A 144179-nucleotide genomic window follows, 5' to 3' on the forward strand; every position below is an offset into this window, starting at 1 on the left:
CTGTATCTCTGTTGGTTAGCTGGGAGCCTGGTGCATAATAGATGTCCAATAAACATATGGCCAGTGACTGAATGGAGGGCCAAGAAGAGGTGGCTCTACAGCAGTGCACCCTGAAGGTTTAAAAATGACATTTGTTCCGCACAACAGGACAGACTGAAGAGGCAACTGGCCCAGAATCCTTCTGCTTGCTCTGGGGACTTAAGAGATACGTATCTTGGCCTGCCTCTTTCTGGCAGTCCGAGTGGGAAACACGGTTCTAGGGAACCAGCCAGATGAGACCACCAGAATCAATTTTAGCAAATGCAGCATGATGTTCAAGATGAGGGGTGTGATGGACAAGGCCATTCATCATGGGCAAATGGCACATTTACCCACCCACATCACTGTTGGAGCCCTTAGATTGCTGGATTCCAATAGGGTTAGTCTGGGGCAGTGAACACAGAAGTGCACTGCCCAGATCCCCTTTTCAAAGAAGGACTTGCTGCCCAGTGGTGAGGAGTGTGGTCAACAGGTGGCCCCCAGCTGCCAGCTCCTTCAGGATGTGTCTCAGCTGCAGAGTCCCTTTCTGATAGTGATGCCATTCTTGGGACAGCCTGTATCTGAGGACCAGGCAAGGTGGAGGTAGAAAAGCACAGTCAACTCCAGGCAGCACACCTCTGAGAGGCCACATTCACCCCAGAGCTCTCCAGCAGGCTGACCAAGGCTCACCAAGCCTACTCCACAAGTGCCGTCTCCATCTGGCCCAAGCCTGCTTCCTCTCCCTTTTTTCTCCAGGGGTTGACCCCAAGAAACATTTTGTATCTCAACAGTTGCATCTCAGCAGTTTGCATTTTAGAGTCTATTTCCAGAGAACCTACCTTGTGATAGCTTCACAAAATGTAAATCTGGGAAATAATTGACTGAAAGAGTTGGTGGAGAGAAAAACAAGGCTTCACTGGTAGCCTGATCACTTAAAAGGTCAGTGGCTGAGGATAGGGAGTAACCGGATCTGCCTGGGGCAGGGAAAGTTGGCCGTGCAGAGAGATGGCAAAGATGGTAGCAGTAAAGGTGGAGCCTGTGCGTGGAGAGTTTTAAAACCCATCATGAAGCATTTTGTGTTGGATGGCATCAAGAGAAAATTGCAACAAATTTAGTTATTAATTAAATTGGCTTTTATTCATGATTCATGAATAGAACCATTCTACAAACAGAATGAGAGCTCCTACCAGGCAGTAGCAAAACAGTGGGCTCTGTGAGGTGGGAACACAGAAACAGAGCAATAAAAAAAAAGTGGAATGGCTAACATTAGGTTACTTCGGTTACTTTTCTTGGTAAGGGTTAAAGCAGAGAGAGGACTTGCCTATTATTCTCAGGTAGACTGGAATCTCCTGTTTTCAGGAAAAAGTATGCTGTTTTGGGATCTATCTGTTTCCTTACAGTTTCAGTTTGGTTATATGGCACTTAGCATGAGTGACTCCGTTCTGGTTTGGTCTTGTCTACTGGGACCTAGTGCAGGAGTCTAGTCCAAAACGATGGCTTCCCATAAGTTTTGCTTCACAGTGGTGATGGTGAAAATGTTAGGATTAAAGCAACTCTGGAGCAAGAGGATTTCTGTGGCCATTTGCCAGACAGTTAAGAAGCAGCGGAGAATGGAAGCTGTGCCTGCATTTGGCTTGCCCTTTTATCCTTCATTTTATGGCTCTGTGGTATATGAATGTTTTTTCATGTAGGCTGCCTCCAATGCTTTTTGGAGGAGGCGAGGTATAAATAATACATGAGCTGATGGTGGAGGACACTGTCTTTGGGGCAAAGGGTGAGCTACGGAAAGCTTTGGGACCCAACCAACCACAGCTACGTCTGTAGAAGCCTCTTCCATTGTAAAGGAGGCCCCTTCAGCTTTTTTGATCTAAAACCTCAACACACCACCTATTATTGCTGTCTACTTCTAACTCCCACTGGCTGCTGCTCCCTCGCCCTAAGACAGAGCTGGGATGGCGAGAACAATTGAAGAGTGGTGACAAGGATTCTTTGCTTGATCAAACTCCAGTCAGGCTCCTGAAACTTCTCCCAGACTCATCTGTGCACTTCCTTGTAAAATCCAGATTCATTTTATTTATTTTTTTTCTTTATTTTGTAAAAATTTATGGGGTACCAGTATAATTTTGTTACATTCATAGGTTGTGTAGTAAAGTCAGGGTTTTTAGGGTCTCCAGCACCCAAATAACATACATTGTCCTCGTTAAGTAATTTCTTGTTATAATAATTTCTCACCATCCACTCCTCTCCCACTCCCTCACTCTTTTGAGTCTCCATCGTCTATTATTCCACACTCTATGCCTACTCAGAAGTGAGAGCATGTGGTAGTTGTCTTTCTGTGGACTGACTATTTCACTTAAGACAATGGTCTCCAGTTCCATCCATGTTGTTGTGGAAGACACGGTTTCATTCTTTTATGACTGCACAGTATTCTATTTTGTATATATGCCACATTTTCTTTGATCATCCATTGGTGGACACTTAGGTTGATTCCATATCTTTGCTATTGTGAATAGTGCTATGATAAACATACAGTTGCAGGTATCTTTTTGATGTAATGCTTTCTTTTTCTCTGGGTTGATACCCAGGAGTGGAATTGGTGGATTAAATGGTAATTCTATAAAGTCCAGTTTTAGCAAGAAACCTGCTAAGTCTATTTAGCAAGAATCCTGCCCCATCCTCCGTATCTGACCATCCTTCTTACCTGATCAGATTTCTCATCCTTCCCATGCCCTAGGCCTGCCTTCATCAAGAATCCTGTCAGGCTGGTTTAGCCTGAATCTCCTTTATCCCTGATGTTTCTTGTTAATTTCCCATCTACCCTGATGATGCCTTGATTTTTCCTCTGAGTTAATTTTCTATCCATTGATTCCTCACTCTGTCCTTGGCTGTAAATTTCCATTTGCCCATGCTGTATTCAGAAATGAGTCCAGTTCTATACTGGGATCTCCTTTCTCCTATTGCAATAGTTCGTGAGTAAAATATATTTTTACTGTGGGGCATGGTGGTGCGCACTGATAGTACCAGCTACTTGGGAAGCTGAAGCGGGAAGGATTACTTGAACTTAGGAGTTCAAGACAAGCCTTGGGAACAGAGTGACAGCCTATTTTTAAGCAATTTTAAAATGTATATATTTTACTGCTTTGATTGCTGTCCAGCTTTGGTTTTCTTTGACAGCCAGTCTGTCCAGCCCTCCCCTGGGAGAGGTGAGGAGCACACATAGGCACTGGCCACTCCATCAAAGGCTTACACTTCAGGGCTCCCTACCTCTCAGATTTTTGTAGCTGCCTAAGAGATCAAAATCAGCCGGTCCCCTGGATAGCCCAGGGGAGCATTTATCAATGGCACACCGTCATTCCGGGTGATGGGTCTTTTCTTCCTATTTTCTCATCAGGCCTTGTAAAAAGGGTCCAGTCAGCTGCATTCTCATTTCAAAGATCAGAAAAAGAAACTGCATTCTAGACACTCTCCCTTTAATTCTCTTAGAAATTTGTAATACAAGCCTACAGGTGGAATAAATAGTAACGGCAACTTGATACCCAGTGTCTGGGGCAAACATCCTGGCCCCAACTTGTGATTCAGACCCTGACCCATTTGAGAACAACAGGACATATCTCCTGAAAGGATGCAATGAGGCAGTGTGTACAGGCATAAGGAGTGTCAGGCACTGTAATTATTGCACACTTATTCCTAACCAGCTCTGAAGGTGCGTGTGTGTAAACATCTATGTGTGTGAATGTGTGTTGTGGGTCCTTCTGAGGCCTTAATCAGTTCATGCCATGGGGAGAGAAAAAAGAGATTTGCCTTCCAACTACCCTGCTCCAGGGACTGTCTGCAGCCCAGCTGAGAGGTTTAGATATTGGGGTCCATCTGTCCTTCAGTCTGGGTCCTAGTGGCTGGGTCCCAGGAGAAATGATGGTTTTGGGGCAGTGCCGGAGTTGAGCTCCCTTTTCCTCAGGAGGCTGGTACCTCTCCCTGGGAAAGCGGCCTGACTTGAGGGATTTTCTTAGTGATACTTTGTTTGCCCAGACAGAACCACCCTTACAATTGGTCAGCACATTTTCTGACTCTCAGCCATGCTTTCAGGAAGTTGTTATCTAAAAATGTAAGATAGTCTGTGCTTTATAAAGCTCATCATTCAATTTCCAGACAACTGCAGTCCAGAAGTCCTCGGATTGAATCAGTCTTCTTGCTTTGACTTCCACTCATCGCTGGCCTTTTTCAGTCCTGGGGGAGCCAGGAGGAAGAGTTCTACATGACAGCTTTTTAAGGATTTGAAGGTAGCAATTAGACTTTCCTCCAGGACTCCAGGCTCAACTCCAACAGCTTTCTTGGCATCTCTGCTGGGATGTCTAACAGACGTCTCAAACTCACTGTGCCTAAACTGGGATCCTAGTCTTCCTCCCCAGACCTCTCAGCCCTTGGGCTAAGCCTCTTCTTTTTCATTCTCACCCTACCTCATATCCACCAGGAGAGCAGTCTGGCTCCTTCTTCAAAGGATCTCACCTCTTCTCATCCCTCCATTTTCCCACCCTGCTCTGAGCCACGAACACATCTTGCCTGCATTATTGCAATTACCTTCTGTATCATTCAGGGTTCTCCAGAGAAACAGAACCAGTGGGATATATATAGAAATATAAGTGGGGATTTATTATAGGAATTGGCTCACACAATTATGGAGGCCGAGAAGCCCCACCATCTGCCGTCTGCAAGCTGGAGAACCAGGAAAGCTGGTGGTGTAATTCAGTCCAAGGCTGGAGGCTTAAGACATGGAGGAGGGGGGCCCCTAGTGTAAGTCCTGGAGTCTGAAGGTCTGCAAACCAGGACCTCCAAGGTCCTAGGGCAGGAGAGGATGGATGTCCCAGACAAAGAAGAATGAGAAAAAAATTGTCCCTTCCTCCATGTTTTTCTTCTAGCTGGGCCCTCAGTGGCTTGGACATTGGCTCCACATTGGTGAAGATGATCTTCTTTACCTACTCCACCAGTTCCAGTGTTTCTCTTCCAGAAACACCCTCACAGCCACACCCAGAAATAATGAGCCTCCCTTAGTTCAGTCAAATTAACACATAAAATTAACAATCACACCCCCTAACAGGTCTATTCTTCACAGAGTTGCTGGCTTTGAAGATGTGGGGTGGACCCCTCACTTCCCTGTGATAGCTCCCCTCTCCCAGATGAAGTCAAAGCCCTTTCAGTGCCTGCAATGTCCTCCTGACTCTTCTCCCCCTGCCTCCCTTGGCTGCTGCCCTGCTGGTCCTAGACCTGCTGGTCTTTCCTAACATGCCAGGTGCTGGTCAGGGCATTATTTCTGGTTAAGGCCCTTACTCTCCCTGTGCCTGGGTCCTGTCCCCAGATGTCTAACACAGTCCTGCTCCCTCTGTCACCCCCTTCCCCAGTGCCTCAGTGAGGCATGCCCCACTGCCCTGGGTCCTCCCCTGCCCGTTCCTAGCACTTACCATCTCCCTTAACCTGCCATCCTGTCCCCAGAGCACCTCTCACCATCTAATGTACCAAGTACCTTATTCATTTGTGGTGTGCGCTGTCTTGCTTATCTCTTACAAAGTAAGTTCCCTGGGAGCAGGGATCTTGGTTTGATTTACTGGTGTAGCCTAAGGGCCTAGGGCCCTGGCCAGCACACAGCGGGTACAATGTATGTTGAGTGAATGTGTGAATACTGGCCCCTCCCTTTCCCATTCCTTCCACCCTTCTGTGGATGGTGAGGTTTCTAGAGTCTTCTCCCCAGATGCACTCTTGTGGGCCAAGGGCTCTCTACACAGGTGGCCCAGAACAGAAGCCGAGCCCAGGCCCAGACATGTGGAGACAAGGGCGCCTCTCACGGTGCGGTGTGGTGTATCTGAGAAGAGGGAACTCTGCCAAATCTGTGAGGATGTTTGGAGCACCCACTCCAAAAGAGGAAGGGGGCTCCTGCCCCTCTAACCAGGACGTTACATTTTCTTTGGCTCATCCAAATAATTTTTCATTGACTGCTAGCCATTTCCTGTTCCTCCCAGCTTAGTCTTATCTGTGTCCTCATCCAAACCACTGACACAAATGTCCAACCAGAAAGCCCCAGGGATGCTGTGGCAGAAGCCCCTCATGCTGCCCATCTCCATCCATCAGTCAGGGGAGGCTGTGGGAGGGGAGCTAAGGTTCTGTGTGGCCAAAGCTCTGGCCCCCTCCAACCTCACGGCGAGCCCTGATGTGGGCCTCATCACCCTCCCTTCATAGGTAAGGAAAATCAGCTTTCAGGGGAAACAGAAGAGTTTACAGTCTTCATTTATAGGTGTGAAAAAAAATTTGTTTGAAAGAAAAAATTGTTTTCTACCTGAGCATCAAAAATAGTCCAAAGGTGGGAGAAAGAAAATCTTACTACAAACATTTTTGGCTGAAAAAAAAAAAAAAAAGGAAACACCAAGAAGAAGCCTGGCTACCACAGTAAATCTCTATCTCTAAAAAAACCTAAAAAAATTAGCTGGGCATGGTGGTGTGCACCTGTGATCCTAGCTTATGTGGGAGGCTGAGATGGAAGGATCACTTGAACCCAGGAGGTCAAAGCTGCAGTGAGCTGATATCAGCCACTGTGCTGGTTTCAAGACCCTGTCTCAAAAGAACAAACCAAAACAAACCAAACCCAAGAAGGTTTGGATGAAAGCAGCTCTTTCTACAGGCTGCTGGCTGGGCCAAGCTTTTGAGGCCCTTCAGTCTCCACTCTCTAAAGCTCTTCCCAACGTGCTCCCTGAGACCTGGCCCCTGGAATCCCTGAGGCTACTCCCACTTTGCTCCTGAGGCCCCTCCCCCTCAACTTCCTGAAGCCCCTCCTCTTTGGTTCCCTGACTCCCAATCCACTCAAGGTGTCCTCCCATCTCTAAGGGTGGTCAGAGAGGTGTAGTGCCCCCGCCTCACTCTCCAGGGAGCCCTGCTGCATGTTCCCTGTCCCAAGTGAAATGTTCTAGAATTCTGCCCAGCATCAATATCACATGGACTGGACTGTAATTTGCCATGTCTGCCTTTTCTTCTCCTTTTATCTAAATTAGGAAAAGGTTCTTCTGTTTCCAGACTGGAGTATGGCCCCGCTTCTTCTCTATGCTTTAGCTGTTTGTATAGTGCTTTGTGTTGCAAATTACTTTCGTATGCCCTGTTTAATGGATTCATCATGCAGCCTTATGAGGTAAACACTACCATCTCCATCTTATAGATGACAGCACTAAGGTTCAGAGAAATCAAATAACTCCACCAAGGTCAGGCAAGTCCTAAGTGGCTAGACTAAGATCTGGACCCAGGTCTGCTCTTGCTGAGGGCAATGTTCTTTCCCCAGTGCCAACTGTCATGTGTGTTTTGGAGGACAGCCCTTCTCAGGGAACCTTCTTAGAGGTCTCCCCCTGTGCATTGGCTTTAGCTCTCTCACAGCCTCTTCCACAAGCTCTGGTTAAACAACAATTCTCCTTGATAAAGAAAGTAAAGAGGGGGAGAAGAGGAGGAGGGAGGAGTTGGGTTTCTGTCATTTGCTGAGCACTTACTATGTGCCTAGAACAGAAAAAGGTATTTTCCTTTTCTTTTCCTTTTTCCTTTAAAGATTGAACACAATCTGGCAAAGTATAGTTATCCTATTACCCAACTAAGAACCAGGGCAGTGAGCTGGTCTGAGGCCATAGCTTCTTAGTGCCGTATTTGATATTCGATGTCTGTCTCATTCCAAAGTCTAAATACTGCAAAAGAGGAGATAAGCAACATATGTCTTCTTTCCAATCTTTATAACTCAAGTTCTTAGGGATTCCTTCAAATATTTAAAAGCTTTCATGAAAGTTATTTAAAAGAACGAAGAAGTAATATTTAGAGTTCCTACTTGCTAAAATGAAATTCACTGAGATGAAAAGACATCTGCGGTTACAACTTGACTGCACTAATTTTCAAGTCAGATAAAGAACCTTTCAATTAACCTCTCTTAAATAGTCACAATTATCAGCAACAAAGCAGAATTATTGATAATTGTTATAACAGATGCCATATTTAATTTCAGATCTCAGAAGAAGGGTATTTTTGGGGTGTGTGAAAAATACCTTTCTACCCACTAACTGTGCTGAGGTGCCAGGGTTTCAGCAATTATGAGCACATGTTTAGGCTGCCTCGTGGGGTGGTGGGCAGCTGGTGGCAGGAGAAATTGCACTGTCTTCTTGGCTGAGATCCCAAAAGTATACTCTTTTTTTTTTTTGGAGACAGAGTCTCACTCTGTCACCCAGGCCAGAGTGCAGTGGTGTAATCTCGGCTCACTGCAACCTCTGACTCCCAGGTTCAAGCGATTCTCCTGCTTCAGCCTCCCGAGTAGCTGCGACTACAGGCGCCCACCACCACGCCTGTCTAATTTTTGTATTTTTAGTAGAGACGGGGTTTCACCATATTGGCCAGCCTGGTCTCGAGCTCCTGACCTCAGGTGATCCGTCCGCCTCAGCCTTCAAAAGTGCTGGTATTACAGGCGTGAGCCACTGCACCTCCCCTAAAAAGCATATGATTTTGAACATGTTCGCTGCTTCTGCCACATATCTCCAGGCAATTAATAGATTGACCTAGAAGATCCATAGGTTCCTTTCTCCCTGTGTGTCTGAGACTAACTATCCCTTATTCAAAATCCTTGCGGCCAGTTGTGCTGTGGAATTTAGATATATCAATTACATTGTAGATAAAAAAACAACCCCAGAGGGCTCTGGGGAAGCACACTGTGGTGAGTCTTAGTATTTCTGTAACAAACATGTAAACTTTTACAATAAGTGGGATAAAGAAAAGCTTTAATTCCACTTCCATTTAGGCTGGATTTTGTTCCCAGTGTAGTTCTGGAAGGTCAGGTTTTGTGGAAAAATGAGTGTCACAAACTTATCAGGAAGACTCAGTTCTCAGAACTTTTTGTATTTCAGAGCTTGCAGATAAGAGACTTTAACCCTGCAAGAACATTTCTTTGGAAGCCCTACTGGTGGTATCATCCAGAATTTATCGAATGCCCTGTTCGTAATGAGAAATGCAATGCATTTAAAATGCTGTTTCTGTAGCGAAATAAAATCCACTTCACGGAGATCTATTTTGACATGGCTGTTTCTAGGATCACAGAGTGGCTAACAGGGAGGACCATAAGAATTATTTGAAATCGTGACCGTGTAATCTTCAAGACATGGGACAATGGAGCCCAGTCAGGCTCCTGGCTGAGTACTTACAATGTTAGGGGGTAAACTGAGTCCAAGTCAAGCGAGTTTTCAACAATAACAGCTGAAAGAAAAACGTTTTCTGGTTAGTTATCCAGGAAGTTGGGCAGAGAAAAACATATTTCTTAATAATGCTGGAAAATAGATTTTTTTCAATACTAACATTGGATGAATTTAGTTTTGTGGTATGTTTCTTCCTTAAAGTTCCTTGGTCATTAGCTTTCATTGAATGTCCAACAGCAAATCAAACCAAAGCAACCCTTACTTACAGTGTGCCTCTTCTGCCAACCCCACCGCCACCCCTAAATGGCATCACCAATCTGTGCACCAAGGCTCCCTGGGCACTGCAGAGAACTCACAGGGACGCCACACTATAGTTTAAATTTTTGAGGGAAACAGTGATACTTGACATCTGTTGGACATCAACTAACTTTAGATTATGCTACATTCCTTTCAATTATGGCATATTTTGTAAAGCTGGGCATGTGGCAGTTGTTGAGATAAAAATCAAGCACCACCCCAAAATCAGTATGGAACAGGAAATGAGGGTGGCCACGTCCAGTTGATTCCAAGATTTGGGAAGTTGTGCAATGCCCAATGGGTACACACGATTCATTAGTAAGTCATTGTGGAGAAGGAAATCAAAATATTTTCCTCCAAAATGTTGAGAATTGTTAAGTTAAAGACACTGAAAATGCAGGGGAACACTCGGCCTCAGCCTCTGTTTGCTTGATGGTAGCACAAAAATCCTGCCTTATTGGAGATGGCATTTGCTTATTGGCCCAGAGAAGGCAGCAGCAGACACCAGAGGAATCTGGGAACAGATTCTACTCTCTTTTCACACACTTTCCTGCTTTTTAATAGACTGGAACTGCTCTTTTCTTTGTCTTGTCACTACGTGGTATTTATGGCTCTTTGTTAAAATACTGTTTAAGCAAGGTCCCTAAGCCACTGCCTTGAGAGAGAAATAGTTTTGAACTGAGTCCTCTCCTGTATGATAGGTACAGCAAGCATTCATACATTTTTGCATGTTTTTTGTTAATCTGACTTTTGTTTTCAGGAGAGTGTCTCTACTAAGGACCTAAAAAGGGAAAGAAAATAAATTATGCTTTCTCCCCTGCAGTGGCTATTTAAGGAAATAAAAGCATTATTTTTTCCTTCAATTTCTGTGTATTAAATTGTGACATAAATATGTGACACAAGGATGAGATATTCATTAAATTATTTGGATGTAACGATTCAATACATGAAACCTTTAGGGATTTCTTTTGGCCTGTGGGCACCGTGAAAAATCCACTGAGACATTGAGGGTGCCCTGAACGGAGAAAGTTTGGGAACCTCTGGTATAATTCCCTGAGTGCTCAGATGAAGAAGCTTGGAGTCACCTTTGATTCCTGTTTTTCATCCTCCCAAACCCACGAATCAATCCGTAAGTCCTCTTGCACCACCTCCCACAAAATGTCCTGAATCCATTCTTCCTTCTACCACCGCTGCCATCACCATCGTCAAATCCAGCGTTTTCTATGGCAGTCTTTCTGCTTTGGCTCTTGCTTTCCAATAATCCATTCTTCAGAGGTGGCTTTTAAAAACATAAAATAGACCACATTGCTCCACTGCTTCTATGTTGCTCCAAGCCATCCTTCGGTGGCTTCCACTTCCCTTTGAAAGCCCTCCTGGGCCGACCCAGGTTGGCCCCACATCCTCTCCTGCCCTTCTGGAACTCCTCCTTCCCTTGCTGCAACCTGTTCTCACCTCAGGATGCTTCCACTTGCCCTTCCCACTGGCTGAAAAGTTCTACATCCATTTGAAGATCTTCCAACTCCTGGCTCATTCTCAAGTTTCTGCTCCAGTGTCATCTCCCCAGCAAGGCTTTCTAACACTGCCACCCCCGACCCTCACCTCCAATCACTACATGTATTATCATGTTGTTTTATTTTCCTCATAATATTTGTTACTCCTGAACATACCGTGTTCTTTGGTTTGTAGATTTGAGAGTAGGAACTTTGCTTTCTTGTTCACCATTGTATTCCCACCAGCTAGAATAGTGCCTGGCATTTGATAGGAGCTCGACAAATAATTGACAAAATTAGTAACTGAGTGATTATCAAATATGGTTGTGTGTTTGGATTGTTCACTGATAGCTCCTAACTGAGAAGATCCAGAAGTGAATTGGGAGAAAGGGAGCCAGTGAGTTCATTTTGACTGACATTTTAATATAATCATACATCACTTAATGACGGAGATATGCTCTGAGAAACTGCATCATTAGGCAATTTTGCCATTGTGTTGAAACCACCTTTGCAAAAATTATAACAGTGAGAAAATCATGGGCGTGAAGGAGGTCTGATCTGGCCAAACCTCGTCTTGCCTTTGGCCTTCAAGATGCTCATAAAAATTCCTGGGCTTAGGCCAGCTAACTTTAGGAGACATTTAGTTTATAGTTGAAATGATAATAGCCCTTCCCCAAACTCAACCACCTTTGTAAAGCGAATGAGAGACTACCAGGCCAGGAGGAGAGAGGAGGCTGAATTCTGCTAAGGTGTAGACATAAACGATTGCCAGCCATTATTCTGGAGGTCACAAGATATGCAACTTCAATCACTCCTGCAGACAACACCACTATTGTAGAACCTAAGATTGGCCTTTTGAGATGTCTTTTTTAGGTTTTTTGCATGTCTGACACCTATGGCTCCACCTGGACCTGCCAACTACTCCTGTGGCCCACTCAAAAGAAGTAGCTCAGCAAGCAGGAGAACCATTTCTTAGACCACTGTGATTGCACCCCTAACCAATCAGCAGCAATAACCCCTTGCCTAGCCACCCCCAACCCTTTTCCCCAAACTATCTTTGAAAATCCCTAACTTCCAAATGCTCAGGGAGATTGATTTGAGTTATAACTCCATCTCCTGCAAGGCGTGGCCAGCCTCACGTCAATTAGACTCTTCCTTACTGCAGTGCCATGGTCTCTGTGAATTGATTTTGCTTGTGCAGCAGGCAGGAAGAACCTGTCAGGTGGTTACAGTGTGAACATCACAGCGTGTGCTCACACAAACCTACATGGTGCAGTCTATTGCTATATGATGTAGCCTACTGCTTCTGTGCTACAAGCTGGACAGCATGTTACTGTACTGAATGCTGTAGGCAATTGTAACGCAATGGTAAGAATTTGTGCATCTAAAAATATCTAAACATAGAAAAGGAAGAGTGAAAATATGGTATTATATGGGACTACTGTTGTATACATGGTCTGTCAAGTGAAATGTTATGTGGCAGGACTGTGTGTGTGTATGTGTGTGTGTGTGTGTATATATTTATATATAATATACATTTATATGCAAAGATATTTTACAGACTAGGTCTAATCAAGGACAGGGGTTTCCTATATGCTTGGGAAGAGACAACAAATAGTTACTTTATATGAACCCCATTTTTCTTAGCAATACTGATGTTTTACTGTAAGTAATCATATTGAGTTAGATAGTTAATGAAGCAATTTCATCATATCATTTGTTACTCTTCACAACAGGCAAGCATCCCCTACCCCTAACTTTTCTTTCCTTTTCTTTAACTAATTAAGAAACTGAGGTAATACTTATAAAGGAAATTTACTATAGCTATAGCATCCAACCGAATGCTAGAATCTCATTGTCCAGCCCAATCAAGCCAATGTATTTTCCTTAACAATAAATCCAGGAAGAGTGCACAGTAAAGCGGCAGCAGGAACAGGTGTCAAATTATTTGACATCTCTGGCAAACAGCAGTGGGGATTAAACAGAGCTTTCTTTAATAAGATTAATTCTCAAATACTAAGAGTGGTTTGGCATATCCCCAAAGATACAAGGCATTTGTATCTATATAAGATTAAAGAAGCTTTCACACAAAGCAATTTTGTTTTTCAACATCAAAGAGATGCTTCAGTGGCATTGCAAGAGGGAGGCACGCTGCAACTAATGCAAAGAGTGCAAAACCTTATAGAAGAGACAGTTTCCTCAGTCAGGAATTGCATCTAGAGCTTTCACTACCCAGGATATACAGGGCATTGTTCTTAGAGTCATAGGATTAGGGAAAAGGGGAGGCCAGGGGTTAGGAATCAGCTTGAAAAACACCCCATACAGGTGGGGTGACCCCAGACACAAGTGGCTCCCCAGTGATGACCTTGGCTTTCCAAGGATGGGAGCTCAGTGCCTCCTGAGACCGACTGTTGGACAGATCTAATAAATAATAAATAATGACCATGACACTGTAATAATAAGGATAACAAAAATCGCAACCACCATTTCCATGTGCCAGGCACTATACTTAGCATGAATCAAATGGCACACACTTCTGCTGCTAAATCTTCTTCCCTTGGGTTTACAGCCAGCCTTCTGAGGTCTGCTGCCTGAAGCTACATAGTCCAGACTTCACAGTGAGCTGCAAATATTTGAAGGTAGCTTTTATGTTCTTTATCTGTTTTTTCTTCTGTGCTAAACTTCTACTTATTTTTTGAACCAGATACAGGTGTTTACATGGATTGATGTTACATTTCATCTTGCAGGTTTTGCCTCACCCCTCTAGGCTGCCCAAATATTGGTGAGTCCTGATACTATCATTTAGTGTATTCACCAGACCTCATCCAATGTGCTTCTGAAAATGATAAGCTTCCAAGTCTCCCTCCTCCTTTTTCTCTTTCTTCTTTCCCTCTTTCCTTCCACAAACATTTATTGAGAACTTTTTATTGTCCCAGACACTGTGTCAGTCACTGGGGCCACAAGGTTGCATAAGGCACACCTATAGATAGTCTTCAAGAAAGCTTCTTGCTTAAGCAGAAAGACAGGAAAATAAAATACAACATAGTATGATTATGTAATGAATGAGAAAAGAGGAGAGTTTTAACAGGAGTTGGAAGAGAAATCATCTGTAAGGGGAGATGATGGGGAGCTAGCAGATGCCAGCACTACCTCTGGCCCCTGGGGTATGGGGCCCATGAGAGAACTGGGCAGTCCCCACTTAATTAAAAGCTAGCCAGAGGATGTTCCAGGGGAGCTTATTTATGGAAGGAGCCTATGCTGTTAATGCCCCGTGTGACAGCCTTTTCTCCTCCCTCCTACCTGCCTGGCCAGCAGGGCTCTTCTTCCCGCTGCTGACCTCCCTAAAGAATCAAGGGCAGCTGCCTTGGCTAGAGGGTCTGTGTTTTCACATGGCAGACTACAGAAGCAGCAAACATTCTAGATTTCAACGGGGGATCAGGGAGGAATAGAATCAGAGGAAGGGCATCTTTTATGACCTGAAATTGCCCCACTTAGTCATTGGGAAGGCTGGTAAGACCAGGAGCAAAGGGACTTTCAGGTTTTGACTGCTCGTGGATTTCTTCCAAGCATAATTACCCAGGTCACGTAGAGGCCATCCTCAATGTGAAGACTGGACTCTTCAGACATCCAGGCAAAAGAGCTCATCTGCACATACCACAAGGTGTCAGGAGTTTGCAAGTTTCCAGGAGTTAGGAATTTTGCAGGACAGAGAATGGTTGACCTTGGTAGACATGTTATCCTATGTTGGACCTATGTCCTTGTTCAAAGAGGGGTACCCTTGTGGCAGTGAGCCCTTCCTAATGAAAAAAATATCCACAGCCACAAGGCTACAGAGTTCTGGGAATTGGTGGGTTGTGGACCAGCTTCCTAATAGTACCTGGGAACTGTACCTGAATCTCTCCTCGGTGCCTCCAAAAATCTCTGAGACCTTGTAGAAAAGCTGGTTGTGCAGACTGGTTTGATTAGGGCTGCAAGCTCCAGCTTTTGTCAGGGGTTCCGAAAATTAGGCCTGGGTGAGGAATATTGACAGTGTTTATTTTGTTAATTGTGTCCATGAACATGATCAGGTGTAGCCCCCAGGGCACTCAGCCCATGGTCACGGCTAAGTGCAGAATATAGTCACGCTCACACACATATAGTCATGCTCCAAAAGCACTACTTGAAGCGGTGAACTAACATAAAGCTGAAGTTTATCATGACCACCAGTCAAAACTGGACTGGGGATCATCTATGGATATGGAGCTGAGAGGCAGGCTTGGGACTTGGGGTGTGCTGCCTAAGCAACCCCTTTCTCCTAGAAAGCATCAGTCCGAGAGGGCAAAGATGCCTGGTTCCACATTTGGAGTTTGGAGGGATTAAATATGAAACACAGAATAAGCTCTGTTATTAAACTCACACTTGCTATTTTTAGTGGGATAGGAAGAAGACAGGCAAATGTTTCTATACAAAGATTTTTTGAGTTACACAACACAGAAGTGAAGAGGCCGGTAAACCACTAAGGTCTAGGAGACCAGTCGATGCTGGGCTGGGGAACTCACGGATACAGATTCTTGGCTGAGGTCTGGAAGGGCTGAGGAATTTGCTGCCGGGGTCTGTCTTAGCAGGATACATCAGCCCCATCTCCAACAGGAGAAATGGGAGGACAGGGCTTCACCCTGTCTCCTGGTGCAAGAGAAGCCTTGAGCTTTGGTAGACAGTTGTATGTGTCCCTTCCAACCAGAGACCTCAGTATATTAACGGGCCCTCTTTTTTCTCTGCAGGATCCAGTACATATTTCTGACGGCTCCTCCAGAGTGGGATTTTATTTGGAGTCCCACCCTTTCTTTTGAATTTCCATATCACTTTATAGCAAGTTTATTCACTCATTAAAACCCAACCCAAAGTCACCTCATCTGGGAAGACACACAGGCTCTTCCAGAAAGAGTCTCTTTTCCCGACTGCTCTCTCGCTGCCTTTCTCCTATTGCACTTCTCCTTGGTTTGTGTGTCTGCCTCACCCATGAGACTGTAGCCTGGCACCATGTCAGGCACATAGCAGGATTTCAACAGAAGGATGTGGATTGAATGGATGATCCAACGGAAGGAGGGGCACACAGGAGGCTGACCACAAATGAAATTTCTGGTTTGGACTTTTCAGCCCCCATCACTTCACTTTCCCTCCTGCTATGGGGGAAACTCAAGAGATGAGTTATGGGTGGGCTAAGACAGCAAGCTGGGAGTTGGTGAAGAAGATGGAGTGGGCGACCCTTGGCTGTCACTGGGCTTCTGCCAGCCGATGCTTGGAAACCCTAGATGGATCAAGGTGAGAAGCCTCATTTCTGTAAAGGACTCCAAGGATTCCATGGCGCTCTGCAAATGTAATACGTTCTCGTTGCTGTTATCGTCTATCATAGCTGTTTATAACCTTGTTCATTAACTTGCATGATTCTTGGCTGAAGTTTGCTGCTTTCCCCCATGAGGGGAACAACTGATGACCTAATTCCGTGAATTCCATGGTGCCAGGCCTGGGCTGGCCTGGATCCACATTAAAACATGCCAGGGGGCAAACATGAAGTCAAAATGTTCTGGCAACCCCCTTAGACCAATCAGTGCAGTTTTTAGCACTACAGGCACCCAGTGCACTCATTACAACATAATTTCCTAGGGTCTTTTTTATAAATAGAATTTCAAATATATTCAGGTTTGAACTTTCAAGGAGGGTGACTTTGAGCCGTCACTTGGCACAGAACACTTGTAAAAACACTGACCTTGGTCACTGCTCACCATTTCCCTGGAAGGCCAGTTAGGACTGCTGTTTACCCCCCACATTAGAGAGGCAGGGGAAGGAAACGGGAAGCTGAGTGACTTGCCTTTGGGCCACAGGAGCTGCTTCGTGGGCATGGCTGGAGTTTTTGATCTGGGGAATTTGTTCTTGGTTGGGGGACTGGTCTATATGCAGGCTGTCAAGGAAGAAGTCATACTATCCACACTCACACTTTCCCCCAGAGCTAGGGGCTCTCTGGAGAGAAAGTGACCCCTTATCCTTTATTTGTAGAAATATCATGACCCAACAACGGCCTTCACAGTGGGAAGAAGCTGGGTCGAAGCAGAAGTCAGAAAGGCTAAGGGAATGGAGAGGCCGAGAAAGGGCGAGAGAAACAAAGAAGTCTATGTACTTGGCGCTTCTTTGTTGCCCAGACCCTCCACTCTGCTCCCTGCTTTCTCCCTCGGAGAAGGAGGGGGAAGAGGAGGGGGAGAAAGAGGAGGAGGAGCGCATTGCTAACGTGCGCAGCCCTTACCCAAGCCAGGCGCCCGCGCGCATCCACCTCAATCTCAGGCCCCGGCGTTTGTGGCAGTTCTCGGTTACCATGGGAACCGCACTCCGCAGCCTCCCCGGGCCCCATCTAATCTGCGTGTGTGCGTGGCGGAGAATTCTAAGCCTCTGCACCTGCCCTCGCCTTCCCTTTCCCAGCCTGTCTCCTGGCGGGGAACTGTTTGGACCAAGCGTCAGCGGCGGCCAGAAAGTTTTCCTGCTGTCTGCGTGAAGGTCGCCTGTGTCAGGGGGAAGTTGCAGCCATGGGGATTGTGTTTCCCTGAATGGAGACAGTACCCATCAGACCTCCAGGCTGGGACTTTCTAGAATCCTGGGGTCCAGCGCTAAGCTTGTGGTGGGTGCGTAGATGAAGAGATGGGACAGGTGGCTCTCTGGAGCTGGTCCCCAGGACAAGGCCCTCAGCAGCCTGGATGACAGCCCCTCTGCCCTCGAGTCCTTTCCAGGGGGAAACAAACTGCCCTGAAGGGGATAGAGAGACCCACAAGGGGTTGATCTGGGGCCAAGGGTTGGAGAAAGCTAAGTTCCCATGCCCTGGCCACTGTGAGTGGACTTGCAGGAGTGGCAGAATGGTCAGGTGGGGTGGGAGGCTGGGTTGCAAACCACGTCTATGTAGGCATTCCTGGTCAGTTGTCACAGAGGTTTCAGAAGGACCTCAATCTTTGAAGTGCCTGCAATTTGCCCTTCCTTTTCTTTTTCTTCTCATTATACTTTAAGTTCTGGGATATATGTGCAGAACGTGCAGGTTTGTTAGATAGGTACACACGTGCCATGGTGGTTTGCTGTACCCATCAGCTCGTCATCTACATTAGGTATTTCTCCTAATGTAATCTCTCCCCTTGACCCCCCCACCCCACGATAGGCCCCACCCCCACCCCCTCTTGCCCCCCCGGGGAGTGGGGGGGCAAGGATAGGCCCCACTCCCCTTGCCCCCCCGACCGCCCGATAGTGGGTGATGTTCCCCTCCCTGTGCCCATATGATCTCATTGTTCAACTCCCACTTATGAGTGAGAACATATGGTGTTTGGTTCTCTGTTCCTGTGTTAGTTTGCTGAGAATGATGGTTTCCAGCTTCATCCATGTCCCTGCAAATGACATGAACTCATTCATTTTTATGGCCACATAGTATTCCGTGGTGTATATGTGCCACATTTTCTTTATCCAGTCTATCACTGATGGGCATTTGGGTTGGTTCCAAGTCTTTGCTATTGTGAATAGTGCTGCAATAAACATACGTGTGCATGCATCTTTATAGCAGCATGATTTATAATTCTTTGAGTATATGCCCAGTAATGGGATTGCTGGGTCAAATGGTATTTCTGGTTCTAGATCCTTGAGGAATTGCCACGCTGTCTTCCACAATGGTTGAACTAATTTACACTCCCACTGACAGTGTAGAAGTGTTCCTATTGCTCCACATCCTCTCCAACATCCATTGATTCCTGACTTTTTAATGATTGCCATTCTAACTGGCATGAGATGGTATCTCATTGTGGTTTTGATTTGCATTTCTCTAAAGAGCAGTGATGATGAGCTTTTTTTCATATGTTTGTTGGCAGCATAAATGTCTTCTTTTGTAAAGTATCTGTTCATATCCTTCACCCACTTTTTGATGGGGTTGTGTATTTATTTCTTGTAAATTTGTTTAAGTTTCTTGTAGATTCTGGATATTAGCCCTTTGTCAGATTGGTAGATTGCAAAAATTTTCTGCCATTCTGTAGGTTGCCTGTTCAATCTGATGATAGTTTCTTTTGCTGTGCAGAAGCTCTTTAGTTTAATTAGATCCCGTTTGTCAATTTTCACTTTTGTTGCCATTGCTTTTTGTGTTGTAGTCATGAAGTCTTTGCCTATGCCTATGTCCTGAATGGTATTGCCTAGGTTTTCTTCTAGGGTTTTTATGGTTTTAGGTCTTACTTTAAATCTTTAATCCATTTTGAGTCAATTTTGTATAAGGTGTAAGGAAGGGGTCCAGTTTCAGTTTTCTGCATATGGCTAGCCAGTTTTCCCAAAACCATTTATTGAATAGGGAATCCTTTCCCCATTGCTTGTTTTTGTCAGGTTTGTCAGAGATCAGATGGTTGTAGATATGTGGTGTTATTACTTTTTTTTTTGAGATGGAGTCTCGCTCTGTCACCCAGGCTGGAGTGCAGTGGCACAATCTTGGCTCACTGCAAGCTCCGCCTCCCAGGTTCACGCCATTCTCCTGCCTCAGCCTCCCAAGTAGCTGGGACTACAGGCACCCGCCACCATGCCTGGCTAATTTTTTGTATTTTTAGTAGAGACAGGGTTTCACCATTTTAGCTAGGATGGTTTCAATCTCCTGACCTCCTGATCTGCCCGCCTTGGCCTCCCAAAGTGCTGGGATTACAGGCGTGAGCCACTGCGCCCGGTGATATGTGGTGTTATTTCTGAGGCCTCTGTTCTGTTACATTAGTCTATATCTCTGTTTTGCTACCAGTGCCATACTTTTTCGTTAGTGTAGCCTTGTAGTATAGTTTGAAGTCAGGTAGCATGATGCCTCCAGCTTTGTTCTTTTTGCTTAGGATTGTCTTGGCTATACGGGCTCTTTTTTGGTTTCATATGAAATTTAAAGTAGCTTTTTTCTAATTCTGTGAAGAAAATCAATGGTAGCTTGATGGGAATAGCATTGAATCTATAATGGCCATTTTCATGATATTGATTCTTCCTATCCATGAGCATGGAATGTTTTTCCATTTGTTTGTGTCCTCTCTTATTTCCTTGAGCAGTGGTTTGTAGTTCTCCATGAAGAGGTCCTTCACATCCCTTGTAAGTTGTATTCTAGGTATTTTATTCTCTCTGTAGCAATTGTGAGTGAGAGTTCTCTCATGGTTTGGCTCTCTGTTTGTCTATTATTGGTGTATAGGGATGTTTGTGATTTTTGCAAGTTGATTTTGTATCCTAAGACTTTGCTGAAGTTGCCTATGAGATTAAGGAGTTTTTGGTCTGAGGCAATGGGATTTTCTAGATCTACAATCGTGTCGTCTGCAAACAGAGACAATTTGACTTCCTCTCTTCCTATTTGAATACCCTTTATTTCGTTCTCTTGCCTGATTTCCCTGGCCAGAACTTCCAATACTATATTGAATAGAAGAGGTGAGAGAGGGCATACTTGTCTTGTGCTGGTTTTGAAAGGGAATGCTTCCAGCTTTTGCCCATTCAGTATGATATTGGCTGTGGATTTGTCATAAATAGCTCTTATTATTTTTAGATACATTCCATCAATACCTAGTTTATTGTTTTTAGCATGAAGGGTGTTGAATTTTATCGAAGGCCTTTTCTGCATCTATTGAGATAATCATTTGTTTTTTTCCATTGGTTCTGTTTATGTGATGGATTACATTTATTGACTTGTGTAGGTTGAACCAGCCTTGCATCCCAGGGATGAAGCTGACTTGATTGTGGTGGATAAGCTTTTTAATGTGCTGCTGGATTTGGTTTGCCAGTATTTTATTGAGGATTTTCACATTGATGTTCATCAGGGATATTGGGCTGAAATTGTCTTTTTTTGTTGTATCTCTGGCAGGTTTTGGTATCAGGATGATGCTGGCCTCATAAAATGAGTTAGGGAGGAGACTCTTTTTTTCTATTGTTTGGAATAGTTTCAGAAGGAATGGTACCAGCTCCTCTTTGTACCTTTGGCAGAATTTGGCTGTGAATCCATGTGGTCCTGGGCTTTTTTTGTTGGTAGGCTATTAATTATTGCCTCAATTTCAGAACTTGTTGTTGGTCTATTCAGGCATTTGACTTCTTTCTGATTTAGTCTTGGGAGGGTGTATGTGTCCAGGAATTTATCCATTTCGTCTAGATTTTCTAGTTTATTTGTGTAGAGATGTTTATAGTATTCTCTGATGGTAGTTTGTATTTCTGTGGGATCAGTGGTGATCTCCCGTTTATTGTGTCTGTTCAATTCTTCTCTCTTTTCTTCTTTATTAGTCTGGCTAGTGGTCTATCTATTTTGTTAATCTTTTCAAAAAATCAGCTCCTGGATTCATTGATTTTTTTGAAGGGTTTTTTGTATCTCTATCTCCTTCAGTTGTGCTATGATCTTAGTTATTTCTTGTCTTCTGCTAGCTTTTGTATTCTTTTGCTCTTGCTTCTCTAATTCTTTTAATTTTGATTTTAGGGTGTCGATTTTAGATCTTTCCTGCTTTCTCCTGTGGGAATTTAGTGCTATAAATTTCTCTCAAAACACTGCTTTAGCTATGTCCCAGAGATTTTGGAATGTTGTGTCTTTGTTCTCATTGGTTTCAAAGAACTTATTTATTTTTGCCCTTATTTTGTCATTTATCCAGTAGTTATTCAGGAGCAGGTTGTTCACTTTCCATGTAGTTGTGCGGTTTTGAGTGAGTTTCTTCATCCTCAGTTCTAGTTTGATTGCACTGTGGTCTGAGAGACTGTTATGATTTCCGTTCTTTTGCATTTGCTGTGGAGTGTTTTGCTTCCAATTATGTGGTTGATTTTAGAGTAAATGCTATGTGGTGCCGAAAGGAATGCATATTCTGTTTATTTGGGGTGGAGAGTTCTGTAGATGTCTATTAGGTCTGCTTGGTCCAGACCTGAGTTTAAGTCCTAAATGTCCTTGTTAATTTTCTGTCTGGTTGATCTAATATTGACAGTTGTGTGTTAATGTCTCCCACTATTATTGTGTGGGAGTCTAAGTCTCTTTGTAGGTCTCTACGAACTTGCTTTATGAATCTGGGTGCTCCTGTATTTGGTGCATATATATTTAAGATAGTTAGCTCTTCTTGTTGCATTGATCCCTTTACCATTATGTAATGCCCTTCTTTGTCTTTTTTGATCTTTGTTAGTTTAAAATCTGTTTTATCACAGACTAGGATTGCAACACTTGCTTTTTTTTTTGCTGTCCATTTGCTTGGTAAATCTTCCTCCATCCCTTTATTTTGAGCCTATGTGTGTTCTTTGAATGTGAGATGGGTCTCCTGAATACAGCACACCAATGGGTCTTGACTCTTCATCCGATTTGCCAGTTTGGGCCTTTAAACTGGAGCATTTAGCCCATTTACATTTAAGGTTAATATTGTTATGTGTGAATCTGATCCTGTCATTGTGATGCTAGCTGGTTATTTTGCCCATTTTTTGATGTATTTTCTTCATAGTGTTGATAGGCTTTATATTTTGGTATGTTTGTGCAGTGGCTGGTACCAGTTTTTCTTTTCATATTTAGTGCTTCCTTCAGGAGCTCTTGTAAGGGAGGCTTGGTGGTGACAAAATCCCTCAGCATTTGCTTGTCTGTAAGGGATCTTATTTTTCCTTCACTTATGAAGCTTAGTTTGGCTGGATATGAAATTCTGGGTTGAAAATTCTTTTCTTTAAGAATGTTGAATATTGGCCCCCACTCTCTTCTGGCTTGTAGGGTTTCTGCAGAGAGATCAGCTGTTAGTCTGATGGGCTTCCCTTTGCGGGTAACCTGACCTTTCTCTCTGGCTGTCCTTAACATTTTTTCCTTCATTTCAACTTTGGTAAATCTGATGATTAGGTGTCTTGGGGTTGCTCTTCTCGAGGAGTATCTTTGTGGTTTCCTGAATTTGAATGTTGGCTTGTCTTTCTAGGTTGGGGAAGTTCTCCTAGATAATATCCTAAGGTGTGTTTTCCAACTTGGTTCCAATCTCCCCATTGTTTTCAGGGATACCAATCAAATGTAGGTTTGGACTTTTCACATAATCCCATATTTCTTAGAGGCTTTGTTTGTTCCTTTTCATTCTTTTTTCTCTAAACTTGTCTTCATGCTTTATTTCATTAAGTTGATCTTCAATCTCTGATATAATTTCTTCTGCTTGATTGATTTGCCTGTTGATACTTGTGTATGCTTCACGAAGTTCTTGTGCTGTGTTTTTCAGCTCCATCAGATCATTTATGTTCTTCTTTAAACTGGTTATTCTAGTTAGCAATTCCTCTAACTTTTATCAAGCTTATTAGCTTCCTTGCATTGGGTTAGAACATGCTCCTTTAGCTCAGAGGAGTTTGTTATTACCCACCTTCTGAAGCCTACCTCTGTCAATTTGTCAAACTCATTCTCTGTCCAGTATTGTTCCCTGGCTGGCAAGGAGTTTTGGTTCTTGCATCACAGCTTGGATGAAAAGAAGCATTCTAATTTCTGGAATTTTCAGCATTTTTGCCCTGGTTTTTCCTCATCTTTGTGGATTTATCTATCTTTGATCTTCTCTGTTGGTGACTTTCGGATTGAGTTTTTGTGTGGGTGTCCTTTTTGTTGATGTTGATGCTATTGCTTTCTGTTTGTTAGTTTTGCGTCTAACAGTCAGGCCCCTCCTCTGCAGGTCTGCTAGAGTTTGCTGGAGGTCTAGTCCAGGCCCTGTTTTTCTGGGTATTATCAGTGGAGGCTGCAGAACAGCAACGGTTGCTGCTTGCTCCTATCTCTGGAAGCTTCGTCCCAGAGAGGCACCTGCCAGATGGCAGCTGGAGCTCTCCTGTATGAGGTGTCTGTCAACCTCTGCTGGGAGGTGTCTCCCTGTCAGGAGGCATGGGGGTCAGGGACCCACTTGAGGAGGGAGTCTGTCAAGTGCTGTGCTGCAAGATCCGCTGCTCTCTTCAGAGCCGGCAGGCAGGAACGTTTAAGTTTGCTGCAGCTGTGCCCACAGCCGCCCCTTCCCCCAGGTGCTCTCTCCCAGGAAGATGAGAGTTTTGTCTATAAGCCCCTGACTGGGGCTGCTGCCTTTCTTTCAGAGATGCCGGGGCCAGAGAGGAGGAACCTAGAGAAGAAGTTTGGCTACAGCAGCTTTGTGGTGCTGTGGTGGGCTCCTCCCAGTCTGAACTTCAAGGTGGCTTTGTTTACATTCTGAGGGGAAAACCTGCCTACTCAAGCCTCAGTAATGGCGGATGCCCCTCCCCCCACCGAGCTCCAGCATCCCAGGTTGACTTCAGACTGCTGTGCTGGCAGCGAGAATTTCAAGCCAATGGATCTTAGCTTGCTGAGCTCCATGGGGGTGGGATCCTCTGAGCTAGAACACTTGGCTCCCTGGCTTCAGCCCCCTTTCCAGGGGAGTGAATGGTTCTGTCTTGCTGGCGTTCCAGGTGCCACTGGGTTATGAAAAAAACCTCCTGCAGCTAGCTCAGTGTCTTCCCAAACGGCAGCCCAGTTTTCTGCTTGAAACCCAGGGTCCTGGTGGTGTAGGCACCTGAGGGAATTTTCTGATCTGTGGATTGTGAAGACCGTGGGAAAAGCATAGTAACTGGGTTCCTCACGGCACAGTCCCTCAGGGCTTCCCTTGGCTAGGGGAGGGAGTTCCCTGACCCCTTGTGCTTCCCAGGTAAGGTGATGACACACCCTGCTTCAGCTTGCCCTCCGTGGGCTGCATCCACTGTCTAACCAATGAGATGAACCAGGTACCTCAGTTGGAAATGCAGAAATCACCCACCTTCTGCTTTGGTCTTGGTGGGAGCTGCAGACCAGAGCTGTTCTATTCAGCCTACTTGCTTGGGAATCCCTGCAGTTTCTTTTCCCATTCTAAATAAATATTCACTTTTGCACCTAAATTCATACTTATGATTTTATATTCTTTTTCTTGAAGAGGGTCCATCAAATTGTATAAGCTCCAGGTGTTCACAAAACCTGAAGAATCATGAGTACCCTGCACATACCAGGTATGTGTTAGTGGATTTTTAAACATTGTCTCTTGGTGACCTGTGCCAGGATCTTGGGAGAGGGGTGGGAATGCTTCCAAAAAAGGGAAGTTCAGTGGAAGAGATGCGGGGCACAGAGAACCCAAGGCTGCTCTGCTTGGTGATCCCATAGGAGCTAAGCAAGTGGAAGGTGACCAGATGACTATCTCTGACTTTCCCCCTCCTCCTCCTGATGTGGAGAAAGTTGGAGAAAACAGAAGAGAGGCCAAGTCCATACCAGTATCAGAGGGTATGGGGAGGAATGTAGGAGGAGTAGGAAGACAGAGGTCCTATGAAGTGTCCAAAGAACTCTTTAGACCACACCCCAAGGATCTCTTGAGCACAAAGGAAGAATTTGAGGCTGGGTTATGACAACAAGCTTTGCTGGTGATGGGGATGAGAAACTTGTCAAAGACTACTTTTGAAAGCTACACCCCTCAATTATACTCAGGGACAATGCCAAGGGCTGGCTTGGGGAAGCTGCTATAGCCCCCTATAATCTTTATCAACCTCACCTGAATCTAAAAAGTGTATTTGTTGTGCAAACATAGCTTCAGGACAACTGTCCTAGCCCATCACTTCCAACAGTCCCTTGCACCTAAATCCCTGTCACACAGACATTTCCATGTCCACTCGCTGGTGACTGGAGTCTTGGTTGTTGTCATGATAAGGCCTTCCACAAGATGGTGCTCATAAGTTTTGTTTTTTAATTTTTTTGTTGTTGATAGAGTCATTACTTTGTCAATATTTTATTGAACATCTACTTTGTGGTAGCATTGCTCTAGGAGGTGTTATAGATACAAACTAAGCAAAACAGACTAAATTTCTGTTTTCAAAAAATTTTAAAAAGTTGTGATTTTTATGCTCTCAAGGTGAAACTGAACAGTGATATAAGTGTCTCCATTTATGTTGCTGATATTATGCTACATTTCCGACAGTTGCACATTTTTCTTTCTCTAGACTGATGTGGCCTGGAGGAACTACAGATTCTTTTATTATTTGGCTGGGGAAAGAATTACCTTTTATCTGTCTGTGTAAGCTACCTTCTGAGATCCATCCTTTCACCAGGGAAACACCAAATCTTAATTTGAATAATTCCAAATTGTTGCTAAACACCAGCTGATCATTCTAGGGTCTCAGCTTTGGGTTTGCCTGACATCTGAGTAAATTCACAGCTTCTTTTAAATAAAAATTCTGATAGGTCTTTCAGGTATCCCAGTGACCTGCCTTCAAGTAAGGGTGAGATGGACTTTGATCTGGATGGGAATGTATCAGACTCTTTTGCTTTCATAACAAAAAAAGTTGGTCCTGTTATTTGACCATCTACCCGAGAGAATGCATACAAAGAGTTCATCCTTGCCAAAGACAAATTTGAAATCACAGTTGCAAGAGACAGGCCTGAGGTCCATGTGAACTGCCCATTCCTCCAGGTTCAGTAAGCTCTACGCCTGTTACAAGTTAGATTCCTGAAGGCAACATCTTTCAGGACATTTACTATACTAGCTTGGCTGCTTCCAGAAATGCCTTCACTTAGCTATGATTGAAGAGTATGCCCTTGATTTTTATTGCAGGCTAATATAAAAATGGTCATAAAACAAATGTTTCTGTACTTTCGGCAAAAAGATCTGCTAAAGCCATCCACCTTACAATTCAATGTTTTTAGTGTAAGGATTCACAAGAACCCCAGATTCATATCTAACCACCTGCTCAACTTGACATTTCTACTTGGATGTCCTGTAGGCATATCACATCTAATAGGGCCCAAAGTGAACTCCTGATCTTCCCCCAATGATCTGCACCTCCTTCAGTCTTTGTCATTCAGTGAACAGCAGCTCCACTGCTCAGACCAAGCAACCCACAACCATCTTGAGTCCTCTTTCTCTCTCTCCGCATGTGCAACCTGTTATCAAGCCCTGTTGCCTCAAGCACAGTCCAGAATCGAAAGGTTTCTCCTTACCTTCTCTGGACTGGGACCCGTCACAAGTTTCCTAACTGACCCCTCTGCTTCTGCCCTTTGTTCCCCTACATCCATGCTCAACACAGCAGCCAGAACCATCCTTTAAAATGCGCCTGGTCCTAACACTTCTCCACTCAAAATCTTCCCGTGACTTTCCATCTTCTTGGGAGGAAAATCCCCAAGGTCTCCACTTCCCGTCCTTCCCTGCCCCAACCCTGACTTGATGTCCTCATCATCTGTTCCTGATTCATGTTGCCAGATCCACACTGGTCTCCTGTGCCCCCATCTCTGGGCCTGGACACTTGCTTTTCCTTCTGTCTGGAAGACTCTTCCCTAGATATCCACACAACCGCTGCCTCTTCCCCTCTGCGACTCTCCTCAAATGTCACTTTCTCAGTGGGGGGTTTCCTAACCCCCATGTATTAAAACTGTATATAGGGGGCTGTATGAAAACTGCAGCTCCTCTCTGAGCTCTTTTTTCCCATTCAGCTTCACTTTTTTCTACAGCACTTATCACTTTCTCACCCATGATGTATTCTGTTTATTGTCTGTCTTGTCTGACTGGAATGTGAGCTCCCTGAAGGTAAGGATTTTTATCTGTTCTGTTTTGTTCACTTCTATATTCCAAAACCTACCTAGAACAGTGTCTGGGACATAGTAGGTTCTCAATACATATTTATCGAATGTATAATTAAATTCTCATGGAATTTAGTGTCAGGAGAAAAAAGATATTTCATGTTAAAGCTGCATGTCCTCAGGAAATATAATCAAAGTGATACATTTTGTAATTTACGTTTTGGTTTTACTACTAGGAAGCTCAAAGTCAAATACAGGAGGAATTAGAATTATGGTTTTGTCCATGGTCTCTAGCTTAGTCATCTTCTTCCTCTATATGGTTGGGTGGGTTTTTCTTTGGAGATGGAGTCTCACTGTGTCATCCACGCTGGAGTGCAGTGGCTATTCACAGGTGTGATCATAGTGCACCACAGCCCTGAACTGCTGGCTCAAGTGATCCTCCAGCCTCAGCCTCCCAAGTAGCTGGGACTACAGGTACATGCCACTGCACCCAGCTCTCTATGGTTTTTATTACCCTCCCTTTCCTTTTAACTTTCATTTGAACAGCTTCGTGCATAGGTATATCCTCAGGTAGTATTCACGGACCTTTTAGGCTTCCTATAAATATTTGTCAAGTGAATGCATTGCAAGTCATTTTAATTTCTTTTGGAAATAAGTGGGATATATATATATAAATACATTATTAATGATCTATGGTATAACCAAAAAAAGCAATGGGCTAGAAAGGAGTAGAAGGTTATTAGGGGAGGGGAGGTTGATGGGAAAGAAGTTTTCCTTGTGATTTATGGCTGGGGTGACTGTAAGATTTGTCATCCAGCCTGGGACCCTTATGGCAGTGAAGATATGAATAATTTTGCTCAGACAACAGGCATAAACTGGGACCATTCCCAGTGGGAATGTGATAACTAGGCAAACATCTGTCAAACTAGGACAAATGACAAAGGTATCCAATAGGAGTTTAATAACCTTGTAGCAGTTCCAAAGGTTTCCAATAGGAGTTTAATAAACTTTTAGCAAAGGTTATGATTTACCAATAATAGTACAAATATATTCTCACTTTTTGATCGTAGTCAAGAGTTTATTTAACCTTTCTCATTACCAAACCTTATTCAAGACTCATTTACAACTCAGAACAGAATTTTTGAAACATTCATTAGTTAGGCTCAAGTTTAGAAAAGTAAGACTAAGTAAAATGGTTTTCATTGCCAGGATGAAACAAAAGCCACCGTGAGGTGCCACCAGCACTGAATAGAGATATGTTCCTCTACATTAGAAAAGAGTTTCAAAAGCAGATTAACTTTTGTTGTTGTTTCTTTTCTCAGCATTGACTTTGGCAGAGCATTTTTAAAACCTGGTAAAGAGGAAGCAGTGAAAAGCAGTAGAATCAAAGGGGACAAACAGAAGGATACCAAATAGAGTTACTCCCTGGAGCTCAGAGAAATTCTGCTGATTTCCACAGGCAGCACTCCTACCCTGAATTCCTGGGTGCACTTTGAGCTAGGTCTGGTGTCTGCCTACCCCTGAATCAAGAGGGAAGTGAGCTGACCTCACTTTTCTTCCTGCCTTCTGTTGCTCCTTCATTCCCAAAGCCAGGCTTTCTCTCCTCTTCAGCCACTGGCCTCGAAATGACTCATTCAAAGGCCAATTCCTTAGGTTGCTGGTAGTAATAAGAGACCCCAGAGCCTAACTGAAGTTTCCAGAGATAACATCTATTGCTTTCTAGCATCTGCCTGTTACACTGTGGAGCCAAATGAGGTTAGGCTGATAGCAATTTGTTTTTCACAAAACCAAGCTGATGGCTTCTCTTTACCTCATATTGTTCCAATGACTGCAAACAGACTTGGGGAAAATCCATTTTAACATCTGTCCAGATATTACAGTTTGGCAGAATACTCTAAAATTGCCAGGGGCACCTTTTTTCTTTACAAAGCAGGGTACTACCTTTATCTTCTTTTAGAGCCCAGGCACGGGGATGGGACAGGGGGCTTGCTTTAACCCTTATCAGGGTCTTACTCGTACTAGGTTCTGTGCATCATGTCCTGCTTAGTGTTAAGGCTTCTCAATTCTTAGTCTCATTTGGATTTCCATCTTCTCATTTCAAGAGTGAATGGCTCTGACAATTGAAACTCAGATAACGTTTTTCTATAGAACAACAGGGGCAAACTAGTTTTTGAAAATCCTGCCTTTTCATATATTGATAGTCAGTGTTTCCTCCCCCAGGGCAGTGCTTCCTTTGGTCCTTCTGTAATTGAAGAATGAAAGAACACCCTCCAGGATGAATAGTTCCCTTATGTGTCTTCAAGCTCTTTGCCTCATCCAGCCATAAGAAGTCGTCCCCAGGGTAACAGAGGCTAGGGATTATCTACAGGCCCAGAAATATAAGAAGAACAAACAAATCAGCACATTGCTATCTTGGCTTTACTATACAGAGCCCTTAACCACATTTGAGAGTGTCTTAAGAAAAAAAATAATCCCTGAATAGTTAAAAAGAAAAAAAAAGAGAGAAAGAAATCAAACACCATGTGGATCTCTCTCTTTGGTTGTACAGCAGATCTAATTCTGCTGTACATGGTGGCTCATATAGAAGTTTTTTTTTTTTCCTTCTTGTGTTATATCCTGCCTAGAAAATTTAAATCTCTTAATAAGCTAAAGGGTAAAGAGGTGTGCTTCAAGTTCCTTTACCTTGTTTTTAGCATGGTGGTCAGCTTGCATTTGTGACACTCACAAGCTGTATGTGCCTTTGTAGGGAGGCAAGCACAATATGTTCCTTGTGGATTGGGGGGACTGAGCTTCAGTCAAGCACCCTACTGTGGGGGTCACTGACTGAGTCCCTTGAACAAGGCAGATAAATGCCAACCACAAGAACACTGCTTCTCTGGAAGCAGACTCGTGGGATGTCTGGTCTGAAGCAAGTTCAGCTGTTGTCCCAGCCCAAGAGCCCTCTGCTACCACCCTGGATGGACCAAGCCCCTTCTTAGGCATAGATGACCCCATAGCTGCCAAGGAAAATCCTGAGCTGCCCCAATGCTGGCGGCAGTTGGTAGCAAGCCTTCTTCACAGTTCTTCCTGGATCCCATTGGAGAATCTCCCTGGAAACTGATGGAAGGAACCTCTTATGGTGCACTTGTTTGCTGCAGGGTTTCTTGTTCTCTGCTTGTATAGTGATTTGGGATAGAGCTAAACTTTGTATCATCAGCATTTAAGGATGATCAGATTTAACTGCATCCAGGGATTGAGAGAATTTTTCAAAGCTTTTCTCCCCTGGCCACACTGAGCAAAGAGAACATTGTCTTTTAGGAATCAAGAAACGTTTTGCATCTCAAGGCAAAGCTTTGCTGTAATAAAAAGATGATAGGAGCTGCCAGTTAGCTCAGGCTGCTTTTGGATATAAGGTCTGTGAGGCATAAGCAGAGCACTGCTAAATTGAGGGCAGGTTCATTGCAGGGTGTGAGCATGGATCTGAGGGCAGTGTTCTCAAGGCAGTGGTAAATGGAAGGCTCCGTGGAATCTGGCCGCTCCGTTTGTCTACACTCTCACTTGGTTCAGCCAGGCGGATGATGAGCCACAGTGTAAAATAAAGAGACTTTGAATTATTATTTCAAAATGTGAATAATTTTTATAACCTGTTCTAGGGGATGATGAACTCATCGAGGGAAGAAAGTTGCCTGGCTCCAAGAAAGCAGAACTGTGATTGGATGCCTGAGTTCCAGTGATTATAATTCCTTTTGATGCAGTTGGGATTGGGAGCGAAGGTCAGAGTGGGTATTTTTGTAGATGTATGAGAGTGGATTTTGGATATAAATTATGCAACACTGTTAGTTCAACACAGATACAAACTGAGCAGCTCCTTCTTAGTGTTTGGGGATTTATGACTGATTTGTGGTCTGCTTGTGAATGGGAATAAGTCGCCCTTCAGTTATGAAAGTATTTTTCACATTAGGTCACTCATAATTAATTAGGGGTTCATGTGGTGGGGTCAGGAATGGGAATGCTTCATGTTTTGACCCCCTAAATCTGTGTTCCTGCCAACAAAGCCTCAGTGATAGATATCTTTCATAGTTCACAAAGGAATTATTAGCTCTTGTCTCTGAGTACCGCAGGAAGCACTTTTATGCCTCCATTTAAGTCAGAGCTTGTTGAGGTTATGGTTGGGAAGCTGATTTTTTCCTAAGACAAATCATACAGTATATTTTCTTTCTTTTCTTTTTTTTTTTTTTTTTTTTGACACGGAGTCTCGCTCTGTCACCCAGGCTGGAGTGCAGTGGCGTGATCTCGGCTCACTGCAAGCTCCGCCTCCCGGGTTCACGCCATTCTCCTACCTCAGCCTCTCTGAGTAGCTGGGACTACAGGCGCCCACCACCATGCCCGGCTAATTTTTTTGTATTTTTAGTAGAGACGGGGTTTCACCGTGGTCTCGATCTCCTGACCTCGTGATCCGCCCGCCTTGGCCTCCCAAAGTGCTGGGATTACAAGCGTGAGCCACTGTGCCCAGCCTCATACAGTATATTTTCTTTCAATCCTAGATTTAACACTGAGACTTCTGGAGTAATGGTTTTGTTTTCTAAACATTTGGGATATAATTGATTTAACTTTTCCAATAGGAGTTTAATAAGAATTCTAAACAACTCGGCCTTTACCTGGCTGAGCTAATTAAATGAAGGGAAACTAGAAGCTGCGTACCAGCCAGGAATTATTTACCACTTGGTTTACTAACCTGTGTCCCTTTCAGATGACAGCCTGGTGGCTGAAGCTGTGACTTGAGTTCTTTCTGAAACAGCAGTAGCCCCAGGAGCCAAGGTCATTATTTTTGCATGAGGTATTTATTGCTAAACATAAATAGTGAGAGGGCTGGGTTCTTGGGCAAGTCGACTTTATTTTGAGCCCCAGAGGGTGGCTCTCCACATCTCATTGGAAAGATGACAACTTAAGTCAATGAAAGACTGGTTGAAACCACTACAGAGGACTATCTATGCAGACCTGTTTTCTGTTCTAAGCCTGTTAGGATCAGATGCAATCTCATCTTAGAGAACTTTTATTTCTGGAACTCTGAGTGGCAATGCCCACTGGTTATGTTCATTTGTTCCTGAAACAGTGTGAGAATTTGGTACTTAAGTGTCCCAGAGCGCACACCAAGACACAACTACCCAGCAATACGGTAGGCTTTTGGAGTCTGCTATTATGGTTTGCAGATTCAGGATGCAAAATTCTATCTTCCATGTCATTATCCACATTGTTTGCCGTGCTGCAGGATATTTTTTTTCTCCTCTGCATCAGAGGGGGAAATTTCTCTATTTCTTCTTCGTAGCACACCCCACACTTTGCTCATTTCATTTCTTTTCCCTTTGCTCTCATTCACTAGCTTCATGATTCTTTGAACAGTTTATCTTCTGTCTTTTACACAGTAGAAACAGACAAGGTGGCGGAGGGGTGGAAGGAAGATGCAAAGAGAATAATAGATCCTATTGACTAGGTACTTTTAGGTGTGTGGCCCTGTTCTTAGTACTTTACACGTGTTTTGTCACTCAAATTTGAAGAGCAGCAGCAGCCACCAGCCTTGGATTCAACAAGGAACTTTGAAGCATTTGAGGGCAACACATTGGAGAGTGAATTGGTTCAAGCACGGCCAAGAACTGTGTTGGCACCCTCTGGTGTGTCAGCCTGGGGAACCCAGCCAGATCATGCCACAGTAGCCCCTAGGGCAGGTGAGAATATTATGAGAATTAGGACAGGAATGCAGGTTTACTGAGGGCCTCCTCTGCACCTGGCCCTGAGTGGTTTCTCTTATGTGATCTCATTTAATCTTCACAGCGCATTTAAGTAGGTAATATCTTTTTAGTGTGAACGATGAGAAATTGGAAGCAAAGGTTAAGTAAATTGTCCATGGCTAAGCTGTGACCACGTTCGAATGGAGGGCTCTGAGGCCATCATCTAAGCCATGCTGGCCAGTCCTCATTCTGGATGAATTCCCTGAGAAGTTGAAATGCTCTTTTTGCTGGTCTTATGTGAATTTCTACTCGGCGGTGGAGGGGAGGGGCATGCAGTGTGTTTGTACCAAAACCATTCCGAATTTTCAGCTTCTAATCCTCTTTTGTCATGTCTTCTGTTCCTATCCCACATCAGTTCCCATAGGCAGATACCTGTTCTTATGGTGTGAACTGCTGAGCTGCTTCTCATGGTGTGAGATAATGGTTCCAATGGTGGGAAGAAATGGAATGGTATGTGTACCCTGACCATTTCTTTATATGCTACTTAGATATCTTTCATCTTTTATAATCAACATACAAGAAAAAAGCTGAGGCCTTTCTGGGAAGATGGTGACTGGAATGCATCCCACCTTCCTTCCATTTCCAACTCCAGCTCCTCTACTCCTTCTGATGAGGCAGATCTGACTCTACGTGTGAGTGAGGCCTCAATTGGGGATTGCGGAGCTTCCTAGCCCACTTCTGGCTGGGGCAGTGGCTTGAAACAAACCACTGAATGACCAGAAATGAATATGAGTCCCAGGACTGACTGTCGTATGAATCTGTTGAAATATTCTGAACAGATTTAAAAAAAAATGGTGGCATCAAAATCTGAAGAATGGATGTTAGTAGCTTGGATGAAAATCCTGGAAAGAATAATGGAGCATTCTTTCAGGAACTCTCTCGATGGTAGAGAAGATGCTATTTTGTGGGAAAACAAGTTGTCACAATAGAGTTAATGAGCAGTTTAGGATTCTATGGGAAGATGCTTTAGGAGTGCCTTACCCAATTTATTGGGCCAAATTCTTGTTTTTATTAATGTACAAGAGTAAAACATGATAAAAATATATATCTGTCTAAGCCTGAAAGAGCTCCTTCAATAACTATAAAATAAATCTCCAAGTTATAAGAAAACATTATGTTCTAATTGAATCAAAAGTGTTTTTTCTTTCTTAGTGGTACATAAAATAATGGTTCATTTTACAATAGATGAAATCTTGGATCCAAAGAAATATGCTACATACTTTAGGTGGAATAAAATATATTTGTAAGTATGTAAGTATGCAATGATTTAAGGAATATATAATCCACATCTGAAGAGAATATTTGGAAAAAAAAAGAAAAAGAAACATAAATAAAAAATTAGAATAGCAAGATGGAAGATAATGAAGAAAGAAAAAAATGGTTAGCAGTGAACCTTCCAGTATGCAGTTAAGGAATATTACCCATGGAGACAGATCAGCACTGGATGCTCAGAGGCTTATCGCAATGGAGGCTCACCTCTCACTCACGTGAGAACATTGTGGAGGTTGCGGGGAGGCCCTCCACTCCTATCAGGGCCACAGCTGTGAAGGCTCTGCTGTGTTCAATTCATCCCTCCCAAGCTTGCCCATGGTGTCTAGCCAGGAGAGAGAGAGAGAGAGACAGAGAGACAGAGACATACACACACACACACACACACACACACACACACACACACACACAGAGAGAGAGAGAGAGAGAGAGAATATGAGAATCCAGAAATTGGAGACCGTGCAAAGTTGCAAAGGTCATCTGCTTCTAGACATTTTGATAAATCTGAGAAATACTGTGAACAACTAGTCCCCATTAAGATTAAATTTTAGGCTGGGCGTGGTGGCTCACGCCTGTAATCCCAGCACTTTGGGAGGCCAAGGTGGGCTGATCACCTGAGGTCAGGAGTTCGATACCAGCCTGGCCAACATGGTAAAACCCCGTCTGTGCTAAGAATTCAAAAATTAGCCAGGCGTGGTGACAGGTGCCTATAATCCCAGCTACTCAGGAGGCTGAGGTAGGAGAATCGCTTGAACCTGGGAGGAGGAGATTGCAGTGAGCCAAAATCGTGCCATTGCACTCCAGCCTGGGCGACAAGAGTGAAACTCTGTCTCAAAATAAAAATAAAAATAAAAGTAAAAATTAAATTAAAATTTAGTACCATGGAAAATATCATATTAATGGGATGGCATTTTCACCAACTATTTCAAAGAAGTTGAGAGAGGCATGGAGGCCAAGGGCCATGGATAATAAGAACAAGTTATCCATCTGGAGAATAAAATCACGGCCTCAGCGAGCAACATCCCCAACCTCAGGCTGGGCCTTCATTGTTCCTGCCAAGCAAGCCTTCACAACCTTTGTGGACTCATAACTACTGTGACTCTTCCAATTCTTTCTGTTTCCAAAAGCGAGTTTTTACCGGGGTTATTCTGTCTCTGCTTGGGATATTCCAGATTGGGTCTGTGTGGTGTACATGTGATTTCTTAGGTCACTGCTGCTCTGGGCTATAGCTTCTCCTGATGGAAAAGACTTTACATCACTGGAAAGTTTCTGGATTTTGAGCTGGATGCAGTGACTAGTTGATTTTGGGTTGCATTTCTTTTCTCTTCCTTTCTGAGTTGAGGAGGGCTTGCTTTGTTGCCCAGGCTGGAGTGCAGTGGTGCAGTCATAGCTCACTGCAGCCTTGACTTCTGGGCTCAAGGGATTCTCTCACCTCAGCCTCCCGAGTAGCTGGGACTATAGGCGTGCACCATCACACCCAGCTAAATTAATTTTTTTGGAGAGATGGGGTCTTACTGTGTTGCCCAGGCTGGTCTCAAGCTCCTGACCTCAAGTGTTCCTCCCACCTCACCCTCCCAAAGTGCTGGAATTACAGGCATAAGCCATTGTGCCTGGACTGGGTTGGATTTCTTGAGTGAGGTTGAGTAGTTCTTCATTTACTGCATATTTAATGACTAGAATTTATGGGCCAAATATATTTCCACTTCGTCCTGGGGGCATAGCAAAGCTACACTTCTCCAACTTCTTTGCAGTTTGGTGTGGCCACGGGCCTGAGATCTGGCTGGTGGAATGCAGGTGGAAGGGCTGTAAGCTTCCCTCAGGCTGGCCTGTGCTGTCCCTTTCTCTCCCTGCCAGTCAGATGCTGATACTTGGGGTGAAGCCAGGAGTTGGAAAGGGAAAGCCTTTCAACCTAGGTTTCTGAGTGACTGCACAGAGCAGGGTTTCCTCCCTGAGATTTGACTTTACAGAAATGTGAAAGAATCTGACATTGTCTCAGGCCTCTTTGATTTCAAGATTTATCTGTTACAGCAGTTGGTGTTACCTTAGCTATTGCTGTGGTGAAACATTACTGGAGAGCTGGGCACAGTGGCTCACACCTGTAATTTCCGTGCTTTGAGGGCAGAGGTGGAAGGATCCCTTGAGCCCAGGAGTTTGAGGCTGCTATGATTGTGCCACTGCACTCCAGCCTAGGTGGCAGAGTGAGACTTTGTCTCTAAAAATAGATAAATAAAGAAAATTACTGGAAAATATCAGATTGGAAGTGTGTAATATGAATATTAAATGAGTAGTCTTGAAATACAAGAGACAAAGAAAGTTTTAATAATATTCTGGAAAATAAAGTGCTAAACTATCTTACATAAACATAGAAATTAAGATGGGGAGAAAGAAGGGATAGTAAAGGCATTCCAAAATATCTGCATAGAACACTCAGTCCTATGACATTTATAATAAACATGTGTTAGTCGATAAAAGTCAAACAAAATAATAGGCAAAGAGACAGAAGGCAAAGGCAAAGAAAGAAAGAAATGGCAACACTAGGCAAAGTAGAATTTAAGGTTAAAACATTCAACAAGATAAACAGAAACATTTTGCAATGATTGAAGTTTCTTTTTATGAAGAATATATGCTAAACAGAACCTTATGCATAAATATAGTAGCAACATAGTACAATCTACTAGAAATTCAGGAAAAGCGATTAGAGCAGGAAATTTTTTTACATTCCTTTTAAATTTGACCAGACATAAATAGTAGATAAACAAGAGGAAGGACATAGAGGAATTAAATAATACAATCAACATTAATTGTTTTAATAGATTTGTCTAGAATAGTATATCCTTTAAGAAGCAAATATACTTTCTGTTCAAAAAAACAAAAGAATTCATAATGTATTTGGTTATAAGGAATCCCCCACAAATTGAAGAAAATAGAAATTTTATTTTTTATTTCTATTTCTTATTATACTTTAAGTTCTGGGGTACATGTGCAGAACGTGCAGGTTTGTTACATAGGTATACATGTGCCATGGTGGTTTGCTGCACCCATCAACCCATCATCTACATTAGGTATTTCTCTTAATGTTATCCCTCCCTTTTTACCTCACTCCCTGACAGGCCCCAGTGTGTGATGTTCCCCTCCCTGTGTCCATATGTTCTCATTGTTCAACTCCCACTTATGTGTGAGAAAATGCTTGTTTTTGTCAGGTATGTCAAAGATCAGATGGTTGTAGATGTGTGGTGTTATTTCTGAGGACTCTGTTCTGTTCCATTGATCCAATAATAGACAATATGTCTGTTTTGGTACCAGTACCATGCTGTTTTGATTAGTGTAGCCTTGTAGTATAGTTTCAAGTCAGGTGGCATGATGCCTCCAGCTTTGTTCTTTTTGCTTAGGATTGTCTTGGCTATACGGGTTCTTTTTTGGTTTCATATGAAATTTAAAGTAGCTTTTTCTAATTCTGTGAAGAAAGTCAATGGTAACTTGATGGGAATAGCATTGAATGTATAAATTACTTTGGGCAGTATGGCCATTTTCATGATACTCATTCTTCTTGTCTATGAGCATGGAATGTTTTTCCACTTGTTTGTGTTCTTTCTTATTTTCTTGAGCAGTGGTTTGCAGTTCTCCTTGAAGAGGTCCTTCACATCCCTTATAAGTTGTATTCCTAGGTATTTTATTATCTCTGTAGCAATTGTGAGTGAGAGTTCTCTCATGATTTGGCTCTCTGTTTGTCTATTATTGGTGTATAGGAATGCCTTTGATTTTTGCACATCAATTTTGTATCCTGAGACTTTGCTGCAATTGCTCATGAGCTTAAGGAGCTTCTGGGCTGAGGCAATGGGGTTTTCTAAATATACAATCATGTCATCTGCAAACAGAGACAATTTGACTTCCTCTCTTACCCTTTATTTCTTTCTCTTGCCTGCTTGCCCTGGCCAGAACTTCCAATACTATGTTGAATGGAGTGGTGAGAGAGGGCATCCTTGTCTTGTGCCAGTTTTTAAAGGGAATGCTTCCAGCTTTTGCCCATTCAATATGATATTGGCTGTGGGTTTATCATAAATAGCTCTTATTATTTTGAGATATGTTCCATCAATACCTACTTTATTGAGTGTTTTTAGCATGAAAGGCTGTTGAATTTTATTGAAGGCCTTTTCTGCATCTATTGAGATAATCATGTGGTTTTTGTCATTGGTTCTGTTTATGTGATGGATTATGTTTATTGACTTTTGTATGTTGAACCAGCCTTGCATCCCAGGGATGAAGCCGACTTGATTATGGTAGATAAGCTTTTTAATGTGCTGCTGGGTTCAGTTTGCCAGTATTTTATTGAGGGTTTTTGCATCAATGTTCATCAGGGATATTGGCCTGACATTTCCTTTTTTTGTTGTGTCTCTGCCGGATTTTGGTATCAGGATGATGCTGGCCTCATAAAATGAGTTAGGGAGGAGTTCCTCTTTTTCTATTTTTTGGAATAGTTTCAGAAGGAATGGTACCAGCTCCTCTTTATACCTCTGGTAGAATTTGGCTGTGAATCCATGTGATTCTGGGCTTTTTTTGGTTGGTAGGCTATTAATTATTGCCTCAATTTCAGAACTTGTTATTGGTCTATTCAGGGATTCGACTTCTTCCTGGTTTAGTCTTGGGAGGGTGTATACGTCCAGGAATTTACCCATTTCTTCTAGATTTTCTAGTTTATTTGTGTAGAGGTGTTTATAGTATTCTCTGATGGTAGTTTATATTTCTGTGGGATCAGTGGTGATCTCCTGTTTATCAGTTTTTATTGTGTCTATTTCATTCTTCTCTCTTTTCTTCTTTATTAGTCTGGCTAGCTGTCTATCTATTTAATTTTTATAAAAAACCAGCTCCTGGATTCATTGATTTTTTTGAAGGGTTTTTCGTGTCTCTATCTCATTCAATTCTGCTCTGATCTTAGCTATTTCTTGTCTTCTGCTAGCTTTTGAATTCATTTGCTCTTGTTTCTCTAATTCTTTTAATTGTGATGTTAGGGTATCGATGTTAGATCTTTCCTGCTTTCTCCTGTGGGCATTTAGTGCTGTAAATTTCCTTCTAAACACTGCTTTGTGTCTTTGTTCTCATTGGTTTCAAAGAACTTATTTATTTCTGCCTTAATTTTGTTATTTACCGAGTAGTCATTCAGGGGCAGGTTGTTGAATTTCCATTTAGTTGTGCGGTTTTGAGTGAGTTTCTTAATCCTGTATTCTAATTTGATTGCACTGTGTCTGGGAGACTGTTATGATTTCGGTTCTTTTGCATTTGCTGAGGAGTGTTTTACTTCCAATTATGTGGTTGATTTTAGAATAAGTGCTATATGGTGCTGAGAAGAATGTATATTCTGTTGATTTGGGGTGGAGAGTTCCATAGATGTCTATTAGGTCTGCTTGGTCTAGAGCTGAGTTCAAGTCCTGAATATCCTTGTTAATTTTCTGTCTTGTTGATCTGTCTAACATTGACAGTTGTGTGTTATTGTCTCCCACTATTATTGTGTGGGAGTCTAAGTCTCTTTGTGGGTCTCTAAGAACTTGCTTTATAAATCTGGGTGCTCCTGTATTGGGTGCATATATATTTAGAATAGTTAGCTCTTCTTGTTTCGTTGATCCCTTTACCATTATGTAATGCCCTTATCTGTCCTTTTTGATCTTTGTTGGTTTAAAGTCTGTTTTATTAGAGACTAGGATTGCAACCCCTGATTTTTTTTTTTTTTTTTTTTTGCTTTCCATTTGCTTGATAAATCTTCCTCCATCCCTTTATTTTGAGCCTGTGTGCATCTCTGAACGTGAGATGGGTCTCCTGAATACAGCACACTGATGGGTTTTGACTCTATCCAATTTACCAGTCTGTGTCTTTTAATTAGGGCTTTTAGCCCATTTATATTTAAAGTTAATGTTGTTATGTGTGAATCTGATCCTGTCATTACGATCCTAGCTGGTTATTTTGCCCATTAGTTGATGCAGTTTCTTCAGAATGTCAATAGTCTTTACATTTTGGTATGTTTTTGCAGTGGCTGGTACCAGTTTTTCTTTTCCATATTTACTGCTTCCTTCAGGAGCTCTTGTAAGGGAGGCCTGGTGGTGACAAAATCCCTGAGCATTTGTTTGTCTGTAAAGGATTTTATTTCTCCTTCAGTTATGAAGCTTAGTTTGGTTGCATATGAAATTCTGGGTTGAAAATTATTTTCTTTAAGAACATTGAACATCGGCCCCCACTCTCTTCTGGCTTGTATGGTTTCTGCAGAGAGGTCTGCTGTTAATCTGATGGGCTTGCCTTTTTGGGTAACTCGACCTTTATCTCTGGCTGCCCTTAACATGTTTTTCCTTCATTTCAACTTTGGTGAATCTGATTATGTGTATTGGGGTTGCTCTTCTCCAGGAGTATCTTTGTGGTGTTCTCTGTATTTCCTGAATTTGAATGTTGGCCTGTCTTGCTAGGTTGGAGTTTTCCTGGATAATGTCCTGAAGTGTGTTTTTCCACTTGATCCCATTCTCCCCGTCACTTTCAGGTACACCAATCAAACGTAGATTTGGTCTTTTCACATAGTCCCATATTTCTTGGAGGCTTTGTTCATTCCTTTTCTTTCTTTTTTCTCTAATCTTGTCTTCATGCTTTATTCCATTCAGTTGATCTTCAGTCTCTGATATCTTTTCTTCTTCTTGTTTTATTCAGCTATTGATATTGTGTATGCTTCATGAAGCTTTCATGCTGTGTTTTTCTGCTCCATCAGGTCATTTATATTCTTCTCTAAAGTGGATATTCTAGTTAGCAGTTCCTGTAACCTTTTATCAAGGTTCTTAGCTTCCTTGCATTGGGTTAGAACATGCTCCTTTAGCTCGGAGGAGTTTGTTATTACCCACCTTTGGAAGCCTGCTTCTGTCAATTCGTCAAATTTATTCTCTGTCCAGTTTTGTTCCCTTGCTGGCAAAGAGTTGTGATCCTTTGGAGAAGAGGTATTCTAATTTTTGGAATTTTCAGCCTTTGTGCACTGGTTTTTCCTCATCTTTGTGGATTTATCTACCTTTGATCTTTGCTGTTGCTGACCTAAGGATGGAGTTTTTGCGTGGGTGTACTTTTTGTTGATGTTGGTGCTATTGCTTTCTGTTTGTTAGTTTTCCTTCTAACAGTCAAGCCCCTCTTCTGCAGGTCTGCTGGAGTTTGTTGGAGTTCCACTCCAGACCCTGTTTTTCTGGGTATCACCAGTGGTGGCTGCAGAACAGCAAATATTCCGGCCTGCTCCTTCCTCTGGAAGCTTTGTCCCAGAGGGGCACCTGCCAGATGCCAGCCGGAGCTCTCCTGTATGAGGTGTCTGTCGATCCCTGCTTGGAGGTGTCTCCCTGTCAGGAGGCACGGGAGTCAGGGACCCACTTGAGGAGGCAGTATGTCCCTTAGCAGAGCTCAAGCAGTGTTCTGGGAGATCTGCTACTCTCTTTAGAGCTGGCATGCAGGAACGTTTAACTCTGTTGAAGCTGCGCCCACAGCCATCCCTTCCCCCAGGTGCTTTGTCCCAGGGAGATGGAGGTTTTATGTATAAGCCCCTGACTGGGGCTGCTGCCTTTCTTTCAGAGATGCCGTGCCCAGAGAGGAGGAATCTTCAGAGGGTGTCTGGCTACAGCAGCTTTGCCATACTGCGGTGGGTTTGGCACCCAGTTCGAACTTCCCGGTGGCTTTGTGTACACTATGAGGGGAAAACCGCCCACTCAAGCCTCAGTAATGGCAGACACCCCTCTCCCCATGAAGCTTGAGCATCCCAGGTCAACTTCAGACTGCTATGCTGGCAGTAAGAATTTCAAGCCCGTTGGTCTTAGCTTGTTGGGCTCCATGGGGGTGGGATTTGTTGAGCAAGACCATTTAGCTCCCTGGCTTCAGCCCCCTTTATAGGGCGAGTGAACAGTTCTGTCTTGCTGGCATTCCAGGCGCCACTGTGGTATGAAAAAAACCTCCTGCAGCTAGCTCAGTGTCTGCCCAAATGGCCGCCCAGTTTTGTGCTTAAAATCCAGGGTCCTGGTTGTATAGGCACCCAAGGGAATCTCCCGGTCTGTGGGTGTGAAGACAGTGGGAAAAGCGTAGTATGTGGGCTGGATAGCACCATCCCTAATGCCACAGTCCCTCATGACTTCTATTGGTTAGGAGAGGGAATTCCCTTACCCCTTGCACTTCCCGGGTGAGGTGATGCCTCACCCTGCTTTTGCTTTTCCTCCATGGGCTGCACCCACTGTCTAACCATTCCCAATGAGATGAACTGGGTACCTCAGTTGAAAATGCAGAAATCACCCATCTTCTATTTAGGTCTTGCTGGGAGCTACACATTGGAGCTGTTCATATTTGGCCATCTTGGCCGGGAGTTGAAAATAGAGATTTCAAAGGTCACATTCTCTGGTAACAATCCAATAACAGTAAAATAATAAGAAAAAGATTCTTCTTACTGCTGCTTTCACCTCTCTAGAAATTTAACTATTTGAAAATCAAGACTTGGCTACTCTGTCTATTGAGTAGCCATTCTTTTATTCCTTTACTTTCCTAATAAATTTGCTTTCACGTTACGGACTCATCCTGAATTCTTTCTTGTGCGAGATCTGAGAACCCTCTCTTGGGGTCTGGATCAGGACCCCTTTCCTGTAACATCTTTCTGGTGACCACTGAAGAGACTATAGTGTGGAAACCCCCAACCCAAAGGCTAGCTTTTGGTAAGCGGTGGGGTCTGGCAACATGTTTCTGGTGAACCATGGAAGGGATGATACTGAGGAGACTCCAATCCAAAGGAAATAGACTGCAGAACTGATTGGGGCTGACTTTTTCTAGGTAAGACCTGGCACACGTGAAGTTAGATGCTGGAAAGAATCAGACCTTATCTGCGCTTCCGTCTGCTGTCCTAGGCTCTACACGCAGCACATAATTAAAATCCCAAACTTATTAAGGTTTTCACTAAAAGTAAAAGTCACTAAGAGTCAACACTGTAATATGAAATTGAGACTACTGAAGAAACAGTTTTATATATGAGTCAAGAAAACTTTTCTTTTGAGCTATTTACAGCTTTTAACAATTGAGTAATGTATACTCCTGTGAACAAAATTTGGACCATGTTTGTTTCTCTCTACCTGATTTCTCCAAAATTTGAAAACTATCTGTGAGTATTCTTAACATATGGGAACATAGTTATTTGCATAAGCACAATAAGAATATGTTTTCTTTTGTAACAGGACACAATTGGAAAAACTGGTTATTTTACCAAGACTTTGACTGGAATGCTATGCTATGCTTTAAGGAATAATCAAACTTGACTTTTAAAGCCAATAAAAGCCCCTTGGGGAACTGGCCTCATACTTTACCTATGCAGTCCCTGTACAGGGTTTATGACCTGTGATAAGTAAAGAATGTCACTTTCTTACAGACCCGGGAGCCCCAAGTTATCTTGGGACCCCAAGAGGAGAGGAATTTACTCAACTCATAGGTATTTGAGGATATAAACCCATGGCAGGCTTGGCTTAAAAAAAAGTCTTATCTGAGATTTCTTCTATGGAACAGAGTTCCATCAAAGCCAATTTAAGAAGAACCTATGTGAAAAATAATTATTCTTCCTGCACTTTATACAAATAATCGGGCCAAGCATAATAATGCAAATCAGTCTTACCATGATTTGTCTTTAGTAAAAATGGGAAATGAGAGAGAAATATGTTCCAAGAACTATGGTACACTTGTTACTAAATTTTAGTCCCATAAGTTTTTTTTAAATTTGTTTCTGCAATTTAGGCTAACCCTACTTATTCCTGTGAACCAACCAGTGATCTCTTGACTGCTGCTCAGAAGAAACAAGAGGGATTGGGTAATGTAAAAATCTGGATCAATATTCTAATTTTGGGTACATTGGAGTCAGCTAGCGACCCCATATCAGCGTGGTTCCACAGTTGCCCAGTTCATAGAAAGCCTTCTTATTTAGTTTACTTGGAATAATTTTACTTATTGTGTTTTACTGTTGTTGTGGAATAAGTTGCTGTTGTGCTCTTTGTGTAGGAAGGCAGGACAAGCTTACTGAATATTTTCTTAAATTGAACATGTATTAAACTTCCAGGTATCACCTTTTGTTGGAACTCAAGAGTTATGAATGGCCCTTAGCATACTGATGCTTTCTGACTGAGCTCCTCTCTACCCCAAATACAAGAGACACTCACAGTTAGGCAGGAATATCATTATCCATATTTAGCCTGAAGAAGTTACAGAAGATGGATCTTTATCCCTCTGCAACCCTTAGGATTAAGGGTTCTCTTATGAAAGGAAAGGGGGAAATGTCAGAGATGTTTGAACCAGAGCAACTCCATCTTGAATAGGAGCTGGGTAAAATGAGGCCAACACCTACTGGGCTATATTCCCAGATGGTTAAGGCATTGTAAGTCACAGGATGAGATAGGAGGTCAGTACAATATACAGGTCACAAAGACCTTGCTGATAAAACAGACTGCAGTAAAGAAGATGGCCAAAACCCACCAAAACCAGGATGGTGACAAGCGTGAACTCTGGTCGTCCTCACTGCTACAATCCCACCAGCACTGTGACAGTTTACAAATGCCATGGCAATGTCCAGAAGTTAACCTATGTGGTCTAAAAAAGGGATGCATGAATAATCCACCCCTTGTTTAGCATATCATCAAGAAATAAACATAAAAATGGGGAACCAGCAACCCTTGGGGTTGCTCTGTCTATGGAGTAGCCATTCTTTTATTCCTTTACTTTCCTAATAAACTTGTTTTCACTTAAAAAAAAAAACAAAGAGAAAATCAAGACTTTTCTAGATAACTTTTGAATTGAAGAGGAAATTGAAATTGCAAATGATCTAGAAGACAGAAAATGAAAACACATTGTACCTTTATTATTAAAGAAGACATAAAACAAGGATTTTAGTTTCATCTTAAGAAATTAGAAAAAAAGTAACAAAGCAATTTACAGAGAGCTGAAATTAATGAAATGGAACTCTCTCCAAATGTGGAAGTTAAATGAGATGATTTCTTTAAAAAATCAATAAAAGTGAGAATAAATTCCTTGCAAGCAAGCCTGATTAATGGTGGTGGTGAGAGAAAGAGGGTGAGAGAATGAGAACGAGAGAGAGAGAGAGAGAGAGAGAGATTGAGAATATATCTTAGATTATGATACAAATGTGAAGGCACAACTACTGGCCCATGAGAAATCACAATTTAAGTCACTAAAATTGACTAAAGAAGTTGAAAACTCGACTAGACCAATTAATTACCATGAAAGAAGTTGAAAAAGGTATGAGGACCAGATGAATTTACTGTTGAATTCTGCCTAATTCTTAGAGACCAGATAATTCCAATATTATGTAAATGATCCTAGATCAAAGGAAAAGAGGGAGGTATTCTCACTTCATTTTGTGAACTCAGTATGATTTTAACATTAAAAATTGGTAATGATATAGTATAGAGAAAACTATAGACTAATTTTATTATGTATGCAAACGTTCCTAAAAAATTATTAATACATGTAATCCAGTAATTAAAAAACAACTAATAACTATGACCAACTAGGGTTTAGTCAAAGTGTGCAAGCATAATAAAATATAAGGAATTATATTTTATTCCTGGGCATGGTGACTCATACTTGTAATCCCAGCACTTTGGGAGGTTGAAGCAGGAGGATCACTTGAGGCCAGGAGTTTGAGACCAGCCTGGGCAACATAGAAAGACCCCATATCTAAAAAAAATTAAAAATTACAAAAGAAAAAAATATCTATCAACATAATTCATCACATCACTGAAGGAAAAATTATCATATCAATGTTGAAACATCTTTTGATAGAATTAGCAGCCCATTCTAGATTTTAGTGAAGTATAATTGGTTTAGAATGTCTGGCACATACTGTAATTGGTTAACCATAACCCATTTCCAACCTCCTTTTCCCTTGACTGCTTTAATTATTGAGGTTAAATATGTTTAGTAACTGCTTTCTTGAAGTGAGAGTTTGCCATGTGACTCATGCTCTCTGAAATCTGCTGAGGTTTTCCAATAAAACTTTTGCTAATCTGATAAAAAAAGATCAGTAGTTGGTGCCATCCCTTTCTCCCTTCTTTTTGCCTTGAATGTGACTGTGATGCCTGGAGCTGGTACAGCCATTCTGCAACCATGAGGCAACAAGCATGAGAGATAGGCCAACCTAGTCACAAATGTATTTCTGACTTTGCTGAGCTGTTACATCAACACCAGTAGTTGTCAATCTCTAAATTTCTTGTTTAAATTACAATCAGGTTTTCTATTACATTCACCCAAACACACTCCTGACTTAATCAGAAAGAAACAACTTAAAACCAAATACTAAAACCCCTAACAGTTACCAAAAACCGATAGCAAATATTATTCTAAGTAATAAAATACAGACGCTAATTCAATTCAAATCAAGCAAGAGATACACCAAGATGCCTTCTTCTGCCATTCTTATTCAACAATTTTCTTGAAGGTTCTAGGGAATAAAAAAAGATCACTTTGAAACACACATGCACACACACACACACACACACACACACCCCAGACACACCAAAGCAAAAGAAGACAAACTAGTAAAACCCTACCATAATGCCATAAATGAACCCTCTAAAATTCAACTGTAAAGAATGTGGAGTTGTATTTTTGTGAGTTAATAACATGATATCAGTTGTGTAGCTAGCTGGGAATTCTGGAGTTGGGGTGTATTGTCTAAATCAATTCTGGGACTACTGATAGAACATGTGTGCTCCAGTTTAAATATCAGTTGATTGGACTCTTCAGGACATTGGCAGCAAATCTGGGAATTTCCCACTTCTTTGGTTCCTGTTTGTTGGGGAGATTGGTCTAAGAAAATAATGGGGCTACAGGAATTCATCATCTACCTCCCCTACACATGTTTCCCACCCCTGCTCCCAGATAAAAAGTTATGTTGTTCTCATTTGAACTCAATTGCTGATTGTTTTAGAGTGGAATTTGCGTTGTCATAGAGGGCATTTTTTTAATCAATATAAGCAACGAGAAAAAGATAAAACCCTTTTTTGCTTACCATGTGATGGTTTTCTCAGAAAATCAAAGAGTCTTTAGTAAAAATCTACTAGAATTAATGCAGAATTTGAAGTGTTCAGATACCAGCTAAATACACAAAAACAATGTCTTTCACTATTTTATCAATACCCAAGTAAAGGTTAAAAATTTCATTATCTGTAATTGTAAAAACTATAACATACCTATGAAAAAACTTAACAGAATGTACAGCACCTATAAGAAAATAAACCATTACTTGAACAAATGAACAATCATACTATATTCATGGATGGGAAGACATGCTATCATAAAAGTATTTCCCCCCAATTAATATAAATTTAAAGCAATTTCAGTTAGAGCTCTGCATTAGTCAGAGGGTAGGAAAAAATATATATATATGAGTTTATTGGAAAGAATTTGCTCAAATGATTACAAGGCAAAGTCCCATAATAGGCCATCTGTAAGCTGGGAAGACAGAAGCTGGTAGTAGCTCAGTCCAAGTCTGAAAGCCTCAAACTAGGGAAGCCAACAGTGCAGCCTTCAATCTGTGGCCCAAGGCCCAAGAGCCCCTGCCATGCCACTGGTGCAAGTCCCAAAGCGCAAAGGCCAAAGAACCTGAAGTCTAATATCCAAGAGCAGGAGGAGTTGGAGGAAGCATCCAGCATGGGAGAAGGAAGGCAGCCCGAAGACTCAGCAAGCCAGCTTATCCCACCTTCTTCCGCCTGCTTTTGTTCTAGCTGAGGTGACAGCCAACTGGATGGTGCCCACCCACCTTGAAGGTGGGTCTTCCTTTCCCAATCCACTGACTTAACTATCAATCTCCTATGGCAACACCCCCATAGACACACCCAGAAACAATACTTTACCAGACATCTAGACATCCTTCAATCCAATCAAACTGACATCTAATATTCACCATCAAAACGCCAACAGTGTTGCATTTGTTTGTTTGCTACTTTGAATTGGGTAATGTGATGTTAAAGATTATTTGAAAGGATAACTGTATGTGAGATTGCTAAAAAATATTAAAAACAATAGTGAGAGAGTCTTTCCATTACCATATTTTAGGACATATTCTAAAGTCACTGTAATAAAACCAAACTGATATAACCAGGATAAAAAAGAATATGGAGCAAAGTAGAGAATTAGAAATGGATTCCACTCAGTAGGAAGAGCTTGATTTATTTAATCAAAGATGCTGGCTCAACTGGTTCTCCATCTTGAGGAAAATCAAATTTGTTCCTAATTTATATCATAGTCTAGAATGAAAAAAGTTAATACAAAAAGAGAACAATAAAAATTATAAAAGAAATTTGGAAAGCTGAAAATACTACCCAGGATTTGAGGAAAATTTTATTAAGATGGAAATCCCAGAATTTATAAAAAGAAAGCTTAACTTACTATATTATATATAATATGGAAAAAATACAGATTACAAATGCATTTGACAGATGTATTAGGCTGTTTTTGCATTGCTATACAGAAATACCCAAGGCTGGGTAATTTATGGAGCAAAAAGGTTTAATTGGTTCATCATTCTTCAAGTTGTAGAATCATGGCATCAACGTTTGGTTGGTTTCTGGTGAGGGCCTTGGGAAGCTTACAGTCATGGTGGAAAGCAAAGTGGGAGCTGGCACATCACATGGCAAGAGCAGGAGCAAGCGAGCGAGGTTGGAGATTCGAGACTTTTAAACAACCAGATCTCACATGAACCAGCTGAGTGGGAACTCACTTATCACCAGGAGGATGGTGCTAAACCATTTATGAGGGATCTGCCCCCACGATCCATTCACTTCCTACCCGGCCCCACCTCCAAGATTGGGAGTTGTGTTTCAACACGAGATTGGAAGGGGACAAACATTCAAACCATATCATTCTGCTCCTGGTTCCCCAAAACTGTTCCTCTCACATTTCAAAATACAATCATGCCTTCACAATAGTTCTCTAAAGTCTTAACTTGTTGCAGTAATAACTCATAAGTTATTGAGTTGAGACTGAATCACTTTAGTTACTGACTAAAGTTCCAAGTCCCAATTCTCATCTTGAGATGAGTTCCTTCCTCCTATGAGCCTGTGAGATCAAAAACAAATTGTTTACTCCCAAGATACAATGATGGTACAGGCATTGGATATATATTTCCATTCCAAAAGGGAGAAATTGGTCAAAAGAAAGGGGCTACAGACCTCGCACAAGTCTGAAACCCAGTAGGGCAGTCATTAAATCTTAAAGCTCCAAAATAATCTCCTTTGACTTCATGTCCTGCATCCAGAGCACGATGATTCAAGGGGTGGGCTCCCAAGGCCTTGGGCAGCCCTGCCCCTGTGACTTTGCAGGGTTCAGCCCCCATGACTTCTCTCAGGGGTTGTAGTTGTGTGCCTGCAGCTTTTCCAGGTTAAGGATGTGAGCTGTCAGTGGATCTACCATTCTGGGATCTGGAGGGCAGCAGCCTCCTTCCCACAGATGCACTAGGCAGTCCTCTGGTGGGTACTCTGTGTGGGGCCTCCAATCTCACATTTTCCCTTTACACTGCCCTAGTAGAGGTTCTCTGTGAAGGCTCTCTTCCTGTGACAGGCTTCTGCCTGGGCCGCAGTCTTTCTCATACATCCTCTGAAATCTAGGTGGAGGATGCCAAGCCTCCTTCACTCTTACATTCAATGCATCTGCAGGCTTAATACCATGTGGAAGCTACCAAGGCTTATAGTGGCTTGTGCTCTCCCAAGCAGGGGCCTGAGCCGTATCTGGGGCCCTTTGGGCCGAGGCTGAAGCCGCAGCAGCTGGGATATGGGGAGCCGTGTCCTGAGACTGCACAGGGCAGTGGGGCCCTCGCTGTGGCCCACAACTAGGGCCTCCTAGGCCTCTGGACCTGTGATGGGAGGATCTGCCTCAGAGATTTCTGAAATGCATTTGAAGCCTTTTTCCTTTTGTCTTTGATAGTAGCACTTGGCTCCCTTTTAGTCATACTAATCTCTCTAGCAAGTGACTGCTCCACAGCCAGCTTGTATTTCTCTCCTGAATATGCCTTTTCCTTTTCTACCAAATGGCCAAGTTGTGAATTTTCCAATTTTTTTTTAATGCTCTGCTTCCCTTTTAAATATAAGTTCCAACTTTAAGTCATTTATTTGCTGCCATATCTAATTGTAGGCTGTTTGAAGCAGACGGCCACTTCTTGAATGCTTTGCTGTTTAGAAGTTTCTTCTACCAGATACCCTGTCTTCACTCTTAAGTGCTAACTTCCACAGATCCCTAGGGCATGAACACAATGCAGCCAAGTTCTTTGCTAAGGCATAACACAAATGACCTTCACACCAGTTCCCAATAACTTCCTTATTTCCATCGGAGACTTCCTTAGCCTGACCTTGGCTGTTCATATTTCTATGAGCATTTTGGTTACAACCATTTAACCAGTCTTTAAGAAGTTCCAAACTTTTCCTCATCTTCCTGTCTTCTTCTGAGCCCTTCAAACTCATCCAACCTCTACCCATTACCCAGTTCCAAAGCTGCTTCCACATTTTCAAGTATCCTTATAAAAATGTCCCACTCCTTAGTACCAATTTTCTGTATTAGGCTGTTTCTGTGTTGCTATAAGGAAATACTTGAGACTGTGTAACTTATAAAGAAAAGAGATTTAATTGGCTTACCATTCTACAGGCTGCTTAGGAAGCATAAAAGCAACATCTGCTCAGCTTCTGCTGAGGGTGTCAGGAAGCTTACAATCGTGGTGGAAGGCAAAGTGGAAGCAGGCATGTCACATGGTTAGAGTGAAAATAAAAGGGCAGAGGGTAAGGTGAGATGTCTCAGACTTTTAAACAACCAGATCTCATGTGAACTCATGGAGTGAAAACTCACTTATCACCAAAGAAATGATTCTAAACCATTCATGAGGGATCCATCCCCGTGATCCTATCACCTCACACCAGGCCCCAGCTCCAGTAATGGGAATTACATTTCAACATGAGATTTGAAGGGGACAAACATCCAAACTACATCAACAATGTGTTAAAATCTATATATATAATGATCTCTTACAAGTTTCACAAAAACATAAAGAAAAGGAAACAAACCCCAAAATGGGCAAAAAGATACGAGTAAATACTATGGAAGAGCGGATACTAGGGACCAGAAACATAGAAAAAGGTGGTCAGATTTAGTAATAGGGAAATGATTTGCTACTACTTTAGATCCTACATTAATATGACTTTAGACTGACAAAAAGGAAAAACAATGGTAACACCTATTACTGACAGGTATGCAAGAAAATCTAAATTGCTACTAAAAATATGAATTGTTATTGCCATTTTAAAAAGTGTTCTGAATTTTTATCTATCACAATTCATTATGATAAAAATACACTTACCTTTCAAACCAGCCCTCTTCAAAATGCAATCTCATAGGAATGTACTTTGTAGAAATAAAAGGTTTAAGTCAAGGATGCTTATTGATGCATTGTTTGTAGTGCAAAAATTGGGAAGCAAAATGAATGCACATCAGTAAAGGAATGGTTGAATTGTATCAGTGTATCAGTCAGGATTTAATGCAGGAAATAGAAAGTACTCCATGTGTTTTCTGTAGAAAGAGATGTAATACAAGGAATTATAGGGTTACTCAATCATTGGAAGGGCTGTGACTCCTAAAACATCACAGAACTGACCCATTGAGGAGGTCACCACTGAGCATGCATGGTATGATCATATCTAGGTAAAATGGTGTGTGTGAGATTTTATGAACACAGAGGAAAGTATGGAGTGCTTTACACTAGGTAGTAGACACACGTTCTCTCTCTCTCTCTTTCTGTGTGTGTGTGTGTGTGTGTGTGTGTGTGTGTGTGTGTGTGTGTGTGTGTGTGTGTGTGTGTGTGTGTGTGTGTGTGTGTGTGTGTGTTGAGGCTGATATGAGGGAGGAGAGAAAGGAGGAGGCAAGCAGGCAAAAAATGCTGTCCTAAACTCAAGCATATATATGATCCCATTCATGTAAAATTATATTATTGTGCACATATATGACTATGATTGGAGAAATTAGAATAAAAACTAGGATTAAATCTATATCCAGTGATGATACCTATGTTCGCTGACCTTGAGGGTAGAATAGTCTGTTGTAGTAATAGCCTCCAATGAAGCCATATGCTTGTGCAGTCTCCTCTTCCTCTGGCCCTGGTCCTGGCCATGTGACTTGCTCTGGCCAATGGGACAAACATGTTGCAAGCAGAAGCTTTTATCTGTGCATTGGGCTTGCCCTCTTGGAATGCTACCACCATGTGAAGACATCTGCTGGACACATATTGCCAAGCTGATAGCACCAACTACATACATGTGAGTGAAGCCATTTGGACTATTCAGCTGCTAAATGACTGTTTTCACATGAATTACCCCAGGGGAGAACAGCAGAAGAACTGTCCAGCTGAGCCTTGCTCCAATTGCTAACCTTCAGAATCATAAGGAAATAAATGACTGCTATTTTAAGCTGGAAGTTAGCAAACTTTTTCTTCAAGGACCAGAGAGTACATATTTTAGGCTTGTGGGCCGTATGGTCTTTATCACAACTGCTTACCTCTGTGTTGTAGGGCAAAGCCAGCCATAGACAATAAAAAAATGAATGGTTTATCTGTGCTCCAATAAAACTTTTATTTACAAAGACAGATGGCTGGTTCACAGCCTGTACTTTGGCAACCCCCTATTAAATTAGTCAGTTATGCAGCAATCACTAACTGATAAAGAGAAATGTCCATCATATTGTCAAGTGGAGAAAGTCAAGTTGCAGAATGATGTATAGAGTGTGATTTTATATTGTCAAAAAAACCCTTAAAGAAACCCAGAAAACCTCTTGTATATGTGCACGTCTGCATGAATACATATAAGTAAGTGAGGATGAAGTTCCAGAAGAATATATACCAGGCTTTTGACTCTGGATGCAAAGTAGTGGAGAATTGGGTGTAAGCATGGTGGAGGTATACTGAAATGAATAGTTTTATGTTGTTTCATGTTTTACAATGAGCATATTAATTCTGAACTTTGAAAAAAGTTAAATATAGAAAAATATACGTAAGTGCCTTGAAATTTCCATTCAGTGTGGTTGAAGATCACATAAAGCTAATGGTTCTGTCCACAGAAGGCGTAAAAAATGTTCTCTAGCTCCATCTTCCATCATCACTAGAGGATGCAAGGCCTTTGCCATGGGGCAGGAGTGGGTGGCTGGTGGTGACAGGAAGGATGTACCTGCTGAGGATGAGCAGTAATTTTCTGTTTGAGTCTCTTTTCCTAGGCTTGGATTTTCTGAAGGTAGAACAGAGGTCTGAAAGTCATGGTCATTGCTTAATGGCCTGGCCACCTAATAATTCATGAAGGCCATCCATCTTGCTTTCTCTGACTAGATCTTTTTGGGTTGAGTCTCTGCTTTTGGCCAACTGCTGCCTTGCCACAAGAATACCTCAGCAAAACAGCAGGGCCTTCTGGCAAGCTCTTGCCATCATTACCGTGGGCTGTGGGAGCCTGTGTTATAATTTGTGAAAACGTGTCCTCACTGGAATGTAAAATTTCTTCTTTTCTCTGCAGAAAACCTCTCTTGATTGATCATTTCAGTTGTTGTGAGAAGGAAATCATTTATAAGAAGAATAACTGAATAGCATAGCAAGCTTTAAAAAAGCGCTTAATAGCCTCTGGCAGAAATTCCCTATTGAGTCAGTGAGTGCGGGCAGAGAATGTGAGATGAGCCCTCATACAGTGGAATTTTACAGTGAATCCTTTGGCCCTCTGACACTTAGCCATCCTCTCACAAAAAGGCCAGTTGGGTCAATCAGGAAGAATTGCTGTCAGGCCCAGATGACTGACAATTTAAACATATTTGGAAACTATGCCTAATACACATGGGTGGAGAAATTTTTTGAAGGGGGCTGTTTAAGAAAAACTATTTGAACCTAATAGTACTTCACATAAACACACATATTAGGCATATGTATGCATATATATCTCATATACACACATATATGTGCATGTATGTATCATATACATCTCTCTCTCACACACACACCCCTTATCCTGCACAATGTTTTAGCAGTTTGATATCTATTATCACATTTAAATAAGCATATAGACTTTTTTGGAGACAGGGTCTCACTCTACTGCCCAGGCTGTAGAACACTGGCACAATCATGGCTCACTGCAGTCTTGACCTCCTGGGCTCAAGCAATCCTCCCACCTCAGCCTCTCAAATAGCTAAGACCACAGGCAGGCACCATAATGCCTGGCTAATTTATTTATTTTAAATGTTTTTGTAGAGATGAGGTCTCCCCATGTTGTCCAGGCTAGAATAGACTTACTGATAATGATTTAAGTCAATGTTTGGTTTAGTCTTAATTTACCTGTACAAGAAAATAATTTCATCAATTGATGATATCATGTTGATGTGACAATAAATTTTGAAGAAGTTATTTTAGCTTGACAGTGAACCTGATTCCTATAGATTTCTCGGTGGCAGGGCAAGAAGGAACAGAGCAGCCACATGCAACGAAGGTGCTAGTTTTTCAAAGGCTAGCATGGCCCACAGTGGTGAGGGAGGAGGGCATAAACCACCCTTTTTTGTCCTCTGTGAACCGAAGGTAAGAATCAGGAATAAAATACACAAAGGGAGTTAGAACTACCAAACCCAGTCATACTTTAAGGACATGGAACAGAATCCCTTTGAGAATATATTTGTTTTTTGTGTTTATTTTTAAAGAAAAAAAGATAATACCACCATAACCAAATAGGATTTGACACAGTGAAACCAAATTGCAAGAATTGGTTTGGGAAAAGGTCTCCTACCATGTGACAAGGTTTGGAATAAATAGCCTTGAGGACCCTCCCAGGCCAATTTCCTTGACTGCATATTTACATGACGACTAGGGCACAGGGTATCTGGTGTCAACCAAGCACCACAATCCCTTGGGCAGGATGGCTTCAGTCTTGCATCTCAGCTGAGCTGCATCTAGGCTTTAAGACTGGTTTATAGGTAAAAAAAAATTAACAGTTGGATACAATATTCACTACTGGGGTGATAGGTATACTAGAAGCCCTAATCTCATAATTATGCAATTATCCATGTAACAAATCTGCATATGTACTCCCTGTGTTAATCTGTTCTCACACTGCTATAAAGAACTACCTGAGACTGGGTAATTTATAAAGAAAAGAGATTTAATTGACTCACAGTTCCACAGGCTGTACAGAAATCTTGGCTGAGGAGGCCTCAGGAAACTTACAGTCATGGCAGAAGCAAGCATATCTTCACATGGCGACAGGAAAGAGACAGAGAGATCAAAGGGGGAAGTGCTACATGCTTTTAACCATCAGATACTGTGAAAACTCACTATCACGAGGACAGCAAGGGGGAAATCCACCCCCATGATCCAATCACCTTCCACTGGGTCCCTCCCCCAACACTGGGAATTACAATTCAACATGAGATTTTGGTGGGGACATAGAGCCAAACCATACTACCTTCTGAGTCTAAAATTTAAAAAAAGATACAGAAAAGAGAGACTGGTTTATGCACTCTCTTGATAATTCAAGAACTTTAGTTCTGGAAATTTGGAGACAGAGGGACTCTAGAATTTAACTTGTCCCAGCTGCAGAGGAGTGCAACCCCTTTCTCAATGCTTTGCTAGGATGAATGACAAAAACAGTGGCTAAAGTTGGGAGAAACACAGTGCATTAGTTCATTTTCACACTGCTATAAAAAGTTACCTGAGACTGGGTAATTTATAAACAAAAGAGGTTTAGTTGACTCACAGTTCTGCATGGCTGGAGAGGCCTCAGGAAACTTATAATCATGGCAGAAGGCGAAGGGGAAGCAAGGCACCTCTTACATGGAGGCAGGAGAGAGAGAGAGCTCAGGAGAAACTGCCACTTTTAAACCATCAGATCTCATGAGAACTTGCTCAATATCATGAGAACAGCATGGGGGAAACCACCCCCGTGATCCAGTCACCTCTCACTAGGTCGCCCCCTCGACATGTAGGGATTACAATTCCAGATGAGATTCTATCTGGGACAAGAAGATGGGTTTTTGAGGGCATTGGCGTGTCCTTTGTCTTTCATGCCGCTTTGCCAGCACTTGATGGGGAAGGGTCTGACAGAACAGAAAGGAGATTTTAATGGGCACACGAAGCTTCTGATTGCCTGTCTCTCCAACCTAGATGTGGCTGTCTGCCTTGATGTTGTTGGCTTCAGGGAGGCAGTTCTGTGAGGGGAGGCCTTTGCTCACATGCAGGAGCAACACAGTGTAGAAGTTAAGCACACGGAGTCTGGAATCAGACTCTTACCAGCTGCATGACTTTGGGCAAATAACATACCATGTTTCAGTTTCTTCACCTATTCAGATGAGCACAGTGATACGCTTATAGGTTACTTGTGATGATTAAATTATGTTTCCATATGAAAATACACTATTATAGGCATGTAATAATCCAAGTACTGGGCACAAAAAACCATAATTTAAGTACTTAATAAATCATTCCGTACATTTATTTTTTCTCACAAAGCATTTATTGATATCCTTATGGGCAGGTAGAGTCAGATCAACACTAACTCCTACGCCAAAGTGTTCATAGACCCTGATCTTGGTTTTTTTCTTGGAATATCTGGGAGGGCATTCATTGGAGGTGTGCTCCCAATTTAAGTGATTGGCTGAATTGAAATAAGCCTGATTATGTGGAAGAAGGAGGTAGCAGTCCATGAGGACAGGCTAGGGAACAGAAGCAACTAAAAGCAGCATTTTGTTAGCTGAATGCTGTGCTTGAGGGGCCTTCAACCAAGTTCTGTTAGTGAGACTTGTATTCCCTGCACAAAGGTGCTGCTCGTCTATAACATTTATTCCATTATTATCCAATCATAGAGCCTGATGACAGTCCTTCATTATCCACTTGAGAGGACTTTTCTTTGACTCTAACTGCATAGCAGAGAACAGGAACCAGCTGCTGACTGGGGAGGGCAGACACGTAATCACTCAGCTTGTATTAGTGCAGCGCAGGGAAAGTGACAAGTCTGCAGTTCATGTTCTTACAAAGATGATGAGCTGTCTCAAACCAGCAATTTGGCTAAAAAAGAGTCTGCAAGACTCCAAGTAAATTTGTCATTTTATGTTCCCCTCCTCTTTCCTAAGTGTTAATGCAAGTTTGCAGTTGAATTTCAGATATTCTGAAATCTCATTTCCTGGCATTCACTGATGCTATGCTGGAAGCAGGATGCTAAGTTGCTAAGGACAGTATATTTTTCTTTTGCACCCAAATGAATATTAGAACAACATATATGTATATGTATACTTTTTCTATTATTCTTTTTGCTGTGAATTTGTAATCTTCTGACCTAGAAGCTATCTCATTTCATTTAGTTCTTAAAATTTTTGGTGAGCCATTGTTTACAATACCAACATTACTCCATGAGTGCCCAGATTTTTTTAAATTATACTTTAAGTTCTGGGGTACATGTGCAGAATGCGCAGGCTTATTACATAGGTATACATGTGCCATGGTGGTTTGCTGCACCCATCAACCCATCATCTACATTAGGTATTTCTCATAATGCTACCTCTCCCCTAGCCCCCCATCCCCTGACAGGCCCTGGTGTGTGATGTTTCCCTCCCTGTGTCCATGTGTTCTCATTGTTCACCTCCCACTTATGAGTGAGAACATGCAGTGTTTGGTTTTCTGTTTGTGTATTAGTTTGTTGGGAATGATGGTTTCCAGCTTCATCCATGTCTCTGCAAAGGACATGAACTCATCCTTTTTTATGGCTGCATAGTATTCCATGGTGTATATGTGCCACATTTTCTTTACCCAGTCTATCACTGATGGGCATCTGGGTTGGTTCCAAGTCTTTGCTATTGTGAACAGTGCCGCAATAAACATACATGTGCATGTGTCTTTATAGTAGAATGATTTATAATCCTTTGAGTATATACCCAGTAATGAGATTGCGGGGTCAAATGGTATTTCTGGTTCTAGATCCTTGAGGAATCGTCACAGTGTCTTCTACAGTGGTTGAACTAATTTATACTCCCACCAACAGTGTAAAAGCATTCCTATTTCTCCACAACCTCTCCAGCATCTGTTGTTTCCTGACTTTTTAATGAGTGCCCAGATTTTTAACATAGCAGACAGAATGTCCTTCCTTTCTTTTCCTTTTCCTTTTTCTTTCTCCTTTCTTTCTTTCTCTTTCTTTCTTTCTTTTTCCTTCTTTCTTTTTTTTTTTTTTTGACAAAGTCTTGCTCTGTTGCCCAGGCTGGAGTGCAGTGGCACGATCTTGGCTCACTGCAACTTCCGCCTCCCAGCTTCAAGTGATTCTCCTGCCTCAGCCTCTCAAATAGCTGGGACTACAGGTGCATACCACCATGCCTGGCTAATTTTTGTATTTTTAGTAGATACGGCGTTTTTCCATGTTGGCCAGGCTGGTTCAAACTCCTGGCCTTAAGTGATCTGCCCACCTCGGCCTCCCAAAGTGCTGGGATTACAGGCATGAGCCACTGTGCCTGGCCAAAATGTACTTTCTCTGGAGTCAAGTGAATGATGTTTGATTTTACAATTTGTCCTGGCATTCTTTAGGTTTAGCAAAGACTTGGAAGAAAATATTCAAAACAGAGGGACTGGAGAAGGAATAAAAAGATATGGCGCTTTTGAAGTACAAAATTCTGTCAGTTGCAAAGAGAAATATTTCAGACTGAGGACAAATCAGAGCTGTCCAAAGGAGGAATTTGCCAGCTGAAAATGATGTTGCGGCAGCTCAGATAAGAGAAAGGAGAGGAGTCACAGTCGGGAGGCAGAGTGGCAAAGTTATGGACATGAGCCTGGGCGTTTCCTTGAGATAATTCAGGCTTCCAGAGGTGGTCCAAAAGGGTTATAAAAAGACAGCTTGATGAATGTGGATATCTTTTTTTTTTTTTTTTTTTTTTTTTTTACAAAGTAAATAATGGAATCCTATACAAGAATATTCTAACTAGGAAAAGGATTATCTTTGTGTAGACTAGCTGTACTGATCCAGGCCCTATGCCACCTGCTGCTGGCTGTCCCTACAATATGCCAGTTTACACTGATGCACTGGGGGGTGCGTCAAATATTCCTTTAATGGCAGTAGTGACAGTGTATTGTTTTCAGCATTTTTTGAACTTTTCTGCATTTTGAGCACTCTTTTTGTGTTGGAGCTTTGGACGTTTATTGAACTAGTGGCAAGTATGTTCCCTAGCTAAAGGAAGACTGCCGCGCGCAAGCCCACTGGCTGCTCCAATCACCTCTGCAGAGCTGTGGTAGGCACAGAGAACAAGAAACTATTTCTTGAAAAGCCTACAGCAGTTCCTTGCTGCTGTCAATAATGGTAATTATAGTTATAGAGCACTGTCCCCTGAGGAGCTCAAAGCACTTTATAGTTGCTGTCCCATTGATCCTCGTAACACGAGTGTAACAGAGAGAAGGAGCAAGCATTGTCATCATTTTATAGATGGGGAACTTCACCAGTGGAGGCAGAGATGACTTTCAGTTCATGTAGGGCACATTACATGTAGAGGTTTTATGACTTTTGATGTACTGTATTAATTACCCCGTTAAAGCGCATGGCTTCCAGAGCAGCCTTTCTCAATAAGGATCTCAACACAGGGGTATCCCAAAGACTTTGGCTGCTCCAAAATGCAAAGTCATTTAAAGATAATTTAGCTCTTTTTCTTTTATTTGTATTTTCACCAAAAAAGCTGTAGGGTGGCTTATTGTAAAAGTATATCCAAGGAAGATAAAAGAACAAAGACCAAATACTGGGTAATGGATATAGGACGGGGAGTTGGTGGATGGTGGTAAAAAATGTGCACTAAAGACAGTTACTGCACTTAAGCATAACACTGGGCTTTGAGATTCCTGGCAGCCAAGGATAAAAGGCAAACATGATGACTTGTGAACATCTCTATCTGATAAAATGAAATATGCTATGAGACAAGGGGATTTTAGGTGTGTGAGCTCAAGTGGACAAGCTAGCCCAAGAATAAAGATTAATTTTGTATCTTTTTGTTTTTTGTTTTGTTTTGAGATGGAGTCTCACTCTGTCGCCCAGGCTGGAGTGCAGTAGGTATGATCTCGGCTCACTGCACCCTCCGCCTCCTAGGTTCAAGCGATTCTCCTGTCTCAGCCTCCCAAGTAGCTGGGACTATAGGTGCCTGCCACCACACCCAGCTAAGTTTTTGTCTTTTTAGTAGAGACTGGGTTTCACCATGTTGGCCAGGCTGGTCTTGAACTACTGGTCTCAAGTGACCTGCCCGCCTCGGCCTCCCAAAGTGCTGGGATTACAGGCATAAGCCACCATGCCTGGCCTAATTCTGTATCTTTTGAAGCAATCTAAGGCCAATCACAAAGAGTGGCTGCTCACTCCCTTGCCCGATGTGGCCTATTTAAGCCCTTTGTCTGCCTTCAAGGATGACTTGAAGGAGAAGGAGAAAGCCTCCTGGAGCAACCTTTCCATGGATGAAAAAGTTGAGTTGTGTTGCATTCAGTTCAACAGGAGCTTTGCTGGGATAAACAGGGGCATGAAAAAGTGGAAGATGGTTGTGGGCACTGCCATGTTCTTTGGCTTCACAGCTCTTGTTCTGATCTGGGAGAAACACTGTGTATGGTCTCATCCCACACAGCTTTGATGAAGAGTGTGGGCATGCAGACCAAGAGGATGCTAGACATGAAGTCAGTCCCGTCTAGGACTTTTCTGCCAACTCGTACTACAACAAGAACCAGTGGGAGAAGCAGAAGTCTGCTGTTTGTGCATCTGAACCTTGCCTTGTTCTGTCACTGCCAAGCAACTCAGCATATTTACCAGAAACTCGTTATGTCAAATAGTGCCAATGCTAATAAATGAGCAGTTTCCATGAAAAAAAAAGTGGAAGGTGAAATGTGGTTAAAATTGGCATCAAGGGCTTCCTTAAAAGGAACAATGGGATCAGAAAGCTTTAAGTGGCCACTTAGTGTCTGCAAGTGGTGGAGGGAACATTCTTCCCAGATGTCAGCCTCCATCTTTCTGTAATATTAGATGATGAAGTAGATTCTTCTTACATCAGCCATCTCAGTCTTCTCCCTGACTTGCAGTATTGCTTGGATGTCTAGAATCCTCAGCTGAGCTTTGAGAGCAGTAATCTCTCAAAAGTACCCCAGGGGCAAGCTCAGATCCCCAAGTGAATACTAAATTCCAGAGAGGGTCCTATGCTCACTGTTGCCGAAAATAACCAGGTCTACAAGCTTCCTGTAAATCAAGGGCCCTTTCAACAAGTGTTTGACAGCTGAGTGATTCCATCTTTCTTACTTGTACTCTTTGATCTCAGCTGTCTGAGAATAACCCTTCTGAGGGTTGCATTTTTAGAGGCTCAGCGTCTTCAGTTCTAGAAAATAAATGAGGATGTCACTAACTGTCCTAAACTTAAGCATTGTCGAAAATAAAATGCTGGTATTCCAAAAGTGGTCAGAGACCTTGAGTATTCTTTCCAACACTATCTTTGTGAGTGTCTTAGTCCTTTTTGTGTTGCTAGAACAGAATACCACAGACTGGGTGATTTATAAAGAAACAAATTTATTTCTCACAATTCTGGAGACTATGAAGTCCAACATCAAGGTGGTGGCCTCTGGTGAGGGCCTTCTTGCTGCATCATCCCACGGTGGTGGGCAGAAGGACAGAGAACATGAGAGAAGGAAGGGGGTCAAACTCATCTTTTTATCAGGAACCCACTTTGTGATAACTAATGTACTCCTCAGATAACTAACCCTGGGTACTCCTGAGATAACAGCATTAATCTATTCACGAGCTAACCACCTTAAAGGTGCCACCTCTCAACCTTGTTGTATTGAAGACTAAGTTTTCAACATCCAACACATGAACTTTGGGGATACATTCAAACAGCAATAAGCAATGCTCACTTCGGCTCAATCTTTCCCAAATATATTTTCATCCATGGTATTTGTGTGTCTAAGAAATGTTGACAGCTAGAAATGAGGCAGAAAAGGAAAATGTTCACAATGTTGCTTTAGTTAATAGTGCCTCTCAAGCCACTTGCTGCCTTTTTAACCAGAGGTAAAATAAGGCTTGATTTTAGTAGCTATTGCTATTTTTTTTTCTGACTCGTAAAGAACTATGAAATGAAAACTAAGCTTGAAAAGCATTGCAGTTAATTGCTGCTAAGTCTCTCTCTTTCTCTCTCTGTCTCTCTGTCTCTCTCTGTGTGTGTGTTTTAACAACTTCACATAATTTAGAAAATCAGGGAGATAAGGAATACAAATATGGGTCTAAATTACTCTTGGCTAATTACAGAACACTGTAATAGACTGACTAGCACAGAGCACTGCAGAGGAGGTTGAGGCCGGTGTTGAACTGCTGGACAGCTGAAGGGACATGGCACAACTGGGTGTCCCATGGTGGGGATGAAGGGGCAGAGGAAAGGGCTTTGTTCTAATAAAGCCCTTTTTCATTAGTTAAAATCAGTCCTGGCATAGTATTTCCTTTAAAGACTGATCCTGTTAAATTGTGGGGAAGGCAGTAGTTTCAGCAATTGGAGGTGATATTTATGCTGTTCATCAATAAATAGACACTACTGGGTCTGTGAGGCCTAGTTTCAAGTCCAGTCCTTGACAATATCATAAAATATATAAACTGGTCTTGGGTCCCCCTGCTTCCGCTGTACTCTTTTTCTCCTAGTTGTTTCCTTTTACCATTTACTAGGCTCTCAATTGTCTCCACTCAACAGGACATGCCTTGCTATATCAGTCACACTTTGTGTGTGAATTTAAGCCTATATATTTTCTCCCAAAGGGCAAAAAGTAGTTCTTGGGGGCCAAAAAAGTCTTACTATTTTTATGTATAAGTTACAAATATACATAGAATGCACAAACTGAAACACAGTATCTATGTATCTGTGGTATTAAAATTTTATAGGTGGGGGCAATTAGGAAAAAAAATTGAAAAAGGCCACTGGGGGGTGGCGCAATAATGAAAATCAGGTTAGGAAACACTTCCTTAGATTGAAAGGCTTTGGCTCAAGTCTAAGTAAGTGGCCATGTCTCAGATGGTCAAGTCTTTAGCAAAACTCCTTGGCAATCTCTCTTTTGGGGGTAAGGAGGTTGAAGAAATTAATTGGGGCCCCGTGGCTTTTCTCAGTCACCCATAAGTTGGGAGTGGGTTAAAATTAGAATTCATAGTGCAGTAAATCACTCCAGCCCAGGGAATGAAAGTCTTCAGAATCACCCAAAAAGCATTAGGAGGAAGAAGAAGGAAGAGAAGGAAGAGGAGGAAGAGGAAGTGGAGGAAGAAGAGAAAGAAGGGAGAGAGGAGGAGTGGGGGAAGGGAGCTGCTTGCTGGCATTTGGTTTCCTGTGAGGATCATTTATCCCTGTTTTTGGCTTTCCTTGGTTGAACATATTTGAGTGATAATGCCTTGGGATAAACTGGCACGCTGCCATGGGAGTTGAATTGCAGGAGGTAAATGCTTGTGGTATGTGGTTTCCCTTGACAGAAGTGCAAGTCCCTCCTTCCCACTGACTCTCAAATCCAGCTCTGTGATCCTTTGGAGAACAATGCAAAGCTTTTCTTCCCTGGCTTTGGCATTTTCTGTCTTACTGGCTCCTTTATTTGTTCACAGTCTTTGCTTTTGACTGAACAAGGTTTTGGTGCCTGATCTGTTTTTTTTTTTTTTTTTTTGAGATGGAGTGTCGCTCTGTCACCCAGGCTGGAGTGCAGTGGCGCTATCTTGGCTAGCTGCAAGCTCTGCCTCCCAGGTTCACGCCATTCTCCTGCCTCAGCCTCCCGAGTAGCTGGGACTACAGGCGCCCACCACTGCGCCCGGCTAATTTTGTTTTTTTATTTTTAGTAGAGATGGTGTTTCACCGTGTTAGCCATGATGGTCTTGATCTCCTGACCTTGTGATCCGCCCGCCTCGGCCTCCCAAAGTGCTGGGATTACGGGCGTGAGCCACTGTGCCAGCTTGGCACCTGATCTTGCATCTTACATCAGCCAGGGACATAGGCACAGTCAGTGAGTTTTGAAAAGTCTTCCAGATAAATAACCAGCTCTTGAATCACCATCAGGGCACCCAAGCAACACAGGGTTCTTACATGGATTAAATTAGCACCAAACTTTAAGAAGTGAAGAAAGAAGCACACAGGAAGTTGCCAATCCATCACTCTAATTCCTTACCTAAATTGCTGAAACAATCAATAGCAAAGACAATCTGGGAGCCCACTTGGGAAGCTAAGGTGATAAATGTGTTGTAGTCCCGTAATGGAGGGGATAGGGTTGGCAAATGGAAGCCCTTCTCAAGGGGGTCATTGGGGGGCTGCCATGGTTACCTCGGCATTGAACTCCTTGTATCTCTTGCCGGTAGGTCTGGAATGTATTGGCCTAATTGGTTGGAACAAGCAAAGGGAAGGGTTCACAGGAGGGTTGTCTGAGGTTCTTCTACGGTGGGTCACATTATCTGAAATCCATATGTGTTCAGGCCACATAAATTTTTCATTGATAGCAATAGCAAGTTGAGAGAGAGTCCCTGGTGGGCAAATGTGTATCAAGCTTGATTTAAACATGAATCACATACATCCAAAGCCTTATTTCTATCTCCATTTTGGTAATTCTTTATAGTGTCCTGAGTTTAAGGCATGTTTTTTAGCAGTATTGGACATTAAGGGTTCAAGTTTGCATGATTAATTGCATTGGACTTGGTTTATACTAACTAATTAATCCATGCTGGCTGGCATGACACCTGGCAGTGGTCAGCTACACAAGGAGAATGGAGGACAGATGGTCGGACCCTGTAGCCTATGCATTCATGTAGATCAAACAATTTAGAAAAAACTTTTCTTTTTCCTCAGAATCTTAGTAAGCTGCCCCTTAGAGACAGGTGGGTTATAATTTGTCATCCTCAGATTTTGTATTGAATGCCTAAGGTTGAGTGTGACAGCTATTGAGAGCTAGGGGTTCCTTTGAGCACACTGTCCAGAAGAGGAAGCTGTGAAGCGCTGTGAACATCACTGTATCGAAGCCAGAAACCCTGGCTTCAAACCTCAGTGCTAATGAATTCTATGTGAACGATGCTGGACAAGTCGCTTGCATCTTTTTCACCCTAGTTTTCTCCTCTGTTAAGTGGAGATAATTCTTCCTTTCTTAAAAATGAGATTTTGTATTTGTATGTGAAAGATCTTGGCATATTGTAGGCAGTCAATAGATGTGTAGCTTGATTTTTAAGGAGGCACATGCCAAGTTTTTGTCAGGGAAGCAGTTACACAGATTTCTCAGGAAGTATGTGATGCTGAAAGACTCACAAGAAAGGAGGGCCATGTCTATTTCCCTGAATTGATTTAAGGAGTCTTCCTGTTGAATGAAGCATCCTATTCTGTTCCTTGTCTTGCTAATGATCCTGCAGATGGTCCTGAAGAAGCGTGTATCATTTTTACCCATATTGCTTTGGTCAGAACTCAGTCTCATGGCCTCTGCCTAGCTTAAGGTGGGTGGGAGAGGCAGTCCACCCCTGGCTGGGCAGTCACTTCCCAGCAACATCTTCACATTATGGTGGGGTGGGAACATGCATCCTTGGTCATCAATAAACTGTCATTGACACAGCGCTAAATGCAGAAGGTCCTGGCACACAGAGGAGAAGGGTCATGGGATCATAGGAATTAAGGGGAAAGGAGAAAATGTTGGTTAATCTATCAAAAAAATTTTCTTGTTACAGTAAGAAAACAGAACTGTCTGTCGCTAGCACCTGACCTCTTAGCCACTCTTGTAAATGAATGCTTTTAAAGTTACCCACCTGAGAGTAGTTAAAACACCACTTGTCAACCATTTGATTTCTTATTCCTTGTAAGCAGCATTTCAGTGCATTTAGGGACATAATCTACTGGATACAGTGGGACACACCAGGACAGAGAGGGATTTTGAATCTAATAGGATTTGAAAGGTAGGTATATTTTTATTTTCATGTATCATGTGGGAAACTGATAGAAGGAGACATTTCAGGGTCTTGGCTCAAGCTTACACGGCAGATTAATAACCTGTCAGGGAACAGGACTCAGGAGTCCAGCAATCCCAACCACGGCTTGTGGGACCCATATACTACATGGATAAACTTACACTTTGCAGCTCCTGCAGTTAAATGCAGTGTTTTTGTTACTCTGACCACGTGAGGAAATAAATATCTTCTGCTTTAATTCCCCTGCCCCGCGACCTCCTGCCCAAACTTCTTTTCAGGTTGGGTGCATTAACCATAAAACTACTTTTGTGGAAAACAACTTGCCATATAACTGTGCTGTGTGATTGGAAATTATGAGATATCTTCTCCATTTAATTCCCTAGGAAAATGAGCAGTTGCTAGAGCTGCAACCTGTAGCAGCAGGCAAAGGCAAGGTCTGGATTAGGTACAGACCTCCTGTTTCACCTTCCTGGGGTCCCAGTGTTCATAATGTTTTGTATTCCTGGACATGATACTTTTCTTCATGTCCTCCCTTTTCAGAATTGAGTTAAAATGGAATTTTCCTTAATGATGGTAGGTGAAAGCAGTTTTCACAGAATCAATTTCAATTTTAAGAGCACCTTGAGGATTACCAGGAGTTTGTAAGTTTTATTATATTGAATTGTATTGGATTAATAGGCATTTCTGAAGCCAAGTTTCTAGAGTTCAGCCTGTCAATTTTTTTCCCCTTTTGGCTTCACTTCAATGATCATAATGGAGAGAATGATCTTTCAGTGAAACTTCTGAATGGCACGCCTTGTCAATGAATGGTCTCTGCGGAAATACAGTCTCTTTTAGCCATCGGAACCTGACACCATTTCAAGTTGAGGGGCTGGCTTCCTGTGAAGCATTGTCAAGGAATCAGGTGTTTCTTTTGGAGTTATTACTTGTATTTTCTACTCAGGAGGTAAAAGGACAATAATGAGTTCAAGTGTATAAAATGTATCCTTAGGTTCAGCTGTCCTAGGGGTTAGTACTTGAGGACAGAAAGTAACACAATGTTTTCTTTGATAAGTGCCACTCCAGAGAGGACACTAGAATAGTACCAAATGCAGTTGCTTGCTTTATAGAAGATTATTTGCTTCTTTCCTTCCTTCCATCCTTCCTTCCATTCTCTTTCTTTTCTCTTTCTTTCTTTCCCTTTCTTTCTTTTCTTTCTCTCTCCCTTCCTTCCTTCCTTCCTTCCTTCCTTCCTTCCTTCCTTCCTTCCTTCCTTCCTTCCTTTTTTTTTCAGACCGAGTTTCACTCTTGTTGCCCAGGATGGAGTGCAATGGCATCATCTCGGCTCACTGCAACCTCCACCTCCTGGGTTCAAGTGATTCTCCTGCCTCAGCCTCCTGAGTAGCTGGAAATACAGGTGTGTGCCACCACACCTGGCTAATTTTTTTGTATTTTTAGTAGAGATGGGATTTCACTATGTTGGCCAGGCTGGTCTCGAACTCCTGATCTCAGATGGTTCATCTGCTTCAACCTCCCAAAGTGCTGGCATTACAGGCATGAGCCACTATGCCCAACTAAGATGATTTGGTCTTGTTGGGCCTAATCTTGTGATGAGAAGTGATTGTGGGACGTGCTTTGAAATCTTCAGGGTCATTTGTGTGTCTCGTAAGGCCAGGTATTCCAAACATGGTTGTGCTTTGGAATCATTTAAGATTTATTTTATTTTTATTTCTTTTGAGAGGGAGTTTCTTTCTTGTTGCCCAGCCTGGAGTGCAATGGCGCAATCTCGGCTCACTGCAACCTCTGCCTCCCGGTTCAAATGATTCTCTTGCCTCAGCCTCCCGAGTAGCTGGGATTACAGGCATGCGCCACCATGCCCGGCTAATTTTTGTATTTTTAGTAGAGAGGGGGTTTCTCCATGTTAGTCAGGCTGGTCTCGAACTCCCGACATCAAGTGATCTGCCTGCCTTGGCCTCCCAAAGTGCTGGGATTACAGGCATGAGTCACTGTGTCTGGCCAAGTTTTTTTTTTTTTTAACGTAAATTATTTAGGTCCCACCCCTGACATACTCTGAAACTGGGAGTGGGGGAGTCTGAGGAATTCATGTGTATATTTAAAATGTGCCTCATGTCGATTCTGCTGTAATCAGTTTCTCACATTTGGGAACTGTGCTGGTTGTCTTCTATTTGCTCCTGGATCCTCTCCTCTCCTCTCTTTGCTCCAGGACGCCGACTACATTGAGGAACTCTCTTCCCCTCTGGCTTCTTGGATTTGATCAGTGGGAACCCTCAACAGGAGATCAGAGGGTGGGAAGATGATGCAGTCACGGTACACATCTCCTGGCTCTCCCCACACTCCCTGTGGTGTCTTCATGTCTGTGGGCTGGTTAAATGGGAGAGTTCCCTGATCCCCCTCCCGGGAGACCTGTTCCGTTGCCTCAAACCCCTTGCAGGAGGGGGAGCACTCAGATGGGCAGGTGCAGAGGCTGGGGTGGGTGCTTTGGGCTCTGGCCCCATGGTAGTGTCTTGGGGTGGGTGCCTGCAACCCCAATGTTACAATATTCTCTTAGCCTTGCCATCCGCAGATGGCTTTAAGAGTTAAACAGCTCAATGGACCCTCTGCCTTTTCTCAAGGGCAGAGGGCCAGTGTGACAGCTTTCTGTATCCTGAGCTCTCTTGCCCAGCATCCTGGAAGCATTGGGTCACACATAGGCTTGAAGGATGAATGTGAGGTTTTAATGCATGGTGGAGGTGGCTCTCGGCAGGATGGATAGGGAGGTGGAAGGAGGGGAGATGGAGTGGGAAGATGATCTTCCCTTGGAGTGGGCTGTCCAGCAGCCAGACTCCTCTCTGACCACCCTGGCTGAATTCCTTTCGAGTTCTCTCTGCTGCGCTGTTCCACATTGTCTGCTTGTCTCGTCTCCTCCTCTGCTGGTCTGAGCTGGAGCCTGGGGTTCAGGGTTTATATGGGTATAGGATAGGGGGTGTGGCATACCAAAAGACCACTTTTTGGGTGCAAAAACAGGAATGCCTGTTCTCATTTAGGGCCACAGGTGTCCAGGCTTGTGGGTGGGGCCTTTGTTGGGGAACCGCCCTCTTCTAGCATTTCCCTGTCTCCTGTCCATATCGCTGGCAGTAGCCTTTTACCTGAAGCCACTGCTTCTTTCAAGCCAGAGCTGTCTTCTTTACTCTCTTCTTCCATTTTCTGATAGCCACTCCCTTTTCTTTGCTTTTTGAGCCTGAGTGGGAGCACAGGTCCATCAGCAGCCCAAAGGGGCTCACAGGTCAGCCTTCAGGGGCAGGGAGGGGCAGGGAGCCGCTGTGGGGGGGCAATCAGGAGATTGGGCCCATATTCATAAAAAGCTACTTTCATTCATTTTTGAAACTTGTTCAAGATCTATAGCTAAAGTAGTAGCTGAACCGGGCCAAATGCGTCTCCTGCCCATCTCTCCTAAGCTGGAGTCTGCTTCTTGTCTTGCTAAGCTCACTGAGATTGGGGCGGGGGCGGGGAGGGGGCGGTGGTGAAGTGTCCCTCCTCTCAGGCCTGAGAAAATGACAGGACCATGAGGAAATCTGGTTTTCCTGCAGGTATGGGAATGGGAGAGGAAAGCATGAAGCCATTTCCCTTTCTTAGAGTGGGTTCTGGATACTTCCTTTATCCTTAAGGAAACTCTTTTAAATGAACTGAGTCTTTGCTTCTCGGAAAAATATCCAAATCATGTCTCATCCTCCTTCTATCTGACATTTGCAGGCTCTGCACTGGTTTGTTGGCAGTTCCCCCTAATTCCACAGAGGCCTTGGTAACATGCAGCCTTCTCTGTGCAGTGCGTGGTTAGTAGTAAATCTTGAGCCATTCAGCGTAGCGTTCCTCCTGGGGTCCAATCAACTCACGCCACCTTTCAGGGGAAAATCACCCAGATACGTGTGACTGGTGTTAAATTAATTTGCGGCGAGTACTGGCTAATGCATTTCAAATGATTTAGCTCTGGTTGCTTCACTGAACATGTTCTCCAGTTTGGGTTTCTGTGAATAATAAGAGAAACGGATGTTTTAGAAATGTGGTTCTATATTTAGGGACCTGCCTATGTTGATTAGCAGCCAAGTAATTTGGAGCTAGAAAATTTAGGAGGGTCATTCACATTCCTGCCGCCACCTCAAATCTCAGTTTTACTGAGAAATAAAGGTCTTTTACCTTATGTTGACTTAGTGTTTCTGAAGAGGGAACATTGCTTATTTTGTTGCTAAGTAAAACTCAAAGTTTTCAGTTTCAGATAGAGTATTAAATAAAAAATAAAACTTAGTTTCTATATCATTTTCTCTTTTTTACATTTGGTGTGAAACTTTCCTAAGGAAAGAAGTTCAGGTTCCTAATCCACTTTGAACAGGCAATTTTACTAAGAAGGCCACAAAGACAGGTAAAAATAAACTTTTTTTCAGTTAGGTTTTGACCAGCCTACAAAAACAACTTAATAACAATTGCCCCAGGAAAGAAAATTAGCACAGTTTTCATTGTTTAATAGTCTGTAGGTAAGCCTTTAAAGTTTAACAAGAGACACTTGCTTTTTAATGTTTTCTTTTTTAAGCGTAGGAACTCAACTTGATCTTTCATTCTTCTAGGAATTCTGTTTGCCCAGGAGCTGGGGCCAATCCTCATTCTGACATGGTAGGAGCTTTATTTGTCACCTTCTTTGACAGTGAAAAGGACTAGATGAGAGGGTGAGCCCTGAATGTGAGCTCCAAGGGATGCGCAAGGTGATTCACTGAGATGTGGAAGAAAATATTGTACCACCTCTACAAAAAGTGCAAAAATTAGCCAGGTGTGGTGGTGCACACCTGTGGTCCCAGCTACTTAGGAGGCTGAGGCGGGAGGATCGCTTGAGCCTGGGATGTTGGGGCTGCAGTGAGCCAAGATCATGCCACTGCACTCCAGCCTGGGTGACAGAGTAAGACCCTGTTTCCAAAAAAAAAAAAAGAAAGAAACTATTGTAAGTTCTGTTTATGTTTATTTTCCCTAAAAAGAAAGACACTAAGCTCTAAAGTCTGCTAATGTATAACGCATGGACAGGCACTGGCACCTTCATGTGGAGTGAATAGTGGTCACATTTCTTGTTAGGGAAGGGGAGTGTCCAGAGAAAAACCAAATTCCTCAAGAGGTTGAGGGTGCCACCTTTCCCTTGTTGCACATTGCAATGATAGATGGCAGTTTATACGTGTCAGGCAAAGTGGATTTATGGATGATGTTGTCTGGTCTTAACTCAGCAAGTCACTGCAAAATGGACACGTGGTTTAAGATGATGTCAGCAAAGAGAGGGTGGGTTGAATGTAATGATAAGGCAAGCAGGAGTAAACAAGAAAAGGCCGCAGTGACAGTTTTGCTTTCAGAACTATTTCCTTTTCAGTGAAGTTGCTCAGTAGATGTATAAACACAAATTTACAGCCACAATCATTAATGACACCCCTTACCTAACTGTGTTACATCTTGAGATACTGGCTAGCAAGAGTTGAAGCCATTATGCTTTGAAAAAGACAATAAAAATGTCTGCAATCTTTTTTTAACTGACTAAAATCATGTACTATTCAGTGCAGTATCTCTCAAAATGTTAATCAGTGTAATGGAAAGTGCTTAAATGCCTCTTTTGAGGTTTCTTGGTAGTGAAAAAAAAAAGGTGCATACGACCACGGGAAATACTTGTTCTTCCTACTGCAATAAATACAGCTGAAATAATGCATGAAGAAATATAGTGACGAGGCTTTTAATATACTGACAAGTCCTAAATTGTATCTCCATTCCAAACGCCTCCCCTGTAATGCCTGACTCTTACAAGCGACTGGCTTCTTGACACCTTCCCGGGATCTCTAGTCTTCTGCAGCTTCACGCATCCAAACTGAGCTCTTGATCATTGCTGCTTGTCTCTCCCTCAGTCTCCTCCTCCACAAGTGGCTCCTGCCTTCCTCAAGTGTTTACGTTAAAAACCATGTGTGTCCTATCTCTTTCTCTCTTATCCTGTATCCAAAGCGTCAGCTAATTTCATGGGTTCTATGTCAAAATATGTCCAAATCTTTCGATGTCCGACTCTCTCACCACTAGCATTTCAGTCCATCTCTCATCTGGACGATTGAAATGGGTCCCCTGTTCCTGTCCTGCCATGTTGCAGTCTTTTCTCCACAGTAGGCTGGAGAAATCTTCTTCAACCTAAGTCAGACTGTGTTGCGCTCTGCTGAGTCCCCCACCCCGGCTTCCTGTCTTGCTCAGGATGAAATCCATCATCCTCACCCTAGCCCTCAAGGCCCTACATGACCTCTCCCAGGCTGCCCTCTGTCCTCTGGTCCTCCCACTTCCCCATCCCTCTCTGCTTCCAGGCACACTGGCTTCCCGTGGGTCAGTCCCACCCAGGAAACTCCTGCCTGGGGGTCCTTCCCCTGCTGCTGCTCCCTCTGCTGGATACAGATAATTTACAGCTTACCCCTCCACATATTCAGGCCTTTGCTCAGACCTCACCTCCTTAGAGCGGTCTTCTTCATCATCTGAAATGGCTCACCCTATCACTCCCTGTCCCAAGAACCAGTTGAACTTTTCTTTGGAGGACTTACCCCTGATATACGTTAGATTTTTTTAAAAATTTGCTCATTGTCTGTTGTCCCTCATAGGAACATAGCTCCATGAAAACTTAATTTTGTTCATTACTTCCTCAGCACCTGTTAACAGTGACTAGCTCATACAAAATACTCAAAATATCCTTTTTGAATGATTGAATGAAAATACCTTTAGCCAGCAAATATTGCTGATGGATGCAGAGAAAACTTTAAAGAAACAAATATGGAAACAAATCAAGTAGTGCTTGCTTTACAGCTGGATGAAGTACAAATGTAGCTTCTGCTTAGATAATAAAACATAACAAGTGCTGTTATTTGGTGAACCAGTTATAGAAAATATGCCAGAAAAGATGAGTTCTCAATTGTGAATAACTTCTCTACAAGAAACAATGTTCTCATGGAACAATTGTTTAAAATGACATTTGATGGAGTGGTAGCTTTCACTGGAATTAAAAGAGGATGCTGGATAGGAGTATGGAGAGCATCACTTGGGAAATTGATTCACTGGGTAGTAACTCACAGGCAAACTATTGTTGCAGAGCAGTTGAAGTCAGAAGTGCAGAATGAGTTACAGGAGATCACAGATGCAATTAATCTCATTTTAAAAAATGAGAGAGCTGGCTGGATATGATGGCTCATGCAGGTAATCCCAGCACTTTCCCAGCACTTTGGGAGGCCAGGGCAGAGGATCGCTTGAGCTCAGCAGTTCGAGACCAGCCTGGGCAACACAGCAAAATCTCATCTCTACTTAAATTCACAATAGATATGCTGTTATTATGCAAAAAATACTTTAAAAACAGGTAGGACTGAAAGGATATCAAATATTTTTTACTTTACTCATTCCATCGAATAAATATATTATTCCTCACCAATAAATAAATAAATTAACTGGAAGTGGTGGTGCACACCTGTAGTCCCAGCTACCTTGGGGGCTGCGGTGGGAAGATCACTTGAGTCCAGTAAGTCGAGGCTGCAGTGAATCATGATTGTGCCATTGCACTCCAGCCTGGGTGACAGAGTGAGACCCAGTCTCAAGCAACAGCAACAACAACAACAACAAAACCAGTGAGAGAGGCACGTAAAATGAGAGGATCTTTGAAATACTTTGCACCAAGATAAAGAATGATTATGAAGACCTCTTGTTTTCAGTCATCTGTTTTTACAAAAAGACAAGTGTTCTAAATTTGCTGACCTTTTCTTATGGTGCCAAGTGGCTGTTAACAGTCTCTTATTTAGGAGCCACTTTGAAGAGAAAAATAAGGCACATTACTTTTTTTCTTTCCTAGTAAAGATGATGTTTTAACAATGAGTGAGGGAGTTAGGGTTTTTTTTGGAAGAAACTTATTTAATAACAAGAATGTTTTGAAAATGGATGCTTAGAAACATTTCCATCATTCTATGCATTTATTGCCCAAATGATATAAGAAGTTAACCTATAAAAACTTTCATATCTTTATAGTGAAGAAAGTTGGAAAGATAAATTTCTAATCTGTTTTAAAATCTTCTAAAAAAACAGTTTCACTGGGTTTTGACCCATTTGTCAAAAATCTTCTGATGATTATTTAAAAAATAGAGATAATTTGCATATCATAAAATCTCCCCTTTTTGACACATGCACACGCATGTTTATAGCAGTACAGTTTGCAATTGCAAAGATAGGAAATCAACCTAAGTGCCCATCAACCAAGCGGATGAAGAAAACGTGGTATATATACACCATGGAATACTACTCAGCCATACCAAGGAATGAAATAATGTCTTCTGTAGCAACTTGGATGGAGTTGGAGGCCATTATTCTGCCATTATTCTAAGTGAAGTAACTCAGGAAGGGAAAACCAAATATTGTATGTTCTTACTTATAAGTGAGGATGCAAAGGCATAAGAATGACATAATGGACTTTGGAAACTCACAGGGGAAGGCTGGGAGGAGAGTGAGGGATAGAAGACTACATATTGGGTTCACTCCTTGGGTGATGGGTGCACCAAAATCAAAGAAATCACCACTAAAGAACTTATCCGTGTAACCAAACACCACCTGTACCCCAAAAACTATTGAAATAAAAATAAAAATTAAAAGTATCCCCCCTTTTAAACTGTACAACTTAGTGGTTTTTAGTCTATTCACCACCACCACTGTCTAATTCCAGAATGTCTTCAACATCTCAATCAATGAGTATTGAAGAATAACCATTGACAAGAGGAAAGATAGAAATTTAGTGTGGAAATTTTAGCAAAAACCTTTGCATTGCTTGAGGATGGGACTTTATATTGAGTATTGTGACTTAGAAATTGCATTCAGTAATGTACTTTTCCATTTAAATCTACAGATCTCTGTGAGGTACCCTTTTCAGTGATAACAGACAGCCATTAAATCAAAAAATCCAGGGAAATTGAACTTAGAAGCTGACTTTTGGTTCACTGGGTTAAATTAAGATTTTAAGAGATAACCACGGTTAATTACACTGTGTTCATTACAAATGTTACTACTGACAATTAATTTTTGTGAAAGCAAAAGATTTTTGTATTAATGAATAAGATAACAATCTAAAACTGTTATTTCATCTTTGTTTATCCTGTTAAAATTTTATTTTTGAGTATGCTTTATAATGTGTATAACTATGATAATATTAATAGGAAAAGCATCCAAATTTTAAATTAAGAAATATACTGGCTGGGTGCGGTGGCTCACGCCTGTAATTCCAGCACTTTGGGAGGCCGAGGCAGGTGGATCATGAGGTCAGGAGATCGAGACCATCCTGGCTAACACAGTGAAACCCTGTCTCTACTAAAAAATACAAAAAATTAGCTGGGTGTGGTGGTGGGAGCCTGTAGTCCCAGCTACTCGGGAGGCTGAGGCAGGAGAATGGCGTGAACCCGGGAGGCGGGGCTTGCAGTGAGCAGAGATCGTGCCACTGCACTCTAGCCTGGGTGACAGAGCAAGACTCTGTCTCAAAAAAAAAAAAAAAAAAAAAAAAATATATATATATATATATATATATATGTACCTGTAGGAATCTGTGCTCAAAATGTTGTGGGTTTTTTTTTTCCACAAAAGAATTTTTATTTGAGGCAAAGGGAAGTCTTGCTGAAAGGATTACAGTTCCAAGCATCAAAACTCAACTATTAGTGGCACTATTTTGACTTTGTACATTTTGCTTTTCCTTGGTCAGAAAAGGGTATTCAAGTTGTACTTTCCCCAGCTGGGCAAAAATAAGGGCAAAGAAAACTGGAAGAGAGTTGTACTCTGTGGGTACTGCTCTCCAAACCCAACATCAAGCTAGGAAAGCCCTCAATGGTCTGTCTTCAGGTTGCTGTTCCACCTCTGAGTGACACAGGCCATATATATTTGCAAGAAAAGATGAGGCAGGGAAAACAGGTGTAGGTCACTTATGGACAAGCAAGCATCCACAGCCTCAAAACTCTTTAGGGAAGAGGTAATCCTTGTGGGATGCTCAGCTCACCAAGGCACAGACCCTCCAGTTTCTGCTGTAGTTGAGTAAGGTGGTCATATCCTGGCTGCCCAGTTCAAAGTCAAAGACCTTGAAGTTCCCAGCAATGCGTTTTGGTGTCACAGACTAGGGAGTCACCAACAAGCTCCTCTGCATGGGGAACCGGATCAGAATCTGGGCTGTAGTTTTTATTCTGGTTGGCTGTGATTGCTTCGATCCTGGGATCTTCCAGTAGGGAAGGGTCCTTGGGTTTGGCCCAGGGCTTGTCAGGAGAGCCAAGGCAGCTACAGGCAGTCACTGTGATACCTTTGGACCGGAAGTACTGGATAAACTTCTCCTGAGTTAGGTACGGGTGACACTGAATCTGGTTAACTGCCAGCTTACACTTTGAGCCAGGCTTGTTTAAGATCCTCTCAACCTGCAGATGGTTGAAGGTGGAGGTGCCAATAGCTTTCGCCAGCTCTTCCATGGCTGCCCATGTGTCCACATGTCAGTGTCACTGGGAACCATGTTGCCTGATTCATCCAATGGGAAAAATTCCTTCCCAGGCTTAAAGCCAGTTGGCCAGTGAATAAGATACAGGGCCATGTAGTCCAGCTTTAGGTTGCAGAATATCTTCTGGGAGACTCCTTTCACCAGCCCCTTCTCCTGGTATGTGCACCACAGCTTGTGACGATGAGGAGGTCCTCACGCTTCACCACCTGCTCTCTGAGCTTCTCCTGGGCCACTTGCACCTCATGCTTGTTCTGGTGTAGGTGCAGTCAGTGTGGTGGTACCCAATGTCAATTGCCACCTTCATAGCCTCGGTGACCTGGCCTGGAGGGGACTTCCAGGTGCCCAGCCTCAGGATGGGCATTTTGGCCGTGTTGTTGAGCTTGAGGTGGCTGGCCATGGCTGCTGAGTTTCCCAGACCCCCGCCTGGAACCATGCCCAAAATGTTTCATCCGTAAAATGTATTATGAAAAGATTTTATAGCCCACTGATTGTAGACTACCTTTGCTCATATGTAATTCCCTGATTCCGTGTTTGAAATACTCGGAGTCAATCCATTGCAGAGAGGGTCTGAAGCACATTCAGTGTCCAGGTTTTACCCAGAGAGCTCGGGGCATTTTTAGCTGGCAGAAGCTCCGGTATAAATGGCAAGGCAGATTCAGATGCATCTAAACTTTATTACATGCACAACACATGCCAGCCATAATGCAAAGTACTCTCACTCAACTTATTTCATGATTACCATAAACTGTGCTGTGGAGAATGTGAACTCGCTTTACAGATGAGGAGTCACTGAGTCTGAGGGGTAAAGTGATTTGCCTAGGGCTGCACAGATAGTATGAATGATTCAAATCCAGGACTTCTGATTCCCCCTTCCCCTCCATACAACAGGCAATATTAAGGGTGCAGAGTTGAGGCTCATATCCTAGCTCTGGCACTTAATGAGTGACCGTAGGCAGGTTACTTAACTTGGTGCCTCAGTTTCTACCTGTAAAATAGGGTTAAAAGTAATAGTACTCTCTTTTAGGATTGTGAGGAGTTTAATGCGTAAAGAGCTTATGCTAGTGCCTGACACATAGGAAAAAGCACTCAAGAAATATTGGCTATTGTTATCATGATACCTGTTTCCCCTAACTTTTGTTGTCTAATTAGATTACAGTCCTTTTGTGTGCAAGGGATGGTATCTGATTTCTTCTCTCCTCTGCTACTTCCTTTTCCTCCCTTTCCTTCTTTATCTCCACCCCCAAGCATAGTGCCTTGCTCAGAGACAATGCTCAGGTGCTTATTAATAATGATACAGTTCAGGCCGGGCGCGGTGGCTCACACCTGTAATCCCACACATTAGGAGGCCGAGGTGGATAGATTGCCTGAGCTCAGGAGTTCATAGACCAGCCTGAGCAACACAGTGAAACCCCGTCTCTACTAAAATACAAAAAATTATCTGGGCATGGTGGCACGTGCCTGTGGTCCCAGCTACTTGGGGTCTGAGGCATGAGAATTTCTTAAACCTGGCAAGTGGAGGTTGCAGTGAGCTGAGATCGTGCCACTGCACTCCAGCCTGAGAAATAGAGTGAGATTCCATCTCAAAAAAGAAAAAAAAAAGTAATAATGATAGAGTTCACCTAAAGTTTTCAATCAATCAATATATATTGACTACCTTTTGGGTGAAGCCTTCCTGCCACAGCTCTAAAGTCCTTCATTTCCTGTCTTATTTAATTTAGTCCTCACCACAACCTAAAATTGGAAAAACTATCACACCCATTTAATCACCAAGAAACTGAGGCTTAGTAGAGGTCACACAGCTAGCTGGGGTTGGCAATAGGATTCCAGCATAGGCACCTTGACTTAGATTCTGTGTCTTTTCAACTACCTCTGCAATGGGGTCCAGGTGTGGAGGTGAGCACTCCTCTGACCTGGTCACCTGGAAAGTTTGTCTTTCCTTAGTGTAACGCAAGTCCAATCTTAGACCCATTTTCCAAAGTCCTGACCATACTATAACTTATCAAGGAAACTGAGCAAATGGGACCCTTGTTAGTTCTTGAAGAAATGTTTTAATCAATTTATTTGGCACTATTCAGAGATCATACGCTATTTGGTAAGCATTTCATTATCATTAGGAGCAACTAATTGACAATTAATTTACAGGATTACACACTTAACTAATCTGGTAATTTTTAATTTTGGTTAAATTGAAATACACAGATGTGCATAAATCATGATTAGAGTTGTCCTAATAAACAAAGCCTTCAAGTTTGCTGCTGTTGGTGGAAATGAAGTGGAGACCCACCTGCCTCTTAATTTGGAAGTGTCCAATTCACTTCCATGGCTCCTGCCCTGCTGGGGACTCAAGGCCAGTTATCATCTCAGGATGGGGGAGTGTGGAGGGGCTAGTGGAGGGGGGCAGAGACCCCCCTAGTCACTTCTTTTGTCTTTTTTCAAAATAAAAGACCATTTTTTAGAGACCGAATGTCTTTTTCATGGGCTGTCTTTTGATAGAGCCTCATTCTTGGATCAAGCAAACAAATTACCTAATATTGGGAGAATGTCAGAGCTTCAGGGCAATTTACAGCGGCTCCTGGATTCAGAAGGAAAAGTTTCGTAAGGTCTTTCCTGACTTCACCAAGAGATTTATTCTTCACCAAGATTTATTCTCCTGATTACCTCTGGAACTTGGGAGTGCCAACTGCCCTACTTTCTGGCACCTTCCACCTCCATTGTTTCTTCTGATATTCCTGCAAATGTGAGTGACTCTTCTATCTTATAACAACCGCTCACCTTGGCCACGCTCCTGAGAGCTGCCATTCTATTTTTCTGCTTCCTTCCACTCTCAGACTCTTCCAACAGCTGGTCTTTATTTGTTGCTTGACAGACTCACCAGCATCCTCTCTTGCCCTTTGCTGACTCTTGCTTCCTCAGAAGGCAAGAGCTATCAGCCAGTCCTAAGAGCAGCTTGGCCCAAGAGACCTTGCTGTACTTGGGCTGCCCTTCTGGCTCCAGAGTAGAGCTACCCTCTGCCCTAGGTAGCAAAAATGACCTATGTTTTCAATTGCATCCTGCAATTTGGAGATGACAGGCATCCTGTCAATTTGCTACACCCACCCATCTTCCCATCCCCTTTTCCACAAATGAGAGAAGAGCCAGAACATAGAGCCCATATCCACCTCTGACTCCTGCACCAAAAGCTACAGTTTCTGTAATTTTTCTAGGGAAGGGCAGGGAGCCCTGCACTCTGGAATGGGCCCTCCTGCTTGTTGAATTTCCCCTTGTGATTCATCATCAGACAGTTGCGGGCGGGAGAAGCCTGGAGAGCCTCGATGCAGGCTTGCCCTTTCCTTTGTCTCTGCTCTATCTGTCTGTTCAGATGACAAACCTGTGAGGCATGTCTACCTCCCTGCTCTGTGTAGCACCCAATTGCAGATGCTCACAGAACGTGGATGATTGATGATGGTGTTAATCTCGGTAATAATAGGCATTTTGGGCATGATCTCAGGGAAGCTTCTCAGTACTCAGTTACAGATGCGTGCCCTACAGAGGAGGAAGAAACCCAGCTAATGGGCAACTGCTGAGGTTGGGACCAGATTGGCCCAGTTTAAGATGCTCCTCCCTTTGAAAACAAAAAGGAAATAAATCAAGCAAGCAAACAAATAAGCCCTTACAGAAGCTGTAGTTTCAAGCCTTTTTAACAGAAGCACCAATTGTGTGTCAGCTGCAAGAGATTTTGAGTCAAAGGTAATTTTGTACGAGGGAGTCAAAACAATGAGCGTTTATTGAGAGTTACTGTCAGCTTCTTTAGAATGTTATGTCAACTTAGATATAATTTCTCCACTTTGGAGAGGAGGAAACTGAGCTTTTGACAGGTGGGGTGACTTGCTCAAGTCATAAACTACTATGGACTGAATGTTTGTGTCCTTCTAAAATTTATATGTTGAGCTGTAACTCTCAATGTGATAAATGTGAAGGTGGAGTCTTTAAGAGGTGATTAGGTTTTAGATGAGGTCGTGAGGGGCCCTCATCGTGGGATTAGTGTCTTTATAAGAAGTGGAAGAGAAACCAGAACTCTGTCTCCCCACCATGCGAGACACAGTGAGAAGACATCATCTGCAAGTTAGGAAGTAAACCCAGAAGTGCTGGCGTCTTGATCTTGGACTTCCCAGTCCCCAGAGCTGTGAGAAATACATTTCTGTAGTTTAAGCCACCCAGTCTGTGACATTTTGATATAGCAGCTGAGATGATGAAGACATAAAATAAGTAACTGTTTCTTGGCTTCCAGCTTTGCACATGGGTCTGCTGATGTACAATGGCCATGACCTTGTTCTCTGTAGCCTCATTTATTCTTTTTTTTCTTCAACTTTTATTTTAAGTTCTGAAGTATATGTGCAGGATGTGCAGATTCGTTACATGGTTTGCTGCACAGATCAACCCATCACCCAGGAATTAAGCCCAGCATCCTTGAGCTATTCTTCCTGGTGCTTTCCCTACCCCGATTCCCCCCTACCCCGACAGGCCCCAGTGTGTGTTGTTCCCCTGCCAGTGTCCATGTGTTCTCATCATTCAGCTTCCACTTATAAGTGAGAAGAGAACATGTGGTGTTTGGTTTTCTGTTCCTGTGTTAGTTTGCTGAGGATAACAACTTCCAGCTTCTTTCAGGTCCCTGCAAAGGACATGATCTCATTCTTTTTAATGGCTGCATAGTTTTTCCACAGCCTCATTTTTTTCTTATCAGTACCCTTCCTTTGGGTTCAGTAAAAGGAGCTCTTTTTATACCAATGTTTCAGGACAATTTGTGTGTCCATCTGGGCCTTCTTTATTTCCTTTAGCACTCTCCTTGCAGAATGGGCTGGAAAGGGTCTTTAATCAGATCAGACGGTGAGTCTCTGTCATGCTGTGAGAGCCATTACTATCAGCCAGAGATACAGTGGTGCTGCCCATGTTCCACTGTGAGACCCAGAAGGATCTGGGCTGCCCCTCTACCTGGAGCCAAGCCTCTAGAGAGAAAAAAGCAAAGGACTGTGGCAGAAGGGAGGAGGAAGGGAGATCACAAAGAGAAGGGCCTCCTGGATGCCCCACCAAGGAGGACTCTGTGGGACCGATTGGTGAGGCAGTTGGAAAAAAATAATTTGCACTGTGGGTCCAGACCAGTTTTCATGGTCATCTACTAGCAAGACTTCCTTTCTAGGAGTGGACTGTGCCACAAGCTTCCCCTGATATCATGGATATAACTTTGGGGTCATGCTAGAAAACCATAGAGGGACTTAAATGGGATGGGATGTATCTTCCTTCAGATAGAGCCTTCAGAACAGAGCCAGGGTTGGGTTTTTTACTACACTGGAACTAGCCGCCAGACAAACACGAGTGTGGAGAGGCACAGGGACTAAGAGTAGGCAAAACAACATAGCAGAAATAATAATAAATATGAATGATATAACATGTAGTAGTAATGCAGGCATACCAGGCATACTAGCAGATTTCTTTGTTCATGTGGATCCTTCCAGAGTAGAGCTTGTGCACTGGAGACCTCTCCTATGGGAGGAAGTGGCTCAACTGAACCTCCTGGGGATAGGCCAGGGTGGTGGGTTTAGGGACCCCAAGGGTGGGGCTATATCCCAAGAGTTGGGGGGCCTGCATACATGTCAGTAACTCAGATTTAAGTGAAACAACCATGTAAAGTAGCACAGGACCAGTGCTCACTATGCTTTGAGTTAATGTTAGCTTCTGTTATGGGTTGAATTATGTCTCCCCAAAAAGATGCATTGAAGTCCTACCAGGAGACCTAATTTGGAAATAGGATCATTTCAGATGTAACTAGTTAAGATGAGGTCCAACTACAGTCTAGTGGCCCTCAATCCAATATGACTGGTGTCCTTATAAGAAGAGGATACCAGATACAGACACACTAGGGGAGAATACTATTGGATAAGAGAGGCAGAGATTGAAGCGCTGCAGCATAAGTCAGAGAATAGGATTGCTGATGACCACCAGAAGCTGGGAGAGAGGCAGGGAAGGACCCTCCCCTCTGATGTCAGAGGGAGCGTGGCTCTGCCAGCACCTTGGTTTTGGATTTCTGGCCTCCAGAACTGTGAGATAATACATTTCTGTTGCTTAAGTCAAAAAGTTCATAGTCCTTTGTTACCGAAGCCCTAGGAAATGAATATAGCTGCGTCCCTCTCTGTTGAGTCTCCCTTGCTCAGCCCCAGCGGGCGGCAAGCCCAGCGACTTGTACAGCTCCTTTTAGGCCTCCCTGCTTTGGTGACATCCACGTTTCCCTTGTGCTGTTCATAGCTCCTCTTCCATAACTTGGTGGATGTGCAGGTGCTTCTATGAGGTGTGCGTGTAAAGGAAAACGGAATTCTGTTTTCAGGCAGTATGGGACTTAACCACTTTTATAAAAAACTTTTTTTTTTTTTTTTTTTTTTTTTTTTGACACAGAGTCTCACTCTGTTGCCTAGGCTGGAGGGCAGTGGCATGATCTCGGCTCACTGCAAACTCTGCTTCCCAGGTTGAAGTGATTCTTCTGGCTCAGCCTCCCGAATAGCTAGGATTACAAGTGTGCACCACCACACCTGGCTAATTTTATATTTTTATTAGAGATGGGGTTTCACTATGCTGGCCAGCCTGGTCTCAAACTCCTGACCTCAAGTGATCCACCTGCCTTGGCCTCACAAAGTGCTGGGATTACAGGCGTGAGCCACCATGCTTGACCAAATAATCCTTTGGAAAAATAGAAAACAAATACTGGTGAGCATGCAGAGAAATTGAAATCCTTCTGTTGGAGGGAATGTAAAATCGTGCAGCTGATCTGGAAAACAGTGTGGGGTTGCCTCAGAAAATGTAAAATGGTATTACCATGATCCAGCTATCCCACTTCTGGGTACATATCCTAAAGAATTCAAAGCAAGATCTCGAAGGTATTATTTGCATACCCATGTTCATTGTATAGCACTACTTACAATAGCCAAGAGCTGGAAACAACCCAAATATTAATCAACCAATGAATGAATAAAATGTAGTATATATATAATAAAATATTATTCATCCTTTAATAAGAAGGAAGTTCTGTCATAGGTTAAAACGTAGATGAACCTCGATGCCATTATGCTAAATGAAATAAGCTAGTCACAAAAGGACAAATATATTGATTCTACTCATATGCGATATCTAAAGTAGTCAAAATCATAGAAACAGAAAGCAGAAGCGTGGTTGCCAAGGGCTGAGGGGAGTGGAAAGGGACAATTAGTATTTAATGTGCATAGAGTTTCAGTTTTGAAAGATGAAAAAGTTCTAGAGATGAGTTGCACAACAATGCGAATATACTCACCACTACTGGTACATTTGAAAATGTTTAAATGATAAATTTAATGTTATATGTTTGTAACCACAATTTAAAAATTAAAAAAAAATGAACCCTTGGAGAAGTTTCTTTGTAAAATGAAGAAACCTTTGGTAATGTAACTAATCACCTTTTTGGTTTTTCCATAAATATATCTTTGAATTTTTGTATATTGGATTTTCTTCAAGCAAAGCTTGCTTGTAATGTGGGTGTGGGAGATGCAAGTGGGCAGTTATAGTGTCTGTGGATCTGCTGACCCTGGTCTACCACTCCCTTCCCATCACAAAAGCATAGTCATGTGGAACTGGGGCTGTCTGGCTCATAAAAGTCTTGGGATACACAAAAAGGCTGCCATTAAGAGTCTCAAGAGGTGAATAATCTGATAGAATTGAGACCAGAGGAGCTGAGCCTTGTGGTCTTGATGCGGTTTCTACATTGGTATAATAAAAATATATATTTGGCCTTTGTCCCTGGTTCCTGAAAGAGAGCTCCTAAAATCCTTGAAATTTCCTGAGTGATGGGACTATCTTTCTTTATTCATAACGGGCCCTTTGGAACACACCTGAGTTTAAGCTACTGAGATGACTGTTGGAGGTTGGAGTGTGATTGCCAGAGGAACCCACGTAGAATTAGATTAGAGAGTTGGAACTTTCAGACCCTCCACCTCTGGGAAAGGGAGAGAGCCTGGAGACTGAGTTCAGTCATCAATGGTCAATGATTAAATTAACCATATTTATGTAATGAAAACTCCACAAAAACCCTTTCAACAATGGGGCTCAAAGAGCTTCTGGATTGATGAACACTTTGAGATGCTGGGAGGGTGAATGCCCAGAGAGGTATGGAAGCTCCATGCCTCCCCATCCTCAATATCTTGTCCTATGCATCTCTCCTATTCAGCTGTTTCTGAGTTGTATCCTTTATAGTAAAACTGTAATAATGTAAAATATTTTTCCTGAGTTCTGTGAGCCATTCTAGCAAATTATTCGACCCAAGGAGGGAATTGTGGAAACCCCTGATGTGTATAGCTGATCAATCAGAAGTACAGGAGGCTCAGATTTGTGATTGGCATCTGAAGTGAGGTGGGATCGTGGGACTGAGCTCCTAACTTATGGGATCTGATGCTAATGTTATTGGGCAAAAGGGGCTTGATGCCTGATGCGCTAGAAGTCAATACTATGACACTGGGCTTTTGGCAAAAGAAAAGCTTTATGTTGAAAGTGAACTCCAAGAGATAGACCAGGGTCAGCAGATCCAGAGACGCTATCCCTTCCTGCTCGCAGTCCCACACCCACATTACAAGCCAGCTTTTAATGAAGAAAATCCACTTATGGTAAAACCAAGGAGATGATTAATTACATTACCAAAGATTTTTTTCATTTGAGTCAAGGAATCTCTCTGTGCTGTCATTAAGGCAGTATTTTTATTAGAAAAAGTTCAAGGGGTGGATTCTGAGATTAGTAGGTGATTGGTGCAAGGAAAGGGGAGGTCTGGAAAGCCCTTGGGCATGCACAGTTATTTCTTCGTGTTAACTCCTGAGTTGCATGTGCAAATTCAGGGGGAGTTAGTACAAAACACGTGGTGGAAATTCGGGCTGTGACATCAGCAAGCTTATTCTGTGCAAACTCCAGTTAGCCATCTTGGTTCCAACCAATTTCAGCCAGGTTTTTCTTGATCTCACAAACGGAGAGAGTTTCAGCAGCTTGTTTCTTTTCTTATCTGTTATCTGGCAAACTCAAGAATTTCTGTTAGTTACTGGTTTCTTGTTTTTTGGGGCACAGCTTCAGTTTGAGCTTTTCAGCAAGCTATTTTCTTATCTGTTATCCTGTAAGTCCAAGAATTTAACCACTGATTTCTTTAACTCTTTGGGGCATGGTTTTAATTCCCCCTGTTCTATGTAAGTTCCTCAATTGTGAGGGATGAGGGGTGACAACTACTCTAACTTCTTCCTGCTGACTAGGGATACAAGTCGGGGCCTCAGAAATGAAATTGTTTTGCATTAGGTTGAAGATGTTCTCTAATATCTGGTTTAATATTAACATTTTGTATTACTAGTGCATTGGTTTCTTTTTTTTTTTTTTTCTGTCGCCCAGGCTGGAGTGCAGTGGCACTATCTGGGCTCACTGCAAGCTCCACCTCCCAGATTCACGACATTCTCCTGCCTCAGCCTCCTGAGTAGCTGGGACTACAGGCGCCTGCCACCACGCCCGGCTAATTTTTTGTATTTTTAGTAGAGATGGGGTTTCACCATGTTAGCCAGGATGGTCTCAATCTCCTGACCTCATGATCCGCCCACCTCATAGCATTGGAGACAGAATTTGATTACCAGATACCCGACAATAAGTATTAGAAATAGAGAAAGTCCCATTTTTAGTATAACCCTAGAGCATATATTGGATTCAGTGTGAGATCCAGGAAACTAAACCTAAGAACCAGTTGGCACCTGGTTCTTCTCTAGAAATGTGTTGTAACCAGTCAACTTGCTATCTTATTTTTCTACATGTATTTCAACTTCAGGAGATGTGTTCATGTAAATACAACATGATATGTTAGCTACTATCCAAACTTCTCCCTGCTCTGACAGTGTGTAGTCTAAGGTTATTCTGTTATCCATTATGATCCTGGCTGAAGAGCCTAAAGATTTTTGTTGGTTGGCTATGGCTTCAACTGCTTCATTTGCTAAGTTACCTAGAGTGATTGACAGATTTCTAATCATATGTTCACGATTGTCTACTCCCCACCATGGCAAGAGAGTCCTGCCAAACATAGGCCAGAATCCATCTCCTTGGTTTGCAGGTAGGGTTTGTCTAGTCCTGGAAAATAATTTTAAGGAAATAGTCCTGTCTTGAGTAACACTGGCAATATAAATAGTAAAGGAAGTAGTTAGATAACCTAATAGACAAATACCTCTCATGCACCAGCTGTCAGCACATTCATAAGCCAATGGGTGGTCGACACATTGAAAAAAAAAGTATATCCAGGAGGTGCACATAGGGTCCCTGACAAATTATGAAAGTTAAGGCTTTGGCCTACTGGTCAGAGACAGGTGTGTTATATATAGTTATGTTTTGAACATAATTTCTCTCTCTCCAGTCCCCCATTTTTACCAAAGACAAATCATTGTAGGACCAATTCGTATATAAAATAAGTTCTAGTCTTATTATACCTGGCCTGATTATTTGCATAAAGTACAGCAGGAATAATGATTCACCATATAGGCTTTTGTTTTTAAATAGGCTTTGCTGGACCTTTTAAAATAAGGAATCTCTGACTTTTAAAAGCCTTGAGATCAGTCAAGCCAAGGATTTGCCATCAGATTGTGCCTGTAATACCTGCATGAATGGAGGTATTATTCCTCTCTTCTCAGGGTCCCAAAATAGGTTGCTGGACCTGTCAGAAAGTGACATTCTTTACTTACTGCAAGGACAGAAACTTTGTAAAGGAACCTTATAGACAAGCTACCAGGCCAGTCTTTTTAAGGGTCATTTTTTATTGGTGCTTTAAAGTTAACCTCCATTCCGGTCATACCTAAAAACATGTCATTCCAGTCAAAGCCTTAGTGAAATAACCAGTGTCTCCAATTGTGTTCTATTGCAAAAGAAAATAAATTTTTATTGAAAACTAATGCAAATAATATATTGCCACAAATTGAGAATACTCACAAACAGCTTCCAAGTTCTGGAGAAATCAGAGAGAAAGGTAAATGCCTCAAATTTTTGTTCACAAAAGTATATTTTATCTAATGTGTTGTAAGTTAAACATGGTTCAAAAGGAAAGTGTTTTCTTGACTCAGGAAAACAAAACATAAAGAGATCATCAATTTTTCAAATAAAAAGGTCATAAAAGATCTTTTTAGTCCTCTATCAGTTCACTCCCATGTAACTAATTCTTGTTCAGTTTGATGTTGGGTTAGCAATTCTCATGCAACTTTTTAATCAGAGTCCTGGAAGACTTCCTAGTCTGATGGCATTATCTCCAAAGTTATCAGAAATCTGTATTTAAGAGTACTTGTCAGAGTCCTTTCCATGAAAAGTAGTTTGGGTTTTGGCTGATTGGAAAGCTTTTTAGAGAAGAATTCAAAACAGTAACTGTGGATTACAAAAACTTAGCCATGGTTAAAATCTGATAAAAGTTCTCGACTGTCAAGAAAATTTAGTTATTTCTATTATATGTAGCATTTTAAGATAACCAGAACCATAACTGAGAGCATAACATCAGGACCATCTGATTTTTATAATAATGTAATCTTAAGAATGTTTATATTAATTATATATCTATACAAATATAACTTTTAAAAATATTTAACATATCAAAATTATGACTGATAGCATATGAGATTTTTATAAATTTATGTAATTCTTAGAACATTTATATCAATAGCATACCCATAAACATAACCAAAAGAAGATCTAGTATTATTTAGCATTTGATAGTGTCTCCCATACAGTTTTACAAAATAAATCCTACCAAAGATGTTAAATGGTTCAAAACATTTGATCAAAACAGAACTACAGGTCATTTAAAAATAACAGTTATTCATTTAACTAGCATGACAGTCAAAAGACCTCAAAAGTAATACCGAAAGTTACATGGGAGGTTTCCTGGTTATATGAAATAATTCAGACATATCATAAAGCCAAGAGTATAAAATTATATTACATTTGAGGAAAACACTGCTTTTCCAAACTTTTAAGATAAATATTTTAGCATTATGCCATAAGAACAGCATTAGGGCTGGGGTAAAAAGTTGTAAGAGTTGATGAACAAGTTGAAGAGGAGTGTTATCATTCCAGCCACGCAAAAAGATATATTTTTTTTCAAGAGGAAAAAAACAGAAGATAATGAATGTGATCTGCAACTTATATGTAACAAGGCACAGGAAAAGTTGAACTTCTGAGATATAAATCTGACATTTTAATTTTAGAATTTAAACTCAATATTTCTTGCAATATCATTGAGAGCAAATCGATACTTCAAAAACTTTTGTTGCTTTAACCAAAATTTTTAGTTTTGTATTAGCGCATTTTTAATATTGCACCTAATTTTAATAAGACCTTATAAACAAATCTATTCGTTCTCAATTCATTTTGACTGCAAGGTAAGATTTCTGTAAACCTTTTATAACCTCTTACAATTTGTTTTATTTTCATTCTTTCTCAACTTTTTATATTTATTTAGTTTTATCTATACTTTTTTTATTCCTTCAATTTAAAACAATCCTTTAGAACCTCGAAACTAGGCAAAATTACTTGCCCTTAAACGAAAACCATATTCCTGTCTTCTTGTGTGTTTACCAAAAACACATCCTATTTTTCATATACATTCTGCAAATAGAATTGTTTCTCTTGTATCTAGTAGTTTCAATTACATATATGTCACAATATTAACTCTTAGTAATCCTTATTTTAGGGATTTTAGGGAAGAACCTAGGAAGTAAGAAATCTTGAATTGTCTGCAATATATCAGTATTTTAAGATAAAATATTACAAGTATTTTATGTATTTTAAAACCATGTTTTAACCTTTAGAAACATTTCCTTATACATTTCTTAATTAGAAGTGACCCAGCTGCTCAGTAAGTAAAGTATGATAGTAAGTATCATAACTTTAAGATTTTGAAAAACACAAGAATTTCATTCACAGACATTTATCCCATTTACATTTATCTAATTTATTTGTTTTTAACAGTTTATCTAGATTAGTTATGAGAACAGAGACATTAGACAAAGCTAGTCATCATTTTAAGTTACTTCCTTGTTAACCATTTTACAGCTTGTGAATATCAGGTGTTCACCTAAGCAAGAACTTTAAAGTGAAATACACAGATATTTTGCTGATAAATCAGAGGATTTCATTGTTTTCATTAAACCAACAATATTAAATTAGTCTTATTTATCAAAAGAATCACATAAACAAAGATTATTCTGTTTTGGCCGGGTTTGTAATTTCATAACTTTTTGCCAAACCTGGACATCTTAAAATAACTAGCAGATGCACATATCAGCTGACCAGTAAACGCAGGCAAAAATACATGCCGACAACTCTGAAGACATATCTATTTTTATTTTATCAATAATTTTAATTTATTTTTATTTTCCAAAGATTATTAAAGTGAAATGAACTTGAAAAGCATTTGGGCTTATTTATTTATCAGTACTCTCTTATTTATAAGCTAATTTGGCACCCTATAGACACAACATATAACATAATGCATGTATATGTGTAAACAAGACAGTTGGATCTAACTTATTTTCCTGATAAAACTGGAATCTGTTCACATGGCTAAATTTTATTTGCCCTGATGAGCAAAGCAGTTTCCATGGCACTTTGATTTTAAAAGACCTTTCATTTTTTTTCTTCAGCCAGTAACCTGAAACTAGTAATACCATGAACAGTAAGTTTTATTTCAACACCAGCAGAAAAGTCAGCAGATTCAAACTAGTCAGGAAGAAAAAATAAGCAAAAAACTTAGAAGACTACATGGTAACTCTTTAAGGACAGAAGAAGAAAGAGGGATTGACTGAAAATGTTTTACATGTGCCATTTTTCTTCAGGTTTTCTAGTTTATGGAGTTGCTTTGTTCTAATTGAGTGTGCAGGAGTCTGGAGATCTCATAAGGCTTCTGCTGTAGCCGTCACAGTCTTCAACCTCTGTTAAGCCAAATATTGCTACACAGACCAAAAATACAGACAGACCAACAAAAATCAGAACCAGACTAGATGATCTCAGTGGCTGTAGCTTTTTAGTATTGCCTTAATTCTTTGAGACTTGAACATACACCAGATTTGGGACTCTAAACTGACCAGAATACCCCTTGGGTAGGACTCAAATCCACAATCCTAGACAAGGGTGGGACTCTCATCCTTAATCCTAAACCACAGGGTGGGACTTGAACCCACAGTCGTTATGATGAGTTCAAAGACAATTAAAAGTACAGGTGGATATTAATAAGGTACTCACCAGAAAGATGTCTAATCCAGAAGCAATTTCTTTTCCCAAAAGAAAAGTACCAAGGGAGCCTGAAGTGCCATGGTGGAGAAGCAGGAACCCTATAGTCGAGCCTCTGGACACACTGGTCTAGGTGGCCACTCAGGATCAGTGAAGGGGGCCTGCACATCACTAGGGGCAACAGTACCTTGGACAGGCTGTTCGTGTCACCTGGGGTTCTAGTTTGTTATCAAGCAAAAGGGGCTCACTGCCCAATGCGCTAGAAGCCAATACTGACACCAAGTTTTTGAAAAAAAGAAAAGCTTTATATTAAAAGTCACCTCTGAAGGAGACAGGAGTCAAGCTCAAATTTGTCTCTCTGTGCTGGCATTAAGGCAGTATTTTTATTAGAAAAGGTTCAGGGGGTGGATTCTGAGATTAGTAGGTGATTGGTGTAAGGAAAAGGGAGGTCTGGAAAGTCCTTGGGCATGCACAGTTATTTCTTATGTTAACTCCTGAGTTGCATGTGCAAATTCAGGGGGAGTTAGTATGAAACGTGGTGGAAATTCAGGCTACGACATCAGCAAGCTTATTCTGTGCAAGCTCCAGTTAGCCATCTTGGTTCCAACCAGTTTCAGCCAGGTTTTTCTTGATCTCACAAGTGGAGGGAGTTTCAGCAGCTTTTCTTTTCTTATCTGCTATCCTGAACTCAAAAATTTCTGTTAGTTACTGGTTTCTTACTCTTTGGGACTTTCCAGACCTCCCGTTTCCATCCACCAATCACCTACTAATCTCAGAATCCACCCCCTGAAACTTTTCTAATAAAAATACTACCTTAATGTCAGCACAGAGAGACAGATTTGAGCTTGACTCTTGTCTCCTTGGGAGTTGACTTTCAATATATGTTTTTCTTTTTTAAAGAACTTAGTGTTTTAGTATTGGCTTCTATTGCATTGGGCAGTGAGCCCCTTCAGCTCTGTAACACTAACTCCAGGTAGATAGCATCAGGATGAAATTGAATTGTAGGGCACACAGTTGGTGTCAGAGAATTAAGGAATTGAGTAGTGTCAGAAAACACCTCAGACTACACTTTCTCCCTTGGTGTGGGAACAGTTCAGTTTGTGTTTCTTTCTTCTTGAGTGACCCAACTCCAAGAAGATGCCACTTCTGGAGAGAGAATAGGGATCTCAACGTAGCCTGGCAGTGAGAATACGAATGGCAGCAGGAATGACCCAACAGGGGGCTAATGTTTGGGCTATTGTGTGTGTCACACTGACCCTGACCAGCCAAGTAGTCACAGCCCCCAGAAGCTCTTCCTGCCTGTCAGATGCCTCATTCCCACCTGTGATGCTCAGCGAGAAACCATGAGCCCTGAAAGGCACCACATTGTTTTGTGATGTCACCTCTGGAATGTTCTGAGTGTTTTGGTGACCAACTTCTGCATCGGACCTATACCTGGCAACTCACATTGGTATGGCTTTTTACTTGAGATAGAAATAATCATCTTAGACAGGGAAGCAGGTACAGCTATCTCCACTTCAAAGACTTTCAAAAGCCTTTTACATCAACTATAATATCTAGCTTAATATCTGTTCAGAGATTGATAAACCATCATGCCAGATATCATCTACACATTCTTTCAGACTCAGACTTTCATAATTGTACGTAATTGACAAGAGGGAAATAAATGAGTAGAAAGTTCTGTGTGTTTTAGGCGAGCAGTTGAGGCCCAGAGGTTGAGCTGGGAAGCAGTAATCTTCTTTTCTCTTTTCCACAGCACTCAAGGCCAAATTATACAAGAAAAAGAGATACCAGATCTGAAAGCCTAGAAATTCCAATCAATGTGGTTCTACCTCAGGTAGGGATAATCACAGAAGGATGTAACCTATCAGTGTTAGCCAGAATAACCCCCCACCTCCTCCTTCAAAACTCTAGCAAGAGATTGTAGAATAAGCAGAGATAGTCAGGGCTTCCGATTCTAGTTTGTGTTGGGTGCCAGCAGGCGGTGTGCTGGGGAAGGCCACATAGCCCCTCTAGTCCTTGGGTTCTTTTTCCCACGAATGAGGTGGCTGGGTCAGATGATCTGGTAAGAACTTCCAGTCCTATCATTCCCAGTTTCTATGATACTCTGAAGTAACCCAGCCTTCTCAAAACGAGATCTTTTGGTGCTTAGTGTTATGCAATCACTCTGGATTTCTGGGGGAGAATTAGAACTGGGACTTGGAATCAAATGCATAAGAATGAATCCATGCGAAGAAAACCTCATCCGTGGACAAAGGGGTACAGAGTTATCTGGAGCTGTCAAGAGAATTAAGTCCTGCTATGCACCAAAGACAGATGTAGGGGCCATGGCCATAGATGCTTTTGCGGTCAATGAATTGGTGAAGTCCTCACAGGCTAGAGAGTCTCAGGTCTCCTCCTGCCTACAATCAGCTGTTTCCTTAGTGGAATCCTCTTGATTGAATTGTTTCTACTGCTGCTATGTCACAAAGGGGTGCCTTTGCTTTCTCCAGAGTCACCTAAGGCCTCATTGGAAGACCAGGGCCATGCAACCAGAGGGGTTGAAATGTAGGATGGAGGAGTCCAATGCAGAGGTAACTATCTGAGAGCTCTGTCCAGGGATGTGTAGGAGGAGGAGGATTGACCACTGGTGGGCCTTCCATATATATAATTATAACAATCTAGGCAAGTATGTTCAGTGGGAGGCAAAAATATGGAAGAAGAAAACATCCTGGATGTTTATTTTCACATTATCTTTATAACTTTGTAATGAACAGTCACTTTTCTATTACTTTTAGCTCATGAATCTTAGCCAGAATATATGATAACTTCCCCCTGATCATTCAACAGGATAACAAGCTGTAGGAATCTTTTTGGGCCTGATTCTTTCCACCTGAAATACGCAGGGAGTTGTATTGGCCACTACTCCCCCGAGAGTGTGTGTTACTGCTGTGATTCCTCAGAGCCCATATAAACCAATATTTTCTTCCAGAAGCCTGGGGCCCCTCAACTTTACATGCTTTGAAAGTACCTCAGATGGCTGAATGTTCTCTGATAGTAACCCTCAGTAATGTTGGCAAAGTTGGTGTTTAAGAAACTTGGTCAGGCAGAGGATGCCAACCTAGGGGTGGGTGTGAAGGAGGGGATAGGATTTGAAAGAGTAGCGGTCATGTGATAGAGAAATTGGAATGATGTTTCCATCAACACCCACCGCAACTTTCCCTCCCCAACTCCCAGAAACAGCCCAGCAATCAAGGAGAAGAGAAGGTTTAAGACAGCTCAAGCTTGTCTTGGTGCTGCCTGCTTCCTGTGCTGGAGGACCTGGTGCTGCTGCTGGGGTCTTGTGGGGCAGAGTGGGTAAAGAATGAGAGGATATCTCCTGTCTGGGCACGTGTACCTCACATGGGCAGATGCAGCTTCGTGCGTACACCTGCCAAGAGGGTACAAGCCATGCACCAGATTTTGGACACCTGTCAGGATGCTCAAGACTGGCACTCTGGGGGACGGGTGTGGGTGTCTACAACTGGATGATCTGAACCAAAATACCACCAGGCCTGCGAGAGGGACCAGTGTGCTCACTCTGCCTTCCTAAATGAGATGGCGCATGGCTTAGGGGACAGGGTTGATCTGGGAAGCAAGGAGAGGAAGAAATATTGACTGAATGTTGGTGCGATCGTGTGTCGGGCACGGGGCCAAGCAAGTGTGAGGTAGAGATTTTACAGGTACAGGAACTGGCAACCCCAGGAACCCCACTAGTAATGGCAGAGCTGGAGGAAGGGGCTTGAACTCAAATCAGTGCCCATGTTCTCTGCTATACTAGGGCACATGCTACTAAGCTGGGCCACGCTGCATCTTAGCTCTGTGGTTCTTCTCTTGCTTTTTGGAGATGGAGTCTTCTCCCTGCATCTTAACCACTCATCTCTGGGCTTCTTATTTTGTATTTGCCAAAAGCTGCTCTATTCTGGGACGGAGTCCACTTTCCATTTGTTTCAGAAAGGACTTGTGGCAGCAGCTCTGTCTCCAGAAACTGCCTCTGGCTCCCAGCTCCCAGCCTTGCTGTGCATTTGAGCTTCTCAATTACATTGCAAATGCCTGTGATCGCTACTTGTTATCACCCTTAGGTCTTTTCAGGACTCATTGATTTCCCGTTTTTCTTCCTCACGTTAAATATTTGTGTTTTCTGATCTCTTCCCCTCCAGCACATTAACTTGCAAGCCATCAGTGTCATTTCCAGCCCAAGCTAGCTGATCTCCTGGTTCCTTTTGTACGTAATGATTCAGTTCTCACAGACTTTCGCGTTTCCCCAATGAATGTGCTCTGTGAATTTCATTAAGGCATTGTTTACTCCTAGATCATTAATGAAAGAGCTACACCAGGTCAGACTGAGGCTCCAATAGCACCCTCCGGTGCCTCCTTCATCCTTCCCAGTTGCCTTTTCTCCTTCCCCTTTGGGCTTGTTCCTCAGAAGCAGTGAATTCCTGCTGACGGCACCCGCCAATTTGAATTCCCAGGAAGATTTCAGGAGAGTCTCTGTTAAACAGTATGCAAACATATTACATATGATATCTTCTTTATCCTCTTTGCTGTTAACATTGTAATTCTATCAACATCAATCACATTTACCTTGTGAATTATCCTTTTACCTGTTAGTATTTATTAAAACCACCATTGACTTTGCCATGGTACCAGGGAGCTGAATTAATTTAAAATAATGAGACATAGCCTTGTCATCTCATATGAAAATCAGTAGCATATTTGGCTTTTCCTTCCAGAATCCTGGGGCCTCTCAACTTTACATGCTTTGAAAGTACCTCAGATGGCTGAATGCTCTCTGATAGTAACCCTCAGTAATGTTGGCAAAGTTGGTGTTTAAGCAGGCTTGGACTCTATCAGCAGTGTTTGGACATCTCTTCTGGGCTGTGGTAGCCACATTTTTCCAGGGGTGGAGAGACATCAGTGTGTGTCAGCTAAGCCTGGCTAGTTGCTGTTCAATCCCATCCCCAAACTCTTTGGATGGGAAACCACAACCCCAGTAATTCTACCCCAGAAGGTCCCACCCAGAGAGACCTGTTGCTACAAGTCCTGTAGCACCAGTAAGAGATTTTGATGCTTTCACTTCCCCTTTTCGCTTTGCCCTTTGGCCTTTGCTTTTTGCCTCCCTTCTTTCAATTGTCCCCTTCCCCCATGTTCTTCACTTGCCACCAGGTTGGTGATCTGACAAAGACACAGTTGTTGGCGGATTTCAGGCATTTTCCTTCCAGGACCAAGGAGGGCGCCAGACCTAATGCTAAGGAAGAATGCTAAGGAAGAATTCCAATCCACAGGTGGGACATCAGGCTTCTGTGAGGGCGATGTTCGTGTCCACGGCCCTTCCTGGATCCCTGGCACTAATGCATCATTGGGTTACAGCTATGAGCACATTTCCCCTGAGGACAGAGTCTCTTGGCACCTTTCTAGCACCCGACGGGAAGGCATGATGAGCCCATAACCAACTTATTCCCCTTCTGCATCAGCTACATATCCCATTCCTCCATGAAGAAGCCAACCTTTTTCTTTCCTACCTACTGGATCTCTATGTGAGGGCATTTCCTAGAGACCAGGAAAGAGACAATCTTTTTTTTTTCATGATCAGTTGCACCATGCTACACAGGCTGTACCTCCCAGGCTTAGGAGAACATTACTGGGGTATTCTTGGGGCTTTGTATTGGCATAGACCTCTTGTCAAGGGCTACAGCATATCAGGGCAGGTTAGCTTGGCCCACGAAACCAATCCAGCGATACCACTGGTCGAGGAGTCCTACTGATAAGGAACTAGCTTCTAACATAGGCCAAGGAGGTCTGGAATCCTGGAACTGCATGTTTGCTGAGCTCAGATGCTTAGTTTTTGGGTAGCCCTTTCGTGAAGAAATATCCTCCACGTTGCATAGTGCTTTAGGCCAGGTATGTTTAAACCTTACCAGTAGAACTGACCATCTGTTTAGTCTTTATGGCAGCTTGCCTACCACTTTCTTGTCCTCTTGGAACCCCAGGAAGTAGGCAGAGCAGCCATGTTTAGGCTTATTTTAGAGGTGGCATTCAGAGAGGCAAAGTGACTTTCTCAAGAGCAGTCAAAGGAAGGACTTTTGAGCCCAAAGTTACTGGAAATTTAGGGCCTTTACCCTCGTTGGATTATATATTCAAGATGATGAAATGGACCACTAGCATGCTTGTGTGCAGGGGGTGGTGGGAACTTCCTCTAAGGGAGTACATGGATGAACCTAGGGGTTTGTGGAATTCACGTGAGGAAAACTCCATGCTTATAGATTTTACATCATACCATAACAGCTTTGTCCTGGGACTATTTTAAAGTCTTAAAATATGAATGGAAATGAGGATATAGCTTTATCAAATACACTAAATATATTAAGGCAAAAGAAATGGCCATTTTTGTAGGCCAAAAATGGTAAAATGTTAACAGTTTCTATGGTTCAACCTAGTATTTCCACCCAGTCTTTCAGTGTATTTTGGTTGATTCAGTTATTGCCAAGGACTCATTAAGCCTCCACTGCATGTGAAATTTGCTTTCTAATTCCCAAGACTTGGGATGTCACAAAAACAAGGGATATGTCACTGTGCCTAGATAATTGCAACTTACTCTTATGGGGAGAGGAGAGGCCTGGTTGTAAGAGAACCATTGCAAAGTAATGATATTAGCACATGCAAAAAAAACTGTCTGAGCATTGTGAAGTGCTAGAATAAACATGGAGTTTGGAGTCAAATATCCTCATTTTAAACCCTGGTTCCACTCCTTTACTAGCTATGTAATCTTATGCAGAATCATGCCAGTTCTTTTGGGTAAGATATTACATATGAATACAGAAATCAATTAGCATATAACCTGACACATTATAGTCACTCAGTGTTACTTTTTTTCTTGTTCTATATAATCTTTCTCTAAAGAAATGCTAAGCAATGTCTCTTCTAAAAGCCCTTGCATGTCTGCAGCTCTTTATAAACAAAGAAAATGTTCCAAGTCTCCTTTTATTTCTGAACAACGAACCCTCTGAGAGAAGTAGGGCAGATGTTGGTGAGGTTGTTATAGAAGGTTGTACAGGTTGTGCACTGCAGTAACAGTGAATAGCACCTTTTCGAGTTGGGCATTTCAAAAATATATGGGTTGGCCCTGATTCATTCATGTCAACACCCACATTTTCTAGGAACTAAGGCACAGAAATGAAGTGACTTTGTAAAGGTCATGCACTCATATAGTGCAGAGCCAGAACTCTCTGGAGATGTTATCATTTCTAGTCCCCTATTCCCCACACCTTGCTGCCTGCGTTAATGCTTCCTGCATTTTGACTTCTCTCATTTGCACCAAAAGTAATTGGTGCTATTCACTGATTCTTCAAATCAACTGGAAATTCCCTGAGGGCAGGGTCTGTGAGCTTGGAACACAGTAGATGTCAAATTAATGTTAGTTGATTCACTGACACTAATGTAGGGGAAAAATTGGTGCAATAACATCCTGAGTGGGTACATGACTAGGGTGAAGAATTTTCACAAGGCCAAGAGCTTTCCTTTAAGGATTAAATCCAGCTAGCTCTGATCAGAATCAGAGAAATGTCACAGGAAAAAAACAAGTTTGTTCTGGATCAATGTTCTCCTGAAGTTCAATCATGATCCTTGTCATGTCTAAAAATGCCTGTATATTTAATATAGGTATGTTTTCCCATTACTCATTAAAATAAATATATGACTACTGAAAAATTTTTAAATGTTCTAAGAAACTAAGCCATGAGCAAACACTGGACTTGACCACTTTCTTGGTCCTGTCTGCGAATAGGAGGAAAGATAATAGGACTCAGTCGTTGGAGAAGAATTTGGTTTCCTGTTGAGAAAGTAAAGGGGACTTATTAGTCCATCAGCATTTCCTGGATTAGGTGCTGTGGGCATGGAACAAGAGAGGGCACAAAGCCTGCTTGGGAAGAGTTGGCCATTTAGGGGAGAGGACGAGATGTCAACTAGGTTGGTAAAAGAGGGCTGCTGGGGCCATAGTAGTGCCAATTTACAAATGCGAATCCACTGGACCAGAGACAGGCCAAGAGAGCACTTAGAGATAATGACTCTTACCCTTCATTTTACAGACGTGGAAACTAAGGTCAGAAAGTGAGTGGATATGAGCAAGGTCACCTGAATGTGTGAATAAGGACCAGGGCGCAAACACCCAGATTGTCCATGGCTAGGTATCCACCACATGTTAAGGTTTTGTTTAGTGTATTTCTGTTGAGGGGATGACAGAATGTTCCTTGGGTACCCAGTGTGGAAGGTGGATGTAGAACACAGGCAGCTGAATGCCATGGGTTAAAAGCCATCATGGCCAAAGATGGACAGGTAGAAACATCCATGATTCCTCTTTGGACCCTTAGTTGGATCAAGAAGATTGCCTCTCAGGCTGAAATAAAACGATCGTAAAAATGAAATGAGGATTGGGGAAATTTGAACATGGGCTCAGTATTCGCAGATATTGAGGGATAATTGTTAAATGTTAAAGGGGTGATAATGGTATTGTGATTCTGTTAAAGAGACACATATTTATATATTTGTGGATAAAATGACACAATGTCACTTTGCTTTAAGATAACCTAGTGGTAGGGGAGTGGTTGTGGAATCAGGTTGAGGCCTGGTGAAACAAGTGTGGCCTTGATTTGATACTTGGTGAAGCTGAGTGATGGGTACATGGACATTTATTAGACTATTCTCTCTCTTTTTGTGTATGTTTGAAATTTTCCATCATATAAATTGAAGGAAAAGATATCATGTTCCCCAAAGTACTGCAAGACTTTTGATAAATCCATGGTGGTTTCCCATGTGTGTACTTCACACATAGAAGGTCAGGGAGCCAGAAGTGGGTTTGTGTCTTAGCAAAGGAGCTAGTGCTGGTTATTTAACTTCTCTGAGTTTCAGTTTCTCCATCTGTAAAATAAGAATAGTAATGACATCTTATATGTCAGTGTGGTGAGGATAAAATGAATTTAGTAGGTAGAATGCTCAGCTCAGGGCCTAGCATGAAATTGAGGCTCAATATTTGTTTCCTTTTTCCATATTCTTCTCAGGACTGGGATGCACATGTTGACTAAAACCACATTTTTTCATGTTGATAGCTTCTGGAGTCAAATCCTGCTGAGATAAAGTATTAGATCTAGTGCAAGGATGGAGAGGACCTCTTAAAATTCAGTCCTGCTGGGCGCGGTGGCTCATGCCTGTAATCCCAGCACTTTGGGAGGCAGAGGCAGGCAGATCACAAGGTCAAGGGATTGAGACCATCCTGGCCAACATGATGAAACCCCATCTCTACTAAAATACAAAAAATTAGCCAGGCGTGGTGGCATGCGCCTGTAATCCCAGCTACTCTGGAGGCTGAGGCAGGAGAATTGCTTGAACCTGGGAGGTGGAGGTTGCAGTGAGCTGTGATTGTACCACTGCACTCCAGCCTGGCGACAGAGTGAGCCTCCATCTCAAAACAACAACAAAACCACCACCACAACAAAACATTCACGCCTTATTGACTTTGACTAATCTTGCCAGAAATCCTGGATCTCAGGACCTTAAACCTATCAGAAAATGGTCCAGGTTATCCACAGTGAGGTTCATTCTGATCACAGACAGCTACAGGAGCCAATCTGCTTTCCCAGTTGAGAAATGTCAAAACCAGGGAGGCTGAACTTTTTTAAACTAAATAAAATTCCGCTTGCAGAATGCCCTCAAACCCTTGCTATCTGGAAGACTGAGCATATCCTTACAAAGTTAATGACGTGCTTATTGCAAAGTTAATGGCATAGAACTGCATCTTCTATTTATCTAGCTCTTTAAGTTTTAAAGAATTCTAACCAACTTTATATACCATCAAATTGTATTTCTCTTTCTGCATACACACACACATATATATAATGTAGCTAGCCTGACTTGTTTTTTATTTTCTCTATCTGTACAGTTGTGGAAGTAACCTAAGACATAAGGAATTGATATCTGGAGAGCATTTTGATATACTCGGATGAAGTACTTTTGGTGTATTTGGAAGTAGCTATCATGATCTGTTTACTTAAATTCATTGCTGCAATCATCACCTCTTCTCCAGTATGCATTCCACCTGCTCACTTCTTTTTGAATACATTTTATAATTCTTGCATTAGTGAAATCTACTTTTCTTGATAACAATACCTTACGGTTCTTTGGCACTGTTGGTTTTAAAAATAGTTTTGCATTCATTATCTCATTTAATCCTCACAACAGTGTTGTGAACTAAGCAGGGCACATACTATTTCCATTTTACAGGTATATTTCATTGACTTTTCAATGTTGGAAGGTGCCTTTAAGATCGTGGAGCCCGACTCCCTCTTTTTCACTTGTGAAAAGTCTGGGTTCCCAAAGAGGATAAGAGAGCTCTCTAGTTTCAAAGTGCCCATCAGTGACAAAATCAGGATGAGAATTCTTGTGACCTTTCAGTCTTTAATGCTGGTGCAACCCTCACCTAAGCAAATTGCCTATTCTACTTGACTTAGATCTGTCCTAACCACCTGCTGCCAGGATCACCTGAGGGAGCTGGTTAGAAATGCAGATTCCTGGGCCACACCCCCATCTGAGTAAATCAGACTCACAATGGGAGGCTCAGAAATCTGCATTTAAAACTCACTGGAGTTATTTTTCTATACTGGAACGTGTGAAAGCTACCAGCTCATTGGAGTTAAGTTCTGTGGATCTGAGCCCCGTTTTATGCTGTGGTCTTGAGGTCCATGGCCACCATCATGAATTCCTCAGGGTCCTTGACTGGCTTTATCACCACATGTTGAACGCTCATTGCTCAGTGATATGTCTGGGATGGTTTTTCTTTCTTTCCAAAATTATTAGTTAGACTCTGCTTTGAGTCTAGCATTGCGTTGGAAGCTGGGGTGAATGTTTAAGGGGCTGCTAGCAGAAAAGACTCAAGGGTGGCTAAGAGTGAAGGATATGCTCAGATGGGCAAGAGAGAAGGCTGGGCTGACCAACGGCACCGCCATTTTGGACACAGCAATTTGGGTGGCTGTTTGGATGATTCATTCTGCTTCTCTGCTCATGCTAAGTGTGAGTACACACCTGTGGGTGGTGGCCCTTGAGAACAGTGTTTGTTCCTCCTTTAGGGTGACAGAATGTGCCAGAGCCCATGCCTAGTGCTTTTGTACATTACCTTTTTTAATCCTAAAAATGTCTCTAATAGGCAACAAGTACATGCAATTATCCCAGTTTGAAATTGTGGAAATTAAAGCTCAAATAACTTGCTCAAATTCTTGTTAACGTAAGTAGTGAGGCAAAGACTCAAAATATTTGGTTGACTCTAAAATCAATGCCTTTGACCACCATAATATATAACTATTTCTCATTATTCATGGATTCCATATTTGTGAATTTGCCTACTTGCTAAAATGTGTATCCACCAAATCAATACTTGTAGCACTTTTATGGTAATTCTCAGACATGCACAGAGAGGTGAAAATTTGAGTTGTGTGATGTTGAGTCCCAGCCAAGAAGCCTTCTTGTTTCAGCTCTCAGGCTAGAAAATAGTGTCTATTGCGCAGTCTATCTAGCGCCACTTTTTTTGTTTTGCCTTCTTGTGCATTTTGTTGGTGATTTTGCTGTTAAAAATGGCTTCCACACCATTCCAAGTCAAGTGCTGTCTAGTATTCCCAATCACAAGAAGGCTATGCTGTGCCACATGGAGAAAACACGTGTTAGAGAAGTTTTGTTTGGGCATGCGTGACAGTGCTGCTGACGTGAGTTCGATGTTAATGAATCAACAATACGCACTAAATGAGGTTATGTATTTCTTGGTTGACAAAACTGTGACCACAAGCTCACAGGAACATAGCCCTCTATTTCCTGTAGGAGCAATGGTTCTATATTTGGTAATTCAGTATTGGAGATGACTTCATAGAACAGAATTCACTGGAATGACAAGGATCGGCCACATTTCCTTGTGACGACCCCAAGAAGCAAAAGCGCCCACTGTGGCCAGGCCAGACAATCAGACGGGGCTTATTTGGGGATGTCCTGGCCCCTTACTTTGTCAGCCAGCCCCGAGTGTGTCAGTCCCATCGTTAACGCTAGGCTTTCCCATTCTCTCCCGCAGAGGGGCACAGCCGAACCCATCCCGAGGCTCCACAACTTGTATAGCATCCCTCGCTGCGCGCAGCAGGCCGCCCTGCCCCGGCTGAGCCGCAGGATGGCGAGCCAGCACTCCTACCCGCTGAACCGCTTCTCCTCCGTGCCTTTAGACCCCATGGAGCGCCCCATGTCCCAGGCCGACCTGGAGCTGGACTACAACCCGCCGCGGGTGCAGCTCAGCGACGAGATGTTCGTGTTCCAGGACGGGCGCTGGGTGAATGAGAACTGCCGCCTGCAGTCTCCCTATTTCTCCCCATCGGCCTCCTTCCACCACAAGCTGCACCACAAGAGGATGGCCAAGGAGTGCATGCTGCAGGAGGAGAACAAGTCTCTGCGGGAGGAGAACAAGTCTCTGCGGGAGGAGAACAAGTCTCTGCGGGAGGAGAACAAGGCCCTGCGCGAGGAGAACAGGATGCTTCGCAACGAGAACAAGATCCTGCAGGTCTTCTGGGAGGAGCACAAGGCCTCGCTGGGCCGGGAGGAGAGCCGGGCCCCCTTGCCACTGCTGCACAAGGACAGCGCGTCCCTGGAGATGGTGAAGAAGGACCACGTCGCCCTGCAGGTGCCCTGCGGCAAGGAGGACAGCACCCTGCAGCTCCTCCGGGAGGAGAATCGCGCGCTGCAGCAGCTGCTGGAGAAGAAACAGGCCTACTGGGCCCAGGCAGAGGACATGGCCGCCCCTGCCGAGGAAAGCAAGCCCGCCCTCTCGCCCCACGAGGAGCCCTGCAGCCCCGGGCTGCTGCAGGACCAGGGCTCCGGCCTCTCCTCCCCCTTCGAGGAGCCCAAAGGGCCCCCGGCCCGGCAGGAGGACTCCAAGGAGCTGGGCGCCCTGCGGGAGATGGTCAGCAACATGTCCGGGCTCTCCGGGGAGGAGGAGGCCAAGGCGGGCTGGGGCCTGCCCGACGGCTGCCAGCCCCTGCAGCTGCTGAGGGAGATGAGGCAGGCGCTGCAGGCCCTGCTCAATGAGAACTGGCTCCTGCAGGAGGAGAACAGGACCCTGCAGGTGCTACGGGCGGAGCACAGGGGCTTCCAGGAAAACAAGGCTCTGTGGGAGAACAACAAGCTGAAGCTGCAGCAGAAGCTGGTCATTGACACCGTGACCGAGGTCACTGCGCGCATGGAGATGCTCATCGAGGAGCTCTACGCCTTCATGCCAAACAGGAGCCAGGACCCCAAGAAGCCCAGCAGGGTCTGAGGCCTCCGCTGTGCACCGGAACGCCGAGTTTGGGACACCGAACACTGGGCAAAAGAGAATCCCCTGCCTTCCTTTGTCGTCCTCGCCTTCCCCAACCAGTTCGTACCTATTGAAAAGCGGCGTTAGCAGCCTTCATAAACTCAGAGTATTAATAAAGGTGTGAGGAGGGTGGGGCCAGTTGACACCGGCATGCTGCCTTTTTCTTTCTTCTTTTTTTTAAATAAAAGATAGACAATATTTTAGAGCAGTTTTGGGTTCACAGCTAAACTGAGCAGAAAGTACAGGAAGTTCCCATAGACTCCCGTCCCACAAATGCATAATCTCCTGCATTGTCACCATCCCTCCAGAGTGGTACACTAGTGACAGTCTTTGAACCTACATTGACACATAATTATTCCAAAGTCCGTAAGTTTGTATTAGGGTTTGCTGCTGGTGTTGTACATTCTGTGGGTTTGATCAAATGTATAGTGACATGTAGCCACCATTGTAGTACCATATAGAGTATTATAGAGTATATGAAGTACCATATAGAGTATTATAGAGTATATGTAGTACCATATAGAGTATTTTCATTGTGCTAAAAATCCTCTGTGTTCTGCCTATTCATCCCTGCCTCCCCCTCCAGCCTCTGGCCACCACTGATCTTTCTCACAGTCTTCATAGTTTTGATTTTCCAGAATGTCATATAGTTGGAATCGCCAAGTGTGGAGCCTTTTCAGGTTGGCTTCTTTCACTTGGATATGCATTTAAGTTTCCTCCATGTCTTTTCATAGATTCAGAGACAGCTCATTTCTTTTTAGCACTGAATAAAATTCCATTGTCTGGATAGATCACAGTTTATCCTTTCATCTACTAAAGAACATCTTGCTTGCTCTCAAGACAATTATGAATCTGGCTGCTTCTCTCCTTTTTTCCCCTGGTCTCTTCTTTACCTCTGCCTTCATTATTGTCTCTGTTTTTCTCCTTCAGTTCTTCCTTTTTTTCCTTAGTTTTTTCTTCTTCCTCTTCTCTTTCTCCTATCCTTCTTGCTCCCTCATCATCTTCAATTTCTGGGGCTATGGGGGTGGGGGTAGGTCTATGGGGGAAGAGATCACCCTAAGCCAGGGCTTTTCAATTGTGCCATTATTATCCGGGGCTGGATAAGTCTGTCCTGGGGGCTGTCCTGTGCATTGCACAATGTTTACCAGCATCCCTAGCCTCTACCCACTGGATGCCAGTAACAGCCACCTAGCTCCCAACTGTGACAACCAAGTATGTCTCCAGACATTGCTGAATGTCCCCTGGGGGACAAATTTCAACACTACTGTAGGTTTCTCCAAGTACCATTGATTGAAACACAAGTCCTAGAAATACACTGAGAAAATAAAGGTTTGCACAAGGAAATGCTGCCAGAATCCCCTTGGGCAGATTCATAATCATACTCTGACTTAAAGGTCCTAACAAGTCCTACAGTGAAGTAATCTGCTTATCCTGGGTGAACCCCTAATTACCCAATTTTATGTGATCTTGAAATCTTTTTCTGTGTTTTCTCTGTTATTCACCCAGTTTGGGAAGGAGTGCCCTGTGCTCTCCCCAACCCCAGGCTCACTTCCCTACCCCTGGATTCCCTCTACTTACTCATAGTTCACACTTACCAGTTGGCTGCAAGAGATGAGGGTGGTTGGCTGTCAGGCTTACCGGGGGCAGGTGCAGAGGCTCAAGATTTGTTGTCCTGGGCTTCAATGCCCATTTCAAAGTTGGACGTACTTTAGAGCCAAGAAATTGAAAAGTACCCTTAGGTGACTATAAAAGGGAGTTGGGCAGTGGTTCCCAAACTTTGCTGTATAGTGGAATCACCTGAGGGTCTTTGACCAATATTGACACCTGGACCCCACTTAGACATTATGATTTAATTGATATTGGCTGTGACTGGGCAGTGGTGCACGTAAAAGCTCCCAGGTGATTCTAATATGTAGCAAAGTTCAGGAATCACTGTAGAGGATAGTTAAGCCTTCTGATTCTCAATGTAATGCTCCATTCACTAGTAATGAAAATAAATGAGTAGGCACCTGTTAAGGAAAGAAGTTTACCCATTTTGCTGATGGAAAACTGATCTTTGTATTGAGACAGACAAGAGTTTGAGACTGGAATATCCTCACTCCTCATCCATTTTTCATGCTGGCTAAATTTCTGAGACTTGAACAAGCCAAAGGCAGTCACCCACACCCACAGAACTCTTTGCACCCCACTTTTCACTTGATATGGCCTCCAGTAATCCTCAGAGCCCTGTAAGGAAGGCAGTATCATTTCTTCCACAGATATGGAAACGGGAACTCCAAGGGATTTGCAGAGGTTAGCCAGCTAATAAGAGCCAAAAAGGGACTTCAATGTAGACCAAATGACTGCAGATCTCAAATTCCTTCTATGAGATCAGATTGCCAAGTAACCCTGGTCTCTGAAAATTAAGTTTAAAAGTGGCTTTGGGGCCAGGAGTGGTGGTTCACACCTGTAATTCTAGCCCTTTGGGAGGCTGAGGTGGGCGGATTACTTGATCCCAGGAATTTGAGACCAGCCTGGGCAACATGGCAAAACCCCGTCTCTACAAAAAAAATATAAAAATTAGCTGGGCACTGTGGCATGTGCCTGTAGTCCCAGCTACTCGGGAGGCAGAGGTGGCAGGATCTCTTGAGCCAAGGAGGTTGAGGCTGTGGTGAACTGAGATCACACCACTGCACTCCAGCCTAGGTGACAGAGTCTCAAAAACAAAAAATTGTTTTGTGTCTGTTTCTCAGGTTTAGGAACTTGTTAAGTCTTACTCAAAATAGCATCAGAAATTCCAAAGGAGAGAGAACAAAATGACAGGAGTATTTCCTCTCACTGACTGCACACCTAATTTTCATACAGGGCAGAAGGTGACCGATGTCTACACAAAGGTTAAATCATTTATCCCCTGTTGCCACCAAAATCTGAAAAATAGGAAGTTGTTGCTGATAGGCCTCTGGCCCTTTGCCGTTTTTTGCCCTCCTATATTTGGTAAATTCATCATTCAGGGCATCATGACGTACCATACTTTAAGTCAGTATAATAACCCTGGAATGTAGGGTTCTTTTTGTTTTTGTTTTTTTGATGAAACCAAATTGACTTACGTGATTCCAGACAGTGAGAAGACAAAAGGCACACGCCCCATGTTTGTGTTACAAATATTTAACTTGGATTAATGTATATAACAGCAGTTGGATGTTTTCTCACAAGCTGACAGAACTCAGAGAACATAATACTATTTAACAGTGTCAACTTTCTCTGTCAGGCAGAATCTTAATGGGTGAAAAATTAGCAAGACGAGGCATAAAATATCATTTTTATGGAGTGGGGGGGAGATTTACTTCAAAACAATATTTCATTGTGTAATGCAACGTGTCATAGATTAGCTAGCAATCTAGCAGGATCTATCCTCTTGTGGAACAGAATGAAATTTCATTCTTCAAGGAGAGTATCCTTTAAGCATCTAGGTTCCTTTCTCAGCTTTTTCTTTGCCTCCTGGTCTAACCTTAAGTCCTTCTCTAGGAACCAAAGTTGTTTCCTCTTGCAGGGCAGGTCTTGGCTTCATTCTAAACATTCAACTTTTCCTATCTTCTTCCATTTGGCCCTTGACTTGGCTGGCTTCCTTGATTGCTGGAGTAAACCCTCCTGCTGAATTGGCTGAATCCTGTTGATAGGTCTGTCTGGTGCCGTAAGTTGTGGATCAGGTCAAATACAGAGGAACATTCACAACCTAAAACAACTAGCTAGTGCACAACAAAAATAAAATCCTAAGCCCCCCAGCCAACTGAATAGGCCTCCCCTTCTTGGCCAAGGAGAACTGAGGGGAAGCTGAAAAACGGAATTTCCAGCCACGATGGGAAGGGAGGTCAGATGTGCCTCATAATACTGCCCCCTTTTGGAGTTTAGGCGGAATTGACCAGCATTAACATTGAAATAGAGATCGCAAGACCGACAAAACAGACGCCTTGTGGCAGTAAGATACCAAGTTCCAATCTTCTGGCATAGCATCGTATGACAGCAGACCCCAAAAGAAATACAAATATTTTACCCCAAAGTATATTTCTTTGACATATTTTGAAATGGCCTGAAAAACTGTCTCTTGAGGGGAGGAGGGAGAATTTGCATCTATAGATGATTTTCATTAATGCAAATAGGCCTTCCCTTTCTAGGTCTTTCCCAGATCTAGGAGAGATTAAATGATAACCTGACACCTTTAAGGTCTGAAAAGAGACATTTATTATCTATTCTTGCTGAAGTCTGCTACTGGAAGCTTCACCTACATAATAAAAACCTTGGTCTTCACAATCCCTCCTTAATGTAAGCATTCTTTCTACTGATTTTGAATTTAGACAAAGCATAACTTTTTCAACCAGTTGCCAATCAGAAAATCTTTGAATCCACTCGTGACCTGTAAGCATCACTCCCATCCTACCTTTCATGCCACACACCCCCACCAGGTGTATATGGGATGTATACCTTCCATGTATTGATTTATGATTTTACCTAGAATTTCTGTCTCCCTAAAATGCATAAAACCCAAATTGTAACCCAACTGCCTTGGGCACACTTTCTCAGGACCTCTTGAGACTGACTGTTCCCTGGCTGTGGTCACTTATATTGACTCAGAATAAACCTCTTTAAATATTTTACAGAGTGTGGTTTTTCTGTTAACACTAGTTAATGGAATCTCCAGCATTAGTTTGGGGAGGAAATTTCAATAGGGCAATCATTTATGCAAGGATGGTCATCCAGAGCTTAGCAGAGAGTGCCAACAATAGGAAACAGAATCAAAACAACTCTGAAGGAAATCCTGTTGGTTTCTGTATTCTCAGATTCTATTCTTGAACACTTCCCTTTCTGAGGACTTCCTGTAAAATAGGGTGACCTCAATCTGCATGTTGTCAATGCTTGCTGGAGTCCAGTGTTAAGCTGGGCAGAGCAGGAAGCAGCTGAAAGGAGGGTAAACTGACACAATGTATCTGATGGAGGAAGTTGAGACTCCTAAATCCTCCTTAGTCTCGGTCAGCATATTGTCCTCCATACTGAATTTCTGATTCATAATGAGAAACATCTTTTACTGGGGAGCCATGTCATTTTTAGAATATTCTGGATATACCAAGAACAGCTGCTGGGAATCAGCTTTCTTTCCATTCATAATATTGAGCCTGAGTTGGTCTCCCGGTCCTTTTGCAGCAGACAGAATGCTTGTGCTTGGAGATGCCCACTGCCTTCCTCATTCTCATGCTGGTCTTCTCCAATCTGAGCACTTATCAGTTTCTTCAGGTAAACAGTTCTTTCCAGATTCCTTACCCTCTTTGTTCACTCAAACAATGGTCTTTGTAACCGAGAACAAACTTAGAAGCAGGTGACAGATTATTTTTAATGCTATCAGGACAAGTGGCTAATTTATGACATTTTCTTTCTAAGCTTGCCTTTATTCTTTGCAGATAGGATGATTTGGAACTCTTCATTGGAAATCCTCACGTGGTGGGAACATTAAGTCCAAACCTTTTTCCAGCAATTGGTCAGATATCACTCAGGGGTGCTGTGGGATGGAAGAGAGTTTCTTGGTTGTTAGTTACTTTATGTGGGGCTATGATTTGATGGTTTTCACCTTTTTCCTCTCCTTTAATCAATCAATCATCAGATAACTGTTGATCCTATCTCCTATATAGACCTTGAACCCTTCTACTTCTTTCTATTTCCATGGGCTCAATCCCCGTCTAGCCACTGTTGTCTTCTGGGTGATTGCTGCAACTCTGAATTGATACGTCTCCAGTGTTACTTCTAGCCAATTTTCCATGTTGCAACCATACTGGTTTTCTTCAATGTGTGAATGTAATCATGTTATTTCCTTACTTAAAATTTCCCACTTTCTGTTATCTTTAGAATAAAACAAACTTTAGGATGGGTTTCTGTCTTAAGTGTAGATGCTACTTAATATTCTTCTGACCTCCTGAATTGTTATCATATCAGTGCTTCTCAGGACCCCACTGCGCTCCTTCACAAGTCAACATAACTTAACCAAATGTCATCCCTATCTTGTGGAAGTTATATCCAAAGAGGATAAAGATTCCTCCTCCTGGGAAGGGCAGGCAGAACTTTGAGGGAGATGTACTTGGAGAACTGAAGACAGATGATGCCGTGGACTGAATTTTGTCTTCCCCAAATTCATGTTAAGCCCTAATCCCCAGGGTGATGGTATCTGGAGATTAGGCCTTTGGGAGATAATTTGATTTAGATGCGGTTATGAGGGAGGGACCCTCATGATGGTATTAGTGTTTGCTCTCGTTCTCTCCCTGCCACGTGGGGACACAGAAGGCAGCTGTCTGCAAACCAGAAAGGCCTTCACCAGAACCCGATCATATTGTCATGCTAATCTCAGACTTCCCAGCCTCCAAAACTGTGAGAAAATAAACTTTTGTTGTTTAAGCCACCCAGTCTATGGTATATTGTTACAGCAGCCATACCTAAGACAGATTGGGATACTTAACTTGCTAGATGGTTGTAATGAATCCACCCTGGACATGACTGTGCTGCTGGGTGTCAAAAACTAATAAACTCTCACCCTGATCCTTACCTTTAGTAGAGATCATCTACTGAACAAGTTTGAACTGGCAGCAAGGACTTCAGGGTCAGGCTTCTGGAGATGGGTCTTAGCTCCACTGCTTACTACGTCAACTTGGGTAAGTCATTTTACCTTTCTGTGTTGGTTCATCAATCAAATGAAGAAAATAACAGTACCCTCTTATATCAGGTATCTATTATTGCATTATAAACCCATTCAAAACCTGATGGTTTGAAATAACCATTGATTTTGCTCACAGTTGTGCAGTTTGCAAATTAGTCTAGGCTCAACTGTGCTGTTCAGGTCTTGGCTGGGCTCCCTCGTGCACCTGTGGTCAGCTGGAAGTTTGCTAGGTGGCTCTGCTTCTGGCGGTTGGCTGACAATTAGGACCCCTTTGTTCTGCTCCATGCGGTCTCTCATCCTCCTGCAAATTACCTCAGGCCAGGTCTCAGGGCAGAGGCAAGGGTCTAAGAGAGAAAGCAGCTGTGTGCAAGGCCTCTTGAAGCCTAGGCTTGGAACTGATTCATCCTTACTCCTGCTGACCGCATTCAATAGGTGAAAGCAACTCACAATACTACCCCAATTCAAAGGATGTGAAATACCTTCTGCCTGTTGATGGCAGGAGCTGGAAAGGACCTGGATACAGACAGGGAAGCCATTGATTGGGACCATCAGTGCATTTAATCTACCATACTACCGTCTAGATTGTTGTGAGACTCAAGTGAGACACGTGGAAAATGCTTAGAACAGAGCCTAGTACACTGTAAGTACTCAGTAAATATTAGCTGTTATTATCATCATAATCATATTTTTCTATATATCTTTAAGAATATAGATAAAAATTACAGAAATTCATGGAAAATTGCCTCAGAGACTTGTGAGGATTTTTCAGTTCATTAAAATAGAGTGATTTTTTGTGGTTCCTGAAAGAACTATCTGGAGTCAGTCTCTGGGCTCCTCTTTACATGCTTAAACACAGATTCATTGTGAGGGTTGAATGAATTAATGTATATAAAATGATTAGCCTAGCCCCTGGAATGTAACAAACACTAATAATGGTAGCTATGATTATTATTTTCCTTCAACAGGGTCAATGATTTGGTAAAGAATCTCCCTTTTACCCAGCTTCAATCCATTCCTAAAATGCATATTGGCTTAACATGGTGCCGAGAATGCAAATATAACAGGTGAAGTCAATGGATGAAGTAGCAGTAGAACAAAGCTTTATGATGGAAATCTCTCATGAACACATAGGTATATATACATTAGATAAGTAGATAAGGTTGGTACAAAAATAATTGTGATTTTGGCCATTACTTTCAATGGCCAAACCCACAATTACATTTGCATCAACCTAATAGTAAAATGAGCCCCTGGCCGGGCGCGGTGGCTCACGCCTGTAATCCCAGCACTTTGGGAGGCTGAGGCGGGTGGATCATGAGGTCAGGAGATTGAGACCATCCTGGCTAACATGGTGAAACCCCGTCTCTACTAAAAATACAAAAAAAATTAGCTGGGTGTGGCGGCGGGCACCTGTAGTCCCAGCTACTTGGGAGGCTGAGGCAGGAGAATGGCGTGAACCTGGGAGGCAGAGCTTGCAGTGAGCCCAGATCACGCCACTGCACTCCAGCCTGGGTGACAGAGTGACACTCCATCTCAAAAAAAGAAAAAATAAATAAATGAGCCCCTACACCTTCATGATGCAGCTTCCACAGGTCAACTGATGGCTAATCTTTGTTTATTTCCCCAGCATTTTTTTTTCAGTCAAGTTTTTTGTTGTTGTTGTTAAAAAAAGCAAATTCTATACATCAGCTATAAATGTTTCAGTATGTACCACTGATAGGCATTTTGTTTTGATTTTTTATATAATCACCATGTTATCATCACACCTGTCCAAATTAACTGAAGGTCCTGAATATCATCTAATACCTAGAGCAGAATAAAATTTCTCCCAGCGTCTGTCTGATCCAAACAAGATCCATGCATTTCATTTGTTGTGATGCCTCTTAAGTTTATTTTTTAGAAGAAGAATTTTTGTGCAGTTCCTGGGGCATCCAGAATTGGCTCGTGTCATTTGAGATCAGGCGACAGGAACATAAGACAGCCAGGCCCTGATGTGCTCATTGTAGATGTGCCAAGGTGGTTTTCTGAACTTTTTCTGCATCTCTCAGGAAATACTATGGTACCCATTGGGGTATCTAAAGCTCCATTGGTTTAGAACTATTCAGAAAGCTGCTCCCCAGGGCTATGGGGTGATGTAACCAGTATTGCTCAAGTGGTGAGGCTTTGTTTATTTTAAAGTCATTTGAAGGAATTGAGACCCACACCATTATCTTGGGATCTGATGCCTTGGAAAGAAAAGAGGCAAAGGAGCTACTTATGCTGAGGAAGGCTCTTTGCAGTGCTGAAGCATCCAACAGATGACAAGGGGGCCCCAAATGGAGACTTTAGTATCAGGCTGTCACACAGCAAACCAGATTGATTGATTTTCCTCCCTCCCTCAGTCCCTTCTTTCTGTCATTGTTTCTTTTTAAGAATGTTGGCTCTAGCATTCAAATAGGACTTTGGGCGAGAAGAGAAGATACCAGAAGCCTTCAGTGTTTTCTTTGCTTGTCAGAAGCAGGAAGGCTTTAAAAACAAAACAAAACAATAACAACAAAGAAACCGCTCTCTAGTTCAATATGTGTGCTGTGATAAATGGGGAAAGATCTCAATCTTTTGGACAAAATGGATTTCTAAATTTAAACATTAATTCAATACCTAGCTCAGAAAGCAGAGAGCTGCCCTGGACTCTGTTTTCTTATTTCCTGCAGGTATTAAATTACCAAGTTTGGCCAATTTTACCTGCTCATTGTTTCTTGAACTTGTCCCTTTCTCTGTCTGACTGCTGGCCCAGTTCAGGCCTCTTCAGTGCCTAAACAATTGTGGTTAAATCTTAAGTAAATCAATTTTCCACACTGCAGCCAGAGTGATGAGCAATTTAAAATACACTGTGACACTATGTTATAAGTCTCCTTTCAAGCTCTTAGTGGCTCTTTATTTCTTTTAGCAGACCTTGCCCACCAGTGTGCTGGGCTGGATTATAGATGTGCAGGAATATTGATCCCTTTAGCTCCAAGGGTGGCCAAGCTGTGAGCAGCCTTATTGATTTACCCCCATATTCCACACAGATAAATTTACTACATGTACTATGATGTAAAAAAAAAAAGGCTGATAGAATAAAATTCAATCTGCTCAGACCACTCTCCTCTCACCAGCTCTATCTTCTGCTCCTCCCTGCCTTGTAGGTAGTAACATGGAACCACCTTTAGCCCCCTGGAAATCATTCTTTGCCCATACAGTTCTCTGTATCTGGAACACTTTTGTGTTTTGCAATTCTTATTCCTTCAAGGCTCAGTTCAACAATGATCTGTTTCAGTAACTTTCCTGGAAATGCAACGTTAGGCCAAGGGCCCTTTTTCGTGCTTTGCCACCCCCTTCTTCTTCCCTTACCAATCGTAAGTGTTCTTCTAACTGATCATTCACCATATTATCAAGAAGTAGTTTTATATATTTGTCCCTTCGTCCAGCTTGACAGTTCCTTGGGGACAAAGTTAATCACCTAGAAGTTCCTTTGCCCAGCACAGTACCTGGCATATAGTAGGTGGTCAGTAAATAAGAAACTCCAGGAAAAACATTGAGGACAGTTATGATGCTAAAAACCCAATGCTTCCATGACCTTTGCTAACGGGGTCTGATTTAAATTGTGTACCAGTATTGAATGATGAGGCTTTAGGTCCAAAATATTGGAATATCGAAGTCAATATCATCAAGAACAGATATAGTTGTTCTAACTCTCAGCAGTCTTCATTGTTTTTAACAGCAGCTGATGAGAAGAAATGTCATTTCAAGCAGAGAGAGACAGAGAAGTGAAAGTTGCCGTGTTAGAAAGGATATGATCTGACACTGGGATGCACAGTGACTTCCATTGCCACCTCAGTTGCTCTGAGTGTGTATTTTGGTTGTCAGAATTTGTAGATTATTGGTTGGTGAAAAATAACCGTTTCCAAGATTATATATGTATGAACAGACCAGAACAGAGTCAATATTAGAAAAAGATGCTGTCAGTTGTAAAGACCAAATATTTGTCAAATTCTCACGTCTTGATATTGAGTGCATGCACGCGCACGTGCACACACACACACACACACACACACACTTGAGGTTGGAGGATATGCCCCTTTTAAAAACCTGATTTGTTGGAGCCCAATAGCTGCAGAAGCTTTCACCAGGGCTCTGTGTTCAGAAGTCTTCAGAGATGTCCTACATAGGCGTCTTGAGTAGGAAGGACACCAGGGTTAGGTCACAGTGGCCTCTTTACTTCACTGATTATCTTTGGTGGAACAATGGCCAGGGAGGGAGGCAGTGATGCTTTGAGCATTCGAGTAAGAAGGAGGACAGAGAAGTTCCAATAGTGCATTTTTTGATAAAGGGGCTTTCTTGGTAGGGAGGAATTAGCTTTGACTTGATGTGTGTGATGTACTACGGGAAGGTGTGATCCAAGAGCATGCCTGTATACCATCTGCTAGGTACAAGAGATCCTTACAGTGTGTATTAGGGCTATTCAGAGCCAGGAAGTCCCGTAATCTGCTGTCTGACACCAGGAAAGCCAGTGATATAACTCAGTTTATTCCAAAGTCCTGAGAGCCAGCTAGGGAGTGGGGAGGGGCAGGACAAAATGGGTGTCCCAGCTCAAACAGAAGCAAATTCACCCTTCTTCTGCTTTTCCATCTTTATGTTTTATTCAGGCCCTCAATGGATTGGATGATGCCAACTCCCATTAGTGAGGATGATCTTTATTCAAATGCTAGTTTCTTACAGAAACACCTTTACACCCGGACATAATGCCTACAGATGCATCCAGAAGTAATGCTTTACCAGCAATCTGGACATCCCATGGCCCAGTCAAGTTGACACATTAAAATTTAACCATTACACAGTGTTAGAAAGGAAAGATGTAATCATTGAAACCTCATTCATTTGTCTGATTTCAGGGGCTCCAGGGACTTTCTAACATTTCAACTAGCTAGTGATTCTCCATCATTAACTAATGTCAGTATCCAAGAACTGATATGCTACAATGTAGAGGCAAAATCTGTCTTATATCAAGCAAGTTGAACATGGCAGTATGACAAATACAATGTTATTATGACTATGTGGGAGAAAATACCCACAGTCTTATTCCAACCCTAAATCTTAAGTAAGCCACCAAAGTTCCACTTTCTTCATTCAATGTGTGTCTGAGAGACCGCCAATGACCATGGCTGACATCTTTTAATATGGAAACAGTTTTGATGATATATATATATATGCATAGCTATAATAAGTTAACATTCATCATAAAGAGAGTATGGTTGGAATATATACACATAATACATATTATATATATATACACACACACATAGTATTGTATAAACATAATATATAAAAAAGTATGTATACACACATATGTATCTATACACACATTTTATATGTATATATACCTATATACACACACATACACACACACATATCTATACAAGAAAAACGAAAAGTACTATCTTAAAGATGAGAAGAGTAACTGATTAAAATATATGTCATGAGAAAGACATGCTAATGAGGGATATACTTTTGCATTTATTTAGCTATTCAATAATTTACCAAATATTGAATGGGCTTGAATTTATGTAGTTATTCAGTGGTTTACCAAATATTTATTAAACATTCTACTATGTTCCAGGGCTTTATTATAGGTATTGGGATTCATTGAGGAACAAGGCAGACATGAAGTTTACATTCTAGTAGCGGGGAGAAATGATGAACAATCCCATAAGCAAGGTGATCTTAGGTGGTGCTAAATGCTGTGAAGAAAGTAATAGGAAATGCACTGCTAGGGTGTGTCAGAATTTTAGATAGGATTGTCAGAAAAGGCCCCTTTGAGACTCCTTCTTAATTAAGGTCTGAGCTGTTGTCTTAGTCTGTTCAGGCTGTTATAATAAATACTTTAGACTGGATAATTTATAAACAACAGAAGCATATTGCTTACAGTTCTGGAGGATGGGAAGTCCAAGATCAAGGTGTCAGCAGATTTGGTGTCTGGTGACAGTTTGCTCCCTGCTTCACAGATGGCACCTTCTTACTGCTTCCATACATGGAGGAAGGGGCAAGGCAGCTCCTTTCAATCTCTTTTATGAGTACTAACCCCTTAATCATAACTGTATCGCTTCCCAAAAGGCCCTATCTCTTAATACAATCACATTGGTATTAGGTTCCAACACACAAATTTGAGGGGACATAAACACTTAGACCACAGCAGACATGCAGTTCTGTAGCTGTATTCTCCTGTTGCTATACAGGATTCTACTGATGTGATGGGAAAGCATGGGGGCTGGGAAGTGTTCTACAGTCCTCTAGTCTCAGTCCTTCAGTGAGCCTGTGCCCCTGGGCTGTGACTTTCACAAGTGCTTCTCAGTACTCCCTCCTCCCCTCTAGATGGGACAGGAGGCTAGAGGGGTTAGAGTTGGATATTTCCCTTCTCCCAGGTAGGTTAGGCTCCAATAAAACCCCAACAGTTTGGGGTCTGGTAAAATAGTTTCTCCCGAGAGCAGACCTTGTTAAGAAGAACGCTATTCTCTGGCATATTTCAAAATGGTTCCTTTTCCCCTCCTCCTGCTGGAAGCACAGGGGGATTTTTCTGTTATCTGTCTTATGAGAACATGGTGGGACTCCGGGAGGTAAAACTCACAAAAGCCTGACTGGATGCCCCTGAAGTTTTTAACACTCAGAATTGTCTATACTGAGCCTCCTGCAATTTGTCAATTACAATTCAGATTTTCCTGCTTAGGTATTGGTTCTCTCGGAGGTTTCTGTTCCCATAAATTATGATTCTCTGTATCCACCTGTCTGTCTCTCTCATTTTGGAGCAGAAGTTTGTCCTGTGACTTCAATTCTCTGATGGATCTAAGAAGAATTGTTGACTTTCAGTTTTAAAGTTTATTTTCTGTGAGGATGGAAATGACAGTGACCAAAGTCCTTATGTGCATGATGGGAAACCAGGAGCCAAAAGGCCCCTGTGAACATCTGAGATCTGAATGAAGAGAAGGAGCTGCCATGTGAGGAATGGAGGAGGCTTTTCCAGGCAGGAGGATGGCGCACGTTCAGAGGCCCTGGGGTGGGTCCAGCCCAGCATGGAGGCCAGTGTGGCTGAAGCCAACTGGTAAGGCAGGGGTGAGAGGAGACAGGTTCAAGACCAGGACTGAGGCAGGGGCTGGAACATGGAGGAGCAGCAAGGCCATGTGGAAAGACTAGGAAGTCTTATAATTGAAATGACTCACTTTGTAAAGATAAGCAAAAAAAAAAAAAAAAAAGAAAAAAAAAGAAATAGCAGGCTTCTGATTGATTACTTCTCCATATGTTGTGGAGGTAGAAACATTACAGTAGAAAAGTACCACATGTAGGCCAGATATGGTGGCTCATGCCTGTAATCCCAGCACTCTGGGAGGCCGAGGCAGGTGGATCACTTGAGGTCAGGAGTTCGAGACCAGTCTGGCCAACATGGTGAAACCCTGTCTCTAGTAAAAATACAAAAATTAGCCAGGCATGGTGGTGGGTGTCTGTAGTCCCAGCTATTTCAGAGGCTGAGGCAGGAGAATTGCTTAAACCCGGGAGGCAGAGGTTGCAGTGAGCTGAGATCGTGCCACTGCACTCCAGCCTGGGCAACAGAGTGAGACTCCATCTCAGAAAAAAAAAAAAAATCCGACATGTAATTTCCTTTTCGTATGTGTCTCCTATCACGCTCTGAGCACAAGTGATAGGAACAAGCAGAATGGAAGAGTGAGGGATCCCTCATTCCAGTAAAAGAGCTTGTGCAAGACTTGGTTAAAATCTGACTTATGGAGCAGGTGAAGCGCATGCTCCACTGGTTCGGTGACTCCACAGGGATGGGTTCATTTGAGCAGCCATGTGGCAGCCCTCAGAATAGTCTGCCCTGTCTTGTGGTCATGGGGAATGAAGGGAAATGAAACTGAGAGTTAGTGATGGGGGTGGCACAGGAGCCATGCGACCTCTAGGGGCACCTAGAGAAAGGACCTCTGAGCTCCAGAGATCAGATGTTGGAGCCTGCTGAAATTGTTTTATGATAACTTGCTTGTCCTGACGGCAGAGGATGTTTTCCTAACCCTGACTAGGTGCCCCAAGGAAAATTGAGTGCATTTAAAAATGTATACAAAGGGCCAGGCACAGTGGCTCACGCCTGTAATCCCAGCACTTTGGAAGGCCAAGGCAGGCGGATCACCTGAGGTCAGGAGTTTGAGGCCAGCCTGGCCAACACGGTGAAACCCCGTCTCTACTAAAAATACAAAAATTAGCTGAGTGTGGTGGCGCATGCCTGCAATCCCAGCTACTCGGGAGGCTGAGGCAGGGGAATTGCTTGAGCCCAGGAGGTGGAGGTTGCAGTGAGCCGAGATGGCGCCACTGCACTCCAGCCTGGGTGACAGAGCGAGACTCCGTCGCTCTCAAAATAAATAAATAAATAAAAATAAAAAAACAAATTTATACAAAGAAGTAGACAATTGAACAATTGCCAGGTAAATTCAATTCATACAAAGATCAAATGTAGTTTTTTCAGATGAGAGAACTATTTCACTCCAAGAGTGGTTTTTTTTTTCCTTCCTGAATTATTTGTGTGATGGCCCTGATGACGTATTTCCCTTCTCCTGTGTGTATCTTGCAGGCTGATTTAGCTTTAAATGTTCTAAGGAACAAGTCTTCCATCATTTACCCGCCGAAATCATCTTGCAGACTGATTTTAGTTCTTTCAGCTGTGTATATGTCTAAGTGTTTCTTTTCTCATTTTAATTCCATTATTTCTTTATTCCATCACTCCCCTTTGTTATGTTAAACCTTTCTCCAATAATTTAGGAAGTTGTGCCATTTTCTCTCAAGCATGTCCTGGTTCTATAGATCTCACTCCTTTGAGTTTTCTTCATAATCCAATTGAGGTCTCAAGAATGTTGCCTTTCTCCCCACCCTTCTTCCCAATGTAGGCAGATGGGGCTGGTGGGGACGTTTGCCACACAGAAAAACAGCCTGCAATGTGGGAGACAGCAAGACCAGAGCCTCACAGGCCCACAAAGTCTTTATTTTATTTTCTTAGAAAGGGGTCTCACTCTGTCGCCCAGGCTGGAGTGCAGAGGAGCCATCACGGCTCCCTGAAGCTTCAAACTCCTGGACTCAAGTGATCCTCCTGCCTCCGTGTCTGGAGTAGCTGGAATTTACAGGCATGAGCCATTGCTCCTGACATTAGTCCTTTTTCTGAGAAGTCACAGAGAGGTGGGGGGATCTGGCTCAGGCTGCTTCTCCAAGTCAGTGCAGAAGTTAGAGGAGCACCTGTGTGGATGTAGAAAGGTCTTCTCCCCCCTGTGGCTGCATTAGTGTCTCAGGGCAGGACTGTGTTCCCTCTGAAGGCTCAAGGAAAGAATCCCTCCTTGCTTTTCCCAGCTTCTGGTGGCTTCAGGCATTCCTGAGTTTGTGGCTGCATAACTCCAGTCTCTCCTCCATCTTCACGTTGACTTTGTCTCTGTAGCTATAGTTTCTCCTCTTTTGCTTCTCTTAAGGACAGTTGTCATTGGATTTAAGGTAATCCACAATGATTTTATCCTGAGATACTATCTTAGTTATATTCTCAAAGACCCATTTTTCAAATAAGGTCACCTTCACAGGTTCCAAGGGTTAGAACATGGACTTATGTTTTTGGAAGCCACCTTACAACCCATGACAGTGGCTGGCTCTCTCCCCACTCTCTGTCTTGGTACCATTTAGAAACATAACTGAAATTTAAGCACTGTATCTCTAGAGGGCCCTTATGAAAAAGTAAAGTACCTCTGAGAGAGATCATCTGAACATTCTGTGCCCATTAGTCCAGGGCTGAGAGCAGGAACCCAGAGGAAAGGGACAGATGAGGCCATGTTAGTAAAGCAATAAGAGGCAGCAGAAGACCTTGGGCCCCCAGCAGACTGAACCTGTGACAAGCCACCCCAAGTGAGAAGTTAGGAAGCCAAAGGTAGAGTTTGACCATTCCTAATTTTGCCTTACATCTATGCTGGACTCACCTTCTGGACTCCAGTGGGAAAAGTGACCACCTTCCTGCCCACTTCTATTTGTTTCTGGATTGTCCCAGAGGAAGCGTAGAGTTTGTGATAGAAGGGAGTTGGACTGTTAAGCATGATCAGGATGTCACTGCCCATTTCTCCTGTCATGAAACACAAGCTACGAGCTGAGGATCACATGCCCAATGCCAGGTAGCACTGCAGACCCCTCCCTTCCAGTTGAATGTTTCCTGTACTACATTTGGTTGTCTCTAATGATCTCAGTGGATTTAAGGAATATGTTTCATGTACACAATGCACCCTGCTAGGATTGGAGTTTATTTAGACAACCAGTTGGCATCCCCAAATCCCAAATTTGCCGAGATCCCAGTTATGTACGTTGCTTGCTCTCCATGGGGTACGAATTTGATCTCTATTATACTTAAGTATAGCTGACTGGAATAAGCCACTCCATAATGAATACATGAATGGAAGAATACATAAATAAATAAATAATTTAGATCAGCTTTCCCTTTAGGGATTTTATGTATTTGCCCAATGTTCAAGGTTAAGCAAATATAGCCCTGAGGAATAGAAGTCTCATTTTAAGCACCCTTTTGTTTCTATTTGTAAATGGGAACACCAGGTCTGCGAATAGGACTGCCCATGCTGTTTGTTCTGTGAGGTCCCGTGCAGCATAGGGGGTAAGTGCTTTGTGTTCTGGAGCCAGACAAACCAGATTCAAATCCTGGTTGTTCCATTTAATTAGCTGAGGGACTTCGGGCTAATTACTTAACCTCTCTAGAACTCAGTTTTCTCATCGGTAAAAAGGGCAGGTGAGGGGAAGCAATGATAGCTGCTATCTCTTAAGGCTGGAGGGAGGATTCAACAAAGCAAATTTAAAGAGCTTGAATTTTTAGGTAGTGTTTATTATTATTTCTCTTAGAAGAAATACTGTTCACTGCAGAGTTGGTCAGGATCAGATGGATTGGAAGTATAAAAGGTGTTTGATCAATGCACTACCCTGTAGGCTGAGGTAGGGATAAAATGTAACAGTTTTTTTTAAAAGAGATAAGATCTTGCTATGTTGCCCAGGCTGGAGTGCAGTAGCTATTCACAGGCCACATCCCACTACTGGTCATCACGGGAGTTTTGACCTGCTCCGGTTCACCCCTCCTTAGGCAACCTGGTGGTCTCCCACTCCTGGGAGGTTACCACATTGGTGCTGAACACTCAATTAGTGGGAACACCCAATTGGCATAACACACTGTCAACCAGAATCCCTAGGCTCAAGTGATCCTCCCACCTCAGTCTTTTAAAAAATTGTTTTTTATTTTTATTTTTTTGAGACAGAGCCTCGCTCTGCTGCCCAGGCTGGAGTGCAATGGCACAATCTCGGCTCACTGCAACCTCCACCTCCCGGGTTCAAGCGATTCTCCTGCCTTAGTCCCCCAAGTAGCTGGGATTACAGGTGCTCACCACTGCGCCTGGCTAATTGTTGTATTTTTAGTAGAGATGGGATTTTGTCATGTTGGCCAGGCTGGTTTTGAACCCCTGACTCAGGTGATCTGCCCGCCTTGGCCTCCTAAAGTGCTGGGATTACAGGTGTGAGCCACTGTGCCCAGCCCACCTCAGCCTTTTGAGTATCTGGGATTACAGGTGGGTGTCACCACACCTGGCAAGGTTACAGTTTTTAAAATTAAGGATCCAGTTTTGGTAACCCTGCTCACCTTACCCCCCACCCCAGGCTTCACACCATCTACCCCTCCAGGCTCTAAATTAATCTTACCTATGATCTGCTCTACTTGCAGTCCAGCTTTATGTATTACACAGGTATAATGAAATTCATTGTTAGAAAGGTTTCCCCCAGGCTCACTAAGCACACCGTGGGGCACGTTGGTAATTATGTGTGTTGTCTGGAGTATGAGACGTTATAAAAATAGAAATGCCATACATTTTATGAAGTGAGGGTGAGCATGGAGATTATCCAAGACTGTGATGGTTTCCAAATGCAAATTGAACATCTTTCTTTTGATCCCAAACGATGGCAAGAAACTAACATGAATCTTTGATCCTATGCCAGTGTCTGGAGAAATTATGAGGTCTCCAGAATGGGATAATAGATCCTCATCAAGACTTCCAGCTTTAGGAAATTGTTTAATCTCCATTCTCAGTGGCTGCTGCTTTGAGGCAGCTGTGACAGAAAGGTCCCAAGTGCTATTGAAAACAGCTCATCAGTTCAGAACAAAGCTGATTATGTAAATTGTGCATTAAGATGCAGCTCCAATTTAATTTTACTCAGTAAATAAATATCCCATTAACATCCATCTGTTGAAAGTCAGGTAAGGCATTCTCTAATACTAGAGCCCCAGTGAATGTGCCTGACAGGGGAAGGATTAGGACACCCAGATTCACTATGTAGAACTTTATTTTTTTTTCTTTAAATGGCAACTCAGCTATAAAATCAATTTAGAGCAAAAAGAAGCTATGATTGGCCGAGAAAGACACTGCATCTATTTCTGGCCCTGCTTGTTGGAGGGCACACGAAAGCTTTCTCTGATTGCTGCCACAGAGATCAATAATAATTATAGCTCGCCAATTCTCTCCAAAAATAAAAACATTTCAGCTGATGAGAAATGAACACTAAATTAGCATCAGCTCTTTTTGCTGCAGGGCAATTTACCCAGCCAGAAATGCCACTTGTGAGAGCAGTCTTTGCCTAATGGGCACAGCTTCCCTCTCCAGAGTTGTGAGTGGTGGAAAATTTCACCCAGCCTCTGGACTGGCAGGGGCAGGAAGTGAGACAGGCTGCCTCCAGAGCTGCCCTCTCTCAGTTTCAGGCCCATAACTACCGATGGCCCTTGAGCTCTAGGAAAAGCTCTTGATACTTCTAGAGTAGCCTACTAATATCATGTGCATCCAGGAACATCTGCTTTGTCATTATCTGCCCAGTTTTTGGTAGGGATGAATTGTCAATCAGCTGCAGTAGGATAGCCAAGAACCTGTTGTGTTTCTGGATGGCACAACTGGTCGTGTGAGGAAGTGAGGAAGAGATGAGGAGTGGGATTAGCATGGGGCTGGGGACAGGCTGAGGATGACCCATCGTGGACTTCACACTCTAACCCTTAAGGCACTGTTTTCCAAACTGTTGATCACTCTTGTGATAAAGTGACCATTACAGCTGGCTACAGACATCCCTGGAAAGGTATGAAACAGAGGCCATTCAACCAAGGCTATCAGACCAGATGCCACTAGCATAAGCAGTGCTTTTGTGCATATTGCAACAGGGAGACCGCCTGGGCAGAAAAACCTCAAAAAATGCCCCCTTTTCCCAACTGATGAAGCCAACTGACTCCCAACTGACTCAGGGCTCTGAGTCAAGGCCCATGGATTTAGGAGAAGAAGGTACAGCTCTCCTCTGCCCTATCCCCCTTTCTTCAAAATATGCCCCCTCCCCAAGTGTGAGGCCAGGAGCTTGCTCCTCCTTTTCTCCTCTTCCTCCTGTCATGAAGTGGGGTGTAATGCCTGGAGCTAAAGCAGCCATTTTACAACCATAAGACAACACACCAACCTGCTTAGGAGGGCAAAAGGAATGATGGGTGGGGCTTGGGTCCTTAATGACATTGCTGAATTGCTACACTAGCCCTGGGCTGACTATCTCTCAACCTCTTATTATGCAAGAAAGAGAAATCTCTATTTTAAACCAATGTAAAGAATCACAGCCAAAAGACCTCTAATCAAAACAGAGAATAAAAGAAGTAGCAGAGGTGTGATAGGCAACAGGTAGAGAAGGCTAGATTTCTGATTCTTGGCAAACTCACCTTCAGAGATGCCACTCACACTTCTTTTACAGGTGGACTTTAGGATCTTCCTTCCTTGATATCTGTTGAAGCCCAAATCACTAAGTCCATCCCTTCATTGTGCCCTTTTACAGAATTTCCTTCAGCTGTTCACTTCCAGGATTGCTTTTTTTCTGCACTGTCACCATGAGTCCTGAGTGAATCAAGGATGTAGGTTGAATGAGGCATCACTGTGACTATCAGCCCTAAAAGTAAAATATCAGAAGTGGCTTCATGGGCAGGAATGAGATGAAAACATGGCAGCATGTGCAGGAATGACACAGCCAAGCTAAAACCCCCAGTATTAACTATCCCTGTAAGCCAAGTTCTCTATGAGACCTGTGCCGCCTCATCTAACACTGGTGGTCTGAGGTGTCACTGGAGTGAAAAAGAGCATTTCAGGTCCTAGCTCTTCCTCTCTAGGACATAAACAGGGCTTGTGTGTATGTACACTCATGTGCATGTGTCTGCATGAATGATCATAGGCAGGATCATGATATAGGTAATGTCTGCTCCTCTGTGTCCTTTTGCCATTATAGGTCTTACCCAGCTCCCCCCAGACTGTCTCCTTGTGCCTTCATTCTTGTATCAGTTAGGTTAGCTTGGGTCATGCTGCGGTAATGAACCAACCCAACTCTTATTTGCTTAGACAAATCAAAGGTGTGTTTTTTGCTTGTGCTACATGTCCTTTGAGGATAGCTGAGGGTCTCTCTCCACATAATTGTCACCCTCATCCCAGGATTCTGGCTGTCAGAAGTGACCTTATCTGGCACATTCCCAGTTGCTATAGCAGAGGGAAAAAAAGCTGTAGGGCAGCTCTGTGTGATAGAAATATAATGTGAGCCACATACGTATGTTTAAGTTTTCTAGTAGCCACATCAGAAAGGTAAAATTAAGTTTAATTATTTTATTTAACCTAATATTATAATTTTAACATATAATCAATATAAAAATTTGAATTTGTCTGGCCCTGCGCGATGGCTCACACCTGTAATCCCAGCACTTTGGGAAGCCAAGGCGGGCGGATCACGAGGTCAGGAGATTGTGACCATCCTGGCTAACACAGTGAAACCCCGCCTCCACTAAAAAATACAAAAAATTAGCTGGGCATGGTGGCGGGTGCCTGTAGTCCCAGCTACTCGGGAGGCTGAGGTAGGAGAATGGTGTGAACCTGTGAGGCGGAACTTGCAGTGAGCTGAGATTGCACCACTGCACTCCAGCCTGGGTGATAGCGCGAGCCTCCGTCTCAAAAAAAAAAAAAAAAATTTGAATTTGTCTCTACATGCACACACACACAAACACAAACACACACGCACACACATTTTTTGGTACTAAGTTTTTGTGATCCAGTATGAGCATTTTATGCTTACCGTGCATCTTGATTTGCACCACCATGTTGCAAATGCACCGTGGCCACATGTGGACTGCCATATTGGATAGTGCATCTCTAGGGTTTCACTTTAACAATTACGTGTTCATTCTAGCAGTGGCCAACACATATGTCTTCTGCTTACAGCTCATTGGATAAAATTGATCACATGGCTCCACCCAACCCCAGCAAGGGCAATTCTTCCTTGTGCCTTAACATGGAGAGGTGGGAACAGTTGGCGTACAGTAGTCATGACCCCTAAACCCTTCTCAGCCGATACTGCCCTTCACTGGGATATCCCATTTCATGCCAGAGAGAGTGGTCCCTCCTCTGGTATGAAAACCTCCTGGGCCAGCAGTCAGTGTTGGCTTGACTCCATTCTTGCTTGGCCATGAGGAGTGGAAGGCAAATATGTCAAATCTTGCAATCAATGACCCAGAAGATGCTAGTGCCACATTCTTTTTTAAAAAGTAAGAAATTCCTGGAACTGTGAGGTAAATACTAACAAACGGAGGTAACTGGGTGGCCCAAAGGCTGGAGGTTCAGGCAGCAAGGAGAGGTATTCATGGAGCAGAAGGATTTTCCGTTAATCGTTTACGTTTGCTGACACCTTTAGCTTCCTTTCTGGCTGCCTCATTGCTAAGTCTTTTGAGGTCCTCTCCCCCAATGCTTGTGACACCATCACTGGGAAGCAAGTAACACAGTGACTGTCCACCACTCTCTATAGACCATAAGGTGGTGCACAGGTACTTTTTTTTTTTTTTTTTGTAGTAGAAGCTCTTAGAGGCCTTGACCATGACTTACTCTTCTTTGAATACCTATGAGCCAGATAGGTACTACCTGGTACATGGTAGATGTCTCAGTAGCAATCTAAAGGAATGAATTCACATTAACTTTCACAAAACCATTCCTAAGTTGTTTATATTTTTAGTGGTGCTGTGATTGAGAGTCAGAATTGGCCCATGTGTCTGCTGTTATTGAAGAGAATGAGGATAGTCATTGATGTGCCTCTTGGTGAGAGCCCTCCGCGTAGCCAGTTGGACTTGTACTTTGTAAAATGTGCATAACATGTGAATGTACATTGTTTTAGAATGTAGACTTTATTATTATTCAAGTCTGGTGAAGCCAACAGATCAGGAGATGACTGCCATTGAGGAGACAGTTTGTTGCTCACAGTTCCCAAGGGGAAGGGGCATGTCATACCACACCAGGCCACTTGGGGAGGCACCAGGGTCCGACAGGAGGCAGAGAAGTGGGAGGAAAGCATGGCCACAAGCCTTTATTGTGGTTTCTGTGGGGAGGAACAGGAGAGGCAGGGTCAGCAGCCTTGGGATTGGCTAATTTGAATAATTTCATAGCAGGCTCTGTGGTATAGGGGCTATCTCTATTGTCTGGTACCTGGCCCTGTGGTCATTAGGGCAGAGAGATAGTGGCTCAGAGTGTGAAAGTCCTGCTAAAGCCCAATAGAGGAGGTGGTGAAGATGTGGGCTTTGGATTTGTTAGTTAGCATATGAAAGGTACACTTGCAGCTGTTCTTTGTAATCTCTAGAAATTGCTATCTCTATGGCTACCTCTCCAGGGTCAGCAAGGCCCCAGATGTCAAAGCATCAGAAAGACAGTAAGTGAAAAGGCATGATTAATCCATATATAAATGACTCCACTGAGTTGAAAGGTGCCATTTCAGTATCTTAGGGCCTAGAAAACTGGGTCTTATGTGCCCTTTACTGGTAAGTGTTCAAAGTGGTTTTTGTCACTTGTCATTGGGGTATTAAATAGTGAGAATGCAAGTCTAGAAGTCAGAGGCCTGAGCTACATTTGTGGTCCTAAGCGGATTCCCTGCTGTCCCCACATGGACCCCATGAGAAGAGGTTTCTGAATTTTTGTATTAAAAAACAACATAGCCATAGTAACTGTGTACTTTGTGAAAGTTTAGTATGCCTAAAAAGGATCTTGCACTACAGAAATTTTAGTTCAATAGATTGAACTTAAAAATAAGTAGCAGAGCTGTCCCATACTTTTCAAGGATGAAATAAAGGTTAATTTGTTTTCTTCCCTTTTCATTGGAGCAGACTCACATTTGGATTGGAGACCAAAGCTGGGGGGAGTTGAGTGGGACCAGGGATGCAGGGACGACTGACTGCCAAAGCTTCCTAGTGCGGCTCAGACTGTCAGTGCTCCACGTTTTAAGTGCCATGTGACAGGTCTCTAGCACATTGGAGAGCAGCTGGAGGGCCAGCAAGAGATGCTTGATGTTCTTGATGCATGTTGGTGTCTATGAATTCACTGAACTCTAGGAGTCCCTCCAAAATGTATTACATACTTTAGCAACAGACATTTGGAAAGTCAAGTGGGAACCAGTGTTACTAAAAAATGTTGATGCACCATTTGGTTGCCCTCTGAGCTTCCCTACAACTCTTAAATTTATGGCTCATTCAACAAAATGGAGCAGAGTTCAACAAGGATTTAAAAATTAAGTATCTGTCTCAAAAGGTCTGAATGTCTCAATACATCCTAGAGACCTGGGGATCTGTGAGTATTATGCAGCAGGGAGACCTCTTAAAATGATGGCCTCTAGATCCAAGAACAATGGCCATTTTATTGCTTCCTGAATCATAGAGCACCAGGGCTCAATGCACGTGTGCCATTGGTAGCAGCATGGTGCTTTACAGAGAGGTCAGCCAAGGGATTGTCATCGGAATGTTGGCAGCAGAATGGCTACCAAATTTCTTTGGACTGGAAAAAATATATCCAAAATCCACATTTTCACTTGAAAATGTTTTTTACGGTCTAGAAAAAAAATTTTTTGCATACTCAGGTTTACCAGTTGAATTAAAAAAAAAAGACATTCACTGATGAAGGAAAAGTGAACTAATGATAATATTACCAAAAAGAAATGATAGCTGATACTTACACAGTGCTTTCTATGTGCCAGGCATTGGTCCAAACTCTTTATTTAACAACTTGTTTAATCCTTACAACAATCCAATGAGGTAGGTAGTAGTAGTATTTCCTCTTCACTGATGGAAAAAACTGAGACTAAGCAATTTGCCCATAGATCACGCGGCTAGTAAATAATGGAGCCGGGATTTGAACCTAATCAGTCTAGCTCCAGAATGCATGTTCATGATCCCAAACCATGTTAAAGGAGGGAGCACAGTTGGAAGGGCAGCATTATCTCTGCCCCAGTTTGCTTTTCAGTCTGCATTGATGTCTATTGAGTATCTCTGCAGGGTGTCGTGACATTTATCAGGTCCCAAAAGTCATACCCTTCAGAACTGTGAGATGACCCTTAAAGTCAAATAGGCTTTAGTAGGGCTTTAAGATCTTCATATTGCAGTTCTCCAGAAATAGCGATCCTCAGGAAACACCCAGAGTCTTAGGGTATCCGTAATTCCTTAAAGGTGATGGTTAGCAAAGGCTCCTTGCAATCTTAAATCTCCCCCTTCCTTTCAGGCTCAAAATCTTGTTTGCGGAATCAATTGGGATAGGCTGGAGTATGTTGCAGTAACACAAACTGCCAAATCTTAGCGGCTTAAAACAACAAAGGTTTCTTTATCATGCATGTTACATGCCCACAGGTCATGGGTGTGTAGACAGACAGTGACATATTACATGCCTATCCCAAGTTGCCAAGGGGTCTCGACTTAGAGCAATCATTCAAAGGCCCAGGATGACAGAGGAGACTTCAAGCTATCATCTTGAAGTGGGCAGCTGCCATGCCAGAGGAAAAGAGCTCTGGAAATTCTTGCACCTGAAATTAAAGGTATACCCTAAAGTAGCACAAAATCCATGGGTCCAAACTGGTTACAGATCCCACTCAACCACAGGAGAACAGGAAGCATGTTTCTAACATGTGCCCAAAGAGAGCAAAAGCAAGCAATCACTGGTAAACCCTGAGCATCAATCTTTACCTTTTTCAGTCTGAACAACTGTGAGAAAGAGGATTTCAGACAGCACCCAAGGCCGGTGCGATGGTTCTCACGCCTGTAATCCCAGCACTTTGGGAGGCCGAGGCAGGTGGATCACCTGAGGTCAGGAGTTTGAGACCAGCCTGGCCAACATGGTGAAACCCTATCTCTACTAAAAATACAAAAATTATCTGGGCATAGTGGCAGGCGCCTATAATCCCAGCTACTTGGGAGGCTGAGGCAGGAGAATCGCTTGAACCTGGGAGGTGGAGGTTGCAGTGAAGGGAGATCGCACCAGTGCACTCCAGCCTGGATAACAGAGCGAGACTCCATCTCAAAAAATAATAATAATAATAATAATAATAAAAGAAAAGAAAAGAAAAGAAAGAAAGTAAGAAAGTACTCTACTAATCTGAATGAATCTGCTGAGATCCTGGTAGCACAGTGAATAGGGATCAGTGTCAAGCTTTATTGAGTCTGACTTAAATGCATTAGATTAGAAAGTACTCAATTTAGCTGGTTGTTTTCCTGATTTCAGTGACTGCTCCATCCATTTCTCTCTGCTTCCCTCCTTCCCTTATCCCCCATCCATTTGTCAGGTCCTGGGATTTTGATGCTGTTATGTTGGCATGAGGCAATTTTTATCTGTAGTAATTTAGAGGGTTGAATGAAGCCATGACTGCAAAGGGTGAAGAACAAGAATATATTTGTAAACATTTTATGTACCATCTCCTGACTATGCTTTTACAGAAGGGAGCTCTGTAGGACTCCTTTCCTCCCCATTATGCAATAGAATCATTTAGTTTTGTCTGTACGACTTTTGGTGTGTACAAGATGCAGTTCTTCACCAAACAGGGACTTCCCGTCAAATTAGATTCTGGATGATCCAGGGAAGAGGAGGTAAGAGACCTGTCAATACTTCTTGGTCTGACTGATTGTGGGAAAAGGCTGAACTGAAGACATGGTTGATCGTGGTGTGCTCTCTACAAGGAAAAAGAGGAAAGGGAGTTGATTCTAGAGTCACACAGACCTGGGTTCAAATTCTAGAGGGACCACTTATTAGCCCGTGATCTTGGGTAGATCCATTTCTTCATCCTTTGTAAACTCACTGTCAACAAGTGCTCAAGAGCTTGGTCTCTTTAAACAGACATAAAATAAGGAAAGCAGTAGTCTTTGATTCTGACGTGCCAGAGACTGTAGAAAGGTTTTCGTGGCAATGAACTCACAGAGCTCTGCTTAGGTTCAATCATGGAGTCCACATGCATACATAGATTTGTCATCTCACTCTTCAGAGAACCATAATTAACATATTTCTACATATGGTTCATATCTAGGGGGCCAATAAATAAATGGAGATCACCAAGGAAAAGGATGTCAAAATAGTCCATGGTGGAGACAGACATTGTCATCTTATTGTGTAGTAAGCAGCCTGACTTAAAAAATGACAACATCCAAAGACATCAAAAGCAGGAAGGGAAGGGAGTCCGACCCAGGTAGTTACATTTATTCCTTCACTGTTGAAGAGAAACACGCCTCAGTGCTGGGTGAATACACTTCATTGCGTTTTCCAGAAAATGGATGTAAGTCGTATTTCTTGTTTTCTATTTCATTAGAGTGAAAGCATGATGATGATATGTGGTTGAAATAGAGGCCCATGAGTTCTGAGAAAATCAACACCAAGAATAAGATTGCTACCAAAGCAAAGGCCTCTTAAATTCTGTTGACTGCCATCTCCCTAAATCTAATCTTTAGGGACCTGGCAGCCTCCTGCTTATTCCCATTTGTGGCTGCAGTGACTTATTATTAGGGTAACACCTCCCTGGAGGGTGCTTACTCTCAACAGAGACCGGATTCTAGTCTATCAGGCTTTTTTATTAACCACCATAGGAGTGCTGACCATAATGCCTAGAGAAAGGTTTCTCAAAAATCACTTAATGAATTAAATAAGATTCCTGGAGATGTGGTTTAGGAGCCTGAATTTTGACAAGGTCCTAAAACACTGATGTTTGAAAACCAGTGACTTACTGTCCATGTATGAAATGATTCCTAAAATCCATTATCAGCAAAGAGGAGCATCACATCTTTTTTTTTTTTGAGACAGAGTCTCGCTCTGTCACCCGGGCTGCAGTGCAGTGGTGCGATCTCAGCTCACTACAACCTCCACCTCCAGAGTTCAAGCAATTCTCCTGCCTCAGCCACCCGAGTACCTGGGACTACAGGTGCGCACCACCATGCTGGGCTAATTTTAGTATTTTTGGTAGAGATGGGGTTTCACTGTGTTGGCCAGGCTGGTTTCAAACTCCTGACCTCAGGTGATCCACCTGCTTCGGCCTCCCAAAGTGTTGGGAACACAGGCATTAGCCACTGTGCCTGGCCAGAGCATTACATCTTGAAAAGCTTATGAAAACCAGAGATGGATGGTTCTGGAGCTGGACTGTGGACAGACAGCATCCTAAAATCCAAACAATTACCACTTCCCAGATTTTATACTCACATCCCCAATAAGCATCCTGAACAAGTCATTTGCTGGGGATTTTCTCACTTTTATATTACCTTAGTTCTTTGCCTTCCTAGTGATTTTTCTTGGATTTCTCCTTACATTTTTATAAGTCTCTGTCTTTCCCCTCTAACCACAGATGACTCTTGGCTGTCTTGGCATTACTTTGCATTTCCTCTAGTGCCCAGTGCATCGGTTGTGCTGTAAGGATATCTATGAACGTGTTGATATGGGTGCAGCTCAAGTGTCAGTTCAGCCAGGAACTTAAAGATATCCTGAAGGAGATGTGCCTGCCTGAGTCTCCTGCTCCATCCCTCGTGTGCTTGGAACTGTGATGCCACATGCAGGTGCCCAGAAAGCACATGCTCATTGATTGCTGACCTTTGACTCCCTATCCCATTTTGATGAATGCCCTTATATCCTTAGGGAAAGCTGCTCCTGCTGGCAGTTACCAGACATTACTCCAGAATGGCTGCATCTCAGATGGCTTCTGCAATAGATAATGCCCACTGCCTAACTGCCTCCTAGATGTCTAGTGGAAGTCTCTAACTCAACATGCCCTGAGCAAAACTGTTCATCCTCCCCCTCCATTCTGATCTGCCCACCATCTTCTCCATCTCGGGAAGTGACACCTCCAGGCTTCCAGGTGCTTAGGTGCAAAAGTTTGGAGCAGCCTTTTATGCCACTCTTGCACCCCAAATCCAATCTGAAGCAAATTCTGCTCAATCGATCTTAAATATAGATTCAGAATCTGACTGCATGTCAACCCCTGCGCTGATACCACCCTGGTCTTGGCCACCATGATTCCACTTCTGCGTTTCTGAAATGGCCTTGTAAGTGGTCTCCTTGACTTCACTCCTGCCTTACTCTAGTCTATTCTCAATACAGCAGCCCAGGGAATCCTTTGAATCAAGTTAGATCATGTCACTCTGTTGCTAAACATACTAGAATCCTTCTCCACCCCTCTATCCCTCAATTTCTCCCAGAACAAAAGCTAAAATCCATAATCAGACCCTTCCATATCTCTGTGGCCTCATTCAGTATTCCTCTTGCTTGGTCTGCCCCAGTGACATTCGCCTCCTGGCTATTCAATGGTCATAGCAGGCACTCCCTTCCCAGAATGTCTGTTCTCTGCATCTTTCTTAAAGAGTCCAGTGGATAACTCCCTTGATTCCTTATCATCTTTGATCAAATGCCATCTTCATAGCAATTCCGTCCCTCACCACTAAGTTTAAAACTTCACCATTTCAGACCGGGTGCGGTGGCTCAACACGTGTAATCCCAGCACTTTAGAAGGTGGAGGCAGGCGGATCACAAGGAGATCCAGACCATCCTGGCTAACACGGTGAAACCCCGTCTCTCCTGAAAATACAAAAAATTAGCCAGGCGTGGTGGCAGGCGCCTGTAGTTCCAGCTACTTGGGAGGCTGAGGCAGGAGAATGGCGTGAACCCGGGAGGCGGAGCTTGCAGTGAGCCGAGATCGCGCCACTGCACTCCAGCCTGGGCGACAGAGCGAGACTCTGTCTCAAAAAACAAAAAACAAAAACCAAAAAGCTTCATTTCACCAGTGCTTGTAATCTTCTTACCCAGTCCTAATTTTCCCTCAGTTTTTTACTACATTTTAGCATATTGTGTACATTTCTTGTTTATTTGCTTATTGGTCTTTTTTATTCACAACCAGAATGAAAGTGGGGCTGGGATTTTTTTTTGTCTGATTTGCTTACTATTTCTCTAGTGCCTAAACTATCAAGTCAATATTGGGAAGGAAGGCAGGCAGGGAGGAAAGAAGGAAGGAGGGAAGGGACTCCATTTTTAGGAAGTCCTAAATATTGGAATAGAGGTTGTTAAACTGAAATTAACATTAATTCATGCTGAGTAGAGGAAAGAGAACCAAATTTTTGAGAACTGGTAGAGGAAGCATTTCTCACACACTGATTGTTTCTGATTGAAATCTATATGAGTGGTCTGCAGCATCTGCACAGATTGATTAAATGGCTTCCTGCCTAATCAGCTCTCCATCAGCTATTATCTGTGTTCTCACCTGTCAGCCATATTGAATGGGGGATGACTTCCTCCAGCTCTGTTCAGGCTCTCAGAGCTATGGGGTGTGTGACATGAAGTTCCGAGGTGAGGCGGCAGGAAATTCTAACCTAAATACAGGTTGAGAGAGCCTTCTTATTGGAGACTAACTGTCCTTACTGAAGGTGTCCCCTAGAAACCAGGCCTTCCTGGGGGTACTGGCTTGTGTGAGCCTGATGTGGAAGCTTTCATTCCATTCTTCCTGATCCTGTGGCCTGGAGATGGATCCAAGAAACATGTGGATAGGTCAACAGCTATTTCTGCTCATCAGCAATATCTTCTGCATTAGCATTGCCAGCAGGGCTGGGTGTTAATGGTGGAGAACCTGGGTCAGTGCTGGTTCCATGATTCGCTGTAAACACAGTTCTTAGAGCACTCCCCAAGGGTAGATTACAGGGGAGCTCGCTCTGTTGATATATTTCACTCACTCAGTAACTCACTGTCTTGGATGGGGTCCAAGTAGACCCATGTTGAACTGTGGATGTCCTCTGTTATTAAAAGGGCTGAGTTACTGAAAGGTTTCCATGTGGTTCTAAGAGGCAAGAACTACATATTAGGTTGGTTCTTGTGGTGAAAGTGATTGTGGTGGTTTTAAAATGTGGTCATAAGTTCCTTGGCACATCTCTTATCAAGAGATGGAGGCTGTGTTCTGCCCTTGCACCTGGTATGCTCTGTGACCAATGAACGGACCGTAGAGAAAAGAACAGTAATGTTACATGACTTCAAAGGGTGGAAAGCATCTTCCATTTTCTTTACTGGAAAACTCACTCTAGGAGCCCTGAGCCACCATGCGAAGAGCCTGACTGTCCTGCCATGCTGGAGAGGCCACATGGAAACACTCCAAGTGACAATTCCAGATGAATACACATATCCCTAAGCCTTCCCAACCCAGGCACCAGACAGTGAGTAAGGAAGCCCCCTTGGAAGTGGATTCTCCAGACTCACCTGTCTCTCTCTACCTTCTGCCCAACTTTGAGTCACCCCAGCTGAGGCCCCAGATATCTTGGAGCAGAAAACATTCCCAGCTGTGGCCTTTCTGAATACCTGACCTACAGAATCTTTGCACATAATAAAACAGATATTATAGGCCACTTAGTTTTTGGATAGTTTTGCAGTAATAGATTGTTAGAACAATGATGTGTTCGGAAAATACCAGCTTTGGAGTCATTTAGACATCAATTCAAATGCCAACTCCCAGTTGGCTATCTCTGTGATCTTGGAGAGTGTCTGATACAGCTTTAAAGAAGGGATAATATAACCTGTATTTCAGGTTGATGTGAGGGTTAAATGAGGTAATATGTCCAAAGCCTATTATTTAAGAGTTTTTTAAAAATCTTAACCTTCCTTTTCTTCTCTTCCCTTCCACTTAAAGAAGAATAAAACAATAACCTGGTTATGTCCATGTTGGAAATGCAAGTGTATCTGATGCATTTTGTGACTCCCATGTGGGTCAGCCTGCATTAGAGCTGTTGGTTTACTTCTCCCTCTGCCCTACCTGTTTCCCCTGACCTGTGAACTCTATTCGGCACAGGTCTGCTCTTTATAAACTTAGAGCTTAGCCCAGGGCCGGTTCGAAGTAGTTGCATGATCAGTGTTGTCAAAGAAATGTGTGAAGAAATGCCTACAAGTAGAAAGCTGAGCCTGCATGTATGATTTCACAGTGGGATAGGGGAGTGTGAGGAATTGTATCTGTAAGAATTAAATCTGATTTTTTAAAAGTCAGCTCTCAAAGAGACCCAGACTTTGGCACTGACTGCCTGGGGTCAAATCCTGGCTAGGTTCCTTATTGGCTATGTGACCTTAGGTAAGTTACATAACCTCTCCGTGTCTATCTTTTACCATCTACAAAAAGGGAGAAAAATAATGGTACTTACCCAAGAAGTATATTGTGATGAGTAAATACTATACATCAAGCAGTCGTAACAGTGCCTGGCTCATGGTAATGCTATGTAACACTGCTCCCCCTCGTTCATGGACCAGGAGCATCTACATCACCCACAAACTTGTGAGAAATGCAGGAATCTCAGGCTCCAACCCAGAGTGACCAAAACAGAATAAGCATTTTAATAAGATCCTCAGATGATTCATATGCCTATTAAGACCGGAGAAAGCCTGTTTTTCTAGTAAGCCTTAACTAGTATGATGATGTGGAAGAGCATCGTCATACATTTGGAAAACATCTTCCTAAAAAATTGGTGCAGTCCCAACATGCAGGGTTTTTAAAATGTCATGGACTTGGGATTTAGGCCAAGTGAAGGACAATGCCAAGGGCCACGCCACTGTACACTTGTCCAGCAACATCCTCTTCTCTTCCCTTCACATTATGCTCCATCCTTTAGCACTTCCTCTCCTGTGGCTTGCAGGCAAACACCCACATCTTACCACATGGCTCCTGGTTTATTCCTGGGCCTGAATGCTTTCTGCAGTTCAAGTGTTGTTCATTGCCCAGTGCTTAGTCCAGGTAAAGGGAAATGGTATCATCTGCAGTATTCTAGAAAGTTGCTTTGCATTTGTCAGAGGCATTCTCCTTTGTTTTTTGTGTTTTTGTTTTTGTTTTTGAGATGGAGTCTTGCTCCATCATCCCGGCTGGAGTGCAGTGGTGCAATCTTGGCTCACTGCAACCTCCGCCTCCCAGGTTCAAATGATTCTCCTGCCTTAGCCTCCCATGTAGCTGGAATTATAGGTGCCCACCACCATGCCCATCTGATTTTTTTTTTTTTTTTTTTTTGTATTTTTAGTAGAGATGGGGTTTCACCATGTTGGCCAGGCTGGTCTCAAACTCCTGACCTCAAGTCATCCACCCACTTCAGCCTCCCAAAGTGCTGGGATTACAGGCATGAGCCACTGTGCCCCGGCCCATTCTCCTTTGTTAACACCTGTAAAATGCACCTGCAATTTTATCCCAAACTAGGAACCCATTTAAAAAATGCATTCCTTGTGTAAAGCCTTAGATAGATTCACCAGTTAACACGTTCTGCTACTCCCAAGCATAAATAACCGTTGTGGTCTGTTTGTGGACTGGTTTTCTTAGTAATACATACTTTTGTTAACTACATGCATCACTGTGGTGACAGTTAATCAGACGGTTTTTGGAATTAAGATAATCATTACTTGTAAAATTATAGCAAGCTGACTTCTCATTAAAATTTCATTAATGTCTTCTCTGAGTGTTTTAAATTTGATACTTTACAAAGCATGTCACTGTATTAAGCTTCCTTTCATGTTGTCCCTTGTTTTAATAGCTTCATAATGTTTTAATATCTTTTTGCAATTAATGAGAGAAAAAACAATGTAGAATGGTTGAACTAAAGTAAACATTCTGATGCAGTGTTTTGCACACCCCATCCCATTCCCACACCTCACTAACTCTCTAGAAACCAGTAATACAAGCAAGGGAGCCTTAGAGCAAATTCTGCGAAAACATCAGGAAATCAGTGGATCCTGGGGTCCTTGGGTTCCTGTTCTGTCGTTCTACTGATAAGGACCACTCAGAACTGGGAATGTATGGCATCTCTTTCCTTTCCTGCGAGAATTGCCTGAATGGCAATTTCCTCAGTGGCTTGTTGTGGGTGGCGGCTGGGTCTTCCCCAGGTGCAGTAGGCAGGCTAAGGCCACAGAGCTCTCTGGACCTTGTGACCAGGGGGGCAGGGAGGCAGTGCCTGTGTGGTAGTAGAGTCGGGCTCCACATCATCTATTCTGCGGAAGTGCTCCAATCTCTCCCACCCCCAGGTACTCTGCCTGGCCTCTGCCTCACACAGACATAGCCTCCTAAGACATTGCAGACTCCAGATGTGAAATGGTTTGGAACAAAAGGGAGGAAGAAGTGACAGCCTCACCAAGGCACCTGTATTCATGCTGCCTCCTTCTCCTGCTGTGGTTTAATAATTCAGTTGTGGGCAAAGAAAGCTGGATGGCTTTATGTCCCCGAAGGGAGTCATTCAAATTTGCAAAGCCTCTATCCCAACCCACGGGAGTCTAAAGGTTTTCTGGACCAAATGATCTCCCTCAATTCAGATGTTATTGTTTTAATATAATGAAAAATGCAGTGACATCAGCAGCTTACAATAGCCCCCATCATTCATCCTTTCAAGCTATGCAAGTATATTTAGTAATCAGGGAGCACAAGGCAGGCTGCTCTTTATCCAGGTTATTACAGAATTGGCAACGTTTGCTTTCTTATTACAATTTTCCAATTAGTGGGAGAGCAATGGCAATAGGCCAACTTGGCATCTCCAGGGAGATGCCTGAAATTTTACATGCAACTTAAAGAGATAGGAGTTATCAGGGCTGAGACTTGTGCTAATCTCCCCTTTTCACCAGAGGATTAGGTGGAGAGATGTGGATTTGTGGTTTTAATCAGAGGAGCTGCTGGAACTTTCATCATGGCCTTTGAATTGTGCCCATGGCTCCTTCCATCCTCTGATGGAACAGGTCACTGGATCCTTCTCATAGGATTTGAGATTATCAGGGCTTTCTGGAATTGGCAGCTGTGTGGTCAGCTGTTTCCCGCTTTGAGCCCACTGAAACTTTCCTCCACTCCTGCACCCCTCTGTCCCTTGGCTCCAGGCAGCCTGGCCGCCACACTCTGCCTATGCTCATCACCTTTCCTGGAAAGCTCTCCTTACCTCCCTCTTCAGCCACCACACTTGGCCAGCTCTTCCAGTTCAAGGACAGCATCCTACATGAATCTCCTTCCTGTCAGGACTCTAGAGCATGAGCAGTCTATAAATAGGACCTTGCTTCTTAAAAAAAATTGTACGTTAAGATTTGATCAGCAGAGCAATTCATTTTAGAAAATGCTAATACAAAATATAATATATACTACTAGGTAATTATTTTTAGCCCTTTAGTGACAGTTTTCATAGATACATATTAAGTTACTTTCCTCACTTGGCAGTGTGCCATAAGCTTTTTCTCACATCATTAACAATTTTGCTACAGCATAATTTTAAATGGCAGAATAACATTTTATTATACGGATATCTTGTTACCATTTTTTAAACTATTTATTATTGGCCATTTAGGGTTTTTTAAATATCTCTCTCATATAAACTGTGCAATGATGAATGTCCTTTTACATATCTGTTATTATTTCCTTAAGATACATTTCTGGAAGTGGAATTGCTGAGTTAAAAAGCATTTGTGTAGTGTCAGGATGGTCAAGTGGTCTAAAAACCATTTGTGTTGTAGGGGAGAAAAAGTAATATCTTTTCCTTACTCATTGCAAGGTTCATGGCTAATACCTACAGGGCCAAAAGGGAAAAGCTTCCCCTCCACCCTCTGAAGGTTCACTGGGAAATAAACTTAAAATAGGCAGACAAATAAGAGAAAAAGGCATATGAAATGTATTTATGAGCATGGCCCAGGAGAATCAGGAGAATGATTACCCAGTGAGGTCCTAATGCTTATATAACCTTCTTAAGAGGGGAAGGGGAGTTGGGGGTGTAGGAACAGATAATTTTAGGAGGGAAAAATAGATTCAGGAGGCAGACATTTGCTTGTGAATGATTCTCTTTGGAAATTGAAGGGACCAAAGAACAAACCATCGTTTGGGACAAAGTTCAAAGTTCATCCGAGTTCTAGGTGTGGTATTTCATTTTTAGTCGCTTTCTCTGTGGTTTTAATCTTCTCTGGTTAGTAAACTTAAGGGAAAGAATCAAAGGCAATTGCCTCTCTGGGGGTCTGGTTTCTAGGTAGATAAGGGCACTTCAGAGAACAGCTCCATCCTGTGCTTGTGGAGAGACAGAGGATTGAGAGACAGGAGGCAGGGGTGGGAGAGTCTGAGAGACCTTGAAGCTGCTTCTCTACTTTAGCTGTCAAGTCACCATGTATTGGGAGATCATTTTCTGAGCCCTAACACACCCCTACAACAAAACGCAGATTAACAAGAGAAAAGCATAACATGTTTATTTAACCAAAGTTTTATGTGACACAGGAAGTCTTCGGAAATGAAAACCCAAAGACCCAGGATAAACTGTATTTTTATTTTAAGTCTGATGAAAGAAGTGGAGAGTTGTGGAGATATGTGATTGGACAAAAAGGGGTATGATCTAATGGTGTTAAACTAGAGGGAAGTCAGCAAGGCCTGCTTGTTCAGGTTCTTCTTGGCTTCCAGGTGTAGGGCGGGACAACTGTTCAATGAGGGTCTTACCATCCACTTTCGGGGGAGGAAAATCAGACAATTCCTCTAGGGCCATGTTTCAGGGGAGAAAGGTGAAAGAAAGTCAGAGAGTGGCCTTCTTTTTCTACAGTTTCCTCCATTTCCTTCAACTTAAAATACTTAGTGTGCCAAGGTGCCATATTTTGGGATATTATATTCAGAGCTCTGACAATATTCTGAGAGGTTTTGACCAATTTGACCTCCTTAAATATTGCTCCAACCTCCTTAGGCCTGGCAAGCAGTTATATTCTTATGGCTCCTCTCTAGCTTCACCTGGGTAAACCTGTGAGTTCCTGAAGGGCAAGACCCACAATCCCTCTTTTTGTCCCTACACTGCATATTGGGGACTAAGTCTCTTGTCCATGTCCAGCTAATCAAGTTTGGGACAAGAAGTGAATGAGAAACTCACTGTCAGGGTTATGCAAAGTACAGGATCAGGTTTATTCTTATTTGCAATTTCGATACCTTTTCTGCATGGATTTTTTAGGGATCAATTTTGATTTTTAAAAAAATATTGTGTCTTCATCCAGTCAGGCTCTGATAACAAAACATCTTAGACTGGTGACTTATAGACAGTAAAGATGTATTTCTTATAGTTCTGGAGGCTGAGAAGTTCAAGAGCAAGGTGCTTGTGGATTTGGTATCTGGTGAGGGCCTGCTTCCTCACAGGTCACTGTTTTATCACTGTATCCTCACATAGCAGAGTGGGCAAAGGAACTCTTTTGGTATCTTTCACAAGGACGCTAATTCCATTCATGAGGGCTCTGCCTCCTAACCACCTCTCCATCTCCTTTAATCTTTGGGGGTTAGGATTTCAACACACACATTTGGGAAGGGGGAGTATAAACATCCATCCATTGGATATTGCGTTGAAATATTATTTATCTCAGTTTATCTTGATGACAAGTCTGTGACATTCCCTTAAATTTTGTGCCTGAAGCAAGTGACTCACTTTTCTTACAGTATTCCTGGCTCTATGCCAGCTTGCAAGGCCTTCTCTAGTTCACTGCTGCCTGCAATCCATTATTTTGCCGGTTTTGTCCTGCATGAGCCGAGCAGTTGGCCACTGAGGCCACTGAGCAGTTGGCCATCTGTCTCTGTTCCTCTTCCGGGGCCGCTGAGCAGTTGGCCATGTGTCTCTGGTCCTCTTTCAGTAAACGTGTCCCAACCCTCATAGATGCATGTCATGAAAATGATGACTCTGACGTTGAGCTCAACTTTTGCCCCACATGTCACTCCCCTACTGAGTGTCTGATGCCTCTGGGAGGGGAATGACTGGTTTAGGGCAAATAATTGGGACAACACTTCTTGGTTTAGGGCTTTGCATGAACAGGGTTAAATTTGAGCTGGAGATTCAGTAGCATCCCAGCAACCCTCTCTTCTTCCTCCTCCTTCTTTCTAAATTCCACAGGCAACCTCCCTCATGGTCTCAATAACTTTGAGTCTTTCATTTAATTATTATTTCATTTAACAATAATCACCACTGTTACTGAGCAGTTAACATACGCTCAAAAGAACACAGCCAGGAAGGGATGAAATCTTCATTTAAACTCAAGACACCTGGCCATGGCAAAATGATTACAAACCCTAACCCTCAGTTCAACCTACTGCATTCAAACTGCATTCAAAATCTAATTTGGCCATTTTCAAACTGCGTGACTTTGGGGAAATTGCTTAAGCCTCCCTAAGCCTCACTTGCTGTGTTACTCCAATTTCATACTGCTGTAAATAACTGTCTGAAACTGGGTAGTTTATACAGGAAAGAGGTTTAATTGATGCAGTTCTGTATGTCTGGGGAGTCCTCAGGAAACTTACAATCATGGAAGAAGGCAAAGAGGAATCAAAGCACCTTCTTCACAAGGTGGCAGGAAGGAGTAAGTGCCAAGCAAAGGGGGAAGAGCCCCTTATAAAACCATCAGATCTTGTGGAAACTCACTATCACAAGAACAGCATGGGAGAAACCACCCCCATGATTCCATTATCTCCACCTGGTCTCTCCTTTGAAATAAGGAGAATTCGAGGATTATGGGGATTACAATTCAAGATGAGATTTGGGTGGGGACACAAAGCCTAACTGTATCCCTTTCTTCCTTCCTTCTTTCCTTCCTTCCTTCCTTCTTTCCTTCCTTCCTTCCTTCCTTCCTTTCTTCCTTCCTTCCTTCCTTCCTCTCTCTCTTTCTTTCTTTCTTAAGACAGTGTCTATATTAGTCAGGGTTTTCTAAAGGGAGAGAACTAATGGAATATGTATTTTATATATATATTATATATATGAGTTTATTAAGTATTAACTCACATTATCACAAGGTCCCACAATAGGCCATCTACAGGCTGAGGAGCAAGGAGAGCCAGCCTGAGTTGCAAAACTGAAGAACTTGGAGTCTGATGTTCAAGGGCAGGAAGCATCCGGCACAGGAGAAAGATGTAGGCTGGGAGGCTAGGCCAGTCTCTCTCTTTTTTCATTTTTCTGCCTGCTTATATTCTAGCCATGCTGGCAGCTGATTAGACTGTGCCCACCCAGATAAAGGGTGGGTCTGCCTTTCCCAGCCCACTGACTCAAATGTTAATCTCCTTTGGCAACACCCTCACAGACCCACCCAGGGAATACTTTGTATCCTTCAATCCAATTAAGTTGACACTCAGTATTAACCATCACAAGTCCACCCCTTGTCAACTTGAACCCATACACATCTTCTGAGATAATACATAATCTTCAAATAAAGACGATAATAAGGTCATAATTACACCTAACATAATAAAACTATCCTTCGTACAACCAGAAACACAGCAATCCCCAAACCAAATCCTATTACATAATGTTAACAATACTTAAATGCTGATGTGAAGTCAATAAATCTGGGTTACATGATAAAGGAGAAAGGAAATAAAATGAAGATTTTTCTTAGTACAAGTATATACATGTACAAACATGTTTTTAACAAAAGAAGGAGGAAATACTCATATAACAATTACAGTTCTTGTTTCTGCAGCTGGTTGCGTGGTCGTAGCTGCTATTGATG

The 144179-nt window shown here is 42.7% G+C and overlaps 2 protein-coding genes, 1 long non-coding RNA gene and 1 pseudogene across 8 annotated transcripts in view; 1 reads left to right on the forward strand and 3 right to left on the reverse strand.

Annotated features, from left to right (window-relative positions):
- Positions 1-17323, reverse strand: part of ERICH6B (glutamate rich 6B) — a 74458-nt gene extending 57135 nt beyond the window's left edge. The window contains exons 1-2 of the mRNA XM_032150821.1: positions 17271-17323; positions 9216-9267 (exon numbers count right to left, since the gene is read on the reverse strand). The gene's annotated coding sequence lies outside the window, so the exon portion shown is untranslated. The remainder of the gene's footprint in view (positions 1-9215; positions 9268-17270) is intronic.
- Positions 17324-24898: 7575 nt separating this feature from the next.
- Positions 24899-104800, forward strand: CBY2 (chibby family member 2). 6 transcript variants are annotated; one of them, XM_058437859.1, is made up of 5 exons: positions 24909-24943; positions 33615-33709; positions 93027-93107; positions 93763-93843; positions 103389-104800. In XM_058437859.1, exons 1-5 carry the CDS (start codon positions 24922-24924, stop codon positions 104616-104618), a joined length of 1509 nt encoding a protein of 502 aa, XP_058293842.1. In that variant the 5' UTR covers positions 24909-24921; the 3' UTR covers positions 104619-104800. The 6 variants fall into 6 exon arrangements, with proteins under 6 accessions (XP_058293845.1, XP_058293842.1, XP_058293843.1 ...); XM_058437862.1 differs by lacking the exon at positions 93763-93843 and having other exon boundaries at positions 24899-24943; XM_058437860.1 differs by lacking the exons at positions 24909-24943; positions 33615-33709 and adding an exon at positions 92457-92720.
- On the reverse strand, positions 69179-92014 carry LOC131383306 (uncharacterized). The gene is made up of 2 exons (XR_009213252.1): positions 91283-92014; positions 69179-70487 (listed from the first exon to the last, which is right to left on the reverse strand). It is a non-coding gene; the product is annotated as an uncharacterized LOC131383306 (long non-coding RNA).
- Positions 76472-77399, reverse strand: LOC116467244 (aldo-keto reductase family 1 member B1-like; annotated as a pseudogene).
- Positions 104801-144179: the final 39379 nt, after the last annotated feature.

This window comes from Hylobates moloch, unplaced genomic scaffold, assembly GCF_009828535.3.
Source record: "Hylobates moloch isolate HMO894 unplaced genomic scaffold, HMol_V3 SCAFFOLD_4, whole genome shotgun sequence".
Lineage (NCBI taxonomy): Eukaryota > Metazoa > Chordata > Mammalia > Primates > Hylobatidae > Hylobates > Hylobates moloch.

Bases quoted from the DNA above. Each gene is read 5' to 3' on its own strand.
- CBY2 (XM_058437859.1), top strand. From the start codon at position 24,922: ATGAGTACCCTGCACATACCAG. The intron at 24,944-33,614 runs GTATGTGTTAGT...ATCCCACATCAG, and splicing joins GAGTACCCTGCACATACCAG to TTCCCATAGGCAGATACCTG. The intron at 93,108-93,762 runs GTAGGGATAATC...TGCTTTCTCCAG, and splicing joins TCAATGTGGTTCTACCTCAG to AGTCACCTAAGGCCTCATTG.